This window comes from Hypanus sabinus, chromosome 8 (assembly GCF_030144855.1).
Source record: "Hypanus sabinus isolate sHypSab1 chromosome 8, sHypSab1.hap1, whole genome shotgun sequence".
Classification (NCBI taxonomy): domain Eukaryota; kingdom Metazoa; phylum Chordata; class Chondrichthyes; order Myliobatiformes; family Dasyatidae; genus Hypanus; species Hypanus sabinus.
In genome coordinates this window covers 39,148,747-39,271,465 of record NC_082713.1, presented here as the reverse complement: position 1 = coordinate 39,271,465, position 122,719 = coordinate 39,148,747, and the positions used below count along the sequence as shown (strand labels likewise).

The window sequence follows — 122,719 nt, the reverse complement described above, 5'->3', positions numbered from 1 at the left end:
TGGTCATGGCTGACTATCCCATAGCTATTGTCTTTATTTCATCAGTTTTTGTGGTCTGAGCTTGTGGCAAGGTTTGTGTATTTAAATGCTTACATCCTTTCCACCAGTTTCAGGGCTTCACAGATGCATAGATTATTTTGGGGGCCAGTATAGGTACACTAATCTTGAAATGTGCAGAATGGACAAGATGCAAAATCCTTGAAAGTAAGCATGTAGGTACAACAGGCAGTGAAGAAAGCTCATGGCATGTTGGCCTTCATAACAAGGGGAGTTGAGTATCGGAGCAAAGAGGTCTTTCTGCAGTTGTACAGGGCCTTGGTGAGACCACACCTTAAGTATTGTGTTCAGTTTTGGTCTCCAAATTTGAGCAAGGACATTCTTGCTATTGATGGAGTGCAGCATAGGTTCACAAGGTTGATTCCCGGGATGGCGGGACTGTCATATGCTGAAAAATTGGAGCAACTGGGCTTGTATACACTAGAATTTAGAAGGATGAGTGGGGATCTGATTGAAACATATAAGATTATTAAGGGATTGGACATGCTAGAGGCAGGCAACATGTTCCTGATGTTGGGGGAGTCCAGAACCAGAGGCCACAGTTTAAGAATAAGAGGTAGGCCATTTAGAATGGAGTTCAGGAAAAACGTTTTCATCCGGAGAGTTGTGGATCTATGGAATGTTGTGCCTCAGAAGGCAGTGGAGGCCAATTCTCTGGATGTTTTTAAGAGTTAGATAGAGCTCTTAAAGATAACAGTCAAGGGATATGGAGAGAAGGCAGGAACGGGGTACTGATTGTGGATGATCAGCCATGATCACATTGAAAGGCGGTGCTGGCTTGAAGGGCTGAATGGCCTACTCCTGCATCTGTTGTCTATTGCTTTAAGTTTTCCGTATGGCAGGGCAAGCGTATCTGAATTAATACTCTTAAGTGCAACCACATCATGACCTCCCAAATTTTGTGCTCAGTGCCCTGCGATACGACCCTTTTGTAGAAGACATTCTTTCATATGAGTGAGATAATAAACAATTTGTAAGAAAAGTGGAAAAATGTGAATAGGCTCTTGAGGATGAGGCTTGATTATTATGTAGGTGGGAAATATTAAAACTGATTGCATATTTTCACATATATCAACAAACTTGTATAATTAAATCAAATTAATAGAATTGGGAAAACATTGGCAAACTGAAAGATGTATTGCTTCAAAAGTTAGCTTTGTCACATGTACATTGAAACACAGTGAAATGTGTCATTTGTGTCAACAACCAAAAGTCAGAGGATATGCTGAGGGCAGCCAGCAAGTGCTACCATCCTACCAGTACCAATATTACATGCCTACAACTTACTCTCTCTAACCCATATGTCTTTAGAATGTGGCAGAAAACCAGTGCACACAGAGGAAGCCCATAGTCAAGAAGAGAACTTGCAGTCTCCTTACAGAAAGTGGTGGGAACGGAACAGAGTTTGCTGGTGCTGAAAAGTGTAGTGTTAACTGTGCTGCTCCTGTCTACATAGCTTCAGAAGGGGAAATTCTGCTTAATGAATGTTTTTGAACTGTAATAAGCATGGGTTGCCAAATTGACTTTGGTATAAGAGATAGGAGCAGGAGTAGGCCAATCGGCCCCTCAAGCCTGCTCCGCCATTCAACAAGATCATGGCTGATCCAATCTTAACTCTAGTTCACCGAATCCCACAAGGCAACAGTGCCAACCAACAGGGCACCATGACGCCCATTTTATTTTATTATTCATCCCGCCCAAACCCATGTGATCACCCGGGGGAAAAAAAAAACGATTTGCCAATTGAGGAGAAAAAATCTCCAAAACATGAAGCTCCAGCATCTGAAACCTTCTGCAAGTCTATGATATGGAAGGTTAAATGAGCTAGGAAGTAAATAAAGAACAGCTGAATGCAAAATAGCAATTTCATTTGAAAGACTGTTGGGCCATTGTAAGGTAATTGGGTGATTTGGAGATGATAGCTGGGTTCTAACCATTTGTTCACTGTATATGACAGCAGACTGACATGTTCAACTAAATGAAGTGAAGATTACAAAATTTACAGGTCTGAACTCCACAAATGGTATTACAGCCATGGATGGAAACTGCATATTCTTCTTCCAGGGCTGAGGCTTGAATTCCAAACTGCAGGGCAATAATCTAGTAGCTGCATTTCAGCTGAATTCATTTATGAGGCTGTGCGGCCCCTTGAGCATAGTCTGTCATTCAATAAGATAAAGACTAAACTTGTACATCAGAAAGAGTTATAACTGCCCCTAGACCACCTCCCTCACCACCATTCAGTTGGGGCAACACTTCATCTGTGAAATTAAAAAGCAAACATGAGGAAATCTGCAGATGCTGGAAATTCAAGCAACACACAAAATGCTGGTGGAACGCAGCAGGCCAGGCAGCATCTATAGGGAGAAGCACTGTTGACGTTTTGGGCCGAGACCCTTCGTCAGGACTAACTGAAAGGAAAGATAGAGATTTGAAAGTAGGAGGGGGAGGGGGGAAATGCAAAATGATAGGAGAAGACTGGAGGGGGTGGGGTGAAACTGAGAGCTGGAAAAGTGGATGGGGTAAGAAGGGGAGGGGGGCATTAACGGAAGTTAGAAATGTCAATGTTCATGCCATCAGGTTGGAGGCTACCCAGCTGGTATACAAGATGTTGTTCCCCCAACCCGAGTGTGGCTTCGTTTAACAGTAGAGGAGGCCATGGATAGACATATCAGAATGGGACATGGAATTAAAATGTGAGGCCACTGGGAGATCCTGCTTTTTCTGGCAGACCGAGTGTAGGTGTTCAGCGAAACGGTCTCCCAGTCTGCGTCGGGTCTCACCAATATATAAAAGGCCACACCGGGAACGCCAGACGCAGTATACCACACCAGCCAACTCACAGGTGAAGTGTCGCCTCACCTGGTTGGACCCAGAGGCTGGTGGGGTGGTAGGTAAGGACAAGGGGAACCCTATCCCGAGTGGAGTGGCGGGTGGATGGGGTGAGGGCAGATGTGCGGGAAATGGGAGAGACTTCACCTGTGAGTCTGTTGAAGCCGTATATTGTGGCCGGTGCTCCTGGTGTGGCCTCCTGTATATCGATGAGACCTGACGTAGATTGGAAAACCATTTTGCCAAGCATCTATGCTCTGTCCAGCAGAAGCAGGATCTCCCAGTGGCTACTGATTTTAATTCTACTTCCCATTGTCACCATTCTCTTTTCCCCTTCTCACCTTATCTCTTTGCCTGCCTGATGCTTCTCCCTCCTTTCTCCCATGGCCTTCTGTTTTTTATCAGACTCGCTATTCTCCAGCCCTGTATCTCTTTCACCAATTAATTTTCCAGCTCTTAACTTCATCTCTCCCCTACCCCCACCTTTTAAATCTGCTAATTTTTTTTCTCCAGTTCTGCTAAAGGGTATTGACCCAAAATGTTGACTGTACTTTTTTTTTCCATAAATACTGCCTGGCCTGCTGAGTTCCTCCAGCATCTTGCTTGGATTTCCAGCATCTGCAGATTTTCTTTATGAACCATATTTTCTGCCCCCTCGCTATCTCCAAATTTCTCCTCAACAAAGACAGAGACTGAACTCTACCAGACTTTCCAGTGAGAGACAAGTAACATTTGACGCTTTGCTTTGGTTACTTCATCCAGACTATAAATGATCAAGAATGACATTAATTTGGAGGTACTACAGTATATTAATTGCAGACTATTCACAACCCAAAATAGCTAATCTTGATTTTTCCCTGAAATTTCTCAGTTTTCCTAATCTTATACAGTTGCTGTCTTCTGATATTATCAGTAACAAAGGAAGTACTTGAGCCTGAGAACTGGTGCTAGGGTGATTGCAAGGCCTGAGAAAATTTAAAATGTGAATTAATAGAAACAAACAAAATAGAAACATTCGGATATTCTGTAAAGATTTTTACTCCTCATGTACATGAAGGATGTAAGTAATAAAGTCAATTCAATTCATTGAACCGTAAGCCAATTGATAAACACAGGGCAATAAGCTAAGTGTAAATAGCTGTCTCGATAATGCAAAAAATATTAATCAAGAAGATGCCAGATAACTTGAAATTTTGAATTTTTTCCCCTCTACTTTTAAGGATCACTAGCAACTCATGAATAGCATCAGAGATTTTGTAATGCAGCTTTAGCTTAATTTGTGGTGCACACATTAGTAAGATAAGATTTTCTATCCACTACAAATGATACAAAAACATTAATATGATTTCCAGAAATTAAGTTTTATTGAAATACATGTCACATAAATTGAGTATTAAATTACAGTTTTAGAATTTATTTACTACAGTTTGGTTATATATGGCACTAATAATAATCGTGACCATGTAGGGGATTGTTTTTGGTAATTATAATCCTCATGCAAACATCAAACACTAAATTTCAAACATTCTTAAATTGCACACCTCATGGAACACATTCCGATGCACAGAGGTACCAAACTATTTAAAGTTGTGTCCATAATCCTTCTTGAAAAGGCACGGAAATCAATGTCACAACCCTGCTACTCCTAGAGTGCACTCACCATAAAGCTGTGAATATATTAATTACCTGAATACATACTCCATATTATCATTTTGATCCAAGGAAGGCAGCACTGCAAAATCATTGCTTGTATGCAAAGTAGGTTTTGAAGGCCACTTTCAATTAATGCCAAAATGACACTGAAATATGAAATATGAATAGCCATGAAATATGATGCAAAATACTGTATTAAAGATTGCCAATCTTGCAGTGTTATCCTAAGACTTGTGTAAATTGTAGTTAGGAACGGTGAGGGCACTGTGTAATACTATCTACAAAGTGTGAAGCACATTGTACCATACTAATTACAGGGAGAACTGCCCTTTCTTAACTAGGACATAAAATACTGGAGTTTACAGGTCTGCCATTAATGGTTATTCAGATGGCATATCACACAGACATGAGTATTGCACACTAAACATATTTTAGCTATAGCAGACAAGTACTGTAAAGCTAGTGACAGCATGACTCATTTTAGAAATGGTCACTGAAAAATAAAACATTTGCAGTCTTAACTAGTTGCTACTGTGCAGCATAAACAAGCAACTGTAGTGATCTCTTACGAATGCACCCATTTTAATATTTACATTGTACAAAAGCCGCTTAGGCAAAAAAATTGCATTATGACAATGTGAAAATCATTAGCAGCCTTGTTATATTTATTAATACAATTAAAATAACAGCTAGTCAGCTGTGTGTTCAAAATCAGGAACATAATTATACCATTCAACACTTGGCTCAATTTATCACACATTATCCATAACGTGTTGTGCATTTAAAGGTACTGATTATATATAGAGCGCTTAAAAACATCTGCTTTTTTAATTCTCAAAGAGACAGAGACACATTTTGTCATTAAGACTTACATTTTGTTTGGGACTACAAACCCAAAGTTTTTTTTTTGTTTTACTACAGATAAAAGCCAACATGTTCATTTTTTATGGAGCAGAACAAAAACTAGATCAACCAGACTAATCTAATAAAATATATATATTATGTATATATATTTTTCCACACAATACCAAGCTATCTGTACGTAAGTTATCTAAACACAGCATATTTACCACAAACTATATGATCTCTTCAAACAAGATTCACTGAAAATTATACACTTCTTAGATTCTATCTGGGAACATGTACAAACTCCAGATATCTAGCAAAGAGAAAGCAGTTAATCAAGCAAAATAATTTTTACAAGCTTTTTACAGGAAAAAATAGAAGTCATTCAAGCTATTCTCTTCCTATTAATAGACAAAGATGTAAATGGGCTGAATGGCCTAATTCTGCTCCTATGTCTTATGGCCTACATGCAACCTGAAAAAGCAAGAACTGCAAGGGTGTCACTGAACAGCATTCAGAACATTCTACTAGTGTTTAACTTGAACAGTACAGTGCTTATTTTGCCCATGTTGCAGTTAATGCCATTCTTGCAATTGGTTGAAGAGACCATCCAACCCTCCTCACTTAATGCAAAAATAACCATTCCCAAATTGTAACAGGAAGGTTTAAAAGTATTGCCCTTTCACAGGGTTGCTGAATTTTTACATAGAATAAGGTCAGGTATTTAAGGGTACGGAATGTTCTATGCAAATACAGGGACAAAACAAAATCTCATTTTTGATATCAATATGTTGCTTAAAGCTGTAGCATTCCTTTTGTTTGGCTTCACCAGGATTTTTAAACCTACATGGAATTTCCTATACATTAATATAAGTAGCTACACATAGTTGTGTACTTACTTTTTTGACATTCTTTCCAAATTAATTTCTAAAAATCAAAAATATTTTAACTGTCATAAAAATTGTTTGAAGAGGCAATATAGATTCATGTCTGGTATTCTAATTAAGCCAACCAAAAGAAGAGGCTGTAGCTTGCTTAAACTTAGCCATATTTCTTTTAAAGAAACTTTTAAAAGATTTCCTTTGCAGAGAGAGGAGCCCTCTGTTTCATAATAAGAGCAAGCATTGTGCAGACAGTAAGTTTAAAAATATTGTTTCCATTAAAATTGACTGATTTTAATTATGTACATTAGACATCAATAAATGCAATAACCTAGTTCTGATACACAAAATTCAAGTTAACCCTACATGAATCTTTATATTGCAATGTTTAGAACAAAAAGTAAACAAAATACAAAACTCTGAATCCTGTAACTCATTTTCTCGAACAGGCTAAATGCATGATTCCCTGAGAGGAGGCAGTGAGTCTTAGACTAACACATACACTTAACCAAATGTGCTTATAATATTACATGTCATATTTTAATTTAGCAATGTTCCACTTATGGTAGATAAAAATGGATAACCTTATTAAGTAAAATATTCTTCATTGATTGGAACTGTGAAAAATATCCAGAAATATAGTTAAGGGCTCTCTCTCTTATTCCAAAGTGAGGTGCAACAGTATTTTGATCCGTAAAACATTTCAATGATTTGGTAATTCTTTAAAAATTCTAAAGTAGGGGTGTTAGTATCTTGGCATGACACAAGAAACAAAGCAAAAATAAACCTTTTCAGGCATTTTTCCTGTAGAATACTAAATAAATTCAGCTTAACAATTCTACTGAATTAACTATCCATATTCCTCATGTCAGAGCTAATGCCTTTGTGAAATAGGTACACATTTATGGCATTAACAATCCTCATCTATGATTAAGATTTGTTAAACTCAGTCTGTAAAAAGAGGGGTACACAGAGAGAACAGGATGAGATAATGTCAGTGCATTATAGAATAGTGTCGAGTAATCACACATGTGAAGGTGAAATTTTAAAAACATTGGTGGTTGGGATATATCTGGTTTTAGTTTCAGATTTTAGGCTGCTAAAGTGAATATGGCTATTTAAAATAGCCAAATGTTACATCAGAATAGCTGGTTGAGGTATCAATGGAAACAATATTTTTTAAATCCTAATAAATACATAACAAATAATGATACTAACACTATACACAATGTGTGTGCACATATGAACAACATGAATTAAAAATTCAGGTCTACAAACTATTATGCCCAGTAAAAATTCATACATACCCATGGGCTACTCCCAGTGACACACAGTGTCACAACATTGTGGCAAGATTTGATAAAGCTATTCTACCGATGATAACTGTACATTTAATAAATAGTTTTCTACAATCAAGAAAAGAGATACAATTTGTATCAACAAACAAAGGTCATTTCTGATCATTCGAGGCATTGCTGTTTGCTGTATCGAATTGTAAATTACAAAATTAGCTTTGCTGTGTGTGTAACAAAATAACTGGCATCATTTTTAGATATCAACTCTATTATTGATTTTTACTACTCTTGTGCTGAATGTTGTTGGCATTAGCAGCACGCTAGAAAACTCACTGAAGTAAACAGTATATAGAGAATGCTAGAAACCGATGCAAAAGCAGGAAAAATCAAGTTGAAGCTGATGCTTTCCATGCTCTACACTGATCTTCACGATCTCTCCACAGGGAGTAATGAATACTCATCAGGACCAGGGTCCTGGATAACTTTATTGCCCCCCTTCTCTGAGGCACCTTCTACCTGTCTGGCTAGAGTCAGCCAAATCAGCAGACCAAGATCTTAACCTTGGACTCTCATGGTCTTTATTCAATTACTAGTCATTACAAGAGCAAAGCAATTAGAACCATCTGCTAATTAGGTACAGAAAGGCCCAGATAATATTGGAATTTTAATCTATTCCTTCTATTTCTGGATAGGTACTAATTTAAGATGTTTACATTTTATAAATGTTAACATTTCTGTCAGTGTAATTTCTTAAGTAAAATTATATGACAAATTGGTAGTTCTAAGTTTAAATGATTGCAATATCATTGTAAGAAATACTACACAGCATTTGCAAGCCATTGGCAAAATGTCAGAAACAACCCTGACTGCAGCCTCACATTCCATGTGTTTCACAGTAAGAAACATTTAGGCAGTGTCAGACCTTCTCATGAAGAAACAAAGGCCCCTAAAGACCTCAACTTTCATGAAAAACTTTTTTCACAGACCTGGCTTGAAACATATCAAGCTCGTCAGATTTCAGCAATATACATTGCTTTTTAAAGATAGTGGCACATCAGTGCAGCCTGAAGACAAAAAATATAATGCTTTTAAAAAGGTGTTTTGGCTGCAAATTTTCCAACTGTATAAGGAGATTATGGTTTAAAGGAAATGGTGTGACATGCCATACACCAAGAAAGCTCTTTTTGTTGGAAACCTTAAACAGAAAATGGATACCTTACTGAACATGTAATCATGAAAATCTGAGTGGATACTTAAATATTTCTGGATTTGATTTTACACCGTCATCTTTAGCTTTTCAGTGCTTTTTTTTCTGCATGAGTTCCAAACATTGTACTACTAAAGATTTCATTTTGTTTAGAATTTGTATTGTTTTAATATATAGACTTTGTTATTCATAAATGCTGAACACATTTTGAAATCAGACTGAATGGGAAATTCAAGAAAAAAAAATCAAATGGAGGGCAAATTTAAATTAGTAAAAAAAATTGATGAGACATAGCTCAAAAAGAGTGTAAGGTATTCATTTCCTCTTCAAAGCTGCCTTAACTCCCACTGATAATTGAACACCATTAAGATATTTATAACATTTCAAACCCACTGTGTTAGGCAACTCATATTTCACAAATGTTGTGCATTAAACGGACTTCTTTTTGTCTGTCCTGCATTTGGTCCTCAGCCTTCAAATAGTTTGTGTTTTACCTCCCAGATCGTAGTTGCTTGGCAACAATCTCTGCAGCAAGATGCTGCGGGTCAGTCACATGGGGGTTCTTTTCCATTACTGCATGCACTATGTCTGCTGGAAAGATGTTACAGAGGTTTCGATAGGTTTGGTACTGATGTTCTCGGATTGTCAGATGGTCCTGTTGCTCAGCAGGCATTCCTTGCCATGGTGACCTCCAGATCTGCTCTATCTTTTCTGGCATACTTCTGAACATGCCAGGATCATAATTGGGCTGCATCAGGTTATTAGTCAAAGGATATGAAGGGTACCTATAAGAGTCTGTAACACATGGCAAGTGGTCCCAGCTAGTATGCTGCTCTCTGCAGAGTGGAGGTCTTCGCTGTCTCATTGGATTACTCTCATACAGTCTTGAATCAGAAATACTGTCTAGCCTAGTCATGACAAGAGCCCGTCCTGTTTGATTATTAGTAGATGGATGAATTTTCTGAGGAAACGGATAATCTCCAGGACAACTGGAACGAGCTCCAACTGCAGAATGCTGGATATGAGGAACCAAGTGGGAGACTGACTGCTTACGCTGGGGCTGCTTTGGCTCCTCGGGCCCATAGCTCTGTACTCTTGTTATGGGCTCATGGTAACCATGAACAAAAGGTTGGAGCCTATTTTGTGTCTGTGGTTGATGAGCTTTCACATTCTCTTCTGGGCCTGTATCCACAGTGCCTAGGTATGCCAAATCATTGTATGAAGAATAGGAGTCATTTCCTGCAATGCAGGTTTCTGAATGAGGACTGGGGTTTCTGGAATACAAACCATGATCCGAATCTAACCCATAATAACTGTCGTGGTTACGCAAACTATTCATACTTAAATTTGAGAAGTCATTTATCATGGAATAATAGCCGGTGTCCAGAGTCGAGTCATATTTTGGATACTGCTCTGTGTAACTCACAGAATTCCCATGGCTGTTGGTTACAAGGATGGGAGGATAATGCAAGGTGGATATATGCTCTTGTGAAGATTTCTGGTGAGTGAATTGCTTGGAACATGGCACAGGGCTGCTTGCAGATCTTGTACTCATGGCACTGGCTGCGTGGTTTTTATTAGCTTGAAATGCAGGTACACTAGATGCAGTGACCAAAGAAGGCACAGAGTTAGTCTCGAGTCTGTGAGCGGGTGTCAGTCGCTCCTCTGGCTCACAAACAACAGATCGTATGCTGGGGTCAGACTGGCGCTTTGGTGCGACGCGCTTGATCTCAGAGACCGCTTCACCTTTCACACCAGATATAGCGATGCCACATTTTGCCAGGGCTCCTTCACTCATAGTTTTCACAGCCGATAACTTAGCACTTGCACGAAGCTCATCGGCAACTGAGCGCTGTAGCTGGTTAACACGTTCAGGGTGGTAGTATTTACACTTGTGTCCATAAGTGCACTTCTTCCCTATAAATCATAAGCAGAGCCCAGAATGATCAATACTGATAAGCATACTTCCCGTCACAAGCTTGCAGGTGACACAATAATTGGCAGAGTTATGGATAGTGTGGAAAGTTGTCACAGGATACAGATCAATTGGAAATAATGGCAGAGAAATGATAGATGTAGTTGGGAGGTCATATGTAAAAGAAAAGTGTAAGTAAATGGCAGGATTTTTAAAAACGTTAATATACAGAGGGATCTTGTGCGAGTTCAGGAAAAGTGAAGTAAGCAGATGTGACAGCAGAATTTGAGGCACTTAAGACAGGCACACAAATAGATGATAGGACAGAGGGATGTCGATCATGTGCAGGCAAATGCAATTACTTTAAATTGGCATGATGGTCAGTAAAGGTGTCGTGGGACTAAGGACCTGTTGCTGTGATGTAAACAAATACTATCTTTAAAAAGAATTATTTCAAAATGTATTGATATATTGATAAGGGTGATTTCTTCTTGCCTTATAGCCTAATGATTAATGGTATCACTCAAATCTAAAGCTTAATGCTTGATCATTTGGATCACTGGACTAATGACATAGTCTCTTTTTTGATCCCTCCATGTTTCATATCAAAGATTGTTTTTTGTAATTAATTGTGAACCATTTCACAAAAGAATACACCTGTACACATGTAACTGTTCGGTCATATATTTATGGAGTCATCACTTGGATGTGGCAAAACAGACAGCCAGCACCCATCAGGAGAGGAGAAGAGAGTGGTGTATTAAACCAGAAAAATTCTTGATACTTAGTGAACAATTGCAAGATTAATCAAAAGAGTGATTAGGTAACTAGATTTAAAGGTCTAATTTGCAGCAAGCAGCTAATACTCACCATAAGGGCAAGGCTGTTTCTTATGTTCAGGAATAACGGGACGCTTTCGCAGAAAATTATCCAAGCTGGGACCATGACGTCCTAAAGGATCATCAGGTGGCATAAACCTTGAAGTGGTGAAACGACACTATGGTCACTTACATTCAAAATATAAATTTTGCTTAGTGTAATGTTTACCCTACTAGTTTACATCTTGTAACTCAGACTGAGCAAATGGCTCTATGTCACAGTTGAAAAGAAATTTACAATATTGTGCTGATGTCACATTTTTATTCATCTAGAAATATTAAATTGCAAAAGAGTTACAGCACAGAAAGGACCAATAAGCCTGGCATGTCAATGTCAGTAGAAAAACTGAAGCTGAGTTTTCTTATTGGGGTACAGGAGTCCCCCGCTTTATGAATGTTCGCTTTACGCCACATCGCTTTTACGAAAGACTTACATTAGTACTTGTTTTCGCTAACCGAAAGAAATACGAACAGGATTTTCGCTTTTACGAGAAAAGGCGCCCGCTTTAAACTTGTGTTTACCCCGAGCAAGACTACCATGACTGTGAAGCCTTGTGTGGGCAGGTGTGTGCGCATGTATACGTGCCGATTTTTTTCTACAAATCGGTTTTGGCTGAATCTTCCCAATTCTAGTAAGTCAAACTACACTGTACATATATAATTTCTACTTTATATAGGCTGTGTACTTATCATATTATTCCTGCTTTTACTATATGTTAGTGTTATTTTAGGTTTTATGTGCTATTTGGTATGATTCAGTAGGTTATTTTTTGAGTCTGGGCACGCTCAATAATTTTTCCCATATAAATTAATGGTAATTGCTGCTTCGCTTTACGCCATTTCGGCTTATGAAAGGTTTCATAGGAACACTCTATTTTCGGATCGCGGGGGAAACCTGTAGTAATTTCTATCCCATCTGTATCTTTATTTCATTTGGAAGGTTTTGATATCAGCACTAGATGTTTGAAATTCGAAGCTTTTCATTCAGCAGGCATTTTGATGAGTGTAATTTAAGAAAAAAATACTGAAAATATTTTAAAAATCCTTGTATCAACCTTACTCACTTATCATTCACGAACGAATACATTAGAAGACGTTCCTCTATAAATTTCTTCCACTCAGGTTTCTCATTCTGCAGATCCCTGTAGTTATCATTTGACACAATAATGCCATCTGATTCAAAGGCCAGCTTTACTATGAATCGATCGTCATAGCAGACCACTCTCCTCCCTTGCACCCTTCGGGATGGTGTAAAGACCAGGATTTTCTCTTTCTCAAGTTTCCGTAATATTTCTTGATCTGTAGAGTTAAGGAATTATTTGGCATTTTAGAAAATGCACACACGTTCAATATGGTAATAGTAGGATAGTCTTAAGTGCAACTTTTTGAATACGCTAAAACTGTATGCATCAACTTATTCTCTACAATGCTCAGAAACAACTCTGTCATTGTCCCACTCTTGTATAAAACATAAAATGTGAAAATAGAAAGTGCAAAATGAAGATCCTGATCAGTTATCTTTCAGCTTGGAAACCTGGCCAGTGCAGATTTGGCAAAATTTAGTTAGTGTTTTGCTAATGGTCTCTGGGATAGGGACAAAATAGGATCAAAATAGATCTTTAACACACCAATAGCCACTGTAGTTAATGGATTTGGGAGGCAGAGTACAACACAGTAACATGCTATACTATTCAACCAAAGGATGATTTTCTAGGCATCTTGATGTTGTAAATGATGTTACCTACAATAAATAATGCAAGTTAAGATTTGTGGACTAATTTCTGGTGACTATTCATTTGGATTGGTTCCACCATCTGCCAGCCTTGGCTGTCCTGATTCTTCCATACCTTCAGAAGGAAGACTAATTTGATCTAATGAAGCAGATTGTATTTCAGAAAACCTTTCCACCCTTTATGGCTATACAATATGGCAAACCATGTAGGAATAAGAAATACATTTTGTTAGAAAGTAGCACTTCCATACAGCAGTAAGCATGTGATATAGTAGAACTACTCATTGAACTTAGCTTCCAGTAACTTAAGTAGAACTTAATTTCAAATGTTCGATTCAAAGTATAAAATTTAATACAATGTATAACTAGGGAATATAAGTTTACCTACTTCTGCCCTTGTTTTTAAATGTATTTTAACCTTTCATTATAATAGGTTTTAAAGAAGTTATTTATCTACTCACTATTAGTGCTGGAAGCCAATGCCTTTACTACAGCCCATCTAGATCCTACAAATGGTACATACCCACTAATAATGAGTGAGTAAGCGTGTTCTCAGACATGTTCAGTGATAGTGAGTCATAATGCTGCCCATTATCCATTCTGAAACTTTGCTGATGGTCCCCGTTTGGAAAGTTAACCTTCCCCCACTCCACCCCAGGTCTCTTTTCAAATACAGTACTGCTGGGATAGAAGTACATTTCCAACCTTTTCTATTTTTACTTCAGGTTATTTTTTGAAATGCCATCAATTTTACGTGATCATGTTGACGCTGGACTACCTTTGATTGGTGCATCTGGTCTGGACTGTTCTTTTCTCCAAGCAGGAACAAACACTGTGATGTCCTTGTGTCCTTTTTCCAGGAAATACTCTGCAGCTAGCTGAATTCCCAGGCAAGAGAACACTTCCTTGTTTCCATGACTACAGGAGGAAATTAGGGTTTTAATCAATTGTGCTCTAAATGTGACCTTGGCTGACATTCAAACTAATGAAATTGGTAAGCCACATAAGTGGAACAACATGGGCACAAAGAATTATTTTAATTATTCAATATTTGTATGACAATTAACATAAATAACTACATTTTTCAAATGAAGGAAGGAAAGAGTTTTTAGTAAGAAATAATGTTTCATTATATAACATAAAGGTTTCATAATAGGATTTTAAATTAGATGCACAAGTTAATTGCAGTTTACAAGAAAAAGCTTCACGGTTTGTTTCAATAAATTAGGTTGCTTGGCATCTCATAGTTACATTCTGATTATGAGAAAAGGTTTGCGAAGACACAAAGAAATCAGTTAACTCAGTCACTCCAGAAAATTAGATCAAGAGAAGAAATGTCTATTTCATTACCAAGTACCCAGAATTTTAGGGAAGACACAGATGATGTCATGAAAAGCATCACTATGCGTAGGCCTTTGTGGGAGGAATTAATTATATTCTCTGAAATATCAAAGAATCTATAAAAATAGATCCAGCTGGGGTATTATACGTTTCATGGTGTCATATTCAACCATTTTCTGCCTTAATTTTTGAAAGGACTGTTAATGCACCATCAACAATATATTATAGTCCTGCTTGTCACTATTTCTTGTCAAAGGATTTTTCCCTTTTGGTTTTTCATTTTTATTTTGTTGTATTTTATATAGCCCCTGGCCAGAAATGTGTTTTCCAGACAGATGTTGTATAGTCCATCCTAACTTATACCAGTGGACATCTTGAGGGCTTAGATCGTAGGAAAAGAATTACACACAGAGGGCAAGGTGAAGTATCAATCAGGAATACAGCTTTAAAATACTAAACAGAAATCATAGATATGCAACAATCAAATGTTGTGAGTATGCATGAAAAAAAATAAAAGGGAGTGGAAGTCTATAATAAACGTTCACTTTATTTGTTTGATAAGTTTCTCCTCTCTGGCTTGTTTAACCTTTCATTTATAAGCCAGGACAGAGATAGCAGCCCACCATCACAAGCATAGTGCATCAGAGCCAAGCCTAAACTGTCTTCATGTGGAACCTACACTCAAATGCTTTACAAGAGAAGAATGCAGATGATTTCAGGATAGCAAATAGATTTGTTCATTGTCTCAGTAAGTGGGTGTGAGTCGTACTACACCGCCCACTTACTGAAATCAGCCACCACAGCACAGAGGGGACAACCTAAGTGTGGCCTTATCACGACAGTGGAGGAAACCATGGATAGACATATCGAAATGGGAAGTGGAAATGGAATTAAAATGGGTGACTATCCTTTACTATCCAGGGCCCTTATTAGATATTCCAGGTGAGGCAACACTTCATCAGTGAGTCTGTTGGTGTCTTATACTGTGTTTGCTGCTCCTGGTATGTCCTCCTGTATATCCAGTGGAGATTGGGAGCCTGCTTCGCCGAGCACTTACACTCCACTGCCAGAACAAGTGGGATCTCTCAGTGGCCACCCATTTTAATTTCACTTCCCATTCCCATTCCGCTATGTCCACCCATGGCCTCCTCCAATGTCACGAAAAGACCACACTTAGTTTGGAGGAACAACACCTTATATTCCGTTTGGGTAGCTTCCAACCTGATGGCATGAACAGTGATTTCTCAAACTTCCAGTAACGCCAACCTTATCCCCCCCCCCCCACACCATTTCCCATCCCCCTTTGTCCCTCGTATGCTATCTCCTTGCCTGCCCATCGCATCTCTCTGATGCTCCTACCCCACCCCCACCTTTTTTCTTTTTCCATGGCCGTCAGTATCTTTCACTAATCAACTTCCTAGCTCTTTGTTTCCTCCTCCTCCTAATTTCACCTATTGCCTGGTGTTTTTCTCTCCATCTCTCCCTCCCCACCCCCCCCCCCTTCAAATCTACTCTTCAGCATTTTTCTCAGTCCTGCTGGAGTTTCGGCCTGAAACGTCGACTGTGCTTTTTTCCACAGATGCTGCCTGGCCTGCTGAGTTCCTCCAGCATTTTGTTTGTGTTGCTCGGATTTCCAACACCCGCAAATTTTCTCTTGTTTGGGATTCCCAAATTAGTTTTTGGCAGAGAATAGGAATCAAAGCTGCTTTTTTTAAATTTAAGTTTGTAGAGAGCTGCACAAGATTAACAAATTATAACAGTATTTCTTAAAACAGAAACAAAATAATATTCATGTCACTGAAAATATGATATTAAACCAGAAAATACTGTAAGTATTCAGCAATCTGAGGGGATCTGTGAAAAAAGTAACACAGTTAACTTTTCAGATCAATGTTCTCTCAACAGTGTTGAAAGCATCTGGTGACAATACAAACTATAAAATGCAGAGGATGGCAGGTGAGATTGCAACTGTGGAAAAGAAACTGAGACAACCTTTCAGCACATCTGGATTACAGAAAAAAAAAAGGTCCATGATTCTACAAATAGCATTCTTACACTGAAAAGTCAGAATCAGTATTGACTTCAAAGTTACAAATTAAATTTATTATCAAAGTACATGCATGTCACCATATACAAGCCTGAGATTAATTTTCTTGTGGGGATATTCAGTAGATCTAAGAAACACAATAGAATCAATGAAAGACCACACCCAACAGGACAGACAGACAAGCAATGTGCAAAAGACAACAAACTGCACAAACACAAAAAATAACAAATAACTCAATGTGCAACACTTCATCACAATGTGCTCGCCACTCCCTCCTACAATTTAGTGGTCCACAGGGCCCACATGTCCAAAGACAAGCTATCTCATTTTTATCCGGATATATCTCCCTATTGTGATAGATGTAACAATGGAGAGGCTTCATTAATCCATATGTTTTGGACATGTCAGAGTCTTGAAAAATACTGGAAGGAAGTATTCCACACTTTTTCTGTACTTTTTAAAGTAAATTTTAAGCTTAACCCTTTGACTGCCTTGTTTGGTATTGTTGGAGAAAAAGGCATAACTTTGGAGACACATGATTTGCATATACTGGCTTTCATTTCTCTTATAGCTAGGAGGGCGGTGTTGCTTAAATGGAAGGATGTTGCTCCGCCTACTCACGCTCAATGGTTACGTGTTATGTCATGCTTAAATTTAGAGAAGATCCGTTGTTCAATTTCTGATTCTAACCAAGACTTTCAAACACTGTGGGGACCATTCTTGAACTACTTTCAAAGCCTTTGATTTGGTGTTAAAGTACAGATGTTGGCTAATAACATAAATCACTATGTAATAACGATTTTTTTCCATCTTTCTTTCTTTACCATACAGCTTCGACTTTGGTAGAGGGTTTAGATTTTTTTAATAATATAATTATTACAATTCAAATTACAATTTAATTATTGTACGTATTTGATTATGAATATAGGGTACTACAATTGCAAGTGTGATTTAAAAATAATGTATTCGGTACTATTCTATCTTTTTTGATTCATAATATATATCCTCATGTACTCTGTATTCTTCTATGTGAAAATTAATAAAAAATATTGAAAAAGAAAGACCATAAGATGAAGAGTCTTGAAAGTGAGTCCATACGTTGTGGGAACAGTTCAGTGTTGGGGATGAGTGAAGTTATCCCCACAGGTTCATGTTAACTAGTGAATTTTAACGATAAATAAAAGAGATAGATGTGAGTATTAGCATGTTCTTTAATTCGAAGGAATTTCAAGGGCAGGTAAAGATTATCCTGTGGAAGATCTGGTGCATTACAATAATACAACAAACCCAGTGTGGGCAAGCATCAGATTAATTTAAGCACTCATATCATTGTTTCCATTAGTCAGTGTTATGCTTGTGATGGATCCATGACTGGAACTGTACCTGTGGTGTATGGGATGAATAGAATTTACTTCGTATTTTCCATAGTCATGTGTACAAGCTAAGCTCATGTACCCATCTTCTTACTTTGCTGGAAATGTGTGCAGGAAAAGTTGGAAGAGAGGGGTTGCAGAATTCAGTTGCCACGAGAGCTAACCATGAGTCTGGCGAAGAAGAGCTTAATTATTCTTTTCTGGGAGTGATCATTCGTAAATGAAATAATGACTTTTTGTATGGTAATGTCCCATGTTACACAGGTAGGTAATACTGGATATCCAGTATTCTGGCTGCTGGAGGTGGGATAGAAGACTGGTGAACTGCATGATACACTGGGGGATCATGGTGATACCCCAGGAGTGCCCAAAGAATGTAAAAGTTACAGGTAATAACATTTTTAGCCACCAGAAAAGCATGGTCACCTGCAACCATCCAAAAAAAGAAAGAAAAAAATTAATGGGGTTTTTAGCTCCTACAAAATACTGTATCTACTGGTCATCTGCTACACATGAATTGTATTGGGTGGGATTCTGATGAACGTGTGTACAAAAGAATAGGTGATCCCCAATAATAGACCTATACCCCAAAGAGGAATCAACAGCTTGGAAACAAAATACAAAATACTCATTATTTTGTAAAAACAATAAAATTAAAATGTACACATGCAGTGTGACATAACTTAAATTTTGTTTGGACATACCTCATTGCCACATTACTTCCATCGATGACTATAGGTCTCAAGTTGTCAGAATCATCCACCACTTCATCCTCCAAAGACAGTTCTGGGCTAGTGATCTCCTTCACACACTGGCCCCTTGGTACGAGGGTACCAGAATTACCCATGCTATTCGGCTGTGGCTCCGACTCACTTTTGTTACCAAGTCTGACCAGTTCCGCTAAAATGTCATTAATAAGAGCATCTGACCCCAGTTTATTGAGCACAGTTTGTATCTGTTCTCCTGAATATCCTAGCTTTAAGGCAAACTCCATCTTGGCCTGGTATTCTTTATCTAAACTTGTAGACTTGCAGCCTTCATCAAATTTGGATTTATTATCCTCACTCTGAAAATCCTGCAGGACACTGCACTTGGAAAGAACAGGTCGTTCAAGACAAGGAGAGCGGCAGAGTTGTCTGTGTGGTTTGCTCACAATCTCATTCCCTTTTTTCTTATTAGGGAATTGTTCTGTATCACTTTCGGAGCTTGTCCAGTCCTCAGAATCAGACCTGCAGTCACCAATGTCTAGATGAAGCTTCCTGTCTTCTTTGGAGGAGCTGTTCTCCATATTCAACTTCTCAAACATTGACCAGGCAGTCATTACGTTAATTTGTCCACCTGTTATTTCAATACTCTTCTCTTTTATTTCTAGTACGGCTTGACTTTCAAATTCAATTGTATCCTTGAGCTCAATTAATTGTTTCCGCAAAGTTGATGTAATAATCTCGCACTTCTTGTGGTCTGGAGAGCACAAGGATAATACATAATCCTGGAAAAGGAAGGAGGATAATTTAGAAAAGTCTGTTAAATCCCCCAAGAAAACACACATATAAATTAGGAATTTTTATCCATCAGCCTTTTAACTTCACCTCAAAAGATCTTGATATAAAACAAGAGGTGCACACAGTATTGTGGCAGGCAGATTTGACACTGAAATTACAGACTGAATGAATCAGCTGGCAGATACTGTAGAGTTCCTTCTAACTCCACATCGATTTCAGCCATTCAAAACAGTTCATTGCCATTTCTCAGTGATTAAAAATGAACAATAAATACTGATCTTAGCAACTAGAATCATAGCCTTGAATGATTACAAAGTCAAAATGAGGTGGATGGAGAAGAATAGAAAATAGAAATGCTTAAAGATTATAAATAGAAGTTTATAATATAATCAAGTTTATAATATGAAGTTTACTGCAGAAAGGTTTATGAAACTTTTCCTTTGTTTTGTTCATAGCTTTTCAATTCTAGAGCTCCCTTTAAAATTAGTATGTCACCATAAGTAGTGCATAACCTTGTGATGACAATGTCATGATGAATATTGAACACTGGCCTTGTTTGTGATATTCAGTGTATGACCACTAAGGAAAAACTACACCTAAAGTGGATTTTACGCACTGCTCTCTGCTTGCTGAGTGAAACAGGAAGATGTGGTGAAGGCGCTATGTCAAATCATACGACAAGTGAACTCAGGAAGAATTTGTTTCCATGATCTATTCAGGCACCAAGGCACTGGGAAACACTGAAGTTTATGTTGTGTTTCCTGACTGTCTAACAATAAAATAAATAGGAGTTGGTTCTAATTGGATTATAACATACCATTAATTCTTTATTACTTATTTATTCTTTGAAAGATAACTTTAATTGCCAAACTCATTACTGTTTTAACCTCTGTTCTTATAATTAATTAAAGATTGTGTCTTAGAAAATGGACTTGCTGGCAATTAAGATAAATAGAAAACTTTTCTAATTCTCTCCCTCTCCCTTACACACACCTGATGGGATTACCACCAAAACAAACTCTCAACTCTTTACATATATTGGCAGGTCTGCCATTTCTGTCCAGTATTGCATACAAGATGCTGGGGGACGTCAGCAGGTCGTGCAGCATCTATTGAAAGGAATAAACAGTTGATGTTTTGGGCCAAGGCTTTCGAAAAGAAGAAGTTAGAATAGGTGGGGGAAAAGGAAGGAATATAAGTTAAAAGGTGATAGATGAGGCCAGATGAGGGGGAAAGGCACGTGGGGAAGGAGGGTGAATTGAGAAACTATGAGGTGAAATGTGGAAAAGGTAAAGAGCTGAGGAAGAATGTATCTGATAGGAAAGGACAGTGAACCATGGGAGAAATGGAAGGACTAGGGAATCTTTCCAGTATTTTATGGTTTCTGAATAAGAAAATAATCTGCACGAAACGTAAAACGTTCCCTATACAAGAAAGCTATTCCAAGTGGTATAAAGAAAATAGTCTCAGCGTTTTACTGCATGTGATAACATCAACCACATTTATTACAATAGCATGAATAAGATTTTATTACTGTGGATTCCAGTTAATTGGGACTCATCGGGACAGTGCATTTTCACCCAAATAAACAGCTGCCCAATTAGCTGAAGTTTCATGGAAGCAGTTAAAAAGTTATTAAAAAAAGGCAGGCTACCATTTAATTGAGCAACAAATTACATATTTAAATAACGTACAGAACAAATTAGGATACTACCATTTCCACTACAGTATTATAAAGTTGTATATCGGTTCCTAATAGTTATCAACAGAGAATTCATCCAGTGTACACTGCCGTTCTTCTGATTGACTGTAAATGAACAAAATCAGTGTAGACATGCAGTGAAGATAATGGACTGCCTTCATACAATGCTATTGAGATTGCATCTTCCAAATCTTCATTTTCATTGTAACATCCAACATCATTGTCAATACCTTCAAATTCTTCATTCTTCAACTTGAAGCAGTGAAATAATTACATTTTCACTCCCTTAAGTTGCTAGCATTCCAAGCCTGAATGGTTAAAACTGCAGTGAACAAAACAGTTCTGGATTGTCTTACTGCTTGTTTCTCTCCAACTATCAGTGACAAAACTCACTTGTTTTAAAAAACACAAATGTACACAACTGATGTTATTTAAAAATTATTTGCTCTAAGCATGATGTAGTATCTTAATGCCCAGTCAGGTGCACGCGACTGATACTAATTAGAAACTGTTTGGCAACAATCTTCTGTCCCAATTAAGCAGCAGCGTCCCAAATAAACAAAGGGAATTCTGGCTATTTTTTTCCAAATAATTTTTGTTCTTTAAGAGTTGTCCCAAATAAGCAGCTGCCCCAATTAACTGATAGCCCAGTTAACCGGAATTATCTGTATAGTATTAAACTGCAGCTGATAATACAAATATAAGAATGATATCTTTACAGCAGGTCACAACAGTAGCCAATAATTCTGAAACTGGTAGTCAGATAGATTATAACCACTTTTAGAGGAATCCTATGCAAGAATCGTTCAGCTGGCATAAAAATGTGTTGCAAATATGACCTATTTAATAGCTACATATGAACTAGCAGGTTGTTTATAGATGTTATCTGTATTTTTGTAAAAAGTTGCAATTGGATGTTTTAACCTCTAGAATTTATTGAAGATACTGCATAGGACTGTGAATTTCCTCATTTTTTGTTGATTATTTCCACCATACTGTTACAGTATCGGTTGTTTCATTTCAGGTTGAATAAGTGCACAATTAAAGCTTTAATTCCAAATCCCCACCCACATGAATTTATGAAGCAGACTCGATGGGCCAAATGGCCTAGTTCTGCTCCCAGATCTTACAGTCTTAAAACTGATACACACAGGACCCCACCAGCTGACCTCTCAGCCAATACCAAAGGATCTGGGTGGGCTATTTATTGATGGCCATTAGTGCTTGCAGAACTGTGGCCTAACCAAACTTAATGTCTTCAGGTGTATCAAGAAAAGAGAAAACTGAAGTGAATATGAAAAGTGACAATCTTTTATCCATATAGAGTTAGAAGAAACAAGTACATGGCCTAAAGATTGTTCAGGAAGTTTTATTTTCTCTGCTTTCAATGCCATGAAATGCGTGTAATGATCTTGTACTGTGAATGCATCAGCTGAGTGTGATTCACTCTAAATAATTATTTTGAAGACTAATGTCCAAGATATTTTGTATAGTTCATTGACAGATTCACTTCAGGATAAATTCCATTTTGTCAATGTACGACATAGGAGCAAAAACAAGCTATTTGGCACACTGAGGTCTGCTCTGTTATACGATCATGGCTGATTAATTTTCTCTCTCAACTTATTCTCCCTGCATTCTCCTGGCCTCTCTCCGTAACCTTTGATGCACTTACCCACAATGATTTGGCTTCCACAGCTGTCTGTGGCAATGAATTTCACAGATTTAACACCCCCGACTAAAGAAATTATTCTTTATCTTTATTCTAAATGGATGTCCTATTCTGAATCTATGTCCTCTGCTCTTAGACTGTCACTACTGTAAAAATTTTCCCCACATTCCACTCTATCTAGAATTTTTATATTTGGGAGATTCACCCACATTCTTCTAAACTTCAAATGCTCCTCATACTTTAATCCTCTCATTCCTGGGATCATTATTGTAAACCTCCTCTGGATCCTCTCTCCAGTGCAGGCACATTTTTTCTTAAATATGTGACCCAAAAACTGCTCATAATACTCCGTGTGTTCTGACCAAAGCCTTATAAAGCTTCAGCTTATACTTATTTTGCAACATCCCATCTTACTTTTGCAGTGATTGAATAAGTTTGATTCCGAATTTATCTCTTCCCTGCTAAAGATATGATCACTAACCAGAGACCTAAGAGAGACTGCAGATGCTGGAAATCTGAATCAACACATACAAAATGCTGGAGGAACTCATAGGGTCAGGTAGCACCTATTAAGAGTCTCAGTCCAAAACACTGACTGTTCATTTTTCTCTATAGAAGTTACTTGACCCTCTGATGAAGGGTCTCGGCCCAAATTGTTGACTGTTTACGCTTTTCTACAGATGCCACCTGGCCTCTAACATTTTATGTGTTGCTTTGGATTTCCAGCATTTGCAGATTTTCTCGCATAGAGGTTTCCCCCGCTATCTGGAAGTAGAGTGTTCCTATGAAACCTTTCGTAAGCTGAAATGGTGTAAAGCCAATAAGCAATTACCAGTAATTTATATGGGAAAAAATTTTGAGCGTTCCCAGACCCAAAAAATAACCTACTAAATTATACCAAATAACACATAAAACCTAAAATAACACTAACATATAGTAAAAGCAGGAATGATATAATAAATACACAGCCTACATAAAGTAGAAATAATGTATGTACAGTGTAGTTTCACTAACTAGAATCAGGAAGATTCAGCCAAAAAACGATTTGTAGAAAAAAATTGGCAAGTACACACATGCGCACACACCGGCCCACACAAGGCTTCACAGTCATGGTAGTCTTTCTCAGGGTAAATACAAGTTTAAAGCAGGCATCTTTTCTCATAAAAGTGAAAATCCTCTTCGGATTTATTTCGGTTAGCAAAAACAGGTACTAATGTAGGTCTTTCGTAAATGCGAAGTGGCGTAAAGCAAACTTTCATAAAGCGGGGGGCACCTGTATGGACTTCTTGCAGCATTTTCTGTATGATTATTTATCAATCTCTTTTGAATCTGACGACTTCAATATTTCTTTTTCAACTTTTTTTTACATACACTGTCAACATTTATAAAGTATTCTGTAATTTTCCTCATTCAAACTCAAGGTCAATGGATACTAGAATTAAAATCATCAATATATTGTCACCCTACCTACAGCTTCTCTGCATCAATCTGTCACTACTCACATAACTGAAGAAATTACACAAGCAATCTGGAAACATTGGTAGTTTCGTAATGGCAAATTTTGAACTGTAACAGCTGCTTTGGTAATATAACTGGTAAAGTTCCCAGTTATAAATTTGAATTGACTGATGACTATCAATTCTTGATCCTCTTCTGAAAGCCACAGAGCTTTCAAAACAATAATCATTTACTAAATGTACAAAATTCTAAATTCCTCCCCCACTTTAATCTTACAAAAATAATCCTAATTGCTTAGTATGATATCTACTCTGCTGGGCAGTGTTTTCAATTACGTTTTCTTTCCCTGAATTTCACACTTGCACTTTTATAAAAATAAGTATCGCATATAACCTCGTCATACTCATCATGAAACTCAGCATGAAGTTAACCAAGAGCGAAATTAAAAACACGCAAATTGATCCCCTTAGAAAGCTTATTTTTGCAGTGACATAAATCAAATTTCTCTAGCACTTAACAATTTTGAAGAAATCTTTGTCATCTTGATGTCAATAACACTCCCACATACACTGTATGTACTTCAGAAATCCTGTTGTTAATTACTTAAAAATTATGAAATATAAATTCACAACATTAGGACCAACAGAAATGTACTCATCAAGTTTACTGTAATATTCAGCTGTTGACTTCAGCTCACTTAGATTAACAGGTACAAAAAATAATTTACAAATCTCAAGATATATTTCACATGGATTTGACGCAGGCAGTCAAAGTGTGGAATACAGAAGAAAAATTAAGCAAGAGTGGTCAAATGGTTCCATGTGGGTTTTTAGAATGAGGAATGCATTACCACAATGATTACTAAGCATTTGAAAAATTACAAAGTGCTATGGGGAAAGGCCAGAAAGATTAATCGGCTCCAGTGAAGAGCAAGTGGGCTGAAAGGTTTCCTCCAGTTCTACAACTGTTATTGATTAGTTTAGCACTTCTCATTCTCTTGACCAACAAAGACAGTTAAAACAAAAAACCTCTTCTTAGGAAATAGAATAACATTAGGATACAGAGGAAAGGTAGTATCAGATTAACTAAAAACCTACTCTCCCTAATAAAAACACAAAATGTTGACAGAACTCAGCAGGCCAGACAGCATCTATGGGAGGAGGTAGTGACGATGTTTCAGGCCAAAACACTCCATCAGGAGTGAAGTAACATGGGATGGTCGAGGGGGGAACAAGAAGTAGTGGGAGGGATGAAGTAGAGAGCTGGGAAGTGATAGGCTGAAGGGAAATGGGCTGGGGGAAGGTGGAGAATTATGGGAAATAAAAGAGAAAGAAAGATAGAGCTGGGGGGAGATTATAGTGAGGGGGGAAAGAGAGAGAGAAAGAGAACCAGACTAAAATAATAGATAGGGATGGGGTAAGGGGGGTGCAGGGGTATCAACGAACTTGCATCTGCAGATTCACTCGTGTTACCTACTCTCCCTAACTGCTCCAAACCATCCACTAGACAAGGCAAATTCAAATCACTCATTCTCTAAAACTAGAGAACCTAGGCCTCTGTACCTCCTTCTGCAACTAGATCCTCGACTTCCTAACCAGAAGACCACAATCTGTGTGGATTGGAAATAACATCTCCACCTCACTGACAATTAACACTGCTGCTCTACTGGGATATGTGGTTAGCCCACTGCTCCACTCTCTACACCCATGACTATGTGGCTAGGCATAGCTCAAACAGCATCTACAAATTTGCTGATGATACAACCATTGCTGGCAGAATTTCAGGTAGTGACCAAAGGGCATACAGGAGTGAGATATGCCAGTTAGTTGAGTGGTGTCACAGCAACAACCTTGCATTCAATGCCAGCAAGACCAAAGATCTGATATCAGAGACAAGGAAGGGTAAGACAAGGGAACACAAACCAATCCTCATTGAGGGATCAGATGTGGAGAGAGTGAGCAATTTCAAGTTCCTGAGTGTTAATATCTTTTAGGACCTAACCTGGACACAACATATTGATGCAGCTATAAAGAAGGCAAGACAGTGGCTGTATTTCATTAGGAGTTTGAGATGTGGTTTGTCAACTAAAACACTCAAAAACATCTACATACATACCCGTGGAGAGCACTCTGACTGGCTGCATCACTGTCTGGTATTGGGGGGGGGGGGTGCCGGGGGGGGGGCTACTGCGCAAGATCAAAGTAAGTTGTAGAAACCTGTAGAATTAGTCAGCTCCATCATGGGTACCAGCCCCTGTAGTATCCAACATATCTTCAAGGAGTGGTGCCTTATGAAGGCAGTGTCCATCATTAAGGATCCCCAAAACTCAGGACATGTCCTCCTCACACTGTTACCATCGGGAAGGAGGTACAGAAGCTTCAGAGTGCACACTCAGTGATTCAGGAACAACTTATAAATTTCTAAATGGACATTGAACCCATGAACACTACCTCACTACTTTTTTATTTCTGTTATTTTATGCTACTTATTTTTTAACTTAACACTTTAATGAACATAAATATACTTAATGTAACTCATTTTTTCTCTATTTATTTAACATGCATTTCATTGTACTGCTGCCATAAAGTTTCAAATTTCATGAAATATGCTGGTGATATTAAATCTAATTCTGTTTCTAAAATATTATATTTGTGAACTACAACAAGCATTTAAAAAACTGAACAATAAGAACATCACTGTCTACATGCTTCAGATTTTAAATCAGGTGTGTGGCGGTGCGGTGTATTAATAGTAAAACAGAAGATGCATTTACATTAATAGTCACTTAGTGAATTCATTAAAATAAAATCATTAGTAGTGTACTCACTTTTAGTAAACTTTTTAAAGCTCAAGTTGATATTTAACAAGATATATTAAAAGTCCACCATTACATTTTACTGAAATGCTAATATATTAATATATCACAAGCAATATTTATTCATGAAACTTACAATATAACTCAGTGATGAGTATTATTAAACAGTTGGACAATAACATCAATATCTCTGTCATCAATAGCATTTTTAGAACTGCAGGAAGCCATTCCAGTCTATGTATACCAATACTAGCTCTTCAATTGGAGCTCTTCTTTTGGGACTTTTCCATGGGAACTTATATATACAGTACTTTTCAAATGCTCAGTAGACATTGTGGTAGTACATTCCTCATTTTAAAATTTGGATCAAAATGTCTTTCACTTTCTTTTTTATTCTCTTAGTGAATACGTCAAAACTGTACTGCCTCCTATCAGAAACAAACTAGAGCAATACAACCTTTCAAAATAGTTTAGAATTTCAAAAATATCTGAAGCCTCTGGTTCAACATTCAAGCTTTTCTTCATAATAAAACCTAAGATACTTGGAATTATTCTAGAGATCAAAACAAGTAAGCAGAAAGTACAAGTAAGGCTGCTGCTCTGCAACCTGAAATGTTAAAACCTAAGGAACAGAAGTCCTTTATATTTTATCAGATTAAAACAATTGATATAGTTAATTTCTATGTAATACTATTTCCACATGTTCCATTGCCTAATAATATATATTCTTTTAATTCTTGATGTTGGGGTGGAGGGAAAAAAAAAGCAATCTAAGTCTATTGAAAATGTATAGATGTTAGACCATAACATACTCACAGTAAAGCAGCAGGTCTAACCAGTGCTTTGTGGATCAGTAATTCGTGCTTGAGTACTATACAACTGTGCTTCTCCCGTTCTGGCAGGCAATCTCTAAATGCTTTGGGGGATTACCGGTCATTCCCCTTTATTACACTAGCATCCGCCCACGGCTGTGACGCAACTTAATTCACAACAACGAATCGTGCTCCTGAGCTATTTCTGTGACGTCTATATCTGTATCAGCACTTTCACATGCCAAGCCCTAAGATAAGTAATGAATACTAATTTGATGTGGCTTACTCACAACATTGAGAAATAATTAGTGGACAGAAATTGATCAAATAGGCAATCTTAATTTGAGGAAAAAAAATAACAAGATTTCAACATTTAATGATTTTAGTATTTTCTACTAAACCCATAGTTTGTTACACAATAAATCACATAGCTCATTCTGCTATATTGTTTTACATACTTGTGCATCTTCTGCTGGGAAGTATTGTTAGGATATAAAATATATAGAAGTTTCAACTTCTTTTCTCTTTGTCAAGTTGACAGATCTCAGCATAGTTGTCAATCATAAGCTCTAAAATGCAAACTTTTCCTGAGTTAAGTCACGTTGGGAAATGGACTAATGTAAATCATACAAGGACTGCTCAGCTGTGAAGCCTTCCACAGCTGAATATCTCAACATTGTATTGACGTTTTCAGAAGCCCTGTCATCAAGTCCATATAATAAGTGACTTTTCAGGAAGCTGTGGCTTTAGCTATGCCTGCATTAAAAACAGAAAAATCTCAGGCCATTTCTCACAAATGTCACTTCCCACTGAGAGTGGCAAGCCATACAAAATCAACTCACATGCTCTAATATTTTACAAACTTAATACAAAGTATCAAGACAAATGAAACTCCAATTCTTGTATGTAGAATTTTTAGCACTCAAGATAACTGACTATATATCAACTAATTCACCACAAATTAGGATCAGAGCCTAAGTAATTTCTGACTTTTCAACAAGTAAATAGAGTATTGTACATAGTTTTATTTGCTATAAAACAGTACTACCACTTGCCAGAATAAAGACTGCACTTGCAAAACATTATTGAGTATTTAATTCATTAAACATTCAGAGCACACTAACACAGCTTAACTAGAATCTCCCATGCGACAGCAATCAAAACTAGTCAAATTAGCAGGGAAACACAGTAATATAACTAAGAAAACAGTACCCACCTGGCTTCACCTATCACTTTCTAGTTCTCCTCCTTCCCCTCATCCCACCTTTTTATTCTGGCGTCTTCCTCATTCCTTTCCAGTCCTGAAGAAGGGTCTCTGCCTAAAGCATCAGCTGTTTATTCAATTTTTATAGAAGCAGCCTGACCTACAGAGTTTCTCCAGCATTTTGTGTGTGTTGCTTAAGAAAACAGTAATGTGACTCAAAATTAATTAATGTTAACAAAAGTCATTTAGAACTGCAATTTGCACATTTCATACTAATTTATATACAATTTTAACCAAATAAAATTTTCATTTCTAAAATAAATGACTGAAAAAGTTCCCTCTCTTTTAATCAGTTGTGCATCCTGACGAAGGGTCTCGGCCCGAAACGTCGATAGCGCTTCTCCCTGGCCTGCTGTATTCCACCAGCATTTGGTGTGTGTTGTTGTTTGAATTTCCAGCACCTGCAGATTTCGTGTGTGCATCTGAGAAGCCTGGTGTCATCCTTAAGAATGGTTAAATTAAGCTGAGTACTGTATTTAGCAGGGCAGGACAGCAGAGATGGCATGCCAGTTGTGTGTGGCAGTCTGGCTCATCAAATATTAAAATACAGCTTATGATAATAAATTTGCACAAATATAATGTCATTGTGGATAATTAGGATAGATGATGGCTCAGGCTTAAGGGTTTGGCATATTTAGAGAGGGACAATGGGTGGAGTGAGAACATTGTATTGTAGGGTGTTGTTAAGGGATTCCACTATGGATACAAATATTGAGGACTATGCAATTGGCTATCAACAGCAGCAATGGAAGTAGCAAAAGACGAAGATGGGATGTGGATGTCGGAGGTTGAGTGAGATACACAAAATGCTGGAGGAACTCAGCAGGCTAGACAGCATCTTCGGAAAAGAGTATAGTCGACAGGTAGCTGTGAAAGTCCATGTATTTGTAATAGGCATCAGTAGATAAGCTGTTCCCAGAGATAGAGAGAGAGAGAGAGATTGAGAAAGGGGAGGGAAGCTCCCTTGTCCACTCATCCCTCCCCACTGATCTCCTGCCTGGCACTTACCCTTGCAAGCGGAACAACTGCCACACTTGCCCCTACACCTCTCCCTCACTACCATTCAGGGCCCCAAACAGTCGTTCCAGGTGAGGCGACACTGTTGGGGTCACTGTTGGGGTCTGTTGGGGTCATATACTGTGATGCTCCCAGTGTGGCCTCCTATATTTCAGTGACATCCGATGAAGACTGGGAGACCGCTTGGCTGAGCACCCACGCTCCATCCGCCAGAAAAAGCAGGATCTTTTAGTGGCTACCCATTCTAATTCCACTTCCTTTTCCCATTCCAATATGTCTATCCATGACCTCCTCCATTGGCATGATGAGGCCACACTTAGGTTGGAGGAACTGGGTATTCCATCTGGATAGCCTTCAATTTGTTGATTTCTTGATCTTCTGGTCATACCCCTCTCTCCAACCCTTCACCATTCCCCACCCACTTTTCCCTCTCTCACCTTTATCTTCTTGCCTGTTCATCGCTTCCCTCTGGTGCACCTCCCCCTTTTCCTTCTTCCATGGCCTTCTGTCCTTTTCTATCAGACTCCCCCTTCTCCAGCCGTGTTTCTCTTTCACCTACCAACTTCCCAGCTCTTAACTTCATCCCTACCCCTTCTGGTTTCAGATATTGCCTGGCGTGTTTCCCTCTTCCCCCCCCCCCCCACCTTTTAGATCTACTTCTCAGCACTTTTTTCCAGTCCTGCCAAAGGGTTTCGGCCTGAAACATTGACTGTACTCTTTTCCACAGATGCTGTCTGACCTGCTGAGTTCCTCCATCATTTTTTGCATGTTGCTTGGCTCTCCAGCATCTGCAGATGTTCTCTTGTTTGTGACGGGATGGAAATAGACCCTTTTGGCCAGATCATCCATGTTAGTCACAGAAATAGGATTTTCAGTCCAAGAAGTCTGCAGCAACTATCAACCATTCATTTGCACTAACACTACATTAATCCTATTTTTTAATTATTCTTTCCACACTTTTATCAATTGCCTCCTGATTCTACCACTCACCTACACACCAGGGACGACATAGAGCAGCCAACCAAGCTACAAATTTGCATGAATCCAGAGCACCTGCAGAAAACCCATATGGTCACAGGAAAAACATGCAACTCTACACAGACGTTGGGATTGAACCTGATTCTCTGGTACTGTAGGAATGTCTGGATACCTTAAAAATCTTCCTGGCAAGGCAAAACTAGGCTCCACCCACAGGAAGATATGACTTTAACTGGTGGACTTGAGTTACAAGCAGAGACAGACCAGTCTGAGATATTGATTGTAGGAGGCTGGGTGGTGATTGTATATGAGTATGGCCTCCATCAGACATGGTCGACCATGGGTACTGCACCTCTGGTAGTCATTGGTTTGTCGAGCAGCATCGACTGTGGCTATTGAGGCCGATCCCCGAATGGTAGGCTCTACCACAGTTGCTGCATGTGTAGGACATCATGGAATTGTTGCCCGCTGTCCATTGTGCTCTCTGTTTAGCTCTCTGCTGCTCAAACTGCCTCAGGATCACTTTTTCGCCTTGCTCTAGGTGTTGCTGAAGAGTACCTCACCATTTGTTGCTGTCACCTGCTGTATCCTCCCAGCACTCTGTTGATTTTTAAGGCTTTCATGTCGCGCTTACAGAGGTCCTTGAAGCGAAGCTGGGGTCTACCAACGTTCCCCTTGCCGGTTGCTAGTTCTCCACAGAGGATGTCCTTTGGCAGTCTACCATCCTTCATACGACAGACATGGCCCAGCCAGCGCAGTCTGCATTGACTTAAAAACGTGAACATTGTGGGAAGTCCAGCGTGGGAGAGGACCTCAGAGTTTGGGACTTTGTCTCTCCAGGTTATGCTGAGGATGCGACGAAGGCTGTGCAGGTGAAAACTATTGAGTCTCCTCTCCTGCTTGGAGCAGATGGTCTAAGTCTCGCTACCATACAGGAGGGTGTTGATACGCATGCATTGTACAGGCAGTTTTGGTCTTTGTAGCAAGTTTCGGATTCTCCCAGACCCGCAAGGAGAGTCGAGCAAGGATTGATGATGCTTTGCCAATTGTTGATGGTAATGACTGGTGTCTCCACTACGTTCTGGGCAAGGACATTTGTTTTCTTTAGGCTGATGGTAAGACCAAAGTCCTTGCATGCCTTAGAGAAGCGGTCAATGAGAGTTTGTAGTTGCTGTTTGGTGTGCAAGGTTATAGCGGCGTTGTCAGCAAAGAGCATGTCACATATTAAGATCTTTTGCACCTTTGTTCTTGCTCAGGCGCACAGGGTTGAACAGCTGCCCTTCAGACCTGTCGATGTCCCAAATGCGTGCTTCAATAGCAGAGAGAAGATGCCGAATAATGTTGGGGCCAACACGCATCCTTGTTTGAGTCCACTACGAGTAGCGAAGGGTTCTGATGAGTTGCCATAGTACTGAACAGTAGCCTCATGTCGTCATGGAAAGACTGGATGATACTTTGGAGTTTCGGGTGATAGCTGATCTTGAGGAGAATCTGAATGAGCCCATCCCTGCTGACAAGTACTGGCTCCAGCTCAGTGAGGACATTCAGACAGCAGCAGTGACAGGCAACATCAGATCGATGTATGATGGTATCAGGAAGGCCCTTGGCCCATCGCAGAGCAAGACAGCAAGAAAGCAAGCAGATGGAACGCTGGGTAGAACATTACTCTGAGCTCTACTCGAGGGAAAGTGTTGTTGTTAGCTCAGCCATTGATGCCATCAATTGTCTACCAGTCATGGATGAACTCGACTCCGTACCAACCATTGAGGACCTCAGCAAGGCAATTGACAGTCTGGCCCTGGGGAAAGCTCCTGGCAATGATGGGATTCCTCCAGACCTGATCAAACACTTAAAGAGCTCACTCCTCCAACCTTTACATGAGGTCGTCCGTCAGTGCTGGAAGGAAGGAGCTGTACCATAGGATATGCACAACTCCAAAATCGTCACTTTGTACAAGAACAAGGGTGATAGGAGTGACTGCAACAACTACTGGGGTATCTCCCTCCTCAATATTGTCGGCAAAGTCTTTGCTTGTGTAACTCTGACACATCTACAAATTCAGGCAGAACAGGTCTACCCTGAGTCCCAATGTAGTTTTCGCGCAAGGTGGTCAACTGTCGACATGATTTTCTCACTCCGTCAACTTCAGAAGAAGTGCAGGGAACAATAGAAACCCCTCTATGTCACTTTCATCAACTTGACCAAGGTGAGTGTATACAGGTTTATAAAATCATGAGAGGCATTCATAAGATGAATGTCAGTGTTTTTACCAGGGTAGGGAAGTCTAAAACTAGAGGACATAGAACAAGGACAGCACAGCAGAGGCCTTTGGCCCACAATGTTGTGCCAACCTTATAATCTACTCTAAGATTAATTTAACCCTTCCTTCCCACATAGCCCTTCATTTTTCTTTCATCCATGTAAGAAACTGTTATATGTCCTGAATGTATATGCCTCTACTGCTACCCCTGGCAGCCTGTTGCAAGTACTATACATTCTCTGTGTAAAATCTTACCTCTGATATCTCTCATATACTTTCCTCAATCACCTTAAAATTACACCCCCTCATATTAACTATTTCCTCCATGGAAAAAAAATCTATGGCTGATTAATGCCTCTTATCATTTTGAACACCTCTATCACGTCTCCTTTCATCCTCCTTTGCTCCAAAGACAAAAGTCCGAGCTTGCTCAATCTATTCTCATAAGAAAAGCTCTGTAACGCTGACAGCACTCTGGTTAAGTCATCTCTGCACCCTCTCCAAAGCTTCCACTATCTACACTGTCCATAACACCATCAACCTTCATATCATCGTTAAACCTACCAACCCATCCAAGTCATTTATAAAACACAATAAGAACAGGAATTCCAGAACAGATCCCTGCAGAGCACCATTGATCATCAATCTCCAGGCAGAATACACTCCATCTACTACCACCCTATGCCTTCGACGGGCAAGCCAATTCTGCAACCATGCAGCTAAGTTTCCTTGGATTCCATGCCTCTTGATTTTCTGAATGAGCCTAGCATGGGGAGCGTTGTTAATCGCCTTACTAAAACCCATATATACCACTTCCACTGCTCAACCTTCAATTTGCTTTGTCACTTCCTCAAAGAATTCTATCAGGCCAGTACCAGATGCAGTCTGCCCTCTCCTCCATTCAGCCTATCTGCCTTTGTGTCAGGAATCCTTATTGGACAGACCTAACAAATTCTGCCCCATCAAAACCCTTTCCACTTAGGTGGTGCCAATCAATATTAGGGAAGTTGAAGTCACCCATGACAACACCAGTTATTTTTGCATTTTCCAAAAGGTGCCACCTGATTTCCTCCTCAGTATTTCTGTTCATCTCTTCCTGTTTCTGTCTTCCACCCACACTGACTCAGTAAATGACCCCTCATGAGATCTTCCCTTTCTGCAGCTGTTAGTACTAGCAATGCTGCTACCTCACCTCTTTTACCTCTGTCCCTGTCCCCTTTGAAATGCATGAACCCACAACATCCGGCAGCCATTTCTGCCGTTGACTGCCAAGTCTCTGTAATGGCCAGAATGCTGTAGTCCCATGTACTGACTCTTGTTCCTGATATATCTTGCATTAAAGTAGACACACTTCCATCCATCCGACTGACTTGCAATTACTCCACTTCCTATCCTGAAGACACACACTCAGAGATTCAGGACAGCTTCTTCCCTCTGCCATCCGATTCCTAAATAGACATTGAAGCTTTGGACACTACATACAGTATTTCTGTTTTTGCACATTTTTTAATAATCTATTCAATATACATAATTGATTTACTTGTTTATTTATTACGTTTTATTTTATTTATTATTTTCTTTCTCTGTCTGCTAGATTATGTTTTGCATTGAACTGCTGCTGCTAAGTTAACAAATTTCATGTCACATGCCGGTGATAATAAACCTGATTCTGATCCTTCTTTAAAGTCTCTCTATACACTGCAACTACCTTTACACCAACAGGTCCATCCTCTAACCTGTCATCTCTGGCTCCCATTCCCCTGCAAACTAGTTTAAACCCCCCCAACAGTCCCAGCAAACCTGCCCACAAAGAAATTGGTCCCCCTCGAGTTCAGGTGATACCCGGCCTTTTTGTACAGGTCGTACCTACCCCAGAAGAGATGCTAATCATCCACAAATCTAAAACAATGACCCCTACAATAATTCTTCAGCCACATATTCATCTGCAAAATTATACTATCGTTATCCTCACTAGCACATGGTACAGGCAGCAATCCAGAGATTACAATGCTGGAGGTCCTGCTTTTCAGCTTCCTACCTAGCTCCCTATATTCCATCTTCATGACTTTATCCCTTTTCCTACCCATGTCATTTGTGCCAATATGAATCATGAGTTCTGGCTGCTCACCCTCCCTGTTAGAATGCTGTGAACCTGATCTGAGACATCCCTGACCCTGGCACCTGGGAGCAACATAGCATCTTGTTGTCTCTTTCAAATCCATAGAATCCTGTCTGTTCTCCTAACTACTGAATCCTGAATCCCCTATTCCCACTGCTCTCCTTTTCTCCCTTCCCTTCTGATCCGCATTGCTAGACTCTGTGCCAGAGAACACACAAAATGCTGGAGAAACTTAGCAGGCCTTATGGAAAAGAGTAAACAGTCGACATTTCAGGCTGAGACCCTTCATCAGGACAAGAAAAAATGATGAAAAGTCAGAGCAAACTTACCTTCTAGCTCTGACTTCTCATCTTTTTTTCCAGTCCTGATAGAGGGTCTTGGCCCAAAGCGTCTCCCAGTTACTCTTTTCCATAGATGTTGCCTGAGTTGCTTCAGCATTTTGTGTGTGTTGCTTGGATTTCCAGCATCTACATACTTTCTCATGTCAATGCCAGAGAGCTGGTTGCTGTGGCCCTGGTAGGTTGTACCCCAACAATATCCAAAATCATATACTTATTATTGAAGGGTCAGCCATGGGACTACTCTGCAATAACTGACTATTCCCTTTCCCTCTCCTGAGAGATACCCAGTTATCTGCTTCCTGCAACTTAGTTGTGATACCTCTTTGAAGCTCTTGTAAATCACCATCTCTTTCTTCCGAAGGAGCCAAAGATCCTCTAGTTCCAGCTCTCAGATCCACTTAACGCAGACGCTGCAATCTATATTTTTTTCTGTGTTTCAATGGCTCACAAACTAAATTGTTATTTATTAACTGAGCAGCTGTTGCTTATAAATTCAGTGACTTTTCCATGATACCGTTAAACACCGTGGAGGATAAGAAAGTCAGAAAATGGGATGGAGCAGCCATATAGGGTGGACAGGTTTAAGGTGAGAGGAGAAAGATTTAAAAGGGATCGGAAGAGAAACTTTTTTCTACACAGATGGTGAGGGTGTGAATGGAACAAACTGCCAGAGGAAGTGGTGAAGACAGATATGATTACAATGCTCAAAGGACATTTAGATACGTACATGATAGGAATGGTTTAGAGCAGCGGTTCCCAACCTGGAATCCACAGACTCCTCAGTTAATGGTAAAGGTCCATGGCATAAAAAAGGTTGGGAATCCCTGGTTTATAAGGATATGGGCTGAATGCAAGCAAATAGGGCTATCTCAGGTACACATCTTGGTGAGCATGGATGAGCTGGGCTGAAGGGCCTACTTCTGTGGTGTACAGCTCTACAACTCTATGACACACCCAAGGTCTGAAGTACATCACAAAAAGACTGAAGAGAACTCGCCCTGCTCTGCCAGCTCCAACCCATTGTCTGACCTCTACTTTGGAACATAACCTTCACAGCGTTTACTGGCATCTTGCAGAGGTCACTGTGTTAGTATCAATCAGCAACTGGAATCTATAAGCAACAGCTGGGCAGTAAATAAAAAAACAAATGATTTCATGAGCCACTGCCGCGCAGAAAAATTATAACTGGATCAACATAATAATTGTAAACCTGGGTACAATGCCATTTTCTTCCTATTGAGTGAATGAATGCTCCAGTGAACAAAGTACAACAAATTATAACATTGCTTCAACGGTATATGTTTATATTTCTGCAACTAAACTGAGAGAACAAACCCCTGATTATATGAACATATGATCTAATTCTCAGCTTTTTTAGTTACTTCAGCAGCCTTTCCTCAGTTTTTTCACATAAGCTATAAGCAAACAATTTTTATCTGGAGGATATACTGCAGGATAGGGAAGGGACAATCACTTTGGAGCTCTCGCTGAGTCAGGCATGTGGCAACGATCTACTCCAGATTATAACAAAATTATCTTTAAAAAATCCCTGATGAAGATGGCCGAGTTTGTCATCAAAATGTCGGTTAAAATCAATACCTGTACCCAGCTAGAAGCCCAAGAGTTTATTTGTTCAAAATTATCTCTGTTACAGAGACATCCCTCAAGCCTGCTCAGGAAAGCAAGGAAGCATTTGCTTAAAAAAAGAATGACCTTTTAAAAATAATTTCATAATCCATGTGACATTAATCCCAGAAACTAGAGGTACTCATTTGTAGGGTGCCTAGGGCAGATATCTAGGGCAAAATGAAAAACTAATAATGACCTTGAATGAAAAATGAGCATCAGAATCCCATTTTGACAAGTCCAATTTGAATTATTACGCTGAAAGTGGGGATTGGAAAAGTGAAATCGTCATGACCACTGTACATGCTTAATCACTTAGTTACAGTGCCAAATATAACCAAGTGTTACAGAATTAGCAGTCAGATAGATCAGAAAGTTAGTGAGCCACCTATAATCAACGAGATTGTAGTGATAAATTTAAATTGACACCTTTAAACAACCACTAATGACACCTTCCTGACCAGGGGTGTCTTGATCATTTTTAGCAAAGACTAACTTTACAAGTAATTCTGATGAGGAGTCCAGGATGTGATACATTAATTATTAGTCATTCCACAACCTCACAATCTACCTCGTTGAGATCTGGTGTCTCATTGTTTACTTGTACTACACATTTTATTATGTGTTTGTTACTCTTTATTCTGGATTGCTATTGCTTTACTTTGTTCTACTTCAATACACTCAGTAGTGATTTGATCTATATGAACTGTAGCTCGGTACACTGTAGCTCGGTACATGTAACAATAATGACCCAATTTTTGCTACATGCTACTTTGACTTCAGATTTCCAGTATGTGTTTTTTTTTAACATTTTCATTTCCAGGGAATTTGCTGATGTCATTCCCACAGTATCAATATGAGTATTAATTTCACAGTCCAAGAAGAATGGAAAATGAATGATCAGTTCTGAATGGTGATGTAGAGAATAAATATCAGAACATCCAAACATCATAACACTGAAAGAAGAAGCATACAAATATCATTTACAGGCTTAAAAATGCCAAAATTAATAGAACTTCTTTACTATTTTTAGTGTCTGTTGTTCATTTTGGTGTTTTTATTTCCTTTTTGGGAGAATGTCCAAGAGACAAAGGGTTAATCTCCCAACCCCATCACTGACCCTTTTCTCCCCAATTACAGTTATAATGTGTGCAATTTGTTGAATTCTTAAGATCCTGGTGAACTTGTGACATTATTGGGTGATTCATTTTATTGTGTTCTTGTTTTTCAGCATTTGTCTGCTAAAGCTCAAGTAAGTTTTAAAATAGCCATTTGTAAATTTTAATGCTTTTAAAGTACAATTTCAGCAAGGAAATTATAATGATCACTATACCTTTACAGAATTATGGGAAAAAGTGCAAACATGATTCAGATCATCACGTCTCTCAATTAGTCTTCTGAATATAAAGCAAAATAACAATTGGAAAAATTATCAGAAAAAAAACCCAAAATGCTGGCAGAACTCAGCAGGCCAGACAGCATCTATGGGAGGAGGTAGTGACGAAGTTTCAGGCCGAAACCCTTCATCAGGAGTCAGGAGGGTTTCGGCCTGAAACGTCGTCACTACCTCTTTCCATAGATGCTGTCTGGCCTGTTGAGTTCTGCCAGCATTTTGGGTTTTTTATTTATTTCCAGCATCTGCAGATTCATTTGTGTTGCCTTGGAAAAATGATCTACCAGTCTAGATTTGCTATCAAATATCATATTTCAGCACAGCAAGATGACAGTAAATTTAATTGTTCTTGGCTACAGAAGCACCATGCAAGGTTTGCTATGAATTAGGAGATATACATTTTCAGTATGTTCTGAAATACAATGCCAACAAAATGGAAGAACATTATTAACAATTTCATAAGCTTTAATTTCATGGATGGTGTCCTTATTACCTAGTACCTTGCATGCAGGCAGTCTAGGGACACAAAAAATCCTCAGAAAATAAGCAGGAAAACCAAAAAGATTGTTTCAGGAATGATCACCAGAAATTCTCATTGCTGATCAGTACCACAAGATAGGACAGGTAGTACTGAAGAAGAAGGGAGTCTGCAGAAGGACTAAAACAGCTTGCGAGAATGGGCAAAGAAGTGTCAGATGGAATATACAGTTGCAAGAAAGTTTGTGAATCCATTGCTATTTCCTGGTTTTCTGCATTAATTACTCATAAAATGTAGTCTGATCTTCATCTAAGTCACAATAATAGACAAACACAATCCACCTAAACTAACATCACACAAACAATAATACTTTTCATGTCTTTATTGAAGACTTTGTCTAATTATTCACAGCCCAGGCTGGAAAAAGTATGTGAACCCTTGTATTTAATGACAGGTAGAACATCCTTAACCAGCAATAACCTCCATCAAACGTTTTCTGGAGCTGCTGATCAGACTTGCACAACAGCGAGGAGGAAATTTAGACCATTCCTCCATACAAAACTGTTTCAGTTCATCAATACTTCTGGGATATCTTGCATGAACAGCCCTCTTCAGGTCATGTCACAGCATCTGAATTGCTTGAGGTCTGGACTCTGACTCGGCCATTCCAAAACATTTTTTTTTCTTTTTAAACCATTCTGTTGTTGATTTACTCTTGTGTTTCGGATCATTGTCTTGTTGCATCATCCAAATTCTATTAAGCTTCAGGTGACAGACCACTACCCTGACATTCTGCTGTAAAATGTCTTGATACAATTTTGAATTCATTGTTCTCTCAAAGATTGCAAGCTGTCCAGGTCCTGAAGCAGCAAAGCAGTACTAAACCATGATGCTCCTTCCACTGTGCTTCACAATTGGGATGAGGTTTTGGTATTGGTATGCAGTGCCCTTTTTCCTCCAAACATAGCAACTATGCATTTCTACCAAAAGTTCAACTTTTGCCTCATCTGTGCACAGAATATTGTCCTACAAGCACTGTGAAACAACCAGGTGATCTTTTGCAAACTTGATACATGCAGTAATGCTTCTTTGGAGAGCAGTGTCCTTCTTGTTCAGTATTTTTTTTATATAGCAGACACATGAACAGAGACTTTAGCAAGTTCTAGAGATTTCAGCAGATATTTTGCTTTTACCCTTTTACTGTGTTCTTTTTCATTTCCTTCAGCAATGCACATTGTGCTCCTGGTGTGATCTGTGCAGAATGCTCACTCCTAGGGAGAGTAGCAACAGTACTGAGTTTCCTCCATTTGTAGACTATTTCTCTTACTGTGGACTGATGAACACTCAGGTCTTTAGAAATGCACTTGTAGCCCCTTCCGGCTTCGTGCATCTCTACAGTTCTTCTATGATCCTCTGAAAATTGTTTTGATCGAGGCATGGTGCACAGAAACAGACCTTTCTTGAGAAGAGCAGGCTCATCTCCAATCTCACCTCACTAATTGGAACACCTGACTCCAAAGAGCTTTTGTAGAAGGCTTTACCCCGGAGGTTCATATAATTTTTTGAACCTAGACCATGGTTGTTTAAATGGAGTACTCAGTATTGACGAGAAGTAGTACAATTGTTTGTGTTATTAGTTTAGGCAGATTGTGTTTGTCTATTGTTGTGACTTAGATGAAGATCAGACCACATTCTATGAGTGGTTAGAAACATAGAAAATAGGTGCAGGAGTAGGCCATTCGGCCCTTTGAGCCTGCACCGCCATTCAGTATGATCATGGCTGATCATCCAACTCAGAACCCTGTTACCTGCTTTCTCTCCATACCCTCTGATCCCTTTAGCCACAAGGGCCATATCTAACTTCCTCTTAATTATAGCCAATGAACCGGCCTCAACTGTTTCCTGTGGCAGAGAATTCCACAGATTCACCACTCTCTGTGTGAAGAAGTTTTTCCTCATCTCGGTCCTAGAAGGCCTCCCCTTTATCCTTAAACTGTGACCCCTCGTTCTGGACTTCCCCAACATTGGAAACAATCTTCCTCCATCTAGCCTGTCCAATCCCTTTAGAATTTTATGTTTCAATAAGATCCCCCCTCAATCTTCTAAATTCCAGTGAGTATAAGCCTAATCGATACAGTCTTTCTTCATAAGAAAGTCCTGCCATCCCAGGAATCAATGGTTAATGCAGAACACCAAGTAATTGCAAATGGTGCACAGACTTTTTCTTGTAGCTGTAGATTAGGGAAATGTATGGCCATGCACATTGATAGAAGGAATAAAAGCGCACACTATTTTCTAAATGGGGAGAAAATTCAGAAATCAGAAGTGCAAAAGGACTTCAGAGTTATTGTGCAGGATTCCTTGAAAATTAACCAGCAGGTTGCATCAGTGGTTAAGAAAGGCAAATGCGATGTTATCATTCATTTTGAGAGGACTAGAATATAAAAACAAGGATAAAATGCAAACACGAGGAAATCTGCAGATGCTGGAAATTCAAACAACACACACAATATGCTGGTGGAACACAGCAGGCCAGGCAGCATCTATAAGGAGAAGCACAGTCGACGTTTCGGGCTGAGACCCTTCGTCAGGATATAATGTTGAAGCTTTATAAGTTTTTGGTCATGTTGCACTTGGAGTATTGTGAGCAGTTATGGTCCCCTTATCTAAGAAAGGATGTGGTGGCACTGGAGATGGTCCAGAAGAGATTCATGAGAATGATCCCAGAAATGAAAGGGTTAACATTTGGGGAGTATTTGTTGGCTCTGGGCCTGTACTCACTGGAGTTTGAAGAAATTTAGAAGAATCTTGTTGAAACCTATCTGATACTGAAAGGCCTAGATAGAGTGGGGGCAGTATATAATGCTGGCATTGGAGCCTGCTGACACCGAAGGAGCAGCTGCTTAGCATGATGTGGATATATCCTGCATAGCCACAGTCAACAGCTGCCCCTAGCAGGGCAGCTGGTATTAACAAAACCGTTTAACACTGGCAAGCCCCTAGTATTGTGAGTTTCATTTATACTCACTGCATCAGAAATATCAAATCCCACTAAATTTGCATACAGAAGTTACAGGCTTCTTGAAGGCACACTTATTCAACAATGAGGCCAATCTTGACATACATGACAAAAGGAACACCAATTACACCAGTACCATTATGCAGGCAGGCCATGTATATTAACTCACTGAATCCTGACAAAGCAGTTGATTAATGCGATGGGTCATCAGTAATCCTCTCAAATCAGAGAAAAACGCATAAGGAATACCTGGAGCAATTGACCAAAGCAGTGGATCACCAAAACAAATGCACAGACTATTCAAATCAAGGCATAGGTACTGGCAGTCATCTCTTAGGCAAATATCATGTCCACCCTTGGTCCCAAGTTGCATGCAGCCAGATGTTGCAGCTGGGGTATGGGCTGTTGCTATCATCTTACTATCTCAGGCCACCAGACACCAGGCCAAGAGATCAAGCAGCTGGGACCTTGAGAAAGGCTGGAAAAAACAACAGTGATGAGGCCAACATGTGAGCTAATATTCTTGCAAGTGGAACAAGTGCCACACCTGCCCCTCACTGCCATTCAGGGCCCCAAACAGATCTTACAGGTGAGGCAACACCACCTGTGAGTCTGTTGGGGCCATCTATGTATCCTGTGCTTCTGGTGTGGCCTTCTGTATATTGGTGAGACCCAACGTAGACTGGTAGACCATTTTGCTGAGCACCTACACTCTGCCTGTCAGAAAAAAGCAGGATCTCCTGGTAGCCACCCATTTCAATTCTCATTCTCATTCTGACATTTCAGTCCATGGCCTACTCCATTGCCATGATGAGGGCACACTCAGATTGGAGGAGCAACACCTTGTATTCTATCTGGGTAGCCTCCAACCTGATGCAAAATAATAATTTCTCGAACTTCTGGTAATTCCCCCCTCTCTTTTCACCATTCCCAATTCCTATTTTGTTCTCTCCTCATCTGTCCATCACTTCCCTTTGGTGCTCCTCCTGCTTCCCCTTCTTCCATGGTCTTTTATCCTGTCCTATCAGACTCCCTCTGCTCCAGCCCTTATCTCTTTCACCAATCAACTTCCCAGCTCTCACCCCTTCCCCTCTCTTAGTTTCACCTATCACCTACCACCTTGCACTTCGTCCTCTACTCACCCCACCTTCTTACTCTGACTTCTCATCTTTTTTCCAGTCCTGATGAAGGGTTTCGGCCCAAAATGCTGACTATTTGTCTTTTCCATAGACAAGACAAGACTATTCCATAGCCTGGCCTGCAGAGTTCCTCCAGCATTTTATGTGTGCTGCTTTAGATTTCCAGCATCTGGAGACTTTCTCATGTTTGTGCAGTTATTACTGTTGTTCTTTAAAGGTGGATGAGATATTTGCTCATGGATATCTGGCCACTATTGAAAATGTGGATTTTGTGTAATAAGTGGACATGAACGTCAGATTTTTTTCTATGTTATCTGTACAAGAAAGTAACAATGTACTGAAAATTATTACAGTATTTCTGAACTTTTCAAAAAGGCTTCACAGAAGAAAAAGTTCACTCAATCTGGCACCATCACAAAGTCAAACAGTCATAGAGAAATCTAGCACAGAAACAGGCCCTTTGGTCTGTCACTATCCATATACCTATCAAAGCTTCTCCTAAAAGTTGAAATCAAGTTTGCATGGACCACTTATGCTGGCACCTCATTCCACACCCTCATAACCCTGAGTGAAGAAATTTCCCCTCATGTTCTCATTAAACTTCTCACTGTTTATCCTTAAACCATGACTTTTGTTTGTAGTACCACTCAACCTCAATGGAAAAAGCCTGCTTGCTTTTACCCTATCTATACCCCTCATAATTTTGTATACCTTTATCAAATCTCCCCTCAATCTTCTATGTTCTAAACAATAGTCCTAACCTATTCAATCTTTCCTTATAACTGCACCCAGTGCTCTAAATTAGACCTCACCAATGTTTTATAGTACAATTTCAACATAACATCCCATCATCTGAACTCATTACATTGATTTATGAAGGCCAATGTGTCAAAAGCTTTCTTTATGACCATATCTGCCTGTGACACCACTTTCAATTAATTATGTACCTGGGTTCCCAGAATCCTTTATTCTTTGTTCCCTTTGTTCAAACACACTCCTCAGTGCCCTACCGTTCACTCTGTAAGATCTACCCTGGTTGGTCCTGTCAAAGTACAAAACCTCACATTTGACTGTATTAAATTCCATCTGCCATTTATTAGCCCATTTTTCCAGCTGATTCAGATCCCTCTGCAAGCCATGATAGCCTTCCTCACTATGCAGTACAGCCCCAGTCTTGGTGTCATTCACAAATTTGCTGATCGAGTTAAACACATCGTCATTTAGGTCATTGATACAGATGACAAACAACAAAGGACCTGACACCAATCACTGCGGCACACCACTAGTCACAGGCCTCCAGTCAGTGAGACAACCCTCTACTCCCACTTTCTGGCTTCTCCCATAAAGCCGTAAGTCCAAGTAGACAACATCCACTGCCTTGCTTCATCCACTTTCCTGATAACTTCCTCAAAAACTCTATAAATTGGTTAGACATGACCTACCATGCATAAAGCCATGCTAACTATCCTTAATCACTTCATGTCTATTCAAATATTTATATATCCAGTCCCTTGGAATGCCTTCCAATAACCTTACCATAACTGGTCAGCCACACTGGCCAAAAATTTCATGGTTTTTATTTAGAGCATTTTTTAAACAGTGGAACAACATTAGCTATCCTCCATATCTGTGTTTTAAATATCTCTGCTAGGGCCCCTGCACTTGCCTTTGGTAAGGTCCGAGGGAACATCTTGACAGGCCCTGGGGATTTATCCACTCTGATTTGCCTCAGGGTAGGAAACATCTCCTCTTCTGCAATCTGTACAGGGTCCATGAAGTTAATGCCACTTTGCTTCACTTCTATAGACTCTGTATCCGTCTCCTGAGTAAAAGCAGATGCAAAGAATGCATTTAACATCTCCCCTATCTGTTTTTGCTCCACACATGGATTACCATTCCAGTTTTCCAGGGTACCAGTTTTGCCCCTAGCAATCCTTTTGCTCTTAACATACCCATAGAATCCCTTAGGATTCTCCTTCATCTTGTCTGCTAGAACAACCTCACACCTTCTTCTAGCCTTCCTGATTTTTTTCTTCAATGTTCTCTTGCATTTCTTGTACCCCAAAAGCACCTTATTTATTCCTACTTGCCTATACCTGCTCTGCATTTCCTTTTTTTCTCTTAACAATATCTCATGAAAACCAAGGTTCCTTATACTTATCTTTGCCTTTTATTTTGACAGGCACTTACAAGCTTTGTACTCTCAAAATTTTATTTTTGAGGGCCTCCCACTTTCCAAATACACCTTTGCCAGAGAACAGCCTGTCCCAATCCACACTTGCCAGATAATTTCTGATACCATCAAAATTGGCCTTTCTCCAATTTGGAATCTCAACCTGCGGACCAGACCTATCTCTTTGCATATTTACTTTGAAATTAAAGGCAGTGTGGTCACAGGATACAAAGTGTTCCCCTACACAAACTTCTGTCACCTGTCCTATCTCATTCCCTAATAGGAGATCCAGTATCGCACTCTCTCTCTTTGGGCCTGATGATGGAAACTTTCCTGAACTCATTTGAGAATCTCCATCCAACCTAGTCCTTTACAGTTTGCGCGTCCCAAACAACATGTGGAAAGTTAAAATCATCTGCTATAACAACCTTATGATTCTTGCAAAAGTCTGCAAGCTCATAACAAATTTGTTTCTCTAAATCTCAGGGACTGTTGGGTGGTCTGTAATAGAGCTCCATTAATGTGGTTATATCTTTCTTACTTCATAGTTCCACACAAAATGGCTCTCTAATCTGTCCTGAAAAGAGCACTGCCATGACATTTCCCTTGACTAGTAACGCCACAACTCCTCCTTTCATCCCTCCTGTTATGTCACGTCTAAAACAACAGAACCCCAGAATATTAAGCTGCCAGTCCTAACCCTCCTGCAGCCAAGTTTCACTAATCACTACAATGTCATTATTAATCTAGACGATGATCCATGCCTTGAGCTTATCTGCCTTTTCTACAATTCTTTGTGCATTGATATATATGCCACACAGGACATTAATCTCACCATGTGCAACCTTTTGATTACTTACTTTGTCTGAGGTCTTACCAACATCTGCCTCCACAACCTCCTCACTACCTGTTCTGGCACTCTGGTTTCCATATTCCTGCTCCTCTAGTTTAAACCCCACCATGCAGCACTAGCAAACCTTCCCACTAGGATATTATTCCCTATTCCAGTTCAGGTGCAAACCATCTCTTCTGTACAAGTTCCCCATTCCCTGGAAGAGAGCTCAATGAGAGCTCAAAAATCTGATGCCCTCTCGCCTACACCAACTCCTTTGCCACATGTTAAACTATATAATCTTACTACTTCTGGCCTCATTAGCACGTGGCACATGGTTGTAAGCGTGAAATCAGAACTCTGGAGGTCCTGCCCTTTAACTTAGCATCGAATTCACTGAACTCACTTTGCAGAACTCCGTCACTCCTCTGGTCCAGATTCCAATATCTGCAGTTCCTTGTGTCTCAAAGGCCTTTGTTTCTTGTTTTTCATTTACGTTAATAGAGGGACAAATGAATTGTCAGATGAAAACTCCCCTGCTCTTCAAAACCAGTCTTTACATCTATCTGCATGACTGGGTAGGATCTCAGCATAGCATCTCACCCAAGAGGCAATAAATTAAACAATGTTGTATTCATGGGTGTTCACATCCAATGTTAATAGTCAATGCCATACTTGGTACCATGGTAGCACAGTGGTTAGTACGATGCTATTACAGCACGGGGCATCCCGGAGTTCAGAGCTCAATTCTGGCACTGTTCTTTAGGGAGATTGTATGTCCACCCCATGGGATGCATGGGTTTCTCCTAAGTGCTTCCCTTCCTCCCACAGTCCAGAGACATATTGGGTAGGTTAAGTGGTCATTGTAAACCGTCCCGGGATAAGGTTTGGCTTAATTGGGTTTGTCGGGGTTGCAAGGGAGGCGAGGCTCAAAAGCCCGGAGGGGCCTCCTCCGCCCAGTATTGCTAAATAGATTAACATCTATTTAAATAGTTTTATATGCTTGATTCCAGCAATGCTGTAAATAGATAATACTGAAGTGATTCATTCCGAATCTATTGGGACAGTTCAACAAACACAATAGCTTAATTCTTTCTATGTTTCTGAATTTTGGATCTGATGGAAACATTTTAAATTGTATTGTGCAAAGGGAAAGATATCAACATGTATACATGTGTGACTGATGGTTATAGAAGCAATTAAACCAGGAAATAACAGATGCAGCCTATATAAATGATGCGACTAAAATATGTTTTTTATATTTGTTCAGACTGGTTCGGCAATCAGCACCTCCACTACTTCAGGTACTTTTTTCTCTAAAACATTGATAGTGAAACTATGATAAATCTGGTAAGTTTAGAAATTTACACAATCACTAGACATAGTTAAAAGCATATTATAGTGTGTCATCCATATGATTAAAAACTCTGGCACATTGGCAACCATCCCAATACTACTGAATTGTCTGTCATTTAATCCATAGATACAATTAGTGGCTGGAATTCCAAATGATTGAAACTGCATCGTAATTTTACATCAGCATTTACGGATCTATCCATTTGGAATACAATATCACTGTGAAGAAACACAGGGAGTGACAAGGGGAATACCTATTAATGAATCATGAGGCAAGAATCCATTCACAAGACTAACATACAATTACAAACCAGTACACGTAAGGCTGAACCAGTGGCTGAAATAAAAGACTGTGTTTTATTGTAACTGTTCTATAAATATTCATGATAATCTTTTAATGTTTTTAAGCACCTGAAGTACTGTAATCTACATTACAACTGATGAATGACTAGAAAGTGGGATTAGTCTGGGCAGCTCTACTCATGTTGTCATGAACATGACATTTTTATTCTGTACCAGCAAAATGTATATGCTACATGCTAACACCCTTCAAGTAATTAAAGCGGCCATTCTCACTTCAAGCAGTGACTGGAACAAGCTGTTCAAATACTCAAATTCCTAAAAATAGGTGCATATGCTAATAAAATGATAACTCTAAAATCAAGAGTTTGAAATGAGGAAGTGAATAAATTCCTCATGAACCTGTTGGTTAATTTTTAAATACCTTATCTCTTTGATAAAGAGGAACAGTGCAGATTCACTAGAACAAGCGCTTAACTGTCAGGATAGGAAAATCTGCATACATTCAGCTCATATCCTGAATTCAGAAGATCAAAGGGTGATCAAATTGAATGCTTGAAACAAATTGACGAGTTGAAAAGGATGGACATAAATAACCTATTATCTATCTCCAACTTCAACCTCTATTCCCCTGACCTGGCTGTCGGCCTCTCCTTATTTGCCTTCATCTATCATTCACCTGTTTTATTCTCCTTCCCCTATCCCAATCAAGCTTGACCTACCCATCATCATTCACCTCTCCTCAGTCCACCAGTTACCTCAGGTTTCAATCTCACCATTCCCTCTCTTCTCTTTATCCTGGCTATCTCCGTTCTATCATCTCAATGCAGGATTTTGTCAACAATTTCTTTTCCAGCACAGATGTTTTTCAACACCCTGAGATCCTCCAGCAGACTGTTCACTGTTCTAGTTTACACATCTGCAGCCCCTTACATCTCCAATCAATCATCTCCATCTGAAAAGGGAGCAGCTGCCATATCTAAATCTTACCATCTTTTATCTCAGCTAATCCTTTCAAGGTTTTAAAATCCTATTGATAGCCATCGGCTTCTTTAGCTTCCCTAAGCATGTGCCTCATGTTAAACACTGCAGGAAATAAAGTGACAACACTTTAATTTGAGGAATAAAACAAAGAGGTGAACAAGACAAAAAACATGAAGTAACAAGAGAGAGAGTGAAGTGAGAGAGAGGAGAGAGACAATAATGAGTAAAAAATAAACTAAGAATACAAAAACCTGGACAAAAAAGGACAAAGGTGAAGAACAGTAAATGCAAAACAAAAGAGGAACAAATGTGCAGAAACTGGGGGAAAAAAACTTTTATTTTTTGCTGACTTGATACTATTAGGAAGTGACACATAGGAAGTGATGATTTTTGGGTGATTTCCTTTCAAAAAGTCTGGGACATTTATTATCACCTATATCAATGATCTGGATGATAATGTGATAAACTGGACCAGAAACTTTGCAGATGATACCAAGATTGGGAGTGTAGAGGAGAACAGGGAAGACAATTAAAGCTTGCAATGGGATCCGGACCAGCTGGAAAAATGGGCTGAAAAATAGCAGGTAGAATTTAATGCAGACAAGTGTGAAACGTTGTACGTTGGAAGGACAAACCAAGGTAGGACTTGCATGGTGAGTGGTAGGGCATTGAGAAGTGCCGTAGAATACAGATCTACAATTCCTCAAGAGCAGTGTCACAGTGTCCAAAAGGAGAGCTTTTGGCACATTGGGAAGTAATGTTGAAGTTATATAAAATGTTGATAAAGCCTGATTTCGAACGTTGTGAGCAGTTCTGGTCATCTACCCACAGGAAAAATAAGATAGAAAGTGTACAGAGAAAATCTCTTGCAGAAAGATTGAATGGTTTAGGAGAAAGAGGGGAGATTTGGGCACCATGGTAGTACAGTGGTTAGGACAACACTATTACAGCTTGGGGTATTCCAGAGTTTGGAGTTCAGTTCTGGCACCATTCTGTCTCTGTACGGACTCCTCGTGGAATGCGTAGGCTTTCTCCAGATCCTCTGCTTTCCTCCCACTGTCCATATATGTATGGGTAAGGTAATTGGTCATTGTAAATTGCCCCATGATTAGGTTAGGGTTATTCGGGTTTGTCAGAGGTTGCCCGGGCTCCAAGGGTCGAAAGGGCCTATTCCACACTGTATTGCTAAATAAATACATAAATAAAGGTATACAAAATATAAATCATGTAGGCTTTTTTCCACTGAGGGTGGGTAACACTAAAATTAGAGGTCAGAGGTTAAGGACAAAAGGTAAAACAGTTGAGGGGAACCTAACCGGGAACTTGTTCACTCAGAAGGTGGTGAGAGTGTGGATCCAGCTGCCAATGATGTGGTGGGTGCAGATGTGATTTCAGCATTTAAGAGAAATTTGAATAGGTACATGGGCGGGAGGGGTATGGAGTACTAGGGCCCTGGTATGGATCAATAAGACGACAGAATAACAGTTCAGCATGGACTAGATGAGCCAAAGGGCCTGTTTCTGTGCTGTGGTACTCTGTGACTCTATTTCCTCTTCAAATGCTCTACCAATTACTTTAAGTTTCTGATTCTTTTGTTAAGGAAGGAAGGCCCTTTCCTATTTACTTCTCAAAGAGGCTCATAATTTTTATAGCTCAAGAAAACCCCCCTCAGTCTCCTTTTCTAAGGAATCTATTCTAGTTTACCTGACTTTTCCTCATGACTAAAATACTCCAGTTGACACATTCTAGCGAATCTCCTTGACAACTTTTTAAAAATAACCAGATTTTCCCCAATATAGTGACCAGATTTTGGAGTACTCGGTGTCCAACTAATGCTCAATGTCATTCTAATATAATCTCCCTGCTTATACGTATATCCTATGTTACAAAAAAGGAAGCATCCTACTTATCTTTTTAACCATCTTATTGACCAGTCCAGCTATCTTTAAAGATCTGTGGTCATAAATTTCAAGGGCCTTGTATTCACTCACATCACTCAATACACTTGCATTTATTGTATAATAGCTTGTCTTTAGTACACCCTCAAACATTGTATGCCCTCACTTCCCTGTATTGTATTCTGTGCCGTTTTGTTGAACTGATCAGACCACCTGCACTACCCTGCAGTCCGGAGCCTTCAGGCACAGGTATAATCATCTGATTATTTCTGCTGCCAGAGTCCTCAGCCTCCATCTTAACTACTTTAAGGTCTCTAACATGCTGCACAGAGCTCATCTCCAACTCAGGTCCCAGACTGGCCATTTTTTATAGACGACCTTGAGAGACAAACCAATCAGTCCCCACATGTGAGCTATAAACTGACCTATATCAAGGAATCTCTACAAAAAAGTTGTAACTGACATAAAACTGACCCACAAACATAATTTCAGTGCATAATCTAAGCAGTATTTCCTCTCCAGCAATAAACATGCTGACTGGCATTTGCAAATTAACACAATTGATGATTCTTCTAAACAATTTTATCTGTCTGCAACTGAGATGCTGCTTTATTCCACAATCTTACTTTGTCTCAATCCAGTAAAACTGACATTTCTCCAATTTAAAATCTTTACATATATTTTAACTTTGTCCTTTTCTATAACTATACTTAATCTTATTGAGTTACAATCATGCTCCTTCCACCAGCCCAACTTCATTCTCCAAAACCATATCCAGAATTGCAGGCACATGCCATCTTCATACTGTTTGGCTGGCTACATATTGCGTAGAAAAAGTTTCCTGAACCCAATTAAAAAATTCTGCAACCAACTCCACAGCAGATATTTCTTATGGAACACTTTGGGACACTTTTAAAGCGTATATACGTGGACAGATTATCTCTTACTCTGTTGGTTTGAGAAAACGCATTAAGAAGGAAACTCTTTTATTGGTCGATAAAATTAAAGAGATTGATAAGAAATATTTGATCACTCCTAGTAAGGAGCTTTACAAACAAAGGGTTGAACTTCAAATGGAACATAGTTTATTACTTACATCTCTGATTGAAAATCAATTAATGAAAACTAGATCTGATTTTTATATACATAGTGATAAATCAGGTAAACTGTTAGCTAGTCAGTTGAAGAATGCTTCGGTTAAACGTCAAATCACTAAGATTCATCAGCAGAATGGGAATTTGACAGTTAACCATGATGAGATAAATAAGGCATTTCAAGACTTTTATACCTCCCTGTATCAATCTGAATTCCCTCAGGATCGTAATACCATGTGTGATTTTCTTGGGAAATTAAATTTCAATATTAGATACTCTTATTACGGACGTAGAAATTAAAGGGGTTATTTCCTCAATGAATTCTGGGAAAGCACCAGGTCCAGATGGGTATACAGTAGAATTTTTAAAATGTTTTTCCGCTACTCTTTCTCCTTGGTTACGTAGGGTTTTTGAGGAAGCAATTAGATTGGGGAATTTGCCACAATCTTTTTACAGAGCTTCCATTTCTCTAATATTGAAGAAAGATAAAGACCCTACTGACTGTGCATCCTATAGACCAATATCTTTATTGAATGTAGACTCCAAGATTTTTTTCCAAGTTACTGGCATCCAGATTGGAGAAGATATTACCCAAAATTATTTCAGAAGATCAAACCGGTTTTATTAAAAATCGCTAATCTTTTCTCAACGTTAGGAGATTACTGAATATTGTTTATACTCCCTCACATTGCACTTCAGAATGCGTGATTTCATTAGATGCGGAGAAAGCATTTGACAGAGTTGAATGGCCTTACTTAGTTAATGTGTTGGGGAAGTTTAATTTTAGTCCGACATTCATTTCTTGAATTAAATTGATTTATCACACTCCAGTAGCCTCAGTGTTTACTAATAATCAAAGATCTCCCTTTTTTCGCCTATTACGGGGCACTAGACAAAGATGTCCTCTTAGTCCATTACTATTTAACATTGCTTTAGAACCTTTGGCAATTGCCATCAGAGAATCACAGGATATTTTGGGTATTAATCATGGGACAGACATTCATAAGTTATCTTTGTATGCAGATGATTTATTATTATTCATTTCTAACCCTGAGAACCAATCTATTCCAGCAGTTTTATCATTGTTGGCTCAATTTAGTGAGTTTTCTGGGTATAAGTTAAATCTTAATAAGAATGAATTGTTTCTTTGAATAGGCAGGTCCCATATATGGAAATTTACCTTTTAAATTAGTTAATGACTCTTTTATTTATTTAGGGATCAAAATCACAAAAAACCATAAAGATTTATTTAGGTTTAATTTTTTACCCTTAATTGATTAAATTAAAGGCTTGTTTACTAAGTGGTCACCATTATCTCTCTCTCTAATAGGCAGGATTAATGCTATTAAGAAGGTTATTTTACCTAAGTTCTTATATGTTTTTCAAGCGGTACCCATTTTTATTCCGAAATCTTTTTTTTTATTAATGTTGATTCAAAAATTTCCTCATATATATGGCAGAATAAAAATCCCAGGTTAGGTAAAATATATTTACAGAAGACAAAGAAGGAAGGTGGGTTAGCATTACCTATTTTCAGATTTTATTATTGGGCAGTTAATATTAGATATTTGTTATGTTGGCTGAAAGACTGGGTTGGATCTTTTGGCCCTCATTGGATGAGTTTAGAAATTAAATCGGTATCAGGTTATGCTCTGGGTTCTATTTTAGGGACTTCTCCCCCTTTTGCTCTTTCTAAATTGCCGAAACGAATTGACAACCCGATAGTTAAACATACTGTATGTATTTGGTTTCAATTTTGGAAATTTTTCGGGTTGACTCAATTCGTTTTAAATAGTCCTATTGTATCTAATTGCTTTTTCCACCCTTCCATTATAGATCAAGCTTATTCAGCTTGGAAAACTAAGGGATTGCTAAGATTTTCTGATTTATTTTTGGACAATTGTTTTATGTCTTTTGAGCAATTATCCAATAAATATAATTTGCCTAGATTTCATTTTTTTAGATATTTACAGATTAGGCACTTTTTAAGTACTGTACTTCCTACATTTCCAAATTTTGTGCCTTCAGATATTTTGGAGAGTTTGTTTGAATTAAACCCTTTTCAAAAGGGGCTTATTTCAAAACTTTATAATATAATTATGAAGATACGTTCAGAGCCCCTTTATAAGACCAAAAATGATTGGGAAAGAGAGCTTAATCTTATTATTTCTATTGAGAATTGGGATAGAATTCTTCAATTAGTTAATACATCGATATGTGCCAAACATTCATTAATACAATTTAAGGTCGTATGTCCCATATGTCCAAGGATAAATTAGCTCATTTTTACTCTTATATAAATCCTATTTGAGATAGATGTCAATTTGAAATCGCTTCTTTAACTCATATGTTTTGGTCATGTCCGCTTTTGAAAAAATATTGGAAAGATATTTTTGATATTATCTCTGCGGTTTTGAATATTGATTTACAACCTCATCCTATTACCGCAATTTTTGGTTTACCAATGATGGACTCACTGCATTTATCTTCTTCCGCCCGTCGAATGATTGCATTTCTAACTCTGATGGCTAGAAGATCTATATTGTTGAATTGGAAGGAAATTAATCCTCCCACTGTATTTAATTGGTTCTCTCAAACTATGTTATGTTTAAATTTAGAAAAAATTAGAAGTGGTGTATTTGATACTTCTATTAAATTTGAAAAGATATGGAGACCATTTATTCAATATTTTCATATGATGTAATATGACCCTGTTCCAAGTTTATTTGACTTTCCAGCTTTTAGCTTATGTATGTTGAGAGGACCGGAGGTGACGACATTGATGATTATGTATTCTTGTGAGATATTATAAACAGCCCTTTTTTTTTCCAGCGTTTCTTTTTTTCCCTTTTTTTTGTTTTTTTTCTTCTTTATTAGTCATTAGATTAGTAGATTAGTTAATTTAGCATTATAATTTTTCTTTCTCTTTTTTTTCTATTTCTTTTATATCATATAAAATCCTGAATTTGGTCCTGTAACGACAGTATAGGGAGTTAGGAAGGCAGTTAAGAAGAAGGACTGCAAAGGTAGTAATCTCGGGATTACTGCCTGTGCCACGTGACAGTGAGAGTAGGAATAGAATTAGGTGGAGGATGAATGCGTGGCTGTGGGATTGGAGCAGGGGGCAGGGATTCAAGTTTCTGGATCATTGGGACCTTTTCTGGGGCAGGCGTGACCTGTTCAAGAAGGACAGGTTACACTTGAATCCTGGGGGAACCAATATCCTAGCGGGGAGGTTTGCTAGGGCTACAGGGCAGACTTTAAACTAGTAAGATGGGGGGGGGGTGGGAATCAATTTGAGGTAACTATGGGAGAGGAGGTTAGTTCACCAGTAGAGCAAGTAAATAGACAGTGTGTGAGGGAGGAAAGGCAGGTGATGGAGAAGGGATGCGCTCAGCCCAAAGATGTAGGGGAGAAGAAAGAAAAGGATAATAAATTTGAATACATTGTTAGGGATGAAAAGAGAGGAGGAGGTGGAGAGTATCTTAAATGTATCTATTCTAATGCTAGGAACATTGTAAGAAAGGTGGATGAGCTTAAAGCGTGGACTGATACCTGGAATTATGATGTTGTAGCTATTAGTGAAACATGGTTGCAGGAAGGGTGTGAGTGGCAACTAAATATTCCTGGATTTAGTTGCTTCAGGTGTGATACAGTAGGAGGGGCCAGAGGAGGATGTGTTGCATTGCTTGTCCAAGAAAATCTTATGGCGATGCTTTGGAAGGATAGATTATAGAAATCCTCTAGGGAGGCTATTTGGGTGGAATTGAGGAATGGGAAAGGTGTAATAACACTGATAGGAGTGTATTATAGGCCACCTAATGGGGAGCGTGAGTTGGAAGAGCAAATGTGTAAGGAGATAGCAGATATTTGTAGTAAACACAAGGTGGTGATTGTGGGAGATTTTAATTTTCCACGCGTAGACTGGGAAGCTCATTCTGTAAAAGGGCTGGATGGTTTAGAGTTTGTGAAATGTGTGCAGGATAGTTTTTTGCAACAATACATAGAAGTACTGACTAGAGATGGGGCAGTGTTGGATCTCCTGTTAGGGAATGCAATAGGTCAGCTGACAGATGTATGTGTTGGGGAGCACTTTGGGTCCAGTGATCACAATAGCATTAGCTTCAATATAATTATGGAGGACAGGACAGGACCTAGAGTTGAGATTTTTGATTGGAGAAAGGCTAACTTTGAAGAGATGCGAAGGGATTTAGAGAGGGTGGATTGGGTCAAGTTGTTTTATGGGAAGGATGTAATAGAGAAATGGAGGTCATTTAAGGGTGAAATTATGAGGGTACAGAATCTTTATGTTCCTGTTAGGTTGAAAGGAAAGGTTAAAGGTTTGAAAGCACCATGATTTTCAAGGGATGTTAGAAATTTGGTTCGGAAAAAGAGGGATGTCTACAATAGATATAGGCAGCATGGAGTTAAGGAATTGCTCGAGGAATATAAAGAATGTAAAAGGAATCTTAAGAAAGAGATTAGAAAAGCTAAAAGAAGATACGAGGTTGGTTTGGCAAATAAGGTGAAAGTAAATCCGAAAGGTTTCTACAGTTATATTAAAAGCAAGAGGATAGTGAGGGATAAAATTGGCCCCTTAGAGAATCAGAGTGGTCAGCTGTGTGTGGAGCCGAGGGAGATGGGAGAGATTTTGAACGATTTCTTCTCTTCGGTATTCACTAAGGAGAAGGATATTGAATTGTCTAAGGTGTGGGAAACAAGTAAGGAAGTTATGGAACCTATGACAATTAAAGAGGTGGAAGTACTGGCGCTTTTAAGAAATTTAAAAGTGGATAAATCTCCAGGTCCTGACAGGATATTCCCCAGGACCTTGAGGGAAGTTTGTGTAGAAATAGCAGGAGCTCTGACGGAGATCTTTAAGATGTTATTAGAAACGGGGATTGTGCCGGAGGATTGGCGTATTGCTCATGTGGTTCCATTGTTTAAAAAGGGTTCTAGAAGTAAGCCTAGCAATTATAGACCTGTCAGTTTGACATCAGTGGTGGGTAAATTAATGGAAATTAATGGAAAAATTAGAGATAGTATTAATAATTATCTGGATAGACAGGATCTGATTAGGAGTAGCCAGCATGGATTTGTGCGTGGAAGGTCATGTTTGACAAACCTTATTGAATTTTTTGAAGAAGTTATGAGGAATGTTGACGAGGGTAAGGCAGTGGATGTAGTCTATATGGACTTCAGCAAAGCCTTTGACAAAGTTCCACATGGAAGGTTAGTTAAGAAGGTTCAGTCGTTAGGTATTAATGCTGGAGTAACAAAATGGATTCAACAGTGGCTAAATGGGAGATGCCAGAGAGTAGTGGTGGATAATTGTTTATCGGGATGGAGGCCGGTGACCAGCGGGGTGCCTCGGATCTGTTTTGGGCCCAATGTTGTTTGTAATATACATAAATGATCTGGATGATGGGGTGGTAAATTGGATTAGTAAGTATGCCGATGATACTAAGGTAGGAGGTGTTGTGGATAATGAGGTGGGTTTTCAAAGCTTGCAGGGAGATTTATGCCGGTTAGAGGAATGGGCTGAACGTTGGCAGATGGAGTTTAATGCGGAGAAGTATGAGGTTCTACATTTTGGCAGGAATAATCCAAATAGAACATACGGGGTAAATGGTAGGGCATTGAGGAATGCAGAGGAACAGAGAGATCTAGGAATAACAGTGCATAGTTCCCTGAAGATGGAGTCTCATGTAGATAGGGTGGTGAAGAAGGCTTTTGGAACGCTGGCCTTTATAAATCAAAGCATTGAGTACAGAAGTTGGGATGTAATGTTAAAATTGTACAAGGCATTGGTAAGGCCAAATTTGGAATATTGTGTGCAGTTCTGGTCACCGAATTATAGGAAAGATATCAATAAATTAGAGAGCGTGTAGAGACGATTTACTAGGATGTTACCTGGGTTTCAGCACTTAAGTTACAGAGAAAGGTTGAACAAGTTAGGTCTCTATTCATTGGAGCGTAGAAGGTTGAGTGGGGATTTGATCGAGGTATTTAAAATTTTGAGAGGGATAGATAGAGTTGACGTGAATAGGCTGTTTCCATTGAGAGTAGGGGAGATTCAAACGAGAGGACATGATTTGAGAGTTAGGGGGCAGAAGTTTAAGGGAAACACGAGGGGGTATTTCTTTACTCAGAGACTGATAGCTGTGTGGAATGAGCTTCCTGTAGAAGTAGTAGAGGCCAGTTCAGTTGTGTCATTTAAGGTAAAATTGGATAGGTATATGGACAGGAAAGGAGTGGAGGGTTATGGGCTGAGTGCGGGTAGGTGGGACTAGGTGAGATTAAGAGTTCAGCACGGACTAGGAGGGCCGAGATGGCCTGTTTCTGTGCAGTGATTGTTATATGGTTGTTATATGGTTATATATTATGAAATATCTAGACTTATTATGTTCATACATATACTGTATTATACTGTATGGTTCATGTTTTGGTAAACTCATTTATACTGTAACCATTGTCTATGTTTTTTTTCATCTGTAATGGAATTTGTATGTTTGTAATTTCTTTATTAATATATCATTTGTATTTTGTTCATATTATTAATAATAATAAAAAGATTGAAAAAGAAAGAAAGAAAATAATTCTGTGCCCTCTGCGCCATTTACACTGATTACATCCCAGTTCATGTTAGAAGAATTGAAATCCACCATTATTAATGTCTTGCTAGTTTTACACTTACCAGAAATTGGCCTACAAATTTACTTTACTATCTCCCTCACACTATTTGGGGGTCAAAAGTATATCCTAACACTAAGTCTCCCCTTTCTATGTTCTTTTGTCCAGCAAAAAGCTTCATATTTGATGATCCTAAAAATATCAACCCTACATGCTTCTAAATCCACATTGGTGTTATATCAGCTCGTTCCACACTCCCACCACTCTCTTAAGTTTCCCCTCATGCGCCCCTTAAACATTTCACCTTTCCCTTGACCTCTAGTTCTAATCTCACCGAACCCAGTGGAAAAAGTCTACTTGTATTTACCCTGTCTATGCCACTCATAATTTCATATACCTCTATCAAATTTCATGTACCTCATTCTCTTATGCTCCAGGGAATAATGTCCAAACCTATTTTACTTTTCCCTGTAACTCAGTTCCTCAAGCCCTGGCAATATCCTTGTGAATTTTCTCTGTATTCTTAATCCTATTGATAATTTTCCTGTATGTAGGTGACCAAAACTGCACACAATACTCCAAATTCTTAGACCAATGTCTTAGACAACTCCAACATAACATCCCAACTCCAAAGCCCAATGTGCTGAAGGTTCTCATCATGAAGCGAACCTATGATGCCACTTCCAAGCAATTATGGATCTGTATTCCCAGATGCTTCTGCTCAACTGCACTCCTCAGTGCCCTACCATTTACTGTGTAGGTCCTACCCTGATTTATCCCCCCGTCTGCATTTGAGGGATGTCACAGTAGCATCACGGTTAGCATGATGCTATTACAGCCCAGAGCATCGGAGTTCTATTCCGGTGCCGTTTGTAACAAGTTTGTATGTTCTCCCTTTGATCTGTGTGGGTTTCCTCTGTGTGCTCTGGCTTGCTCCCACAGTCCAAAAACACCATTTGGTAGGTTAATTGGTCACTGTAAATTGTTCTGTGATTAGGCTAGGGTTAAATAGGTGGGCTGCTGGGTGACATGGCTCTTTGGGTCGGGAGGGGCTGTTCTGTGTTGTATCTCTAAATAAAATTAAAAATGAATTCTATATGCCATTTCTCAGTCTATTTTTCCAGCTATTCCAGTGTTAAGTTCTTAAACATCTGTGGAAAATGAGTAATGCAACCCACATCATTGCAAGATCCATATAGCCTGTTGCACCTCCGATCGACCATCTGTATGCTTCCAGCAAAGGCCAGGGGCTGGACAACGGTGACAATGTGGGATAAGGCCAGGAATAGGGCCTAGTATACAGCATGGAGCTGGAATCTAGATGGTATCAGAGCCAGTCTTTGACAAGGAATATGGGTAATGCCTAAATTCAGAGAATGCAGAGTGCCACAGAATGTGGGCAGGTGTCCTTGTGAGGGAAAGTGTGTAAATGCTGAAAGTCGAGGATCTCTGAAACTACTTCATTAATCCACTTTGATTCCTCCCAGTCATATTTTGCTTTTCTCAGTACTTGATCTGTAAGATTCCAACATTTTCCTTCATATTGACATCAGAAATATTAAAACAAAGTTCCTTTCTCTTCTCTCACTATTCTTCTAAATAACTGGAAACAAAGCACACATTTTCTACAAACTTTTCTTTTTCCTTAAGGTTTCCCAGTCCTGTAAGGAGCATATAATCTCTAAATTTTACACCTCTCTGGAAACTTTTATGATCTGTCATCCTCTCAATGCTTTACTCTCACATTGTTTTCTCATTATGAATTAATTGTTCATAATTTACACATTTCCAAAATTCCCTTAAGCATTGCTTTTTTTGTACTAATATTATCAACAATGCCGACAGCATTGCACAACGTGTTTAGTGGTATTTTATTCCAAAGTAATGAGTATTCATTATGAATCATGAGTTGTGTCTAAAAGATGGAGTGATGAAATGAGAGAAGGAAATGAAAAGAGAGAATAGGGCTCAGAAAACAGTAGGATGTAAGGAAGAGCAAATAAGGTACAGAATGAGAAAAGAGGCTGAAAGAAAAAGAGAGAAGGCAAATACAAAATAAATCTGAGCAATGGGAGTGGGATAATGTGAAAGAGAAGGTAAAGAATTCACATATAGAGACAGAGAGAGAGAGAGAGAGAGAGAGAGAGGAGAGAGATTGGGGAGAGGGAGGGAGGGGGAGAGAGAGGAGAGAGGGAGGGAGAGGGAGGGAGAGGGAGAGGGGGAGAGAGACAGAGAGAGACTAAAACAAATCGAAGAAGTGATAAACGTATACACAGGGACACAGATATGTACAAGGAAGAAAAAGTGAAAAAGGGCAATGAGAAAGTGAGGCAAAGAGTTGGGGGCAAGACGAGGAACGGGGGATGGGGAGGAAGAATGGGAAAAAGGTACTTCAGAAAGAGGTCAATTTAGGTCAAGACTGTGTGAGAGGTATCATGCATTGGGGAGAGATAGAATGAGTGTACAGAATAAAAAGAGATATTGAGCATAGTGATAGAAAGGCAGAAACAAATATTAACTGAAGGAGAATGGTAGTTTGGGTGATAAAAACCAATGTGAGTAGGCCATGTGATACAGAAACATAAGTGAATGGACAAAAGAAAATACAGAAAAGTAGATAAATAACAAGAGCTAGAAATTATGACAAGAAGGGAAGGAAATCAGGTGAACAATGTGTGAGGGGAGGAAAGGGGAATAGATAAAGAAAGAGTCAGGCACAGAATGAGGTGAAGTAGGATTTTTTTTAAGTACAAGTGGGAGAGCAAGCCATTAAGGACTAGTAAATATTAAATTAAGTTAATAGATAAACTATTAATGTGGCTGTCACACTGAAGGTTTCTCAAAGTGGCTCCACTTGAAAATTACTGATGATCACTGAAATATAGTATTTAGTTAGAAAGCTCACTTGCACCCCTTGCTGGGAAAAATATAGAGTTACAATCATATTTTTACATTCTAATTCCACCTGAATTACTAATTTTTTTTTCTAAAAAGTTTCCAACGTTGTGTTTAACTGTATTAATATCTCAAAACAGTATGAAATTTAAATATAATTAAATTATGAACCATGCCAATAAAATATCAATACCTAAAAACCAGCAATCCAATTTTGAAAACACTCAAAATGAAAACAGAAAACAACGGAAATATTCAGCATGTCAGGAAGCATCTGTGGACGGACAAATAGAATTAAATGTTTTAGATGAATGATCTTTCATCAGAACTGACTTAAAGTCATCAATCTGAAATGTTAATTCTTCCTCCTCAGATGCTCTTGATTTGCTCAGTTTTCTAATCCTTCATGTTTCTGTTTCAGATGCACAGCATCAGCATGTTTTGTAATTACTGCATTAATGTATTCAGCCTTTCAACTACTTATATTGAAAATGTTTAGATTATTAAGAGGTTTGTGAATACAGAGACCATGACTCTACTTTTCTGCTATCATATGACCCATGATATATTTGATTTCTACCTTTAATTGGCCCATTGCCCGATACAATTCCTACCAATAACTAATGAGACAGGACAACTTAATGCATTTGAATAGTAGTCCCTTTGGTCATATAGAGGATCCCATGGGTCACATTTCCAGAATCCACCCACTTGGAATGGCTGTTGACAAATTCGAGGTAGTTGTATCCTTTGGTGTAGCCTCATTTAACAATTCCATGACTGATGTGGAATGAATGGGTAAATTGTTAACCATGTCTTCAAATATCTTCATCAAATCCATGTCAATAGACAAATCCACATTCCACCACTATCATCTGCTTAGATGCTGGTTATGAAGCTCACTTAAGACTAATCCTTGCCAGCTGATGGTGCGTCAGTACCGGACTTCAAGGCAAATGGTCCCATATATTCTCACCATAACCCGGTGGGTTTCCTCTCGCTGGTCCGGTTTCCTCCCACATTGCAAAAACCTACTGGCTGGTTGGTTGATTGGACATTATAAATTGTCCTGTGATTCGGGTCAGATTAAATTTGGGGATTGCAGGGCGGCACAAGTCGAAGGACCTACTCCACGCTGTATGTCAATAAATAAATAAATCTTTAAAAACACAGGAGCTGGGATACTTTGGTCCATTTAATCTTTTTAGTGGGGCACAAACATATGACACATTGGCAAAATGATGTATGTCATTCACTTACTTCTTACATCTAACCCATAATGACTTATGTAAACAGAGAACGCTTAATCAAACATACTTACAATATTATTCAAATATTACTGAAATATTGAATACACTACACCCTTCCTATTTAACTATAAACTCCAACTCAATACAGAATACATCTCAATTCAAATATGTAATATACAATAAATTTTAAATAGGCCCATTCAAGTCTAAAAGATTTAATTGCTGTGAAGGATTTCTTACTTTTGTGGGATAATGTCTTTCCTAACAAGCAAGTCACTCTGCTTGGCAAGTGAGACTTGTGGCTGTGAAATAGTTTCAGGTTCTGGGGTCTCTTCATCATCCATCGTGTCGTGTTGTATGACGTAGGCAATGATGGTCTTCCATCTGTCTTTAATCTGAGAAGTTCTAATAAGCTCTTCAAAACCTTTGCCTGTCCATCCTCTGATGTAACTCATGAATGTCATTGCGCTGTCTACGCTCCCTGGTGCATAGAAGAATGAGGGGAGACTTGACAGAGGTATATAAAATTATGATGGGTATAGATAGAGTGAATGCAAGCAGGCTTTTTCCACTGAGGTCAGGGGAGAAAAAAAAACAGAGGGCATGTGTTAAAGGTGAAGGGGAGAAAGTTTAAAGGGAACATGGGGGGGGGGGGGGCTTCTTCACACAGAGAGTGGTGGGAGTGTGGAATGAGCTTCCAGATGAAGTTGTAAATGCTTTACAACACTTTTAACATTTAAGAAAAACTTGGACAGGTACATGGATGAGAGGTGTATGGAGGGATATGGGCCAGGTAGAAAAATGGTTCGGCACAGACAAGAAGGGCCAAAGGACCTGTTTCTGTGCTGTAATGTTCTATGGTTCTATGATTCTATATTGACTATGACTTTTTCTTCAATCAGTTTTTCCATGACTGCAATTTGTTTGAAAGCTCAAAGTAAAGTTCTAAGTGAGCTTCTCTTTCCTCAGAACATGTCCCAGAAATACCAGCTGCCAGTTCCTGATTGATGATATCAGACTCTCTTCTAATTCCGGCTTTTCGTAACACTTGTTCATTTGTTACTCTGTCCTTCCACAGTATTTTCATTATTCTCTCAAAATAACCTTTATACAGTTTCGAGTCTTCCCTCATTTTGCTTTGACATTGTCCAACATTCACTTTCATATGTTCATGTGGAATAAATGTAGCACAGCAATACTCTTGTGTTTCGTACCCATAGAAATTATGTTATTTCTGGGGCATGCTCCTTAAAATTACTGTAGCTCCTGACAGAACCATCCTTCTTGGCTACAGGGGCTATGGGTGTTGCCCATGGCCTTCACTCTACCGTGGAAAGAATCCTTTCAGCCTCCACCTGATCATGCTCACTGGCTACTTTATCACAAATGGCAAGGAACTGGACAGACTTTGTAAAACTTGGGTGTGGCATTTTCATTTAACAGTATTTTACCCTTGATATCTTTGATCTTTTCATTACCAACAATACCATCCTTGAACACTGCTGTGGCATTACCTAGTACCATTCTTAATTTGATTTCAGTTGACCCTTTTGCAGGGCTTGTGGCGTACAAATGCCGGATGGATCTCCAATCAAGTTACAGTTGTCTCCGCCAATCATGGCCCCACATTGTTAGCACTCCTGCTTTTGTGGCTTGTGGGTTGTTGTATTTCACTGTTATATATGTCATGTCACAAGTTATCTTTTCTCCAGTTAGCACAGCAGCCAATCAGAGATCGATAGCAAGAGAAGAAGTGACTCACACAGTCTGGCAAGTGGGCATTAAATAGCAGTGCTTCACTGGAGTTTTGGTGTTTGAACAGTGACCAATCAGAGACTGGGATTCATTAACAAGGGCAAATAAAAACAAGGCAGGGGCAAGTAGAGTGGCCTTTGTTGGAGTGGACAATGGAGTGGGGATTTGAGGATTTAGCTTTTCAAGGCTTCATCAAGGAAAGGCTTGGGTGAGAGAAAGTGAAAAGCTGTAGGCAGATTTTTTTCAGTTTATCCATTTTTTCCTTCTTTATAATTGCATAGTTACAGCAGTAGGAATTCTAGGCACTATAATTGAATGTTCTTCTTGCAGGATTTGAGAAGGCAGGAAGATATTCAATGTCCCTGATGACTTAACCTGCATGAAGTACATCCAACTGCAGCCTCTAACACATCGTGTTAAGGAGTTGGAGCTGAAACTGGATGCTAAGGGGTAATAGATAGGACATATTGAGAGATAGTTACACCAAGGTGCAGGACACAGGAAACTGGGTGAGAGTCAAGATTGTGAAGGGGGTTAAACAGCCAGAGCAGAGTTCCCCTGTGACCATCTCCATCAATGACATTTTGGATACTGTTGTGGGGGTGGGGGGTATAACGTTCAGGTATCTGGCACTGAATCTGGCTCTATGGCTCAGAAGGAAAGGGGGCAGGAGAGAAAAGGCAAGCAATGGTGATAGGTGATTTGTTAATTAGGGGAACAAAAAGGAGGTACTATGGACAAGAATGAGAATCAGGGATGGTACATTTCCTCCAGCATGTCAGGGTTCGGGACATCTTGGGTAGAGTCCTCAGCATTCTACAGTGGGAGGATGAGTAATCACAGGTCACAGTCTATTCATGTACCAATAGCATAGGAAGGAAGAGGGACAGAATTCTGCAAAGTGAGTTCAGGGAATTGGGTGCTAAGTTAAAGCACAGGACCTCCAGGGTTGTGATCTCAAGATAGCTACCTGTGCCACATGCCAGTGAGGCCAGAAACAGGAAGATTGTACAGTCTATCCTGTGGCTAATGACTCAGTGTAGGAGGGAGGGCTTCAGAATTTTGGATCATTAGGCTTCCTTCTAGGGAGCTTGGGTCCTGTTCAAAAGAGACAGTTTGCACCTAAACTGGAGGGGAACTAATATCCTAGCAGTAAGATTTGCTAGTACTGCATGTTTGGGGGGGGGAGGGGTTAAACTAGAGTTGCAGGAGTATGGGAACCAGAGTGCCAGAACAGATAGTGGAGTGCTTGTGGAAACAGATGCTGTTAAGACCTCAGACAAAGTCAGGAGTCAAAAGGTTGAGCGCTGTGGGACTCAAGTTCTGAGTTGCATATATTTTAATGCAAGAACTATTGTAGAAAAGGAAAGGCAGATGAGCTCAGGGCATGGATCAACAAATGGAAGGATAATAGTGAGAACTGGTTGCAGGAGGGGAAAGATAGGCATCTGTATGTTCTGGAGTTCCATGGTTTTAGAAGTGATATAGTGGGACGGTTCAGAGGGGAAGGGGTGCCATTATTAGCCAGATAAAATGTCACGGCAGTTCTCAGTCAAGACAGACTGGAAAGCTCACCCAGTGAGTACGGGTGGAACTGAGGAATAAGAAAGAAATGACCACATTAATGGGACCACCGTACAATCAGGATGATTTAAAGGAATAAATCTGTAGAGAGATTGCAGACTGTTGCAAGAACCATGAGTATGTGATGGTAGGTGATTTTAATTCCAAAGATTAACTGGGACTCCTATACTGTAAAAGAACGATATGGGGTAATATTGACAAATGTGTTCAGGAAGCTTCCTTCATCAATATATAGATGTCCCAAAAAAAAAGTGTGCAATACTTGATCGCCTATTAGAGAATGAGACAGGGCAGATGACAGAAATTTGTGTAGAGGACCTCTTTTCATCTAGATCATGATGCCATGAGTTTCAATATAATTATGGAAAAGAATAGGTCTGGTCCTCAAATTGAGATTCTAAACTGGAGTTAGGCCAATTTTGATGGTATCAGAAAGGATCTGTCAAATGTGATTGGGGACATGCTGTTCTCTGGAAAAGACATATTTGGTAAGTGAAATTTTGAAAGTACAAAACTTGTATGCGCCTGTCAAAATAAAAGACAATGATAGTATTTTAGGGCACCTTAACCAGGGATATTGAGGCCCTTGTTAAGGGAAAAAATAAAAAGAGGTGCACAGCAGGAAAAGGCAGGTAGGAACAAATCAGCTACTTGAGGAGCATAAGAAAAGCAAGAGTACACTTAAGAAAGAAATCAGAAAGGCTAAAAGAGAGTTGTTCTAACAGATAAGCTAAAGGGCTTCTACAGGAATGCTAAGAGCAAAAGGATTGCAAAGGACAAAACTGGTCCTTTGGAAAATCAGAATGGTAATCCATGTGTGGAGCCAAACGAGATGGGGGAGATCTTAAATGAATATTTTGAATCTGTATTTACTTGAAAGATGAACACAGAGTCTATAGAACTGAGGCAAAGTCATGGATCCTAAAAAGATTACAGAGGAAAGGTGTTTGCAGTCTTGAGGAAAATTAGGGTGGGCAAATCCCCGGGGCCTGCCAAGGACTTAAGTGCAGAAATGACTGGGACCCTAGTTGAGATATTTAGTGATAGTTGAAGTACCAGTGGACTGGAGGATGGCTAATTTTGTTCCAATGTTTAAGAAAGGCTCTAAAAAATAACCAGGAAATTATAGGCTGGTGAGCCTGACATCAGTAGCAGTAAAGTTATTGGAAGGTATTTTAAGGAACTGTTTGGACAGACATGGACTGATTAGGAATAGTCATCATAATTCTGCGCATGGTAGGTTGTGTCTAACCAATTTTACATCGTTTTTTTTAAAGGAAGTTACTCAGAAAGTTGATGAAGGCAAGGCAGTGCATGTTGTCTGTATGGACTTCAGCAAAGCACTTGACAAGGTAGTGTATGGGAGGTTGGTCAAGAAGGTTCAATGACTTGGCATTCAAGATGAGGTTCTAAACTAAAATAGACATTGGCTTTGTGGGAGAGGCCAGGGAGTAGCAGTAGATGGTTACCTCTGGCTGGAGGCCTGTGTCAGGTAGAGTGCCACAAGGAGTGTTGCTGGGTCCATTGTTGTTTATCATCTATATCAATGACCTGGATGATAATGTGGCTAACTGGATCAATCAAGATTAGGGGTGTAGTAGACAGCGAGGAAGACTATCAAAGCTGCAGCAGGATCTGGACCAGCTCCAAAATGGGCTGAAAAATAGTAGATGGAATTTACTGCAGACAAGTGTGAGGTGTTACACTTGGAAGGACCAACCAGGGTAGGTCTTACACAGTGAGTAGCGGGACACTGATGAGAGTGGTAGAACAAAGGTATCTGGGATTACAGGTCTATAATTCATTGAAAGTGGTGTCACGGGTATAAGGTTGTAAAGAAAGCTTTTAGCACATTGGCCTTCAAAGACCAGAGTACAGGAGTTGGGATGTTATGTTACGTTGAAGTTGTATAAGAAATTGGTGAGGCCTAATTTGAAGTACTGTGTGAAGTTTTAGTCACATACCTACAGCAAAGATGTAAATAGTTGGACTACAGTACTTAAGATTTTTTTATAGTGAGATGCTTACATATGATGTGGTGTCATAATGACACATGCCATTCACATACTTCTAACATCTAACCCATAATGAATTATGTAAACAAAGAATGCTTAATGAGAACAATCTATTTAGCATATTATTCAAATATTACTGAAATATTAAATACACTATCGCAATTACTTTATAAATTTATATCCTTGTTCTTTGCATACTGAGACTGCTTTTTGCACCCCTGCATTTTTTTTTTGTCTTTACAAACTTGTATCTCACTTTGTTACAATGGAAAGAGCTGTTCTGAATGGACACAGTCCAGCTGAATGTTTGTGCTGACAAAGATGACAGACAGAGTTTCCTGCCTTTCACATCCAAATGACCCAAGGAAGAAAATGTCACTGTTACCACACCCAGTGGCCTGGACCCAAAATACACATTTGTCTCCTGCAAAGTCCTCTTGTTAACTAATATCATCTTCATAGCAACACAATCTTCTATTTCTTATCAAGTGGATTCTCCTGTATTGTAAAAAGTATGTCCTGAATATATTCATGCGTAAGCCTATAAAGAAATATTTTTCCAACAATGTTCTCTCCAAAGAGTTAGTCGAAGGCCACTGAAAGCGGCATATTTTCCCCCAAACCCGCTTTCCCCCAAGTACCAACCCCGCTTCTTTCTCCCATTTCTCTTTAATAATACAATGCGTTTTCATTTTTAGCATGTAAGAGTATATTGTATAATCGAGAAATTGATTTACTTGGCATTGAACTGTAAGCAGAATTCAGAAACTTGAAAAATTCTAATTCTACTGTTGATAAATCTATATATCTACCACTCTGGTTAACATAATGTCGTATTTGAAGGTACCTAAAAAAGTCATTATGTTCTACGCCATGTTTGTCCTGTAAGGATTGGAAACTTTGTAATACTCTTTTCTGTGTAAATGAAAGATAGGTTGTAAGACCTTTCTTTATCCATAGTTCAAATCTTTTATCTACTCTGTTGAGAAGAAATTCGGTATCAAATGCACACCATCTAAAAAGTTTTAACATGTTATTAATTCCACATGAATTAGCCACCTTCTGCCATACTTTTAATGTAAGATTTATCCAGCTGTTTTTAGACTTTTCCAATTGGGCTATCAATCCTTTGTCTGCTATTGAGGCCTGCAGAGGAAAACTGTCAATCAATCCAAATTCTATTTCCTTCCATTTAGCCTCATATTCCTTGTTACACCAGTATAACAGAGGGGTTATCTGTGAAGTACAAAAATAATTTCTCAAGCAAGGAAGTGTCATACCTCCTCCTTCCTTCCCTAACTGTAAGGTGTTAAATCGAATTCTAGGTTTCTTTCCTTGCCAGATAAAGCAGGAAATCCATTTGTCCCATTCCCTGAATTGATTATCGTCCACCTCTACAGGTAAAGTCCGGAAAAGATAAGGTAACCAAGGGAGAATATTCATTTTTATAGTATTTATCCTTGAATTTAAACTTTAAAAGGGTATAAAATTCCATCTATGTATATCTGCTTTTATCTTTGAAATTAATGGCCCATAATTTACCTGTGATAATGTTGAAAGATCCTTTGGCAGGGTTATTCCTAAATATTTTAATGATCTAGCTTCCCACTCAAGATCATATGTATCCTGCAGTTTTTTGGATACTGTATAATTTAGGGACATAACCTGTGTTTTCTTTACATTTATTTTATAACCTGATACTTTCCCAAACTCATCCAACAATGTAAACAATCCTATAAATGATATTATAAGATACTTCAAGACCCCATATCAGGAAAATTATAAAGACACAAACGTGACATGTTGGAGGTGTGGCTCCAAGGAGGCAAATTATTTCCATATTTTCTGGAATTGCCCTAAATTAAGTTTATATTGGAAAGGTAGTCATAGAACTTTAGGTCAGGTATTTAAGACCCAGATACCTCTGAACTTTGAGACGCTCTATTTGGGACATGTACTGTTTTTGGATCAGAAGAAAGACATAAAGTTGCTACAGGTCCTCTTAGCGGCAAGTAAGAAACCAATCACCAGAAAGTGGCTAAATCCAATATCACCTACGTTAGAAGATTGGCATGAAATTATTTTGGAAATATTTAAAATGGAAAAGATGACCTACTCTTTGGGAATTCAAAAACAAAAATTTAATCAAATTTGGAAAAAATGGATTGAATTTATAACCCCAAAGCAAGCAGACTTTGGAGGACTCTCCTAATGATTTATACCGCATTTCTCATCAACACAATAATATTGCTAATGTAAGCACCCTTGGTTTGATTGTTTACTGTTTTTTTTAAATAGAGAATTAACACAAGTAAAGGAAAAGATTTGGGAAAGGGAAAAAATATGGAAAAATTAAGTAAATTAGTACATAGGGATTGGATAATTATATTTGAGGGTAGGAACAAACATGAACGAGTTAGGATATAAAATCTTACAATGGTAGTTACATAGGGTTATATATAATATTTTGGACCAGAAGTAATGGTTCAGAAGAGATACATGGAAATTATTATTAATCCACTATTATTACTATTTTTCTTAACAATTATTGTCATTGCTTAGTCTAATAGGGTGGAATTACAACTGCACATAATTATCTATTTAAGTGCTTTATTACTTTTTATATTATCTCAATGTGTACTTATGAATGTATAAAAAATTATAGATTAAAATTAAATTAAAAAAAATTTTTAAAGCTTATAAAGAAATAGATCCTTTAACATATGATACTCAAATTACAATGTTTTGATAAATTCATCTCTTCAATGATATAATCTCCAATCTTTTGACAGTGGGCAAAAAAATACAGTTTTGTGCAATACTAGACACTTACATAGAGAGTGGATACCTAAGACTTTTGTAGTAATTTTATGTATTGCACTGTACTGCTGCCGCAAAAAAAACCAAATTTCATGACATACATGAGTGATAATAAACCTGATTCTGATAGGGGTCTCTATTGTGGACTGAGAGTGGGAAAGGAGGAAGGTTGGGAAAAGGGGAAGGGAGAGTGGAGCACCAGAGAGACATTCTGCAATGATCAATAAACTAAACGTTTGGAATCAAATGACCTTACCTGGTGTTTCAGGGATGGGTGTGTCTGCACCAGTGCCACCTCCTACCCCGGTACTCCTTCTCTGCCACCTGTCCTGCACCCCTTCTGTGGCGCTCCTCTCTCGCCATTCCCAATATCCTTTGCTCCCACCATATTTGCAAACTCACACTCCACATTAACAAATACGGTATTGTGCAAAGGTCTTAGGCACGCTAACTATACATACTTGCCTGAGACTTTTGCACAGTACTGAAGCTTTCAAAAATTCCTGGGAGCTTTTGTGTTTAAGTATCTACAAAATATTTTGCCGCTGTCACTGAGTTGTCTCGCAATCATTGATTGTCCCAGAAGGTGGCGTCACAGGTAGATAGAGTAATAATGAGAGCTTTTGGCACATTAGTCTTTATAAATCAAAGTACAGAGTATAAGAGTTGGAATGTTATAGTGAGGTTGTATAAGACATTCATTGGTGAGGCCAAATTTGGAGTATTGTGAGCAGTTTTGGTCACGGAATTTCAGGAAGGATAAAGGTTGAAAGAGTGCAGAGAAGGTTTACAAGCATGTTGCCGGGACTTGAGAAAGTGAGTTACAGAGAAAGTTTGAATAGGTTAGGACTTTATTCGCTGGAGCATAGGAGAATGAGAGGATTCTTGATAGAGGCATATAAAATTATGATGGGTATAGACAGAGTGAATGCAAGCAGGCTTTTTCCACTGAGGTTAGGGGAGAAAAAAACCAGAGGATATGGGTTAAGGGTGAAGGTGAGAAAATTTGAAGGGAACATTGGGGGGGGGTGGGCTTCTTCACACAGAGTGGTGGGAGTGTGGAATGAGCTGTCAGATGAAGTTGTAAATGCAGGCTCACTTTTAACATTTAAGAAAAACTTGGACAGGTACATGGATAAGAGATGTATGGAGGTGTATGGGCCAGGGTGCAGGTCAGTGGGACTAGGCAGAAAAATGGTTCAGCACAGTCAAGAGTGGCCAAAAGGCCTGTTTCTGTGCTGTAATGTTCTATGGTTCTAAGGTAACAACTGGATTAATGTTTCTAATAAAATAATAACTTGAATTTTGGAACAGCTTTATTCTGTTCATTACAACATTCTCTGAATATTCCTACAGTTGTTGGCATGATAAGGTATTTTCATTCATTGCAAATACTTACTACATACTTCCCATGTCTTTCCATACCTATTTTTTTATTGTATTCATTCCAAGTCAGTTTGCCATAATATCCAAGCAAATCCAGTCTTTTTTTCTTTTTATTTCCTTCTCTAATCTAATGGGCATGTCTTCTTGCTCTGTATTCCACAACTTCTGTATTTTTTTTCTAAATTCTATTGCCCATGTTCTCATTCATTAATGGCTTCCATTCACTTACTGACCAGTTAACCTTGTTTACAGGTTATCCTCATAATCTGCCATTTTACCCTACTGGGGACATCCACCTCTTCTAATCTTCCTGTAGTTCAACAAACTTCTTTTATCTTCTTTCCAGTTCTGACATTTCAGACTGAAATGTTAGCTCCATCTCTCTTCCCACATATATAGTCTGACTTGCTCAGTATTTCCCAGTATTTTCTATTTTTATATTAGCAGCAACTGTTTTTTTTTTATTATTTTCACTTCTCTGCTCTTAGTCTTCTGACTTCAGTCAGTACAGCATTAATGAAGTTCATTTTCCCAGATCTGGGAAAGAAAACCAAATTAAAAAATACTTAGATTGCAACTTCAAATTATGCACTGCATGTTAAATTCTGGGTAAATGAATTTCAGAAGGCAAGATATGGCATATCAAGGTAGTGCAGCAACAATCAAGTAATTTTGAAGCAACACACACAAAATGCAGGTGGAACGCAGCAGGCCAGGCAACATCTATATAAAGAAGGCCCTGAAACGTCGACTGTACTTCTTCCTATAGATGCTGCCTGGCCTGTTGCATTCCACCAGCATTTTGTGTGTTTTGCTTGAATTTCCAGCATCTCCCCATTTCCTCATGTTTGCATTTTTAAATAATTTTGATTTTTTTTTGTCGATTCCCTCAGCAGCCCCAGAGCAGCTGACAAATCTGTCCTACCAAACTCTCGAGAGCTTGTACACATGTTCAGGCTGTATACAAGTTGTGCTTTTGAAAGTTGGGAAGAACCTGTACACATATTAATTGATAATTTGGATAAAGTATATCACAGAAATTGGCATCTATCCAATTTTATTTTCATTCTGTCGGGTAGGTGGATGGGGAGGGTAAGAAGAACTCTTTAAAAATTGTTTACCTGAAACAATAAAGAAAATGATTAGCTGACATACCTGTGGATTATTTTACGATCAACCAATGATGATGCATGTAACATCTTCAAGCTGAACCGCAAAACCCACTGCTGTAGTTGGGAACTTAGGGAATGCACTGCAGTTGAATGATCTTTACTGCCTAGCAACAAGATTGCAAGTATTTGAATATTACCTGATTAAAGTCACGAATCACTAGTAGACCATATGACACATCAGTGTGATTTTTTTGCATCCTGAGCAGTGCAAGATGACAGGGATTGAATACACAGAGAGTGATGAAAGAAAGCTGCTGTAAAGCTTGGTAAAACACAGTGGAAGTGTTAATATAATGTATGTCAAATTACCTGTAATGTATTTGCATGAATGCTGGTCAAAATAATACTTGAAGAGCCATGCTTTTGTTATGAAATGTATTGTTACCTGTATTCTATTTGAGGTTCGACTTATTGTACTAGCATGTGCACATATACGAGAATATTTGGTGGATGAAGGATGACATGTAACTATCAAATGGTGTGATAAGAATATATTCTAAATAAATTATTTCAGAATTAGAAAAAAGTAAAAATAATTTTCAGATTAATATTTACAGTTCCAAATATCACTGATACAATTTACCCACCCTTACCATTTGCTTGATGATTTTCATTCTTGAATTATAATAATGCTACAGGAAAGACAATTAGACCACATGCTGTGTTTTAGGTTATCCTCTCAAATTTCCTCAGGATCACCTTCAAAAGCAATCATACACTCCATATAAAAGAAAAGAGACTTATCGGAGGACCACAGAGATTTCTTGAACTTCTGGTAATTGCCCCCTTCACTGTTCCCCATTCCTGCTTCCCTCTTTCATCTTATCCATCCATCATCTCCCTCTGGTGCTCCCACTCCTTCCCTTTCTTCCATGGTCTCTACCCTCTCCTATCAGATACCCCCTCCTCCAGCCCTTTATCTCTTTCACCTGTCAACTTCCCAGCTCACCACTTCCCCCACCTTCTTGCTCTGACATTTCATCTTTTTTTCCAGATCTGATGAAGACCCAAAATGTCAAAGGTTTACTCTTTTCCATTGATACTGCCTGGCCCACTGAGTTCCTCCAGCATGCTGTATTTGTTGTTATAAAATAGAAATTGCTTTTATTCATTCAATTACATATAGGCCTAATGAAAATTCTTGTCAGCACTTTTTTTATTGGCTCTGCAAAAAAAAATCGTCATCTCAGATTTTCGGGAGAGGTAGAATAAATCCTTGAGTGTAAAGCATGCTAAAAGAAAATCAGCAGGAAAGCAGCAGCTTTAGAAAATGCAGAATTGTGTCCCTTCCATCAAAAGTAACAATGGGACTTTTGGTAAATTAGTTTATTATTGTCACATATACTGAGGTATTAGGAAAATTTTGTCTTGCATACCAAACATATAGATCAATTCATTACATCGGTGCATTAGAGTAGTATAAGGTAAAACAATAACAGTGCAGAATAAAGTATTACGGCACAGAGAAAGTGCATAAAATAAGAAGCAAGATTATAACAAAGTAGACTGTGAGGTCTTGAGTCCATCATTTCAACTAGTGAACCAGTCAATAGTATTGTAACAGTGGGATAGAAGCTGATCTTGAGCCAAAACCTGTCCTGAAGTCCATGGAGGGAAGGCCGGTTTCTGTGACATGCTGAGCTGCATCTACAACTGTCCTTGTAGCTACCATTTTGTGAACGGTTGGTGAATTGATTCTTGCTCCAGGATAACTTCATCACAGCAGTTGAATGAAGACTCAAAAAGTTTCTGCTGCTAAACCTGGACCATTCTCAGATAAGAAGCTGTTTATTATGTAAAATGGCATGTTTGCAGAAGGAACAACCTGTGAACTGGTTGAATGGTACAGCATTTGGATGACCTGGTTAGACTGGTTTGAACCAATCCAAGTTAGACAGAACAAAAGAAATCACCCAAGGCACAAAGCTGAATGCAATACTGCTGTAGCCCTGAACAACATCCAATCAGAAGCTGACACAAGTTAGTCAGAAAACCTCAAGGCAATGAAACTGAAACATCAGAGACTGATCTGAAAAGGGAGGGAATAAGAATTTGGGAACACAAGCAGCAACAACTCTCAGGAGACCAACCATCGAAGATGTGCAAGACACCCCATCGGACACGAGGAGATCACATCGGGACCATGAGGAACACCTGGCCAGCATAGATGCTGTATCACCAAGTATTACATTTTCTCTTCTTTTACTGTTCATGGAGGATCAGGAAACTTAGTAGCTGTGTACACGGGTGCAGTTATGTAAATTCACATGCTTGTGAGTTAGGTTAATAAAGGTACTTGCCACTAAATAAAGTCTCTCTGTGTCTAACTGATAATTATTTCAGAGGGGGTAATCCTTCTAAGAATGATCAAAGGAGACATGCCAAATTTCTGAAGAAATAGACTTGCTGATGAACTTCCTTGGTCATGTCAATGTGGATGGACCAGGGCAATCTATTAGTGATGTTCACTCCTTAACCAAAGCACCACCGACATTAACACAAGTGTGCCCTGCTTTGTGAAGTCAATGCCCAGTTCATTGAGAGAAAGACTGCTGTCATGACACCACATTGTCAAGGAAACATTGAATGCCTGGCTCAGAGTTGCTGAGAACTCTTCCCAGAAAGAGAGGGGTTCATTGAGGCAATACAGGACCAGGAGGTTAACAAAAAAATACATAATAAAAGAGTAATAAATTCAAGACTATTAATGCAGAAAATGCCAAGCAAAACCAGAAACGATCCAATACAATACAGGATCCTATAGCAACCTGATTACATCATTGACCAAAATCCTACTTTAAAATACAAATTCATAAAAGAAACAATACCTTACTATAAATAATCTGATCCAGTTTTAGAGTCAGAATCCTACAAATTATACTATAGCTGATCTATTGTTTGAGATAGGACAATCCATAATAACCATCCAGATATAATACAGGATAAACAAGCAATAACAACTTACTTAAAAGATATAGCCATTCCAAAGACATATAGCCTACAGAAATCACTAAGTGAAAAAATGAGAAATTTGCTGAATTAAAAGAGAAAAGTGAAAGACTACGAAACATGAAAAGGGTATAAATTGTCCCATTAGTAATATCTACAACTGGTATCATCCCAAGTCACTACAGAACGGCTTAAGACAATTAAGCCTACCTAGCGAAAGTTATGTAAATCTTCAGAAAGCCAAACTACTAAATACCACTCGAATAGTCCAAAGGTTTCCTGCAATTGACAAATGAGTGTGCTTGGCTATGCCTATATCTCAGGTTTTACCAGCTTGAGCTGAGAAAAAATAAAAACAAACAAACAAATATCAGGAACATGAGATGAAGAGTCCTTGAAAGTGCATCCACAGGTTGTGGCAACAGTTCAGTGACAGGGCGAATGAAATAGCGGAAGTTATTCCTTCTGGTTCAACAGCCTGCTGGTTGGGGGTGATAATCTGGTGATGTGGGTTCTGAAGCTACTGTCCCACCTTGCTCACGGCAGCAGTGAGAAGGCAGCATTGCCTGGATGGCAGGGATGGATGCTGCTTTCCTGCGACAGCACTCCTTGTAGATGTGCTCAATGGTGCGGACAACTTTATCAGTGATGGACTTGGCTATATCCACTACTTTTTTATCAAGCTGTGGCGCAACCAATGTGCTCTCAACCACACATACCAATCTTTGCAAACTTCTGAGAAAATAGAGGCAGTGACATATTTTCTTCATAATGAATCCAGCAAGAAAGTTAAAGTTGCTGACCCTCTCCACCTCTGATCCCTTGTGAGGACTAGCTCATGCACCTCTGGTTTCCTCCTCCCGAAGCCAATAATCACCTCCTTGGTCCTTTTGACATTGAATGAGAAGTTGCTGTTATGGCCAGATTTTTGATCTCCTTCCTAAATACTGATAGTGTGACATCACACTGATACTATGACACCACAGTAGTGTCAAAGCATTAGCGCAATGCTAAGCCTCACACTCATAAGTATTAAGTGGGCAGAGCAGTGGGCTAAGCACAAAGCCTTCCTAGATGGCGACACAAAACCTTCAGACTGTACACAAACCTTCTAGATAAACCTTTCCTGCACTACTATTGCTACATTCTGCAGCCTGTATTTTCCCTTTTAAGTAATGTACTTTTAAACTGGCTTAACAAACTATTGCTGGACTTAATATTCATGAATACAGTTATGGTACCTTTAAGCAGATGAAGGTACATTGCCATGACTGCAGAGAGGGAAGAGGGGAGGACTCTAAGTCAGACTGAAACATCAGGGTATGAAACTTCTTCTAGCAAACTTGTTAGCAAATCTTCAATGTCAGGAGAATAAAACTGAATAAAATAAAATACAAGTCCAGGTACAAAGTACAGAAAGCTATTTTAAGAGTAAGAAAATAATTCCAATGAAGTTAGAGACAGAATGGGATACACGTCAGCTCAGGCAGGGTTTACAAGCTACTCCTTCCTACAAGGCAAAACCTAACATCGTGAATGGCATTGATGCTTCACTCCCAGATGAGCTCAACACTTTTTATGCAGGCTTTGAAAGGGAGAATAAAACTACATGTGTAAAACCCTGCAGCATCTGATTACCTTGTGATCTCTGTCTTGGAAGCAGACATCAGAACATCTTTCACAACTGTAAACCCTTGCAAGGTGTACCTGGTAGGGCACTGAAAACCTGTGGCAACCAGTTGTGAGTGGTCAAAGACAATTTTAATCTCTCACTACTGCAGTCGGCAGCTCCCACCTGCTTCATAAGGGCAAATATCATAGCAATTCCAAAATAGTGAGCTGCCTCAACAACTATCGCCCAGTTGCATTAACGTCTACTATGATTAAATATCTTGAGAGGTTAGTCATGACCAGAATCAACTGCTGCCTAAGCAAGGACATGGACCCACTGCAAGTTGCCTACCATCACAACAGGTCTACAGCAGGTGCATTCTCACTGGCTCTCCATCTGGACAATAGCAATACCTATGTAAGGCTGCTGTTTATTGATTAGAGCTCAGTGTTCAACACCATCATATACTTAGAACTAACCAACAGGCTCCAAAACCTGGACCTCTGTACTTCCCTCAACGACTGTATCCTTGACTTCCTCATCGGGAAACTACAGTCAGTGCGGATTGGAAATAACATCTCCTCCTCACTGACATTCAACACTAGCACACCTCAAAGATGCATGCTTAGCCCACTGCTCTACTCTCTCTGTACCCATGACTGCTCAAATGGCATCCATAAATATGGTAATGACACAACTATTACCAGCAAAATTTCAAATGGTGACAAGGAGGCATACCGTGAGATAGATGAGCTAGTTGAGTAGAGTTGCAACAACCGTACACACAAAGTCAGTAAGACCATCGTGGACTTCAGGAAGCTGAAGTTGACACAACACACGCTAGTCCTCATCGAGGGATCAGCAGTGGAAAGGATGAGCAGTTTCAAGTTTCTGGGTGTCAACATCTCTGAAGGTCTATCCTGATCCCAACATATTGATGTAATTACAAAGAAGGCACGACAGCAGCTATATTTCATTAGGAGTTTGAGGAGATTTGGTATATCACCAAAGACTTGGGCAAATTTCTACAGATGTACCATAGTTGCATCATTGTCTGGTATGGAGGAGCACTGCACAGAATCTGGAAAAGCTGCAGAAAGTTGCAAACTCAGGAGCTCCCTCATGGACAATGGCCTGACCAGCAGAGGTCACACACACACACACACACACACACCCTCTTATTTTAATTTATAGTTTCTCTTTGTAAGGTATTGTACTGCACCGCTGCCGCAAAACAGCAAATTTCACGATATATACCAATGATACTAAACCTGAATCTAATTCCGAAATTCATAGACTATGTTATTCCCATGCAACTGCAGCCCTTGTTCTTCATTGCTGAGGTTCTAAGACCATAAGACATAGGAGTGGAATTAGGCAATTCAGCTATTGAGTTTGCTCCACCATTCCACAGATCTACCACCCTTGGGCTAACAAAATTCCTCCTCATCTAAATTCTAAAGGTCTATCTTTGTCCTGTTATGAGCTTAAGAGAAAGGTGAACAAGAAACTGTACCGCCTTTGTAGATGGTGTTAACATAGCCACTGTGTGCCAGTAGTGCAGTGAATAAATCATGTGGTGAATGAAGTCAATTACTCAGACAACTCTGGTCTATGAATATCAAGCATTTTTAGTATTATTATTTAGCTGCACCCATGCCAATGAGTGGACAGTATTGTGTCCCTGTCCTGGTGTGCCTTACAAATGATGAGGAGCACTTATGAAAACATTTTTCTAATTATACTATCTTCAAAAGTAATACTAACAGATAAAGCCTGAAGCATTAAGCAAATTGGGAAGCATTTGAGGAGAAAGAACCAAGATTTAAGGCTTTCATTTCTTGTTTATGTATATTTCATAGGTGCTTCTTTGACAATTAAGTCATTAGGCACATTGAGAATTACTGCAGTAGCAAACCAGAATAAGTTTAGAATTTAGTATTTCAAGTTTGGTGGCTATTAGTTGTGCAATTTAATTGAACATCTTTAGAAGAATAGACTGGATTGCTGCAAATGCCATTATTCAGCAAAATCTCCACAAAGCTTTGCTAAATGGACAATGGCAATTGGGGTATTTCTGCCACTATTACTGATGCAAAGCTTTAGAAAGTAGAACATAAAACAGTGCAGTACAGGAGCAGGCTTTTTCGCACACAGTGTTGTCCTAAACCAATTAAATTACTCATCAAATGTCTAATTAATCTCTTCTGCCTACACAACGTCCATATCCTTCCTTCTCCATATCCATTTTCTTCTCATTCTGACCTAAACAACTCTGAAAATTCCCTAATGGTTCTGCCTCAGCCACCACCCTAGGCTGCATGTTCCAGTCACCCACCACTCTCTGTGTAAAAAACTTATCACTCACATTTCCTTTGGATTTAACCCATCTCACCTTAAATGCATGTCCTCTGATATTAGACTTTTTTTTACCCTCTGAAAAACATACCCTCCTCTCATAATCTTATAAACCTCTGTCAGATCTCCCCTTAGCCTCCACTGCTCCAGAGAACATAACCCACGTTTGTCCAACCTCGCATTATATTACATGCCCTCTAATCCAGGTAACATCCTGGTAAACCTTTACAAACATGATAAAATCTTCATATACTGGAAATCCAAGCAACACACAAAAGGCTGGAGGAACTCAGCAGGCCAGGCTGCATCTGTGGGAAAAAAGTAAACAGTTGAAATTCTGGGCCGAGACCCTTCATCAGGACTGGAAAGAAAAAGATGAGAAGTCAGAAGAAGAAGGTGAAAAGAGCGGAAGAAGTACAAGATGGTCAGTAGTGATAGGAGAAACTGGTAGAGGAGGGGTGAAGCTGAGAAGTTGATTGGTGAAAAAGATAAACGCTGGAGAAGGAGGAGCCTGATAGAAGAGGGTAGAAGACCATGGAAAAAAGGGAAGGGGGAGGAGCACCAGCGGGACGTGATGGGCTGGTAAGGAGATAAGTTAAGAGAGGGTAACAGGAATCAGGGAATGTTGAAATGGGGTTACTGGAAGTTTGAAAAATCAATGTTCACGTCATCAGGTTGGAGGCTACCCAGACAGAATAAAAGGTGTCACTCCTCCAATTTGAGTGCACTTCATCGGGGCAACAGAGGAGGTATGGACTACATGTCAGAATGGGAATGGGAAGCAGAACTGAAACTGGTGGCTACTGGGAGATCTCACTTTTTCTGGCAGATGGAGCGTAGATGCTGAGCGAAGTGAATTCCTATTCTACGTCAGGTCTCACCGATATACAGGAGGGCACACTGGGAGCACAGGATACAGTAGATGATCCCAATAGACTCACAGGTGAAGTGTCACCTCACCTGAAAGGACCGTTTGGGACTCTGAATGATAGTGGGGGAGGGAGGGAAAGAAGGGCTTGGTGGTGGGATCCTGTTGGAGATGACGGAAGTTACTGAGAATTATGAGCTGGACACAGAGGCTAGTGGGGTGGTAGAAGGATGTGTTGAACACAGACGTGGGCAAAATGGAAGAGAAGCAGGTGAAAGCAGCATTGAGGGTGGAGGACGGAAAGCCTGTTTCTTTGAAGAAGGAGTACATCTCATTAGTTCTGGAAGAAAAGACTCATCCTGAGAGCAGATGTGGTGGAAACTGAGGAACTGAGGGAAGAGGATGGCAATTTTACAGTGATAGGGTAGGAAGAAGCATAGTCCAGGTAGCTGCACAAATCAGTGAAGTGAACCATTTGTGGGTTTAGTGGGTGGGTGAAAATTTTTCTCTACATAGCTATGTACTTTACTGTCATTCCTCCTTTTTCTCCCCCCCAAAAGCAACTACAGTGACAAATACTAAAGTGGCTTTCTATAATGAAGAATGGAAAGAAAAACAGCAGCCCACAGAAAATGATATGAAAGCTAACATGACATTATAAAGCAGCAACAACATAAAAAGTAATAAATAAACCTCCCACAAATTCTAGTGATCTAACTGCTGACCACTTCAAAAAATATACGTTTTGCCATTTTTCTGGAGTCACTAACCATAGTTTCCTCTTTTTATTGGCAGTACCAAGGTGCACATGATGAGAATGTGAAAACAGCACATCATTTTGATCTGTTCAAAAATTGGATATCGCTGTTTCCTAAACTACAAGTAATTGTATACAAGTAGAGCGGATGTTAAAGCAAGCCAGAGCCGAGGTCAATTGCTCCTGTACATTTTCCCCTCCTGTTTATCTTACTTATACCCATAGATGGGTCTCTCCAAGCTAAAGATTCTTGATTTCAAACACTGTCAATAAATAATCAACATACTTTCAAATAGTGGTTTGCAGCAAAATTGCATGAAGCTTTAGGTGCCTATTCAAACAAACCATTTTTTCTGCAGTATTGTTTGTAACATGTCACCTAAAACACTCCAGCACACCAGAACCAGTAGGCCATGTAATAGAATGAATTACATAATAATGTGGACAGTATTTGCACTTTGCTCACCTTTTCCAATTAGCTTAAATTGAGGTTGTGCCTTAAGCTGCGTCCTTCTGCAAGAGCACAAAATATTCTGGAGTTCCTTACCAGGAGACCACGGACAGTGCAGATCAATAACACCTCCTCGCTATCAACAAAGTACACTTCAAGAACATGTGCTGAGTTCACTGCTCCATTCTTTCTGCATTCATGACACTTTCCTCTCTCTACAATCATGGCTAGACACAACTCAAACACCTTCCACAAACTAACTGACACTATTGCTGATAGAATTTCAGATGGTGATGAGGAGGCGTACAGGAGTGAGCTAGATCAGCTGGATGAGTAATGTCGCAACAACAACCCCGTATTCAATGTCAGTAAGATTATGGACTTCAGGAAAGGGAAGTTAAGGGAACACACATGGTCTTCATCGAGTGATCGGCAGTGGAAAGAGTGAACAGTTTCAATTTCTTAGGTGTCAACATCGCTGAAGATCTATCCTGATCCCTACGTATTGATGCCATTGCAAAGAGGGCATGAAAGCGAATTTATTTCATTAGGAGCATGAGGAGACTTGGTATGACACCAAAACAAAATTTCTGCAGGTATACCGTGGAGAGCTTTCTAACTGGTTGCATCGCTGTCTGGTATGCAGGGACGACTGCATAGGATTGGAAACAGCTGCAGAAAGTTACAAACTCAGCCAGCTCCACCTTGGAGAAAGTATAGGCACCTGAAGAGACACACTTAATGTTTTAGAAATACCTTCTTTCCCTTCATCGTCAGATTTCTGAATGGACAATGAATCAACCCATAATCATTAACTCAAACTTTTTTCTTCTTTTTGTACTACTTATTTAATTTAATTTTTAAAATATTTTTCTTATTTTAATTTACAGATTTTTTATGTATTATAATGGACTGCTGCCGAAAAACAACAAATTTCACAATATTAACCTGATTCTGATGACTGCGTGGCTCAGCACAACTCAAACACCATCTGTAAGTTTGTCGATGACACCACTGCTGTTGGTAGAATCTCAGACGGCGACAAGGAAGTGTACAGGATTGAGATAGACCGGCTGGCTGAGTGACGTTGCAACAACAATCTTGCATTCAGCCAGAAAGATCAACAACTTTCAGAAAGGGGAAGAAAGGAGAACACACACTAATCCTTATCGAGGGATCAGCAGTGGCAAGGGTGAGCAGCTTCAAGTTCCTGAGAGTCAGCATCTCAGAGGAACTACCTTGGGCTCAACACATTAAAGCAATTACAAAAGCTGCATGTAGCCAACTTTACCTCATTAGGAGTTTGAGGACATTTGATATGTCACTATGCGTGGTGTTCTGCTTAGGTATGTTCCAATGAGACAGGGAAAGGATGGTAGGGTGCAGGAACCATGGTGTACAAAGGCTGTTGAAAATCTAATCCAAGAAGAAAAGCTTATGAAAGGTTCAAAAACTAGGTAATGATAGAGATCTAGAAAACTATAAGGCTAGCAGGAAGAAGCTTAAGAATGAAATTTGAAGAACCAGGAAGGGCCATGGTGAGCAAGATTAAGGAAAACCCCAAGGCATTCTACAAGTATGTGATGAGCAAGAGGATAAGGCATGAGAGAATAGGACCAATCAAGTGTGACAGTGGAAAAGTGTGTACGGAACCGGAGGAGAGAGCGGACGTACTTAATGAATACTTTGCTTCAGTATTCAGTATGAGGCACCAGTGGTGTGCCTCAGGGACCACTTCTCTTCATGAGTTTTATAAATGACTTGGATGAGGAAGTGCAGGGATGCGTTTGTAGATTTGCTGATGACACAAAGGATGGGGTTGTTGTGGATAGCATGGAGGGCTGTCAGAGGTTACAGCAGGACATCGATAGGTTGCAAAACTGGGCTGAGAAGTGGCAGATGGAGTTCAACCCAGATAAATGTGAAGTGGTTCATTTTGATAGGTCAAATAAGATGGCAGAATATAGTATTAATGGTAAGACTCTTGGCAGTGTGGAGGATCAGAGGGATCGTGGTGTCAGAGTCCATAGGACGCTAAAAGCAGCTGCGCAGGTTGACTCTGCTGTTAAGGAGGCGTACTGTGCATTGGCCTTCATCACCCGTGGGATTGAGTTCAACAGCCAAGAGGTAATGTTAGAGCTGTATAGGACCCTTGTCAGACCCCACTTGGAGTACTGTGCTCAGTTCTGGTCATCTCACTACAGGAAGGATGTGGAAACCATAAAAAGGGTTCAGAGGAGATTTACAAGGATGTTGCCTGGATTGAGGTGCAATAGGTTGAGTGAACTCCGCTTTTTCTCCTTGGAGCGACAGAGGATGAGAGGTGACCTGATAGAGGTGTATAAAATGATGAGAGGCATTGATCATGTGGATAGCCAGAGGCTTTCTCCCAGGGCTGAAATGGCTAGCATGACAGGGCACAGTCTTAAAGTGCTTGGAAGTAGGTGGAGAGAAGATGTCAGGGGTAAGTATTTTACACAGAGAGTGGTGAGTGCGTGGAATGGGCTGTCGGTGATGGTGGTGGAGGCGGATACGATAGGGTCTTTTAAGAGACTCCTGGATAGGTACAAGGATCTTAGAAAAATAGAGGGCTATGGATAACCCTAGGTAATTTCTAAGGTAAGGACATGTTCAGCACAGCTTTGTGCTGTAGGTTTTCTATGTTTCTAAGACTCTAGCAAAAAATTCCTACAGATGTATCATGGAGAACACTGTTTTTGTAAAGCATCCAAAATGTGGCTCATACGCAAGGCAGGCTCACTACGAAAGACCAGGATCTCAAATTACTTCTGCACATTAAACTGCCCAGTGTTTTGTTCCAAGTATTTTGCATGCAGGGCCAGAATAAAAATCTGAACCATATGAGGGCCATGACTTGAACAGCGAAGTCTCTCAATCCTTCTGATCCTTGGTTATATTACTCAGAAGCCAGATAGCTCCTGGAGTCCAGTGTTAGAATGGCAACTTAATGCATTTTTCCAAATGTTACACTGGGAAGTCTGGTTGCTGCACATTCTGCAGCACAGCTTATGTATTCTCATGAACAGTAACAGCTTCCAGAGAGAAAGGCAAGTTTTAGGTCTTTTATTTTTTTAAAACATATTTCTTCGGTCAATTAATTCAAGTCCATTGAATTGATTTTGAGTATTTCCTAATGTAATTAATCTTCAGGATTTTTAATCATCCAGCTATCAAAGTTCCACAAGGCCTCTGATTAACGTTGATTTCAGCAAATAGTTTGAGTAAAATTAGTTTTTTATAAAAATCACTACCAATCAATGTCAAACATGCTGGGATCTTACCTCCCAGGAGGTTTTATGCAAATAGAGGTATAACAGCAACACTTGGGTAGCTTGCTCCTCACCAATGTGGGACAGTAAGTAGAGAACTGTGCTATAGTCTATATGTTATGTGCTACAGCATGGGATTAATATTGGTTGGCAGAGCTATGCAGCTTTGTACAAGGCAGCAGAAGAGTGATTTTCCAGTTCTTGAGTCATGCAAAACATTACCTGCCTTTGAATCACAAACCACAAGCCTCCTCAATGTAATGCATTATCACGTGAAAAGCACAGACCTTTTGTAAAAAACATAGTGCCATCACACATTAAAATAGCAGATCCCATTTCAGAGTGTGGCTACTTTAGGCCAGATTTGCCCTAAATTTGCCAATTGCTGGGAACGCGAACCATACAAATCTACTGGCCAATGAAAAATCCTGCTGTTAAATGGGGATTGTTGTCAGTGAAGTGCTCATCAAAAGTAGCAATGAAACTGGGATGTCATCACGAAAGATCTTGAAATTCCCAGTGTTTCAATTGAAACTAGACATTCCAATTAACTATAGTACTACATTCACTAATAGTATTAGGCCTTTTAGCTAACATTTTAGCTGTCCTATACCCTATAATTAAGACCTGTGTCTGAATTTCTGTTTCAGGCCACCACCAAAAGTGCAAATTCATTCTAGAATACTCTAGCAATAAAGTGAATCACATTCTATGAAGATTAATGTCAATAATATGCACCTATTGACTTCTTTCAGGTCCATTCTACAATTTTTTCATATACATCATAAAAGGAGTTGCCAATTATGTTCAAAGATCAGTTTGCAAATTTAAAAAATCACACAGTGCCTAAAAATATGTTGTCACAGAGTTCATAGAATAATATATTTAGGTATATTTCACACATTGTTTTAAATGAAAGAAATAATACTAAAGAACACTTCTTAAATTTGATACAGTTCCACCACCTGCATTAAAATGTCTAAATTCCATCTCCCCAGTGTGGGCTTTAATATAGACAATAGACAATAGACAATAGGTGCAGAAGTAGACCATTCGGCCCCTCGAGTCTGCACCGCCATTCTGAGATCATGGCTGATCATTCACTATCAATACCCAGTCCCTGCCTTGTCCCCATATCCCTTGATTCCCCTATCCATCAGATATCTATCCAGCTCCTTCTTGAAAGCATCCAGAGAATTGGCCTCCACTGTCTTCCGAGGCAGTGCATTCCACACCTCCACAACTCTCTGGGAGAAGAAGCTCTTCCTCAACTCTGTTTTAAATAACTGACCTCTTATTCTCAATCCATGCCCTCTGGTACTGGACTCTCCCAACATCTGGAACATATTTCCTGCCTCAATCCTATCAAATCCTTTAATTATCTTAAACGTTTCAAAATTAACCCTTATAACCCTTACTAATGGTTTATAATTAAACGAAGTTTATTTTAAAAACATGTGATTTCAGTCACACATATCATTGACACTTGAAAATGTTAATCTATATTTCATAATTGTATTTTTACTGCCATGTTACAACTGTATTATAAAATGAAAACTATATGGTGAACTCTTAAAGCTCTGAAGTGGTCTCACTTAGAAAATAAATATGAAACAAGATCATAAAATAAACACTGGATAATTTTCTCAGCACTGGATAAGAGCAAGACAAGTGACAGTTCCTGCCTTCTAAATTCACCAAGTATGTACTGATAATCAATTTGGAAGAATGTGTTCAATACCATTGCACTTTGAAAGTTCCATCTGCACACAACATCAGATTCTTCTATTATATTCAACATCTTCTTCTATCAAATGGATGGATCCATGGAAATGAGTCAGAAAAAACTGAAAATGATCTTAGAAGACCTCAGCAAAGACCTTGAGTCCCAATTAAATATATCCCAATTCCCCTCACACATATGCACTAGATTAACCTGGAATACGGACATAGAAGAAAGAGAAGTGACATGGCCCATGAAAACCTTGATATTGACTCTGAACCCCATAATTCTTATGGCTTCAGACTAAACAAATACAAGGAAATCTCCCAGTAATTAACATATACTGTGTTTACATGACAATGTACACCTGAATGTTAAGTATATACACAAGAGCTGGTCTTCAATGTTCTTGAAGCTCTTGGCCATTGAACCAATCCTCATTTAGTAAGATCACATGCTAATTGGTGTTAATGTTAAAAGAATTCACACAGGAATCTTCCACTCATTAAATCTGAAGGGGAAGAAAGTTATTGTTAACCATAAGGGAAGATGACTTCATTTGCTGTAACTCAGAAATTAATGGGGCCATGTTGAATATAACTTGAGAAAGCACAAAACAGTATATACTCTGAACAGTAGTGGTATCATAGACTATAAAAAACACTTCTGCATTACTGGTGGACGTGGCACTGCTCCATAGTAACCCAAAAACAAACTCTGTTTAATATTCAGAGTAAATATAGTATCTGCTGTTTTGAAGAATGAGGAACAAAAAGTAAAGCTGTAAAGCAGAAAATTATATGCAAATGAACAAAGATAGGTGAAGGACAGAATTATGTAGATCCATGATCAATAATCACATCAAAGCTTCCAATGAGTGAAAGAAATAAGTGGAGCAATATCAAACAGAATGTTAAAAATTAGTGGTAATAAAGGAATAAATGGAGTTTGAGCTGTGGCTATCTATAAGTCTCAGATGGTGACAAGGAGGCATACAGGAGTGAGATAGATCAGCTGGTTGAGTGGTGCCACACTCAATGTCAGTAAGGCCAAGGAACTGACTGTGGACTTCAGGAGGGGACATTGTAGGAACATACACCAGCTCTCATCAAGAATCAGAAGTGTAAGGAATAAGCAGTTGCAAGTTCCTGGGTGTCACCATCTCTGAGGATCTATCCTGGGTTTGGCCCAACATATTGATGCAACTAAAAAGGCATGACAGCGGCTATTTCATTAGGATCTTGAGGAGACTTGGTATGTCACCAAAGACACTCACAAATTTCAATGGATATACTGTAAAGAGCATTCTAAATGGTTGCATCACTGGTGGGGAAGGGCTACTACACAGGATCGAAAAAGTTGGAGAAAGTGGCTAACTTAGCTATCACCATACTGGGCACCAGCCTCCAAAGCATCCAGGACAGCTTCAAGAGGTGATGCCTCAAAAAGGCGGCATCCATCATTAGGAACCCCCATCACCTATCAAGCTCCTGTACTTCCTTCTTGCTACCATCAAGAATGTGGTACAGCAGCCTGAAGAGACAAACTCAATGTTTCAGGAACAGCTTCCTTCCCTCCGCCATCAGATTTCTGAATGGACAATGAACCCATGAACACTTCCTCGGTCTTCCTCTTTTCTTCCCCTCTCTTTTTACACTATTTTTTTTGTAAGATGGCAACATACTTAGATGCAGCAGCACCTAAGGGGCCAACCAAAGGTGTTATTGGGTTTTTTTAAACATATTTTTCATGATCGCAAAACCTTAAGAACTTAAAGTACTGCAGGTCTATCCCACCAGTGAGTTGCTCATCAGCGGATAGACTGAAGGAGCTGGACTTGATGCGGAGTGTGTTTCTGGAGAGGCGTTGGAGGAGTCGGTGCACAAAAGCTGTGTGCAGTCTAACAGCGAGTGATCATCTTAGTCACTTTTCTCTTGATCGCAAGACCCTGTTGGACATTGTTAACGTGGAATGCTGCGTCCAATTCATTTGTTTATTGGCACACAATAGGAGTAGACAGTGGGGAATCTGCAGCCTCAGTCATTGGGAAGACTACACCTCAAGCCAGTGTCATTTGTATGCAGCTGCACAGGGAGAGGCATCAGAGTCGGGCACTCTGCCTGAGTGCCAGAGGTGGCATCTATGCTGGAGTCAGTGCTTGCTGCACTCCCAGTATTCATTTTGCAGGAGACAAGTTGTATTGTGTGCAACATTCCATGGACTCAGCAAATTGCACTACTTTTTTGTGTGACTGTATTTTACTGCTATCTTATATGTTCTATATGTACCTTGTGCTGTGTATGTCTGTTGGTACTGTGTTTCGCACCCTGGCTCTGGAGGAATGCTGCTTCATTTGGCTGTATTTATGGATATTCTCATATAGTTGAATGATTATTCAACTTGAACTTTATATACTGTAAATTTCTTATTGCAATTTATAGTTTTTATTACTACATATTATAATGTACTGCTGCTGCAAAACACAAATTTCAAGACATATGCCGGTGATATTAAAGCTGATTCTGATTCGAATTAAAACAAGGGAAACATGAAAGTTATATTACAGCCAATTAAAATTGTAATAAATTGCCTTGGATAATTACTTGATTTTCTATATCAGCTTCCTGTAGTGACATTATCATTCTCGAGAAAAAATATCCATCTAGAATCAGTATTAGTTAAATGGGTGGCGTTATTAATTTCTTTGCTATGAAAGAAACACAGTAAAAATAGAACTCATGCTTAACTTGAAACTTTTACACAGTCATAAAGTTTCAAAGATGGGTATGCTATAGGAAAAGGTCACGGTATGCTATAGGAAAAGGTCACAGTACAGTTTTGAATGACATTTACCTATCAAGAATTGTGGCATGGAGCTACATAGGCTCAAACAAGAAGCTTTCAAGTAATCAGGGCTGCAAAAACAGAAAATTAGAAAACTGTCCCAAAAAATGAACTTAATGATTGTTAGAAACTACAGCTAAGGAAGAAAATAAGTTACATAATACTTTCATGTGGAAGAAAAATAAGAAGAATTAGAATCGGGTTCATTATCATTAATAGTCATGAAATGTATTGTTTTGCATCAGCAGCAGTATAGTGCAAGACAACTTGTTACAGAAAAATAGAAAACCTACAGCACAATACAGACCCTTCGGCCCACAAAGCTGTGCCGAACATGTCCTTACCTTAGAAATTACCTAGGGTTACCCAAATCCCTCTATTTTTCTAAGCTCCATGTACTTATCCAGGAGTCTCTTAAAAGACCCTATCGTATCCACCTCCACCACCATCGCTGACAGCCCATTCCAGGCATTCACCACTCTCTGCGTAAAATACTTAACCCTGACATATCCTCTATACGTACTTCCAAGCACCTTAAAACTGTGCCCTCTCGTGCTAGCCATTTCAGCCCTGAGAAAAAGCCTTTGACTATCCACACGATCAATGCCTCTCATCATCTTATACACCTCTATCGCGTCACTTCTCATCTTCCATCGCTCCAAGGGGAAAAAGTCGTTCACTCTACCTATTCTTATAAGGCATGCTCCTCAATCCAGGCAACATCCTTGTAAATCTCCTCCTTTTATGCTTTCCACATCCTTCCTATAGTGAGGTGACCAGAAATGAGAACAGTCCTCCAAGTAGGGTCTGACCAGGGTCCTATATAGCTGCAAAATTACCCCTCGGCTCTTAAACTCAATCCCATGATTGATAAATGCCAATGCACCATATGCCTTCTTAATCACCAAGTCAAACTGCCCATCAGTTTTGAGTATTCTATGGACTAGAACTCCAAGATCCCTCTGATCCTCCACACTGCCGAGAGTCTTACCATTAATACTATATTCTGCCATCATATTTGACCTACCAAAATGAACCACTTCACACTTATCTGGGTTGAACTGCATCTACCACTTCTCACCCCAGTTTTACAACCTATCAATGTCCCGCTGTAACCTCTGACAGCCCTCCACAATATCCATAACAGCCCCAACCTTTGCGTATTCAGCAAATTTACTAACCCATCTCTCCACTTCCTCATCCAGGTCATTTATAAAAACCACAAAGAGTAGGGGTCCCAGAACAGATCCCTTGAGGCACACCACTGGTGACTGACCTCCATGCTGAATATGACCTGTCTACAACCACTCTTTGTCTTCTGTGAGCAAGCCAGTTCTGAATCCACAAAGCAATGTCCCCTTGGATCCCATGCCTCCTTACTTTCTCAATAAGCCTTGTATGGGGTACCTTATCAAATGCCTTGCTGAAATCTATAAACACTACATCTACTGCTCTACCTTGATCAATGTGTTTAGTCACATCCTCAAATTGCAATTATAAATTGCAAAATATAAACAAACAGTGCAAAGGAGGAACACATGGGTTCATGCACAGTTCAGAAATCTGATGGCAGAGGGTAAAAAGTTGTTTCTAAAATGCTGCATGTGGGTCTTCATGCCACTGTATCTCCTCTCTGATAGTAATAATGAAAAAAAAAATCACATCTAGTGTGGCGAAAATCCATGATGATGCTGCTGCCTTCTTGAGGAATTTCATCTTGTTCTCAGTGGTGGGGAGGGCTGTACCTGTGATGGAGCTGGCCAAGTCTAAAACACTCTGAAGACTCTTGTGATCATGTGCATTGGAGCCTCTATACCAGGCGGAGATGCAACCAGTTAGAATGCTCTCTACTGTACATTGGTAGAAATTTGTAAGAACCTTTGGTGACATACTAAATTTCCTCAGGTTTCTAATGATGTGGCATTGCCTTCTTTGTGATTGCATCAATGTGTTGGCCTCAGAATAAATACTCTTGAGATGTTGATGCCCAGGAACTTGAAGCTGCTCAAGCTTTCCACCAATGAGCCCTCAATGAGGACTAGTCAATTGCTTGGTCTTGTTGATGTTGACTGTGAAGTTGGTGCTGCAACACCACTCAACCAGCCGAACTATCTCATTCCTGTACACTTCCCTGTCGCCATCGGAGATCCTAACACCAGTGGTGTCACTGGCAAATTTAAAGATAACACTTGAGCTGTACCTAGCCACACAGCCATGAGCATAGAGAGAGTGGAGCAGTGGGATAAATATGCATGCTTGAGGTTATGCCTGTGTTGACAGTAAGGAGGTAATGTTATTATCTGTCCACACGGACTGTGATTTCTACACCAGAACTCCACAAAACAAACCAAATGGGTCTTCATCTGCTTGAAATGATTTATTACTCTTTCTCAACTTATTCTTGGAGCAATATATTCTCTGCCTTATCAAGACGTACAAAAAAGCTGGATGAACTCAGCAGGTCGGGCAGCAACCGTTGAAAGAAGCGGTCTGACTAGTTCTTTCAATGGATGCTGCCCGACCTGCTGAGTTGATTCAGCTTTTTTGTAAGTCATGATTTGACCACAGCATCTGCAGTGCTCTTTGTGTTTAATATTGTCTGCCTTAACAGTTATTTAGAACATTCTTTCTGGAGAAACTTGCATTAGATTTTCAAACTAATGACAGATGCACAAAAGATTATTGCTAGGTCCATTGATATCTGCGATACATTGGATGTGATAAATGCCATACAGCCCATCTAATCCAGGCAAAACTGTTTTCTGCGTCCAATCAACCGATACCTGGACCATTGCCCTCCATACCCCTTCGATCCATTTACTTCTCTAAAATTCTATTGAATGTTGCAAGCAACCCCGCTTACCGCTCATTCCACACTCACAACACTCTACAAGTAAAGGAGCTCCCCATCATGATCCCTTAAAAATTTCACCTTTCACCATTAACCTATGATCTCTTGATCTAGTCTCACCCAACTGGAATACCTTAGCTAGACCCCTTATAATTTTGTAAATAAAGTCCTGTCCTATTCAACCTTTGCCTATAACTAAGGTCCACAAGTCCCAGCAATATCATTGTTTTGTACTCTGAGAAAAGCGTGTTTTCAGATACAAATCTGGTGGTTTTGTACACAGAGAGGGAAGTCATTTAAGGCTATTGCATGATATAACAAAAAGACTATAACAAATTTCTATAGGTGTACCGTGGAGAGCATTCAGATGGGTTACATCACCACCTAACATGGAGACTCCAACACACAGGACTGAAAAAAGCTGCAGAGTATTGCAAACTCAGCTAGTTCCAAATTGGGCACTAGCCTCTCCAACATTGAGGACATCTTCAAAAGGCAGTGCCTCAAGAAGGCAGCATCCAATAATAAGGAGCCTCACCATCCAGGACATGCATTCTTCTCAGAACATGCAGGAGCTGTATTTCCATGTACCTGATGTATTTGTCCTTCCTGATGGTAGTGGTCATGAGTTTGAGAGATACTAAAAGAGTATTCTGAGAAAGAATCTACATTTCATTGTGTAGATGGTACACGCTATTACTGTTTCATGCCGGTGATAGACGGCTACCAGTCGAGGAGATTGCTTTGTCCTGGATAGTGTTGAGCTTCTTGAAAATTCTTCAAGGTATATTCGTACAGGAATGACTGAATTATTCCATTACCCTCCAGTCTTGTCCTTATAGATAGTGGAAAGATTTTGGAATGTCAGGAAGTCGTTTGTTGCAGATCTCTGACCTGTTGTAGAGATGGTATTTATGTGGCTGGTCCTGTTGAGCTTCTGGTCAATATGATCCAGGATGTTGATTGTGAAGTACTAGATGATAGAAATTCAACTGAAAGTTTATGGTAATAGCTGGACTCTCCTGTTGGAGATAGTCATTGCCAGCTCTTTAGTGGCATAAATTGCCACTGTCTAAATGTGTTAAGGTCTGTGACTTACAGTCACAGGCTGCTTTATTTGCTGTAGAGTTGTGAATGTATTTGAATATAGTGCAACTATAATCAAATATCTTCTTTTCTGATCTTATGAAGGAAGGAGGGCTACTGATGTAGCAGTTTAAAATGTTTGGTCTGGAACACTGCCTCGAGGAACCACTGCAGTATTATCCTACTACTGAAAGACTGACCTCTCTCAACTATATTCCTTTGTACAAAATATGACTCCAACTACTTGTTTTTGTTTCCTGATCTAAATGACTTCAATTTTATAAGGACTCCTTGATGTCACACATAGTCGAAAGCTGCCTTGACGACAAAGATGATCACTTTCATCTTAACACTGTAATCCAGCTCTGTGTCTATATTTGTACAAGGCTATCATCTGGAATAGTATGATCCTGACAAAATGAAAACTGGGCATTGTTGATGTCAGCTTCCATCTTCTAGCAATTTTTGATGACGGCATAGTTGACCAATGGGTAGTATTTTGTGGGTTCCTTTTGTCTTTTTTGTGAACAGGACATATTGGGATCATTTTCCATGTTGTTGGTTAGACACCTGTGAACTAACAGTGTGGAATAGCTTGGTTAGTTCTGGAATACATTTTCAGTTCTAAAGCCACCATATTGTATGGTCCCAGAGTCATTATATCCAGTGCTCTCAGCCTTTTTTTGGAACATGAAACAAAGAGAATCAAACCAGATGAAAACTTGTTTTTGTGATTATGTTTTTCTTTGAAGAAAGATCAGATGGATCATCCACTCAACACTTCTGGTTACAAATGCTTCAGCCTTATCATGAGTATTCACTTGTTGGGACCTGACGTTGTTGAAGATTAAGATGTTCTTGAATCACCTCTACCAACTATTGCTTATTTATCTACCACTATTCATGACTAGGAGTAGCAGAATTGCAATCCTTTGATCTGATAGCATGAGATTTCTTAACTCTGTTCACTGTATGCAATTTTTGCTTTTAGCAGATGTGTTGTCCTCTGTTGAACATATACTAGACTAGAATTTCACTTTTAGTTATGTGGATGGGATGCTGCTCCTAGCATACCCCTCACTGAAATAGGACTGGTCCCTTGGCATGCTAATAACAACGGTGTAAAAAGTACACTGAGTCATAAGGTTACATTGATTATGTAAGGTCCACAGTACTTTATAGAAACTCAGGTTTCAGCTGCTAGATCTCTTTTGAGTCTGTCCCATATGGCATACTGTAATGGAGGATGTTCTCAGTGCCAAGAGATATCTTTATCCCTATAGGGACTATGTGCTGCTCACTTCGTTTAATGCCATCATAAATTCTTAAGGACATGGCAGTTTGATAAGGGTGAAACTGCCAAATCACTCTTGGTGAGAGACTTTGAAGTATCTCATGGCATGCTCTTGTTGCTTTTGCTACTTCTTCCAAATACTGTTTAATATGAATTATTGATTCACCAGTTGAGGAAAAAAACCAGCATATGATCAGGAGCTTTGCTTTTGCCATGATATTTCACAGGATAAAATGTTAATGTTGATTATGGCTATTCCCGCTTGCTTGTATACCACTGTACTCTTATATTGCTCCCAGAAATTGTGATAGAAGAGTCTGTTACGAAATCTGTAAGTGTTTCTCTGAGTATGGGGTAATGCTAGGCTATTGCTTAACTAGTAGGACAGCACACCCAACTTACACACTAGTCTCCAGTTATTTGTAAGGAGAATTTTGTAAACTCAGTTTTGCATATCCAAGTCTAATGGCTATGTCAATGGTCCATCCAATTCTGTTTATTTTCTATTTCAGTATAGCACAATTCTGCAATCGAGTGGCTTTATTAATCTGGAATCATGTACAAGTCAGACCGGGTAAGGATGTCTGTTTACTCCTTGAAGAACTTTGGTGAGCCAGATGTGTTTTACTGACAATCTAAAAGTGCTATCATCATTATTACTCATGATGTGTTTGTCTGATTTTGAAATTTTAGTTCCATAACTGCAATGGTGGGATTGGAACTTGAGTCTTTGGCTCATTAGACAAGATAATTAGTTCAGTAAAATAACTGCTTGGCCTGCACCATTTCCTCCTCCTGTTTGATTTAGCTATTTAAAAGCTGAGCATCCCTGGTTGTTAACACATCTAAATTTAACTTTGAATGCTTTACATATTCATCCACATGACAGTTAATATTCTATCTAATTTTCTGGAATGTTTTCACTGGATTTGAAATTCAGATTTTGATATCATATTCCATATCAATACGTACTGATATCTCCAAAGACCTTTTACAGATTTTTCTTTTAATTTTTCCATGTTATATCCATAAGGAATTATTCAGGCAAATCAGCAAAAAATTCAAAGGGATACAAGGAGCGTCCCTAACTGTATCTCTCATTTATTTTTTAGTAAAGCATTTGGGTTTCCATTTTTCATTGCCTTTCCTCTCCAGTCTAAATCCTGTATTTTCCCAGCCTCAGTTACATTCAGTAACTACACTCAGTTACTGCTTTGCTGTTCGATTTACATTCTCCATGAGTAACTTCGACAGTTTTCCTTGTTCCATGCTGCCACAAAGGTATGTGTTGCCCTTACTAACTGGCACTTCATTAAACTGCCCCGCAAAAGAGGCTAGAAATAACTCATGGATTACATCCTGAAAGTGTTTTATTTTTAATTGCAAGTATTACTTTAATTCATATTGCATGAACTCATATTCTCCTCTGATTAGCTCATGCACAACATTAAAAAGCTAACTTTCAGCTCCCATTGGTGTTCCCTCCTTTATTGATGTATTTCACCCTGAAACCAAAGAGGTGATACATAATCTACAACTACAGAAATGCCATTAGTATCAATGATCACAGAATCATTAGCAACCATTCACATTTTTTTCAAATGCTGCCTTTTACCACAGAGTTGGCTAAAGAGCAAACAAAGTGCAGCACTGGGAAAAAAGGCAATATCTTCTTAGTACCCAGAGGATCTCCAAGGGTACACAGAATCAGAATTAACATCAGTGGCACATTTGTCATTTTACAGCAGTAGTAAACTCCAATACACAATTTTTAAAAAACTATTCATTACAATAAGAAAATATTAAAAATTACAGTAAGAAATATATAATTAATTGTAAAAAGAGAGCAAAAAGAAAACAAATAGTGAGACAGTGTACATGGGCTCATTGTCCATTCAGAAATACGATGGCGGAGGAGACGAAGCTGTTCGTGAAATGTTGAGTGTGTGTCTTCAGACTTCTGTACATCCTCCTTAGCAGCAGCAGCGTGGAGAGGGTATGCTCTGTGTGATGGGAGTTCTTAATGATAGGTGCCACCTTTTTGAGGCACTGCCTTTTGAAGGTGTCCTTAATGCAGTGAGGCTAGTGCTCGTGATGGAGCTGCCTGAGTTTGCAACATTATGCAGCTTTTTCTGAACCTGTGCAATGGCCCCTCCGAACCAGAAGGTGATACAGCCAGTCAGAATGTTCTCCACAGTACATCTGTATTGAATGGAATTGACTTGATTTCTTACATCCTTCACATACACGAGTAAAAATCTTTAAGTTATTTCTCAGTCTGAATGTGCAATATATAGTAATTTGTAATAAATAGTATATACATCAGGACAATCAATATAGCATAGAAATACAATTGTATCAGCGTGAATTAATCAGTCTGATGGCCTAGTGGAAGAAGGTGTCCCGGAGCCTGTTTGTGTTGGCTTTTATGCTGCAGTACCGTTTCCCGGATGGTAGCAGCTGGCTCAGTTTGTGGTTGGGGTGACTTGGGTCCCCAATAATCCTTCGAGCCCTTTTTACACACCCGTCTCTGTAAGTGTCCTGAATAGTGCAAAGTTCACTCTACAGATGTGCTGGGCTGTCCGCACCACTCTCTGTAGAGTCCTGCAATCGAGGGAAGTACAGCTCCCATTCCAAGCAGTGATGCAGCCTGTCAGGATGCTCTCAATTGTGCCCCTATAGAAAGTTCGTAGGATTTGGGGACTCCTGCCAAACTTCTTCAGCCATCTGAGGTGAAAGAGGTGCTGTTGTGCTTTTATGACCACACAGCCACAGTGTACAGACCATGTGAGATCCTGAGTGATATGTATGCCAAGGAACTTAAAGCTGTTCTCCCTCTCAACCCCAGATCTATTGATGTTAGTAGGGGTTAACCTGTCTCCATTCCTCCCATAGTCCACAACCAACTCCTTTGTTTTTGTGTCACTGAGGGAGAGATTGTTTTCTTGACACCACTGTGTCATATCTGTAGGCTGCCTCATTAGTACTGCAGGTGGTGACACAATCATGAGTATATAGAGTAAAGGAGGGGGCTTAGGACACAGCTCTGAGGGGCTCCTGTGTTGAGGGTCAGAGGGGCAGAAGAGAGGGAGTCCACTCTTACCACCTGCAGGCGATCTGACAGGAAGTCCAGGATCCAGCTGCACAAGGCAGGTGAAGGCCAAGTTTTCTGAGCTTCTTGTCAAGCCTGAAGGGAACTATGATGTTGAATGCTGAACTGTAGTCCACGAACAGCATTCTCACATAGGCATCCCTCTTCTCCAGGAGTGTAAGGACAGTATGTAGAGCTGTGGTTATTGTGTCATCTGTCAATTCGTTGTGTCAGTAGGCAAACTGTAGGAGGTCCAGTGTGGGTGGTAGCATGCTGCAGATGTAGTCCAATGGTGGATGTTTTGAAGCTGGAGGGCATTCTACACCGGGAGAGGGAGAGATTAAAAATGTCTGTAAACACACCTACCAGTTGTTCCGCGCATATCTTGAGTACCCACCCAGGGATACTGTCCGGTCCCGCAGACTTGCGAGTGACTTTGGTGACATAACAATTCTCCTCAAACTCCAAATGAAATATTGCCAGTGCCAAGCCTTCCTTGCAATTGCACAATATGTTGGGCCCAACATAGATCTTCAGAGATCTTGATGTCCAGGAATTTGAAATTGCTCACCTTTTCCACTGCTAATCCTTTGATGACATCTGGTATGTGTTCCCTTGACTTTCCCTTCCTGGAGTCCACAAACATTTCTTCAGATAGGCCACCAAATAGTAGCCAAAATGATATGGGATTGAGATTGCAAAGGGAGCTGGAAAGGGCATGTAATAAGGGTAATGTCACAATTGTAATGGAGGACTTCAATATGCAAGGGATTGGGAAAATCAGGTTGGCGTCAGATTGCAAGAGAGGGAATTTGTTGAATGCCTACGAGATGGCTTTTTGGAGAAGCTTGTGTTCAAGCCTACTAGGGAAAGACTATCTTAGATTGGGTGTTGTGTAATAACCCAGACTTTATTAGTCAGCTTAACGTAAAGGAACCCTTAGGAGGCAGTGATCATAATATGATTGAGTTCTTATTGCAATTGGAGATGGAGGGACACAAGTTACATGTATCAGTATTACAATGGAATAAAGGAAACTACAGAAGCATGATAGAGAAAATAACCTAGGAGGATGCTGCCAGTGATGATGGCAGAACAGAGACGGCTGAAGTTTCTGGGAATAGTTCTCAAGGCACAGGATAGATATGTTCCACAGATGAGGTAGTTCTCAGATGGTAGGGCTTGGCAACTGTGGCTGACAAGTGAAGTTAAGGACTGCATAAAAGCCAAGGAAAGGGCATACAAGGGACAAAAGTGAGTGGGAAGCTGGATGATTGTGAAGCTTTTAAAATCCAACAAATGGCAACAAAAAGAACTATCAGGGAAAAGATGAAATGAGGGCAAGCTAGCTGATAATATGAAGTAGGATACTACGTTTTTTTTCTGTTAAATAAAAAATAAAAGTGAGGCAAAAGTTGATCTGGAACCACAGGAAAATGATGCTGGTGAGGTAGCAATGGGAGACAAAGAAATGTCAGATGAACTTATTAAGTACTTTGCTTCAGTGTTACTGTGGAAGACACTAGTTGTATACCAGAGCTTCATGAGTGTCAGGGTACAGGAGTGAGTGTCAATACAAAGCAAAAAGTGCTACATAAACTCAAAGGTCTTAAGATTGATAAGTCACCTCGACCACATGGACTATATCCCAGAGTCCTGAAAGAGGATGTTGAAGAGATAATGCATGCATTGGTCATGATCTTTGGCTGGAAAACTGTAGATGTCACTCCATTCTTTAAGAAGGGAGGAAGACGAAACAGAAGAAATTATGGGTCAGTTAGCCTAACCTCGGTGGTTGAGAGAGTGTTGGAGTCCATTACTAAGGATGAGATTTCAGAGTACTTGGAGACTAATGATAAAATTTTAAGACAAAGTCATCGTAGTTTTTTGTAAAGGAAAATCTTGCCTGACAAATCTGTTAGAAGTCTTCGAGGAAGTAACAAGCAGGGTGGACAAAGAGCAGGCAGTGGTTGTCATTTACTTGATTTTCAGAAGGCATTTGATAAGGGCCTCACATGAGGCTGCCTAACAAGATAAAATCCTTTGGCATTACACGAAAGATACTGGCATGGATAGAGGAGTAGCCGGCAGGCAGGTGGTAGCAAGTGGGAATAATGGGGCCTTTTCTGTTTGGCTGCCAGTAACTAGTGGTGTTCCTCAGGGGTCAGTATTGGGACCATTACTTTTCACATGTTCATCCACGATTTAGACAGTGGAATTGGCGACTTTGTGGCAAAGTTTGCAGAAGATACAGATAGGTGGAGTGGTAGGTAGTGCTGAGGAAGGAATGCAGTTGCAGAAAGACTTAGACAAATTGGAAAAATGGGCAAAAAAGTGGCAGATGGAATAGAGTGTTGGGAAATGTACGATAATGCATTTGGGTAAAAGGAATAGTAGTGTAGACTATTATCTAAAAGGGGAGAAAGTTCAAACCTCAGGTGCAAAGGGACTTAGAAGTCCTCGGTGCAAGATTTCCAAAAGGTTAATTCACAAGTTGAGTCTGTGGTAAAGAAGGCAAGTGCAATGTTGGCATTTATTTCAAGGGGAATAAAATATAAAAACAAGGAGATAATGCTGAACCTTTACAAGACACTAGTCCGGCCACACTTGGAGTATTGTCAACAGTTTTGCGAAAGGATATCTTGTCATTGGATAGAGTCCAGAGGAGGTTCATGAAGATGATTCCGGGAATGAGGGGATAACATACGAGGAGCATTTGGCAACTTTGGGCCTGTACTTACTGGAATTTAGAAGGCGGCTTAGGGATCTCATTGAAAACTGCTGAAGGACTGGATAAAGTGGATGTGGAGAGGATATTTCCCCTGGTGGGGGGTATCCAGAACTAGAGGGCACAGTCCCAAATTTGAGAGGCCACTTTTTAAGAACAGAAGTAAGGACAAATTTTTTCTAGCCAAAGAGTCTGTGGAATATTCTACCACAGACTGCAGTGGAGGCCAAGTCTTTGGGTATATTTAAGGCAGAAGTTGATAGTTTCCTGAGTAATCAGGGCGTCAAAGGATATAGCGAGAAGGCAGATGTACGGGGTTGAATGTATCTGGGATCAGCCATGATGAAATGGTGGAGTGGACTTGATGGGCTGAATGGCCTAATACTGCTTCTATGTCTTAAGGTCTTGTGGTCTAACTTGCTAAGTTCCTCCAGCATTTTGCTGGAACCTGGAGCATCAATCTCGTGTGATTTCATTTTATGACCAACTTTGCTTTAACTTCAGTTATCTATTAAATTCCGCCTTTAATGCCGTTCTATTATAGTTGAAATTTTATTATAGTTGAAATCAGCATTTCCCACTTTATGGCAGGTTGTTCATTTCGAAAACGATGTGGATTTTCTTAATAAGACAGTGAATATATGCAAAGCAATCACAACGTGAACTCAATGATCAAACGAACTACTTCTGTGCAACAAAAGTTATTGAGAGAAACAAGAGATTTCTCTATCACAAACAAGAAAGCAGGGTCTCAGCCAGAAACTTCAGCAGTACTTTTTTCCCTGGCCTGCTGAGTTCCTCCAGTATTTTGTGTGTATAGATTTGATTTATCTCCCACCGCTGGTTTGCTTTTTTGATATATTGTGTATTTCAACCAGTTATGCTGGGTTCAGTTGCCTTACAACCCTCTGAAACTACTGTCCAATATATGGGAGGCCATTCGGTCAAGTCGGAGTTTCTACAAAGTGTATAATTGCCACTTCAGTCAGATGACAAGAGATTTCTTTCCGCAGACATTTATAAAACCTTACAACTGTCTGTCCCCAGAAAACTGTAGATGGTCAGTGAATGAATATATTCCAAGTCTGAGTGACGTAGATCTCAAGATGGAAAATAGCAATCTAGATAGAAAAATGAGCTTGAGGATAAGACACGGTGATATTAAATGATAAAGTAGGTACGTGATTGGCCACTTATTATTTTTGTTTATTCTCTCTTTTTTATGTTAACTGAGGGTCCAGTTTTTCAAAGGCTATTATTGTACAAATGTTCTTCTCCTTGGCCCCCATACTTTAATCATATCAACTGAACAGTAATAGTTTTGAACTTTGTCTTTTGGTAATTGTATTGCTGATACTCTTATTTGTTCACCACCTCTAGTAGGGGTTTCCAACTTTTTTTTGCCATGGACCCTTACCATCAACTGAGGGGTCCATGGACCCCATGTTGCGAACCCCTGACTACGAGGCACCATCTTCCTCTCTTTTCAAAGCACTCCTCTGGTCTATCTCCAAGTCTTGGTACATTGGAAATCTTTAGCTTGTTGTTAACTAATTGCTCATTGGCTATTTGTCTCAGAATATAATGCATCGCTCATCTGGCTTCTTCTTGCTCAGCAATCAAACCACTCTGACACTCTCACAAGTGATATTGTCTACATGTAAATCAGATACAATATCCTTCTTCATCATCCTTAACTACTCCAGTGTATAACACTGTAGAATATACCATCTTTTTCCTTCTGTATTCCTCCAGTTTTAGCTAATTTTTATTTCTAATCTGGCCACAATTTTGGTATATACCTACTATACTTCTACTCCAGCATAAAGGTAGTAACTAAAGATTGCAGTACCAGTGGTGAGGACCTAGAAGGTATGGTCAAGGGAGGCCTGCAGTATAGCTTTGTATCAGTGGACTGGACAAGATTCAGGGATTCATTTTTGAATCTGAATTATTACACCACAGTTGTCACCGACTTCAAGATCTGTGTGAATAACTGTGTGTCTTCAAGAACATACTGGCTATGCCCAAACTAAAAGGCATGGATGAACCAGGAGATTCATAGTTTGCTGAGGGCTAGATCTGCAGCATTCAAGACCCGTGATGCCACAGATCTACACAAGTAGTCCAGTGATGACTAATAGAATGCATTTTAAGAGTGAAAAAACAATTCCAATTGAACTTAGAGGTGGAATCTGTTGCACATTAGCTCTGGCAGGGTTTGCAGTCCATTACTTCCTACCAGGTGAAACCCAACATATTAAATGGCTGTAATGATTCACGCCCAGGTGAACTTGCCTTTTATGCATGCTTGAAAGGGAGAATAAAACTACACTTTTGCAGATTCCTGCAGAATCTGATTACCCTGTGATCTCCACCTTGGAAGTAGATGTTAGAACATCTTTCAAGAGGGTGAAACCTGGTAAAGCATCATGCCCTGATGGTGTACATTGTAGGGCACTGAAAACCTGTGCCTACCAACTGGTGGTAGTGTTCAAGGACATTTTCAATCTCGCACTGCTGCAATTTACAGGTTCCCTCCTGCTGCAGAAGGAGGACAATCATACCAGTGTCCAAGAAGAACAGAGGAAGCTGTCTCAATGAGGAAGTTCAGAATCAGAATCAGGTTTATTATCATCGGCATGTGGCGCGAAATGTGTTAACTTAGCACCAGCAGTTCAATGCAATACAACATCTAGCAGAGAGAGAAAAGATAATAAATAAAATAAAACATAATAATAAATAAACAAGTGAATCAGTTACGTATATTGAATAGATTTTTTAAAATGTGCAAAAATAAAAATACTGTTTATTAAAAAAAGTGAGGTAGTGTCCAAAGCATCAATGTCCATTTAGGAATTGGATGGCAGAGGGGAAGAAGCTGTTCCTGAATTGCTGACTGTGTGCCTTCAGGCTTCTGTACTTCCTACCTGATGGTAACAGTGAGACAAGGACATGCCCTGGGTGCTGGAGGTCCTTAAAAACAGACGCTGCCTTTCTGAGACACTGCTCCCTAAAGATACCCTGGGTACATTGTAGGCTAGTGCCCAAGATGGAGCTTGGGACTCACATCTACTGTGACAAGGTGTATTGGTCACAGCCACAATCAACTCCTGCCTAAGCAAGGACCTGGACTCATCACAATAGGTCCACATTAGATGCAGTCTTTCTGGCTCTCCATTTCGCCTTGGATCACCGGAACAATAGCAGTACCCATGTCAGACTGCTGTTTATTAACTGCAGCTCAACATTCAACATAAGCATACACTAAGGTTCTAAAAAACAGCTCCAAAACCTGGGCCTCTGTAACTCTTTTTCTTTTTTTCTTTTCAAAACTTTTTATTATTGTTATTCAAAAGTAGCACAATTACATCAATGTAACAACACTTACAATGCCTCAAAAAAGAAGAAATTATATCTTAAGGATTGAAAATTTTTGTGAATAAAAAAAAAACTACTGAGCAAGAAAAGTGAGGAAAAAAAAAGAAACCCATTGGTGGTACAACCCCAGAGCCATGCGTCATTCAAAAAGCTTCTAAAAATAAACATCAAACCGCCAACAAGAAAAAAAAATCAAAAAAAATTTACATTTAGATCGTGGAGGAAATCTATCAATTAACTGAAATGATAATAATGAGCAAATGAGCCCCATCTCATCTTAAAATCAAATAAAGGTCCAAAGGTTCAACTTCTACTTTTCTCCAAGCTAAAACACAGGATCACTTGAGAGAACTGTCGTGACAAAGTAGGAGCTGATATATCCTTCTATTTCGACAAGATGGCCCTCCTAGCTATCAATGTAACAAACGCAATAACATGTTGGTCATACACAGAAATACCTGGATATTTTGAGGAATTATTCCAAAAAGCACAGTCAATTTATTGGGTTGTAAATTGATTCTGAGTGCTTTAGAAATTGTCGAAAAGACTGACTTCCAAAACTGTTTTAATATAGAACATGACCAGAACATATGTGTCAGTGTAGCTATCTCAATTTTACATCTATCACAATACTTGTCAACATTGGTAAATATATTAGAAAGTCTCTCCTTCATCAAATGGTAACAATTTTAAAGTGAATCAGTGAACAACTAGCACAGATCAAAGAGTTAACCAGCTTCAGAATCCATGTCCAATCTCCCCCATATAAATTGAATTCCTTCTCCCAATCCTGTTTAATCTTGAGTAAAGGACGCTTATCCCATTGTAATAATAAATTATAAATTCTTCCAATAGAACCTTTCAATGAGGGGTTCATATTCATAATAGTATCTAACAAGTCAGCCTCCAAGAAAATTGGTAAGGAAAATTTTATTAGTAAGGAAAATTACTAATTCTTGCTTAGTAAGGAAAATTACTTAAATATGTTTGTAAAAAATGTCTAACTTGAAGATATTGTAAAAAGCGTGAATATGAGAGAGTACTTATTGACTAGTTGTTCAAAAGACATCAATCTGCCTTCTTTAAATAAATCCAAAAAAGAATTAATACCTTTATTTTTCCAAAGTAACAAGATTGTATCACTCTAAGAAGGTTTAAAAAAGAAATTATGATAAATTATACTACAAATTAAAAAAATTGTGGAACTGAAGCCAAATTTGTAAAGAGTGCTTAACTACAGAATATAGGTTTAAATTAGCAACTTTAGCTAATTGTATAGGTAGAGCAACTCCTAATAACGAAGTTAAGTAAAACTGTTTCACAGCTCTCAGTTCCAGGTCTACCCAAATTGGCCGATCATTCCTATCACCCCAATATAACCAAAAGGATATATACCGTAAATTAACAGCCCAATAATACATTCTTAGATTAGGCAAAGCGAGACCTCTGTCCTTTTTCAACTTCTGCAAATGACATTTACCAATTCTTGGTCTTTTATTATTCCAAATAAAAGACAAGAGTAATAGAATCAATCCAATCAAAAAACTTCTTAGTCAAAAAAACAGGAATATTCTGAAATAAATATTAAAATTTTGGTAAAATCATCATTTTAACTACATGAATATGACCAACAAGTGAAAATGTAAGTGGGCTCCATCTACTAAATGAATACTTCATAAAGTCCACTAAAGGAGGAAAATTGGCTTTATAAAGATCCTTATATTTTTTAGTAATTATAACACCTAAATATCTAAAAGAATCCGTAACTTTAAAAGGAATATTATCATATATAGAGGCAGATTAATTTAAAGGAAGTAATTCACTTATACTAAAATTTACTTTATATCCTGAAAAGTCTCCAAATTTGTCAAATAATTTTAGCAAAGCAGGAATAGATTCTTCAGGCTTAGATATATATACCAATAAATCATCAGCATAAAGAGAGATCTTGTGCATGGTCTCATTCACAAAAATCCCATGAATGTTTTTGGCTTTATGAAGAACAATAGCAACGGGTTCTAATATTAAATTAAATAACAAAGGACTTAATGGACAACCTTGTCTTGTCCACGGTGATAGCTGAAAAAAAGGAGACCTAGTTATTAGTGACAACAGTAGCAATAGGAGCTTTATATATCATTTTAATCCAATTATTAAAATTAATACCAAAACAAAATGTTTCTAAAACATTAAATAAATATTTCCATTCGACTTGTTCAAATGCTTTTTCAGCATCAAAAGATATAACGCATTATTGAGTTTTAGAAGAAGTCGAATATATAATGTTAAATAATCTCCAAGCATTTGAAAAAGAATAACGACCCTTTATAAAGCCTGTTTGATCTTTAAAAATAATTTTACCCAAAATACTCTCCAACCGATTGGCCATTACCTTTGAGAGAATCTTAGCATCAACATTCAATAATGAAATAGGTCTGTATGAGGCACAATCAGTAAGATCTTTATCCTTTTTGAGAATTAAAGAAATAGAAGCTTCATAAAAAGTAGAGGGTAAATCACTTTTCACAAAAGAATCTTTAAACATCTCCAACATATATGGAGAAAGCAATTTTCCAAATTTTTTATAAAATTCTATAGGTTAACCATTAAGTCCCGGGGCCTTACCAGATTGCATTGAAAAATAGCTTTATGAATTTCGGATTCAGTAATTTGGGCATCAAGAGTTTTTTGATCCTCAGCAGAAATTTTAGGAACAACAATCTTTCGTAAAAAAGCATTCATTTCAGAAGAGTCTACTGGACATTGAGATTTATAAAGTTCAGTATAAAAATCTTGAAAAATCTTATTAATTTTTCATATTCCCGAGCCAGGGTACCATCTTTTCTACGAATTTTCAAAATTTGCCTCTTGGCTCCAGCTGATTTTAATTGAGATGCAAGTAGTTTATTATTTTTATCCCCAAACGTATAAAATTGGCTCTTTAACTTAAGTAGATAACCTTCAATTGAATGAGTTAATAATAGGTCACATTGTGATTGAAGTTCCACCCTTTTTTTAAATAAGTCAATATTAGGGGAAGTCACATAAAAATTATCTAAATCTTTAGTTTGTTTTGAAATTTTATCTAATTCTGCTTTAGTCTGCTTTTTAAGTTTAGCTGAATAAGAAATAATCTGACCATGTAAAAATGGTTTGAATATATCCCATATAATCAATTTAGACATACCTCCTATATCATTAAAAAGAAAAAATTCTTTTATCTGGCTTTCAATAAAACTGATAAAGTCAGAGTTTTGCAATAAAGTCTGAGACATGCACCATGGTGGACGGCCAAAAATGATGACATCACATTCAAAGGACAAACTCAAAGGTGCATGATCAGATATAGTAATAGTGTCATATTTACAGTTTTTAACATTAGGCAAAAGGTGGGGATCAACTATAATATAATCAATCCTTGAATATTTTTTATAATCATGTGGAAAAAAAGGAATATTCTCTGTTATCAGGGTGTAAATGCCTCCATAATTTGATCAACCTAAAATCGGTCAAAAAGGAGTTAATAACTGACGCAGAACGATTTGGAAGTCGCTGATTAGTTCAGCTCTTGTCAATCATAGAATTTAAACAACAGTTAAAATCCCCACACATTATCAACATATACTCATTTAAATCTGGCAGTAAAGCAAATATTTTTTTAAGAAAAGGATCATCTAAATTAGGACCATACAAATTAACCAAAACAACCTTTCTATTACAAATCACTTCTTTAACAATTAAAAATCTACCATTAAAATCTGATTTGATATCCTCGAGTAAATATATTATATTTAATAAAGATAGACACGCACTTAGTTTTGCTCTGGGAAGTAGCATGGAGCTATATTCCATTCCACCAGCGAAAAAATCTATTTTGATTTCCCGCCCTGATATGCGTCTCCTGAGCAAAAGTTATATCAGGTTGGAATCAATTAATAATTTTAAAAGTCTCTTTTTGTTTAATAGGATGATTCCAACCACGTACATTCCAACTTATTACATTAATCCGTTTAGCTGCCATACTATAATGTTATTCCAATTGACTTTATACACGCGCAGAACACATATCAATACGGCATTATCAAAGATGGTGGTGATGAAGAATACAGCCATATAGAAAACACGCATGCTCTGGAACCACCCAATGGGAAAAAAACTCCTAGCTCTAAACCCACCCACCCTCCCAAAAGCCCGGAAAAAAGGCAAGCGAACGAAGATAGAATTCAAAGTCATGGGCCACTCTGTCAGTCTCCTCTCTCCCTTGCCCCAGCCAGTACACAAAAAAAAGACCTTGCAAGAAAGACAGTAACATCTTGACAAAAGAGAGTGTTTACATTCCATCATGTATTAAACAGAAAAAGAACCAAAATAATATCATCTCTTAGAGAGAAAAACCAGTTTAGCTTCAAATCCCTAAGAAAATTTTAAATTCAGTTATAGGGCACTATAATAAAACAGATTAAAAAAAGGTTAATAGTATATTTAACAACTAAATTTACAAAAATATTATTTAGTAATATCATAGTAACTAAACCCTCCCAGATATATATACATAAAAAGAAACCCTATTGGTAGGAAAAAATACCACCAGTTAGTAAGTTAAGAAACAACAAAAAAAATCAAACCAAATATTAGATAAAAGGACCAAATCCTTTTATCCTCTTTTCTCAGTCAAATATGTAATTAACCATTTAAACAGACAAACATGAACCGTAAATCTTCTTTCCAAAAAAAAATCCAATAGGATGTAATGATGAGCAAGTTTTCTTATCTTGTTTTATTAATCTGTCAATGAAGTATCCAAATAGCCTTCATATATCTTTTCGAAATGTGAGTAATATACTGATAATCAAACAGCTATTCGGTAGTAACGTCAGTGGCAGTGACAGATATAGCCTAGACAAAATCCAGCGCAACTTTTGGGTCAAAGAAAGTAGGTGGAGAAGAACTAGGAGGAAAAACTTTCATTTTTGTCGGGTAACTCAAAGAGGGAAATAGTTTCTTATCATATGCTTGTTTCATTACCAAATCAAATCTTGCTCTTTGTTCCATTACTTCTTTCAGATAATCTTCATAAAAACAGAGTTCAGACTCATTGAATCTGAAAACTCTCTGTTTTCTTGCCTGTCGCATTATTTGATCTTTAATTTTAAAGTGATGACAACAAACCAAAATAAATCTTGGTCTGGTTGAGTCTTTAAATTTCGAAGTGGACAGTCTGTGCGCTCTTTCAATAGCAGGCGGCTGTGATAAAATAGTCGGAAATAGATCATGAAAGAGCTTACCAAAGTAAACCGTTAAGTCTCCATTTTCAGCTCCTTCTTGCAATCCAACGATTCGTATGTTGTTTCAGCAGGACCTAGTTTCCAGATCAATAATCTTATGATGATAATTTTCCAAATGGGTTGTAGTTTCAGACAGTTTTTGCTTAGTTTACTTCAATTCCTCTTCATGTTTAGTAACTTGAGTTTCCACATCTTTAAGTTTTCACAGAAATAGCTTCATTTCATTATTATTCTTTTCCAGTTGATCTTTAATTGCCTGATTCTGATCTTGAATTGATTTCAGTGTCCGAATGATATCTTCAGCCCAGGCTGGCATTTCATCAGATCTTTCCTTCAGCATCTTTCTTCTTCCATTACGTTTGTCAGTAGGTTCATGCGGATTTTTCCCACTTCTTGTAGACATAGACATATTACTCCCCTTCAAGAATCAGCAATTAAAAATTTTAAATTCAAAATTTAAGCTGGGGGGAGAGAGAGAAAACTAAGAGCAGCACAGAATCAGTGCTACTCCATCGACAGACAGAGGCAGTGTCCCCTGGGCCTCTGTACTTCCGTCTGCAACTGGATCATTGACTTCCTCACTGGGAGACCACGGTCAGTGTGGATGGGAAATAACATCTCCTCACTGACAATCAACACTGACACACCTCAGGAATTTGTGCTTAGCTCTCTGCTATACTGCCTCTACACCCATGCCTGCATGGCTAGACACGGCTCAAAATTTGGCAATGACATCCATTAACAGAATTTCAGATGGTGACATGGTGGTATACAGGAGCGTGACAGATCAGCTGGTTGAATGGTGTCGTAGCAACAACCTTGCATTCAATATTAGTAAAACTACCCACCACAGGAAACAATCCTGTCCACATGCACCCTATCTAGTCCTTTCAATGTTCAGTGGGTTTCAATGAGTTCCCCTGCATTCTCCTAAATTCCAGTGAGTACAGGCCCAAAGCTGCCAAATGCTCGACGTATGTTATCCCTTTCATTCCCGGAATCAACCTCGTGAACCTCCGCTGTACTCTGTCTAACAACAACACATCCTTTCTTAGACAAGGGGCCCAAAACTATAGACAAAACCCCAAGTGCAGCCTGACTAGAGTATTATAAAGCCTCAGTGTTATCGCCTTGCTTTTATATTCTATTCCCCTTGAAATAAGTGCCAAAATTGCATTTATTTTCTTTACCACAGACTCAACCTGTAAATTAACCATCTGGGAGTCTTGCACAAGGACTCCCAAATCCCTCTGCACTTCTGATGTTTGAACCTTTTCCCCATTTAGATAATATTCCACACTATTGTTCCTTTTACTAAAAAGCATCATCATACATTTCCCAATACTGTATTCCATCTGCCATAAATCTTCCAATTTGTCTAATCCTGCTGCAATCATATTGTTTCTTCAGCACTACCTACCCCTCCACCTTTGTTTCATCTGCAAACTTTACCACAAAGCCATCAATTCCATTATCCAAATCACTGACAAACAATGTGAAAAGTAGCAGTCCCAATACTGACCCGAGAAACACCACTAGTCACTGGCAGCCAACCACAAAAGGCCCCTCTTATTCCCACTCACACCGTCCTACCTGTCAGCCATTCCTCTATCTGTGTCAGTATCTTTCCTGTAACACCATAGGATTTTATCTTGTTAAACAATCCCACATGAGGACCCTATCAAATGCCTTCTGAAATTCGAGTACTGTAAATGACATCCACTGCATCTCCTTTGTCCCCCCTAGTTGTTACTTCCTCGAAGAATAAACAGATCTGTCAGGCAAGATTTCCCTTTACAGAAACCATGCTGACTTTGACTTATTTTATTAGTCTCCAGGTACCCCAAAATCTCATCGTTAATAATGGACTCTGAGGTTAGGCTAACTGACATAATTTCCTGTTTTGTCTTCCTCCCTTCTCAAAGAGTGGAGTGACATTTACAATTTTCCAGTCCTCTGGGACCATGCCAGGATCTACCTCTCTCAGGACTCTGGGATGTAGTCCATCTGGTTGGCTGCCAGTGACTTTTCCACCTTAAGACTTTTGAGTTTGCCTAGCACTTTTTCCTTCGTAATAGCAATGGCTCTCACTCCTGCTCCCCAACACTCACAGACCTTGGCACACTGCTGATGACTTCCAGCATTGTTGAGCAGCATTCTTGTGGGAGAGGAACCATTGACATTTCAGGTTTCTGCATCGGGCTTTGACCAAAAACACTGACAAGTCCTCTCCTCGCACAATTGGTGCTCAAACTACAACGTTCTTTCAGCAGACTGTTGCAACAATAAAATAATCCTAGGTTGTTTATCATATGAAACTAGAAAACATACAGCTTAAGAAAACTAAACAGATTGTATGAATGGTTGTCAATTAACAAGGAATGAAATACAATAAGCCAATACATAACCAATAAAAATCTGTAACTAATTAGAAAAGAAACATCAGGCACTCTTGTGAGGGCATAACAGATGGTGTACTTTGACTTCATTTTACTGAGGAAGGGAAAATTCTATTGTAGTAAGGCCAAGAAAAAATGGTGTTACAAACATATTTGACTACATGCAGAAATTTAGCATTCTAGAATAATGAGGTAGAAATCAATTAAAGTTATATTAACATTCCAAAATTTAGGGGGAAAAAAAACTTGAGTTACAGAATGAACATACAAGAAGACTGTTTGGGGGAGGAACAAGTAAGGAAATTATAAGCCATTTAAACCACTCTAGTTGTGGGTGAAACTTTTCTATCGGAAATGAGATGAGCCTGCATGCACTGAATGAGATAGCTTCCAGAAAAAGTTAAAAGAAAGTTCATGCTTGAATTACTTATTTTTTTAAAACTGAGGGGAATTTTGGGATACGTGCAGAAGCTGACTTCTTGAGGTACAACACAAGCCACTTGGAAAGAAAAGAAGGAAAATGTGTAATGGCATGCATATATCTACACCAAAGTCTTAGATAAATGTATACACTAAAGGAATAAAATCAAAATATCCAGACAATATTCAATGAACTAAGTATGATAAACTGATATAGGATGCAGGAAACTACAATAACACAAGGGCAGATTTACTGAAAAGGTGACAGATAGTTAAATGCAGAATTTAAACCAGTCCACTTAGAAATGCATAAATATAAAGACCAAATGGGTTAACCTGTGCTGCTTCATTCCATGAAGGCAGCATAACAAATAACTTCTGCAACATTTTAATATGCAGTTATTGCTAACCGTATTGTCACAGGCTTGTCGTCACACTTGGGCCTAAATTTCAGAGTGACTATCACCAGTCATAATTAGCCTGTATGGTGTAAACACCAGTCTATACTCAGCTGCAGGCATTCTGAAACTGGTTTCAATCTTGAAATTTTTCAGTAATGACTCTACACCAGGCTGTATGATTCCTCACAGTCTGACAATGCTCAAGGTGAAGGGGCAGAGATGAGCAAGGGGCCAGGAGATCCTCTACATAGAACCTCTAAAATCAGTCGAAGCAAATAGTGTTGGAAGACAATATAATCTTGAGCTCCTGAATGAAACATCACAGTAACGCCAATGACTTCACATTCTGGGTCAAGATCGCAAACGTAGCATATTAGCAATTAATCAATATAACTGCATCACAGAACTTCCAGTTATTTAACAATAATCAACATATCACCAAAAACATCATAGGACACTAATGACACACTTCTCATAATGCAAATTATTGCAAGCATATCCAGCATGGGAGGAGTTGGTTTATAAAGTTCGTGGCCACAATGACATTGACAGTCACTGTCAAAGTAGTCCTAACCCTACGAGATATTGGAACGGTGACCAAAGAAAGTGAAATGCTTCAGTAAGCTGTCCTGACTTAATTTTTCATATATCTCATATACAGTTTCTTTGTGAAGTTCAGGTATGAAAACATCTACACAAGGACCCATCATTATGAGGTCTTCTGCGGAGAGCCATGGTCTCACTCTTCTTTCAGCATTTTGTACTGACATTTGTGTATTCTGCTCATTCTTCCTGACTTGGTATGGTTCCAACAGAATTACTACAAATGTCCCTGTGCTTCGTGCAACTGATTTTTACAAAACTCAAACTCATGGTAAAGTCTTTCAGCATTTTTGAAGACCTCAGTAACTAAAAGCAACTCCAGAACAAGTCTCAATGGTGTGTAGTGGGAGACGGAAAGTCTCTGGCCACGTGCCCAGAGACCCGAGTCCTTTGAGCACAGAGTTCAGAAAAAGCGATGCAATAGACTTTTAACATCGTAAATCAGCGAGTCGTTATGTTATGTCTCCCCTCTCGTGGTGAAACAGACACACCTTTTTTTCCCTTGTTATTCCCTGTGGCATGTCGAATTACCAGGTGAACGAGCAGTCTTTGGGGTACTGCGTCTGTCTTTATTGATACTTTGCTGCACGCTTGAGCGCTAGGTGAGGTCACCGATGCTTTTTTTTTGCTGGTGGGGGGAGGGGAGACGAAAAAGAAAATAAATCGCTATTTTGCTGCTGCTTACGCTTGGGAGGGGAGAGCTGGGGGTGGGCTTTGGGGTTCGAACATTTAACTGTCATTCATACTTTCTGGCACTTTTTTTCATGGATGATTGTGAAGAAAAAGAATTTCAGGATGTATGTTGTACATTCGGCCCTCCTTATCCATAAGCCCTGCATGTGCGAATTCAACCAACCGCAAAACGAGAAAACCCGGAAGTGCTCTTCCAGCACTCGTTGTTCAAGCATTGTTTGCCTTGCATGTCATTCATTCGCTACTTTGTGCCTGTGGAAAAAATGGCTCCTAAAAAGCAATTAGGTGGTCAAAGCAATTCCTCAACGGCTAAGAGGAAACATAAAGTGCTATCTCTCGCTGAGAAAGTAGAAATATTCAATCTTTTGAAAAATGGCATGTTGCATTCCGAGGTGGGCAAGAACGAATCGAGCATTCGCACAATAAAGCAGAAAGCAGCTAAAATTCAAGGAAATGTTAGTGCTGCCCCTACAACGGCAAAAATAGTCTCTCTGATTCGTGCTAAAGTGCTTGCGAAGACTGAGAAAGCATTAAGTGTGGCTAGAGGGCCTGTCACAGAAGCATATACCTTTCGATGGCCAAATTATATGTGAAAAAGCTCTTAGTCTCTATGAGTACTACTGTGACGGGGTTGATGAGAGTGCGAGAGAAAAGTTTAAGGCTAGTAAGGGATGGCTGGCTGGCAATGTAAAGGGCTACTGCCTCAAGAACGTAAAGATCACGGGAGAATCGGCATCGGCTAATGCCGAGGCCGCAGCAGCGTTCCCAGAGGAACTCAAGAAACTCAAAGAGAAAGGCTACCTTCCAGAGCAAGTCTTCAATTGTAATGAAACGAACTACAGGTATTACAAGTTTTACTCATTGTTTGATCATTGTTCGCATCGTGTCTCGTTCGTTCGTTGCTTGTGTTATGAGCGAGAGGAACAAGTACAGTTTTTTCTTGTCAATATTCCCTAAAGATTACAGTGTAACAACTACTTACATAGCAATTCCATTGTATTAGGTATTATAAGTAACCTCGAGATGATTTAAAGAATACGGGAGGACATGCGTGGGTTATATGCAAGTACCATGCCATTTTATATAAGGGACTTGAGCATCTGCATTTTTTGGTATCCGCGGGAAGCTCCGGAACCAATCCCTCGTGGATAAGGAGGGCCAACTGTATACGTTTGACATTAAATGTATCTTTGAAATGTGCAGTGGATTTGCAGCACCTGCCCAGATTCTGCCACATGTCAGCAAAGATCACGAAATAGTGATTGTGTGAGAACTCTTCCTGCTTCTGACCAAAGTGCAGGATTAAAGAAACCTTTAGGCATAGCATCTCATGATATTCCATCACACATCAGGTGGAAACCTTGCTAAAATTGTTCAATTACTGAGTGCAATAATAGGAGCCTTGCGTAGACAGAAAATTAAAATAGTTCTTTTCATGTAGGTAATAAAAGGAAATAAGAGTATTGTTAAATTTGTAAAAGGCAATGGCTACATCTTAAACATTACACAGAACTTTTAACACACCTTTTTGAAAGAATACTTGTGCCAAAAAGGAGCAACATTTTTACTACAGGATTAACTGGTCTGGCTGCAGCACAGGAATCAAGATGACTAAAGGGGTTCTGAAAAAGACTTTAAATGTTCAAATCCACAAAACGCCTACATGGAAAATACATGATTTTTTAAAAGAATTTGAATACCTTGGTGACAGCTCACCAATTAAGTACATAGGGAAATATGATGCTGCAATTGCTTATCTGATTTCAGATCCCAGTCTTTCAATAAAGATCTGACTGTTGGCCTGTAGGAGTTCTAAATGAAATGTGCTAAGAATTGTGCCAATAGAATTCTAGAAGCATGGGCCCAAAACAAAAAACTGCCTTTAACCAACAAGAAAATAGTTTTCTTCCCCCCCCCCCAAAATCTACTGCAGTCAATTAAAAAAAATTATCACATTGATAAATAGGTGGTCTTCCAAGAACTACAGTGCAATGTAAATGAACTACAGTGAGTGTGATGCAAATGAAACAAATTCATCAATATTACTATGCAGAATGAAATAACCAAGACTAAAGAGCTAATACAAAAAAAGTTTAGAATTTATTGATTAATGATGAGAAACACGAAGAAAAGACTCATCGGTTCTACAGGTTTCAAATAAATGAATGAATGATGTTTTAAAAATAGTGATAATGTTTACAAAGTGGACAGAGCAACAGGCAATAAGTTATTCGAACATCAAACAGACTGCATTAATTGATGTTAATAATAACTACTAGGCATTTTGGAGGTCAATGACTTTTACCTAATATTCTAATATGAAAACATGTAACAAATATTTGCGATTTTTCTGAACTTGCAGAAAAAAGGATTTGTAAACATTTTCACAATTCAAAATAAGTTATTCTTACATGATATTTTTCCAAACTGCTATCATTTTTGTTTCATTTATTACTGGGAAACAAACACATTATTAAACAAATTATTTCCACATTATCAGATATTCAAAATATTTATTTTTAATGTTTTTTTTTAAAAAACACGTATGTGTTGAATGACTAGTTTATTAGGTATCTCCCAGACCTGATACAGTGGCTGTTCATAGTCTTCTGCTGGTGTAGCCATTCACTTTAAGGTTCAACATATGCATTTAGAGTTGATCTTCTCATACCATTGTTGTGAGGCGTGGTTACCTGAGTTACTGTCACCTTCAACCAGTCTTGGCCATTCTCCTCTGACTTCTCTCGTTAACAAGGCATTTCCCCCCCCCCCCCCAGCAGAACTACTGTTCACTGGATTTTTGTTGTTTCTTCTACCATTCTCTGTAAACTCTATAAACTGTTGTGCATAAAAATCTCAGATCAGCAGTTTCTGAGATACTCAAACCACCCCTTATAGCACCAGCAACCATTCCTTCCCCATTGTTGTTCCCTTTGAACAAATGAACCTCTTGACCATGTCTGTGTGCTTTTGTGCATTGAGTTGCTGCCACATGATCAGCTAATTTGCATTAACAAGCAGGTTTACAGGTGCACCTAATATAGTGGCCACTGAGTACATGTTATAATAATATAATCTTGTTACACATCCCACAACTCAGCAAGCCAATTCGCTCCAGACCTGTCCATTATGCCAAAAGTTGGATGGGGTAATTTCCAGCAAACGATGAACCTCATTACTACAAAATAACCATTACTTATTTTGAAGAATTCAATGCTTGTTTTAAAACAAAATTATCTTTAGAAACATGCTTAATAAAAATTAAAAAGATTTTATTAAAACCATTGTTCAGAGGTTAACGCTTCTAAAACTGAAGATGTGTTACCATTGTGCTTAAAAGAATGGTAGTACTGTCATTTTACAAATAAATACATTTATAATCTGGAGGAATTAACAGTTTTAATAATTTCTATTCTGACAGTTTATAGCATAATTATTGACCATAGAACTTAAGGTTTACTGTGGAGTCTCCAACTCATGCAACAGCACAACTTTCTATGTCCTTTGCCTCAATACTATTCAAACATGTAAAACAGTTCTTAATATCACAATCATTAATGGGTTTTCTCAGTTTTCTCCTATTTTATTAATCGCTTTGGTAAGCAAATCCCCAGGATGGGCTTTTTCAAAAGAATCAAGAGTGCTAATAAAATAACTTCATCTTTTACTTAAGAATATTGAGCATTCTAATTGTTTCATGCAAAATAATGAGAAATGGAAAAACTCCTACTCTACAATAAAGTGTTAGTAGGAACTACACTTGAGGTCAACATGTGCAATCATCCATTTAAATCTTAAACAAACACCCTTAATGTTTTTCAAACATACTTTTTTAAATCAAAGGAAAAGTAAACACCACTAGTACCTAGGTCATACAAAATGCTTACAACACTGAATGAGCTAATTACTCAGAGTTTAGAAAAATAGTAAATCATTATGCTTGAGAGTTAAACTGTTAAAAATACCATCGGTGATATCAACAGAAATTGCACAGTATTCAGGATAACAATGGAATTTAAAATTTGTAATTTTGCTTCACCGATAAATAATCTTTTACTTCCTGCCCATTTCATTATCAAAAATACTAATTATTAAAAGAGAATATCACAAAATTACAACAGTACATTCCAATTGATTAAGACATAATACCCAATTCAATAAAGACTGTCATAATTTGTTTTCTAACTAAAGCGGGGAAACAACATTGAACACATCAGGCCACAAATCACTTCAACTCAAGGCCTCAAACAAAATAAACCCAAAACCTTTCAATCTGTAAGTCTCCATTATCTGGTTGGTAGCAACAGATTGTTATCTTCCCAGAACATCTTTCTTTCCCTCTAAAGATAAAGTTTAAAATAGTCATTATCTATTTCAAAGTTTCACAATTTTCACATTGTCTTCTGATATAACAACTTATGAACTGTAATAGATATAAAAATCAAAGTCAACTTTTACAGAATTTTTAAAACTACTTAACTATAAGACAGATTGACTAAACATCATAAAATTATCTATTAAACCAGAATTTATCAAGCCATTTAATGGTGAGTAAATCCACGTTGATATATAACAGCAATTAAATGTAAAACAGTTTTATTTTTGAAGCACAGATTTAAATTAATATCAAAGATAGGAAGAAGATACAAAAATCAGCCATTTCATAACGAACTGTTTATTTATCTCGACCCTTCCCTTTCACCAAATACACTGCCATTACCTCCAGCTCAAGTACAAAGCCAAAAATCTAGCAAAAGCCACTAACAGGGGCCTGGATGATTTATGGAGCACATAAGGCCCAGCCGGTGCTACTTGTGCGTCTCATAGCAACAAGTGCAGTTTCCTATCTCTCTACCTCCCCTCAAGCACAGCAAAGCCTTCATGCCATTTCAATCCATAAATGAAGAGATTAAATGATTTGGGAAGCTGTAGATGTGGTGGGGCTTTGCAGGGAGACTCACCTTTGCTTTCCTGGGCCCCTCCTGTGCCTCTGCTGCCTGCTCTATGTGGACCCATCTGCTGCTCTCTGCCGCAGGCCCGACGCTCACTCTTACTCTGAACAGCCTCTCTATGTGAGGGATGAGCTTCTCCAGCCTGGCGCTGCTACTCAACGGGATCACGAAATCCAGCATTATCCCCTTCACACCTCGTTCGCGCAACCGGGGGACTTTTCTATCCACAAGATGACAGCTCAAAAAAAAAGAACCCCCACCGATCCGGCTTCAAACCTCCTGCTCGTTTTCCCTTTGCCCCGTTATAGCTGCAGCAGGAAACGGCGGATCCTCTGCCACTGCCTCCTCCTCTTCCCCTCGCTGCTACCTCGCTCGTTCATGATCCTGCGGCTCTTTCTCCCTGCCTTTTTTTTATGCCTTGTGTAGACTTCAATACTCGATACTTCCCTCTACAGGTTCAAAATTTCCCTATTTGTTTACAACCCCATGCATTGACTTGCTCATTTTGCTTGGTTATTGGCCAGCTAACATTCGTGGATTAAATTTAAATCTCTCTAGAAACACGCCAAAATGTTTATTTCAGTAATAAACTGCATTGAAATTTATAAATAATATTATCATATCAAAACATGATTATTTCTATTCACTTGAATATCACGTTATGGTTTTACATTATACTGCTTAGTGATTGTTTTTATAAATCCCCTTTCACTTACAAAATCAATCCCCACATTACCAAAACCAAAAAAAAAAATCAGCTGCTGGAGAAACTCAGCGGATCAGGCAGCATCTGTGAAGGCAAAGGGAGAGTAAACGTGATGTAGGATCTCGACAAGAAACATTAGCTCCTCCTCCATAGATGCTGCCTGACCCACTGTGTTCCTCCAGAAGCCTGATATTTGGTTCGAACACTAGTATCTGCAGTCTCATATTCCACAGTGCCAAATATCAAAATTGCATAATCTTAATAATCAATTTTGATTGCTATCAATAATGAAACATTGAAATGACAGCATTTAATAAATTGGATCAACAACGGACAATACCTCATTGTGCCTCTCAGAGATGTTTCAAAGAGCGTCACAATAAAAAATATTTTGAAATTTATTGGAGCTGTAATCATTGACAAATGTGATCATCACGCAAGCTAGTATTCAGCCAATATAAAGAAGCAGCTACACATGGAATTTATCTACTTCATCTAGGCTGTGCTGATCAAAACTTATGTGCCAGAAAAGTCTGACCCTCAAGTCAAGCTGTTGCTGTACAACTTACAGCACTGGCTTCTTTCTGAGAAAAAAAAATTGTGCAGTTTTGTCCTCTCCGCAAAAGCAATGACCAAGCCAATCCAACCAGTGACTGTCCCAGCAAACTATTCTTACATTATAAGCAAAAGACTTGCATTTAAATAGCATTCTTCACATCTCTGTAAATATGCCAACTTATCTTACAAACAATGAAAACAGAAGTGGCTCTCAATGACAGAACATGGAGGCACTTTCATGACCGGAAGAATTGGATCAGCCCGCTATTGAATGGCGGAGCAGACTTGATGAGCCGAATGGCCTACCTCTGCTCCTATATCTTATGGTCTTATAAACTCCCCGTCTCTGATGACCCTGTGACTTCAGTCTCTGAAAGACCGCATGTGAGCATCCTTCAAGAGTGCGAAAAGCAAAAGCATCTAGACAAAGTGGTGCACCTGGCTGAGTACTGAAGACCTGTGCTAATCAACTGATAAAAGTTCTTTAACCTCTTTCTTCAGCAGTCTGAGGTACCCAGCTGCTTCAAGTAGGCTTCAGTTAAACCAGTAACCAAGAAGAATATGCCTCACTGAGAGCACATGCATCCACTGCGATGAGGTGCTTTGAGAGGTTGGTTATGAAGCATGTCAAAGCTTGCCTGAGGGGTGCCCAGGATCTGCTCCAATTTGCCTATCATCATAACAGGTCAACAACTGCACTCAACCCTGGAACATCTGGGCAGTGAAAATGCGTACATCAGAATACTCTTCATTGACTAGAACTCAGCATTCAACGTTATCCCCTCAAAACAAATCATTAAGCTCAAAGACCTATGCTTCAATACCTCCTTGTGCAACTGGATCCTCAATTTCTGCTCTTGCAGACCCCAATCAGTATGGACTGGGAACAAAATCTCCTCCATAATCACCATCAGCACAGGTACACCAGAGGCCTTGGATAAATAGCTCAGTGCATGTGGCTCTCAGCACAAGGGATAAAGCCTTCGCCTCCGGAGACAAATAGGAGCTCAAGAGATGCCACTATGATTTATGCAGAGCCAAGGGGGCAGAAAAGCAACACAGGGACAAAATTCAATCATAACTGTGACAATGACACACGCAGCATATGGCAAGGACTGTACACCATCACAAATATCAAGAGGAAACACAACAGTACAACCAACATTGTGGCCTTGTTCCCAGATGAACGAAATGTTTTTTTATGCTTGATTCAGGGTTGATAGGATTGAACCCCCAAGGAGAGCCGCTGACGAGACCTGCACCTTGGTCATCTCTGAAGCTGAGGTACATAGAACACTCCATCGTGTCAACAGCTGCAAGGCAGTGGGGCCAGATTGCATCCCAGGGTGGGTCCTCAAAATGTGTGATGAACGGCTGGCTGATGTGTTTAAGGACATTTTAAATCTCTCACTCTCCCAGAGTGCAGTGCCCTCTCGTTTCAAATCATCCATCATTGTCCCTTTACCTAAGAAAATCAAGGTAGCATGCCTAAATGATTGGGACCCTGTCGCACTCACCTCGATTATAAGCAAATGCTTTGAGAGGCTGGTTAAAGACTACATCTGCAGCATGCTACCACCTATACTGGACCCCCCACAATTCGTCTACAGCACTACACAC

The 122,719-nt window shown here is 39.0% G+C and overlaps 1 protein-coding gene across 2 annotated transcripts; it reads right to left on the bottom strand.

Moving 5' to 3' along the window:
• Positions 1-4,231: 4,231 nt before the first annotated feature.
• On the bottom strand, positions 4,232-120,239 carry zc3h12b (zinc finger CCCH-type containing 12B). 2 transcript variants are annotated; one of them, XM_059976982.1, is made up of 6 exons: positions 119,845-120,239; positions 18,762-19,546; positions 14,075-14,214; positions 12,629-12,863; positions 11,557-11,663; positions 4,232-10,688 (listed from the first exon to the last, which is right to left on the bottom strand). In XM_059976982.1, exons 1-6 carry the CDS (start codon positions 120,013-120,015, stop codon positions 9,262-9,264), a joined length of 2,865 nt encoding a protein of 954 aa, XP_059832965.1. In that variant the 5' UTR covers positions 120,016-120,239; the 3' UTR covers positions 4,232-9,261. The 2 variants fall into 2 exon arrangements, with proteins under 2 accessions (XP_059832965.1, XP_059832966.1); XM_059976983.1 differs by having other exon boundaries at positions 120,096-120,239.
• Positions 120,240-122,719: the final 2,480 nt, after the last annotated feature.

What these genes read in the sequence shown, in the direction of transcription:
- zc3h12b (XM_059976982.1), bottom strand. Translation starts at nt 120,015, where the DNA reads ATGCTGGATTTCGTGATCCCGTTGAGTAGCAGCGCCAGGCTGGAGAAG. An exon ending in GGAAGTAATGTGGCAATGAG is followed by an intron (nt 14,215 to 18,761) that starts GTATGTCCAAAC and finishes TTCCTCCTGTAG; the next exon opens with TCATGGAAACAAGGAAGTGT. An exon ending in ACCAGATGCACCAATCAAAG is followed by an intron (nt 12,864 to 14,074) that starts GTAGTCCAGCGT and finishes TTAACTCTACAG; the next exon opens with ATCAAGAAATATTACGGAAA.